Source organism: Manis javanica, chromosome 6, assembly GCF_040802235.1.
Source record: "Manis javanica isolate MJ-LG chromosome 6, MJ_LKY, whole genome shotgun sequence".
Classification (NCBI taxonomy): domain Eukaryota; kingdom Metazoa; phylum Chordata; class Mammalia; order Pholidota; family Manidae; genus Manis; species Manis javanica.
In genome coordinates, this window is record NC_133161.1 from 61,565,877 (window position 1) to 61,675,406 (window position 109,530).

The 109,530-nt window shown below is 37.5% G+C and overlaps 1 protein-coding gene across 1 annotated transcript; it reads right to left on the reverse strand.

The window, feature by feature from the left end:
• Positions 1 to 2,575: 2,575 nt before the first annotated feature.
• On the reverse strand, positions 2,576 to 82,491 carry SCIN (scinderin). Its single transcript, XM_073238768.1, has 16 exons — positions 82,196 to 82,491; positions 77,075 to 77,229; positions 72,912 to 73,073; positions 52,654 to 52,803; positions 26,355 to 26,447; positions 24,084 to 24,216; positions 23,587 to 23,675; positions 22,563 to 22,778; positions 21,119 to 21,240; positions 15,984 to 16,074; positions 13,672 to 13,842; positions 9,172 to 9,349; positions 8,789 to 8,910; positions 6,089 to 6,166; positions 4,146 to 4,206; positions 2,576 to 3,469 (listed from the first exon to the last, which is right to left on the reverse strand). The coding sequence occupies exons 1-16, from the start codon at positions 82,392 to 82,394 to the stop codon at positions 3,342 to 3,344; spliced, it is 2,148 nt and encodes a 715-aa protein (XP_073094869.1). The 5' UTR covers positions 82,395 to 82,491; the 3' UTR covers positions 2,576 to 3,341.
• Between the last annotated feature and the right edge of the window lie 27,039 nt (positions 82,492 to 109,530).

Here is a 109,530-nt window from a genome sequence, read left to right on the forward strand (position 1 = left end):
TATTTTGAGGCCAATTCTCTAATGGTCTTGCTAAACAAAACAAACAGCTAAAATGACAAACAATAGTTCACTTTTCATAAGTTCCTTGTTTCCAGTCTTTTGCTCAAAGTTAATGCCTTAATCTGATTTTCTGATTCAAAATTTGTGAGACATGCTACTCCTGACTATAATACTTATTTCTGATTAGCACTTGGTTTTCCTAGATTCATAAAATGTTATTTTGTTTTCTAGTTCACATATTTCACACGAAAAATGAGCGTGCTGTATGATTTGAAGTAAGGAAAGGTCTGCAAAGTACTAGTAGCTGAGAACTAAGTATATCTGTTCTGGTTTTCCATCCCAAAAATCTTTTGAGGACAATCAAAGAGAACAAAGAAATCTAATGCTACACATTAAAAATTAATAAGCAATAGCTCCATCCAAGAAAAATAGAAAATTATGGAACTTCCGTATTATTAATCAGGCTGTAGGAGGCTGCGTTTCAAATCCAAAAGACTAATTCCTGTGAGTTTATACATAATGAGTTTTAAGACTACACTATATCAAAGAACAATGAGCCTTTCATAACCCACCAAATGTTCACCTTTTTAGAAATAAACTCATTGCCCGCCCCACATACTGACCTCACCTGTGTTGCAGGTGTTTCTCCAAGTCATCTCAGCTTTGGGTGGAAATTAAAACAATTCCCTAGCTCGCCCTTTCCAGCTAATTTTTACAAATCCTCTTTATCCCTTCTCTCTGCCAGCTGCCTTTCACTTTGCTAAATGTAGGTCTACTAAATCTTCGTGATCAGCAGCTGGAGTTACTGGCCATTTCTGTTACCACCTCCACTGTGTAGGCTGGACAATGCTGCTCAGTGCAGCTCACGAGATCCATCTCCCCATATTGTTTGTGCTGATGACGCGCGATCTCCCAGCCGTCACCATCACTGCCCCTTGAGCATTTGGATTTGGGATTTGGAAAAGCAGTCTTTCCACAGCCCAGGCTTAAAATAGCAGCTCTGCTTAACTTGAATTGTTTTCTAGTCCAGCGGTGACAGTAGCAGGCAACCCTAAGGAATCGCCCAGCTTCTTCAGCATTCAGCCCCGTTATTCTAGGCATGCTCCCACTTCGGGGCCTTTGTACTCAGGCTCCCCTCTGCCTGGGTGTGGCCACAAGGTTCACTTCCTCCCCCATCGAGTACCATCTACTGTAACCACCCTATTAAAATTGCACTCTGCCCCACTCTCACCTAATACTTCCTGTCCTCCACCCTGTATTTTCCTCCTCCATAGAACTTAACCTCTAATATATTTTAAATATATAATAGTCCACCCTTACCCAGGGGGTTTAAGTTCCAAGACCCCCACTGGCTGTCTGAAACCACAGATAGCACGGAACCCTATGTTTTGTCCTATACGTACATATGATAGTTTAAAAATTAGTCACAGCAATAGATTAACATCAACTAATAATAAAATCGAACAAGCGTAACAATATACTGTTAATAAAAGTTATGTGGTTTATCCCCTCTCAAAGTATCTTACTGTCCCGTACTCACCCCTCTCGCCGCGGGGTTGTGAGGTACACAGGCCGCCTGCGGGATGAGGCCAAGGGATGATGTTGGCTTGTGAGGAGGAGTTAGGCTAATTGACCTGATGATGATTCGTCAGAATTGTCCGCCTCTGGACCGCGTTTTCCACGGGGCACTGAAAGTGCACAAAAAACCGAGGATAGGTGGGCACTGCTGTCTCCACCTAATGACTGTGTTTTGTTAGCCTCTTCCCAGGAGTAGAAACTCCGTGACAGTTGGAGTTTTGTCTGTTTCCTTCATGTTGGATCCAAAGTGCCTAGAATAGTGCCTGACACTGATAATGTCTAGTAAATAATGGGTGAAGAGTGCCTGCTTCCTTCCCACCCAAACAAGACCGCTCACCCTGGGGCTGAAATGGTGCCGGGCCCACTGGCCCACACCACCGCTCCGTCTGGAACACGTGCACCTCCATTTCCCCAGAGGGAGGAGGAGCGCTCCTCAGAGCTGCTCCGCCCCGATTCCCCTTCCCACGGAGATGTAACTTCCCCTGCTCACGCAGCCACACCCCTAGCCCACCACCAAAGCTGGGTTTTCCTTTATGGAGCTCCAGCTTCTGCCTGTCTTGTTTTCTGGGAGTTGTTTATAATTAAACGAGCAAGCCATTAGCCTGAGGCTCTAATGCTATGGCATTAGATACACCAACCAAACTATAAGCTTGTAAATTCCTCAAGCTTATGAAATTAAAACACTAAGTACAACAAATCACAACCAACCAACTGGCTTTAAGCTATAATCAATAGTTCCCTTACTTTGTTTCTGCCTTTTCACTGTAAAAGCTTCTTCCCGAGTTCCCTTCAGAAGGAGCCTCATAACCACTTCCCGTTTGGGGCTGGCCAGTTCAATTTGATTTTTGCTCAAATAAACTCCTTATATGCCTCAGTTCATCTTTTAACAGGGCCATGCACTATATGGTATTAAAAATCTTTCATAATTCTATAGCCATGGAAGAGTTATTTAATTTTGACCACTTAATGGGGATGAATTGAGAAATATTAAATACAATTTATGCATAAAAGTTTAATATGGTATAATTAGGTCACATATCACAGTTGAATAAACACAACAAAACACCTTTTTAAAAGGAGATATATTTTAATGATGCAAGGCAGCATTAAGAAGTTTTTTGTACATACCTTTTGTGATAATAAACATGTACTGTCATATATAAGTGGATAATACAAATTATTTTGTCATGAAAGAGCTGTTAAAAGCTTTCAAAGTCTTTTTAAAAAGCAAAAAAGTAAAGTTCTCTTAGAAAATGACACTTAGGAGTTAATGGTATCAAAGACATTGGCTAAAGAAGGAAAGCAAGAATAAACTTTTAAAGCCATCTTAACATAAACCTTCCTGTAAATACACTATTCCTTTGAATACTACACACAGAAAGGAGTATAACCCCAAGGCTTTCTTCTCTAGCATATATATTAAAGAACATGTTTGGCTAATGGTTCCTGAATTATAAAAATTCCTGACACTCTCCCTTAGATTGTGCATAACTTTTCACCTTTAAAAAAATCACAAAAAAAGATATAATCAGTTTCCAGCATAGCTAATATTGGTCCATAACAAAGTTTACTTTAGATTATTTAATAATAGTAGCGTAAGAAAATTCCACTTTAAAAAGAATTTCAAACCAGTATCAGGCTTTAAAAAATAGTCATATGGCTGAGATTAATTTTCTAAAACAACAAAACCCCCCCTTTTTTCCCCAAAACAGCAATGGGACATCCACCCCATATAATGTTTGTTTTTCCCTACAGCCATCAGTTTACAACCTGCTAGAATCCCAGCCCAGGAACCACCCTGTGAATGTGGGTGGCTCATGGCCCTGTTTAATGATGACAATTGGTGTCCTCTTGTCTCTTCCAGAAGGATCTGTCTCAAGGTATAGCTTGGCTAAAAACAGTTGCAAAAACACATAAATTCAGTTAGTTTCAAGCAAGCTAAAATAACTATAGAATGAAAAGTCTTGTAATAAAAATAATAAATCAAGTTTTCATTGCCCTGAAGTAGCCATATACGGTTCCATATGAACAGTTCCTTATTGATTTCTCTTGTCTGTCACGGAATATACATGAGAGTCTCATAATTTCCTGAAAAAATACTGAACTCTATGGAATTATCCTTAGGACATAATTATTTTCAATAACTAAAATAAAAAGAGCCAGCATTACTCAAAAGTTATTTTAAAAAAACATGTTTTCATAGTTATGGAGGTTTTACTATTTCCATAATTTAAGAAGTATTTAAGTGAGTTTAAAATTTTCAGAAAAAAATTGATATATTCTAAATTAGGTAATAAAAAATGTTTTTCTTGCTACTATCATTAAATTCTTCAGTTTAAAAATTCCATTACTCTTTAGTTTTGCTGATGAAAAAAAAATGTTTTTCTTGCTACTATCATTAAATTCTTCAGTTTAAAAATTCCATTACTCTTTAGTTTTGTTGATGAAAGCTAAGATTTTCAATTTCAATTTGCAGTTCTGGAAGATGTGGTGAAAAGCAGTCAGCAACTTGGTAATTGCCATTACTACTGCCATTACTGCCCCAAATGTCCATGGATCTGACTTACCAGACTTCAGAGATTCTGTCCTCTCAACTTCATTGGCATCTTTGCCAATCCAAATAAAAATCTGAAAAGTGAAACAATAATAACATGTACCGTTTGGGGAATGTTGATTCAGTGCAAACCGTATGCAAAGTGTTTCTCACATGTTGCTTATTTAATCTTTACAACAACCCCAGAAGTTAGGGATGTAGAGATAGAGGCGTATAGCAATTCAATCACTTTTCCAATTTTTATGCTTATTAGGAGACACCAACACCTAAATTAATATTTAGCCAGTTTGACTCGACATTTCACATTTCTGGTGTTTTCTAGTTTAAAGTGAGCCTTGTCAAAAACACTGCATTGGTTGTTTTGCCCCCACCCCTGGGTATATAAGGCAGTCATTATTCTGAGATGGGGGACCACACTTAGTTTGTATGGGCACCCCAAACTCCCTTAGAAATCCCTGACTTAAGCTTAGTGTTCTTCTCCTATAGTATTGTATCCTGTAATACTTTAATAAAAGTGCTATAATGTTTAGTATTTAAACATTGAGGTTTAAAAAAAAAGCTGATGTAGTTATGTGTTCTTCATGTACTCTTGTCAAATGTCTAGGTTGGGTATTTCCATGCTGAAAAGTTCTCCTGAATTACCGTATATTTAAATCATGTTAAATCACACGTTGGCAGAGATATTTTGGTCAAAGTAGCTTTGACTGTATTCTAATGCATACTGAAGGTGCTGAAATATTTGCTTGGAGGGCAAAGAACAAAACCATAAAAGCATGATAATATAATGAAAAGTATGATTTAAAAAAAAGAAGCAGCTTAAAGAACTATTCTAAAGTACGCGTGACTATAGAAACAATAGGGCGACTTCAAATGGGACTGAGTAAATTCTTCTGAATAAGGAAATATTGTTCTTATTTTATAATTCTTAAATACATGAAAGTGTTTTTTACTGACATAAAGTTTTAAATTTCATATCTAGAAATAACTGATCCATTTACTTGGGGAGAATCTGACTAAATTCCAAATTCTTAGATCAAGATGCTAAGGTGTAATGTAACTGAATGATTTAGCAACTAAGAACAAAATTAAAAGTAACAATCTCTGTGGCTGATTCTAAGACTAGGTCTAATTGAGATAGGTGTTCCATAATTGTTCTATATAATTTGGTTCCTAACATTTTTACTTTTCCCTTTCACTGTTACTAGTTTCCACATAGGTTAAAAAAAAAACTGTCAGATGTGACATGTCATATCATTCATTTTCTCCAAGGAAAAGACATATATAACAGGAACATATTTTAGTGCGTTGATTCAAAATTATTTTGTTTCTTCCCCAGGGTCCCCAGTAACTTCTTATCAAATTTCAAGAGAAAGACTGAATATTTCAGTCTCCCCCATTGTACCCACCACTGTGCTTATTAAATTTAAAAATGTTTAAGTTAAATAACAGATGAATGTATGACTAAATAAGTAGTGATTAAATTTTACAAATAAATGAAAAGTAAAAGTTTTTTTGCCTTAAACTATAAAACCAAAGATGGTAGCCATGAAATTATTTCCACATTAAGATGGATGAAATAGGTGAGGGGGATCAAGAGGTACAAACTTCCAATTATAAAATAAATAAGTTACAGGGATGAAAAGCACAACATAGGGAATATAGTCCATAATATTGTGATAACTTTGTACAGTGACAGATGGTAACTACACTTATTGCGGTATTTCATAATGTATAAAACTCTTGAATCACCATCTTGCAAACCTGAAACTAATATAATATTGTATATCAACTATACTTTAATAAACAAAAAAGTCAATTTGCTACATGTATCTACTTTTTTGCCAAACTGTTGAGTCTCTCAAATACAGCCTAAATCCTTACGTCCATTTCAAGGCAGGTTCTGTCAGCTCTCAGCCATAAGTAGACTCTCTTATCATGAACAAAATACAATTTTACCTGGTCCCAAGCATCTAGTAACATGACATCATCTTCTGCTAAATCATTCTGGGTGAACTCTCCCGGAACCTCTTCAATCTGAAATGTATGAAAAAGCTTTCTGACCCGAAAGTAAAGCAGGACTTTTCTAATATTTACTATATAAATGCCTTGTATTATTTTGGAGCAAAAATAAAGTTTGACATGCATTTTTTTTTTCCTTTTGGGTAATAAAGATTTAAATGATTGCTTATCTGTTTAATAGGGTATCATAAACTGATGGTATCTTATTTGGCAAGAACAGTACTTTATATAGACACCGTATTTGAATGCTTTAGGCAAGCCACCTACAGTCAATTTGTCCACAGTTCTCTGTAAATTGCTTCACAGGTTTATGTTGCCTTCCTAGTCCCTAAAGACATTTGAATATATGGTCTGGGTATTAAGTTGACTTTCATTTTGTAGGTCAGATTATTTTAGTAAAATCAATAGGTGTGATCAATTTATAAATAGACAATTTTCAGTAAAATGTTATTATAACATAACATGCATATGCAAAGTTTCATTATTTTTATCTTAAATGGATTAAATTATGTTCTCTATAGTTAACATTAAAGGGTAATGGGGAGAGTTAGTTTAATGCACCTAATACCAGTGGGCATGAATTCATCTGAGTTCAATATTTGTAAAGAATTTTGGGTAAAACTCCCATGATCCTCAGGAAGTTTTGCTAGATTGGACTGTGGCTCCCAAGTCTTCACCCCTTCCTTGATCATGTGACTTTGCAGTATAGCTAAGTTGGTAGAGTTGACTGTGGCCTGGGCCATGTCATGTTAGCAAATATGACTCAGCAGGGGCTCTCCTGTGCTCCTGGATTCTGTCATTGGAAAAGCAGGTATGAATCCAACCTGCACTTTGGAGAACCACCCAGCTGAGCCAAGCCTAAATAAAGCTAGTCCCAGGCAACTGCAGTACTCTGAGCATGACAATACAGCTTTGTTATGATCTGATGAGATGTTAGGTTGCTACACAAAAAATAAACAAAGAAGCAAAAAAGCTAACTATTTACAGAGGGCAAGGGATTTGTTTATATTATCTTTTTACAGAATATTAAATACAATTTATTGTCAAATTTTATTTTTACGATTAAAAAAAGCAGTAGCCTTAAATATCATTTACTCTGTGCCAGGCACTATTCTAATCCCTTATATCATGCAACAATTAATTTATTATTCACAACAATCTTACAAAGTAGGCTCTAGGATTATCCCCATTTTGCAGATGAGAAAATTACAGTGTAAAGAGGGTAAGTAACCAGCCTAAGGTCACATACCTAGTAAATAATATCACCAATATAGCACAGGCAAATTGGTTCTAAAAGCTGTTTTTTTAACCAATACTTCTGCTGTCTTATATTAATCTACATGTCTAAAGCCTGCTTTCTAATGGTAAGAATAAGATCACTTTCTTAATTGTGAAGGGAGAAGGAGTTCCAAATATCAAAGAAGAAAAATGAGTAAGTGCAGAGAAGTATGTTTCTTTTAAATATGTGCACAACAAAAAAAAAAAAACTAAAATTTTTTTAACCTTGACTGAGAATAAAGTCTAGGTATTACTTTTGTAAAATATATCTTCATTGGAAACAAATGTCATTTATTTCAATATTAGAAAATTATATTAATAAAATATTACAGAAACATGCTAAAAAAGGAGTTGTTTGGATGCAAAATCAAATTAACAGCAAGAGTAAAACAACAGATTTTTCTGATGACAAGTTTTATAAAATACAGGGGTTTCCTGCGAAGTAGATGAGCAACTGTGGTACTCAACAACCAAATATTTATTATAATTTGCTATTTAAATCTTTAATTTTTAGGTCAAATCACTTATAAGCTTCAAGTGTGGTTTGTACATAAGCAATTTCTTCAGAGCATTTAGTTTTTAGGCAGCAATATACCTGGGAAAATACGTAGGAAATTCTCATGTGTGTGTTGGAAAACAAAGTTTGTACTGACCAAATCTTTAGATAAACCCTTTTACATAGGAAAGGAATTTGTTCTTTAAACAAAATATTTACACAAAAGCTTAGGATATCAAACAGAGAAATAAATTTTTATGGTTAAACTGGGATGAGGGCTGCAGCCCAACATATTTCACAGCCCAGTATAGTCACTCTTGTGCACAGTTACTTTAACTTGGAATTGCCTGGAATTCAAAGACTGTGAATGACTATGAAATAAAGCATTCCTGCTGATTTCAGTTAATTTGCAGGTGTATATATAGCTTTCTGTGATTTTGTCCAATGATCATAATGTTTCCATATTATTTTTTATCCCATCAACATGGTGAAATTTTTATTCCCTTAGGAAACTGAAGTATAAAATTTATAGTTTTATTAGGAACCACTATTGATGCTAACAGAAAACATCAAATTATTAAACTAGCGAATCCAATCACACACATATTCATACAGTACTTACTACATGCTGACACTGGAACAAAGCAGCTGATATTTTTAAGAGCAGCTTGATTTATATGGGATATTACAGTATTCCTATGCTTTCATATCCATAAATCATAGAGTAGAGCAAAGATTATCATGGGTGGTTTTCAGGTAAGCTAAAACTGAGAATCAGAGGAATGACATGGCTAGAAAATGTCACAGCCAACACGATAGCCCAATGCTGTTTGGTGGTACCCAGTGTTTCATAAGACACTTACAATGAATCTTCCAGTTTTGTTGGAGCAGCCGAAAAGCCGAGGTGGGTGGTTTTCTGCCTGTGTTTCCAGCAATGGAGAGCTCTGGTAGTCTTTCTTTCCTCCAAGGGAATTCCAGAACTCCTCTGCGAAAAACACATTGACTTATCCCACACATGTCCAGGAGCACAGAGTCGCAATTGCTTTACATTAACCAATAATATTACCTCACCCTGACTTTAATGTTAAGAAATTACTTAAATATAGCAGGTGCCTTCAACCATTTCAACTAATGGAAAGATTCTTAACACCTTGAAATCATTATATATGAAAAAAAAGAAGTTGCACTATTAGCAATTATACCAAATATAAGTTCTGGCCAGTGTCCTCGGTCCCACAGCACACACCTGGTTCTTTGCCTTCCTGAATCCTTGTGGTGTTGCATTTGAGGACACTTGCCACATACTCAGCTCCTTTCTCCTCCTCCTGGCTCGCACCTTTTCCTATCCAGATATAGCCATTGTTTTGTCGCAATTTCAGGACAAAAACGTCATTGGAATTCAATGAATTTGCATCAACATCTACCTAGGGTATGAAGGAAAATGACACAACGATTCAAATTCACTGTGGCTGCCCCAGCAAACACGTCCAAGAAGCTGTGGCCATGATAACCATGCACTGCCTTCTGCTCTGGTCTCAGGATGTAATTCAGGGTGGCAAAGGGAAGTCACGATGTTAGAAACATCAGAGAGAGCACTTTGCTCCCTGTCACCTTGACACTCAACTGCTCACAAACAGTAGCACAAGGCTCTAGGAATAAAATTAGTCAAGCTAAGGTAATAATAACAAAGGTAATATTCAAAGAGACCATAAGAATAAGGGCGGGCTACAACTGATGTTCAGAGAGAGGATATAATATTTACAAATGCCACACCTAAGGCAAAGGCATTCAGTTTTCTTTCCCCCACTAAATAGAAGGTTTATCAAACAATCAAAGAGACACCTAAAAATTATAATGCAGGGACTGGAGTCCAATGTAGGCAAGGAGATAACACTATAAATTCACTGAAAGGTTCTCCAGGCACAGATAAATTACAGTTTGAATTACAAGAGTAATTATAGGGATTACTAATACAGCCTTTCAACCACCCATCTGCGGACACTGCCTGGGACTGGCCAAGTGAGCACAGTCCACTCCTTGTGGCCACAGAGGAGGGAGAGGGACCTACCTGGGCCCAGACTCTGACCTGAGGGTGAGGCTGAAAGGTGCAACCTCTTGGCAGGGACAGATATGCAGAGTCTCAGGCTTGGTAGTGAGCCTGAGGGTCCTGGGATGGGTTTGTGTCTTTGACCGTGGCTATGACTTTGTGCTTTTTGTGACTCTGTATCAGTCTTTGTGAGACCTCTGTCAGGCATAATGACTGTGTGACTGTGACAGTGTGTCTATGACTTTCTGTGGGACTTGGTTTGATGCGTGATAACAGGGTGATGAAGAAAAATCAGTAAGCAAGACTGAGACAGAGCAGCTGCAAGGAAGGAGGAAAACAAGCGGGTGGTATACTCAAGACAAGTGAAGGCTGTTTTAAGAAGGGACTGGTGATCAGGTGTGCCAAATGGTGCTGTTTGACCAACTGTGTGTCAAGCTGCCAGATGGGCATCAACTGTGTGTAGAGCTGGGCTCCACCAGGTTCATCAGGACCTGTCCCAGACAGGGAGCACTAGAGGAGGAAGGAATGGCTGTTGGAAGTTTTAAAGATGTGTCCTAGGGGTTGGGAACATTCAGGTAAGTAGTTATCACCCTCTTTGAGTAGAAATGAGGCCTCACAATTGATAAAAGAGTGTACACAAATTATTAATATCAGAAATGAAAGAGGGGACATTCCTTTAGGTGTCCCATGGACTTAAGGGCAATAAAGAAATAATCTGAACAACACTGTGCCCACCAAGTTGAAAACATAGGTGATGCAGACCCATTTCCTTGAGGGAAACAAGCTTCTAGGAAAGACAACAACAAAAAAAAAAAAAAAAAAGAAAGAAAGAAAGAAAGAAGAAGAAATGAGGTCTGAAGGAGATTTATAGGAATCATGACTTGAAAGAAGAAGAAATGAGGTCTGAAGGAGATTTATAGGAATCATGACTTGAAATTTCTCATCCAAATGTCTCTTTACTGGTACAGAGGAAAGAGATTGGATGATGGGGAGAGAAGTAATCTGAGACCCATGTCCTGCCTGGTACAGAATCAGGGAGTAGTTCCAAAATAGAAAATGAACCTCCCAGGAGAAGAAAACAGAAAGCCTATCAACAGCAGTCTTGACTAGTGCATTTTAGACAGGCTAGGAATGTGAAGGACAGTTTGAGAAGCTGCAAGGAAATAAAGGACCTGAATCACAAGTGGCTTGGGATGGCTCAGAGAGGTGCCGACTGGGAGGAGACCAGGAATGTGACGAATCTCACTGACTCTACCATCTGAAATCAATGGAGCGTACCTGCAGACGAGAGCTTCACTGTCAATTTGATAGATTAAAAAAAAAATGCTAGTCATAACCAAACACCTGAAAATATGTGCACAGAACATTTTGGATGAGATCAATACATATAATGGAACTTAAACTGGATGACTGAATGAGATCACTCTGAAGGGGCCCAGGACAGAGTCTCGGAGAGCACGAGTGCTCAGGGAAAAGCAGAGAACCCAGCAACCCAGGACTGGATGGAAGGTGGAGTGGAAACACTCCAGAAGGGTGGTCCTGAAGTTTGGAAGAAATCCTGATAAATGTGGTGTTTCAGAAGCCTAGTGAACAAAACAAAACAGTGTTTGAAGAAGACAGGAGGGGTGACTGCAGAAAATGCTGGTGGGAGGAGGGTAGGAGAAGTGGGATCAGAGAAGAGACTTTTTGCTGTGGCAGATGATCAGGAGATCATTCAGTGAAGCGATGCCTGTGGACATGGATGCCTGCACGGAGTGGCTCTAAGGGAGAACAGGCTTTCAGAAGGGGGGACAGTGAGTGAAGCCAAGTGCGTTAAGGGTCTGTACTCTTAAGGAGGACAGAGAAAGGATGTGACAGCTGCAAGGGTGAGGGTCAAGTGACAGGTTTTAATAAAGGTTGAGAGTGTTTTAAATGCTTTTTTGTATTCCAAAGTGAATGATCCAGGATAGATGAATAAACTGATTATATGGGAGAATAAGGAGATTACTGCATATGTTAATGATGAGGTGGGTGGGAGATAAGAACACAGGACAGAGAGAAATCCAGTAAAGGCAAGAGAGTCGGGGAAACAGAAGTCAGTGAACACGTGGAAGCGGTAGGAATTTGGCTTTAGGACAGCAGTCAGATTTTATATATGCAGTAATAAATATGTATTAATTTATTTACCAAAATGCTAATTTATCCAAGCATTATTAATTATTATTAATTTATGGATAAGAACACATTGATATCAATTTATAAAATAATTTAGTATTTATATGTAACAAACCATTAATTGTTAAATATAAGTAAGTTAAATTTCTTTAAAACAGGCAGGAAAGGGGATACATATGTACAGATGCAGACAAGCTGGTGAAGCTAGAGGGAAGTAGATAACAAGATTCTTTGATTACATGTATGCTCTCCATGCACTCGGAACCAGTTATCAATGGAGAGCAGGAATGTTGGATATTTGGAAAGGACTGGAAGGCAGTGACAGAGGGAGTGGAGTCACAGATTTAGGCAGGCACCTGAAGAATTGCAGAATGTGCTTCCTGGAGTAAAGGGGCTAAAGGACAGGGGATGGTTGGCAGAGATGAAATGTTTGAAACAGATTTCTGAAGTGCTGAAGTTAGCACCAATGGCAAGGTTCAGGACAGGACCACGTGAGTGTCAGATGGAAGGGCTCAAAGAGACAACTGCTGGCTGAGAGAGGAGCCAGAGAAAGGGAGACAGTGGGACTATGGCTGAAGGTATCACAGAATAAGAGGGGGATGATGGTTAACTCAGGCAGTGGGGGAGAGACTGATAGAAAGGAGAGCAGTCAGGGGCAAGGGCGAGCTCATCCCTGCTCATTCCTCTCCATGGTAAGAGGCCACTGGGGGAAAACTGCTTCCACTTGAGAGGGCTGTATGGGAATGTGCATCCTTGGAGGACAGACTCAGGGTGAGTAGGCAAAGGGAGAGAAGAGAATACAGGGGGAGGGATGCCATGACCCACCTGGGTCAAGGCTCGGCCCAGTGGCTGTGCAGAGGGCAAGGGTTGGCAGTTGGGCCTGGGTGTGGGGACATTCAGAGTAGGCATGGCAGCTTAGTGGTGGCTTGGGAGACTTAGATTTCCATGGTAACTGATGTGACTGGGGTATGAATGCCTGGGTTGTCCCGGAGGTCAAAGCACTCAGCCTCCCCAAAACCTGGGCCTGCTGGCCTTGCCTGTCCCTGGAGGCCTTCTTGTCTCACAACACTGTGGTAGGGGTTTGGTTCCTTTCACAGCTGCTCTCACAGGCAGTTTATTTGCCCAGCTGAGTTAGAGCTCTAGCCCACTGTGGTGATGCTTGCTTTCCACATTCGTTACACATGTACAAACAAGGGCCTTGCCTCTCAGATGTCCTCAGTGTGGTCACCTGACCATGACCTGCCATCCATCTTCCCGAGGCCTTTCAAGATACAGCTTAAGCTGGCTCATGCCTTTGGCAGCTTGATTTGTTACATTATTCTTAAAATTCATTTGTTTTCATACAGTAAACATGAGAGACCTGGTAATCTGAAGTAAACATTTTACTCGATTCTTCTGCTTTTAGTTCTTTTTATAGTACACACTGGATTAACTAGAGAAATGAAGGGAATTCACTTGCCATTTTTTAAAAACTACTATTTGTTGATGGCTCAGGTCCCTGTCAAGCCTGTAGCAAGGTTTGGTTTATTGAACACATGACATTACCTCCACAATTCTGGTGATAGATGCCAGGTTTCTACGGACTTGGAAGAGGCGTGTAGGGGGAGCAGGTGCCTGACCTCCTTTCTTTGATGTTCCATTCTTGTAAATAATGAGAGGTTTGTCTTTGAACAAACTCAGCAGGTGAACAGGTTCTTTGCCTTGGGAGACTCGGATCTGGGGGTGGGGGAGTAAAAGAAATGTAATAAAAGGTGCAATGAAAGAAGGTTGTATTTCCAAATGTATTCTTATTTTTCTTTTTGTAAATAGAACATAAAATACACAAAAAGTCAAAAGCAAGAGGCACGATGAACAGAAAATATAGGTTAATGACAATCAAGCACAGGTTCCTTGCTGACTTAAGAATCATTTGTTGCTCCAGACACAGCACCTCTGGCTTCTCAAGGAAACATCACTATACTGTCCCCTTTTCTGCTTCCATAAAGCATAAAGATGTAGATCTGTTCATTTATATCTCCAAAAGAGAAAAAACAGCCAAGTGCTAATATATACTGCCTTTAATGAAAATGACTCTTTTTTCAAGAGCACCAAAACTTTACAGATATTAAGGAGACATTTTTGTTTCACACATAGTTTAGATCTTGTTCAGAAAGAGATGTACATTCAAATGTTTCCCAAAGTAAGCACGCTCATTATTTCCGCATCCCTGTAACTGTGAGATAAAAAACAATCATAATTTGGGGATGAGTAAAGATTCAATCTAGACATAAAAAACTGGCAAAAAATAAACAGAATGTACTTTCTACTTTATAACTTACCTGTAGAAATGGTGTAGGTTTGATTAATATAAGCACTTTTTAAAATACAATGGTAGTACTTCTCAGGATAAGGATTTAAGGAAATAAGCGGCAAATTACTTAATGTTTCCTATTAACTTAACACCAGATACTGGATTAGAAATGAATTTCCTATTTCTTATGTTAATTTATTAATGCATTTTCTAAATAAAGAATTCAAATTTTGTGTCAGTCCCTATTTTTTTCCAATTATTTTTCCCTTTGCTAAAATTGAAGTGCCTTGCCTACCCTGGTCTGTCTCTTTCTAGAAGCCAAAAAACTAGAAATGCTGATGCACATACCATTGTAGGCAGGCCTAGGGAGCATTGAAAATAATTAACTTCACAGATACCTTTCGATTTGACAGACATTCAAATTAGTGAGTAGCAAATTATGAAAATGTCTTTTAAGTCACAACCCCAAAGCTTGGGGTGAGGTTAGCTAGGAGTACCTACAGGTGCTGGCTAAGCATTCCTATAACATTAAGAAAACCTCTAAGGGCAACATAAGAGAAGGAGGGCCACTAATTAAGACTCATTCTTCTGTGAAATGAAAATAAGAGAGAAACAGATAAATTGAAAAAAAATGCAAGATTGTTAATATACAAAGTAATGTTTAAAACAGCACTGTAGGATTTTAGGTGCTTTTTAAAAAATGTATTATTGTAAACTAATGCCATCTCATGGTTAAATTAAACATAACCATTTCATTGTCAATATCACTGACCAAAATAGAAATCCATTCATTGGGTATATCAAATATTTTACTAGGAAATACAGAATTTATAAGGCATTAGTACAATCCAAAGCCTTCCAAGTTTTTGTATAATCTGGTGAGAAATCCTTTAAAGATCAATTAAAGGACCTAGATGATGTCAGTCTTGGCTAGAAGTAATTCATTCAAGAAATGAATCTAATATTTCATGGAAAAATAAGAGCAGTGCCTTTAAAGAATCAATCATATTATTAATTGGTTAATGAACAATTAAACTTAATTTATAAAAAAGAGTTAATATGCACCTCTAAATCTAGATCTGACTTGTTTTATACATCTATTAACAAGTATCAAGATGGAAAGGAAATTAGCTGACAAACCAAATTCAGTCTATCTTTTATACTAAACGATCTGACTCAACTCTATTCAATCATTACCTCTGAACAAGCAATTTATACACATTTATAAAGATTTTCAAACTGGAAAATGATCTACTAGATGGGATTACTCACAACAGTATCAATGTCAAGTGTCTGTCATGGACATTTGATGTGATTCTAAAGGAAAGATACTTTGGGGCTTTTAAGTATGGTAGTTTTCCTTTAATTTTTTTTTCCAACTTTGCTCCCTCTTTCTCAGAATCTGAGAGAATGAGTATGGCATGAGAGTAAAACTATTTAAATTCCAAAATGAAAAAAGGCTAGTATTTAGAAAATGTCAAATTCCCATCCCAAGTTGGGAGGAGGGCTTTAATAGACACTGGCTTGCAATGACTTGTATGAGTTTCAAGGGTCAATATATCCCAACCTGTACAGCCTGTCCCCCAAGGGACCTATCCAACTGAACCGTCAGGAAAGCAGATGTCGTAAGCTCATCTCTTGTGGCATTTGATCCTTGCCTGGAGGAAGCAAAATAAAGTAAATCAGCTTCTGTTTAAGTTTTAAGATCATCTCATGTAGGCATTTCAAGCAGAGACTTAAGTTATTATGAAAGCAAGAAGAAACCAACTGTTTTGACACAATATGGCCATAAAAGTTATCATTTTTTAAAAGTGCTGAATTGAGTCATGAATTACCCTGCATATTGTCTGGAACTACATGTCATAGACATTTTTTGTCTCCATATTATAGGTTAAGAAACTGAGTCTTAGGGCCTTACATAACTTATCTAAGTCATCAGGTCTGTATAATTTCAAGTTAGAGCTGTCTATTTTGGGAAACCATCTCCATGTGAAAATATAAGTGGAATATAAGGCAAATCTATTAGGGTGGATATTAGAGACATTTTATCTTTCTAGGAATATTTGGTGAACATAATAACAAAGAGCTAGACCCAGGAAAAAATCAAGAAAATAATTATCACAAGTAAGCAAGGGAGAGGCCTCATTTTGTCATTCTTGCAATTCTTTGAAGGAATTATTAATAAAATCTTGAGAGAGGCTAGACTACCACAAACCAAGATAAAGGTCAATAAATCAATTCCCCTAGTTCATTTGCAACTTCTCTTTCTTGGGTAGCTTGTGGCTGCAATTCCAATTACTTGCTTAACCTATAAAGCAACCTTTATGAAAATCTGCTTGTTGGACAGTGTCGTGGGCCGAGGAGCCAGCTGAACAATGACTATTTCATGTCAGCTCTCCCACCTCTATCTGACTAGGAGTTATCAGGAAAAATACCAGTCCTGGAATTCTATTTCCAAAGTTAGTCATCTTCTGAAACCTTGAGAATGACCTATCTGTCCATACCCAGGACAAATTAACATTAACCTTCCAACCTGGGCAACACACACACACACACACACACACACACACACACACACACACACACACACCACTGGCTCACATTATTTGTATCAGAATGTTTCCTTGCACCAACAGTCAAATGACTGATATGAAAATATAATTATGCTCTACAGAGGGGTGCAAAAATAAAAATAAAAAGGGAAGGGCACTCTTATGTCAGACACACATTTAGAAAAAAATTAAAAAGCCTTTCTCTAACAAATGCACCCATAAAAATATAGTCTTTTATTGCTAATAGCCTAAATTTTCCACGAACCTATGATGCTCACCAACACTTCTGGGAGCACAGAGCAGGAAGTAAAAGAGAGCTGAGGATAACAGCAGGAGCTGTTAGCACCTGTCATTTCTTCCTCACATCTACAGTTTTCTGGCTATTTCTCCATGTCCTGCTTTTACACAACAAAAAAATACAACCAATAAATGATAACACCAAAGTTTTGTCTCCATCTTGTGTCTTTGCCTTTCCTGGACTATTTCAATCAGCTAGTCTGAAAAACCTCACCAAACTTTTGCCTGAAACTCTTAATAAATATTTCACTGCTTATCTCAAACCCCTCTTCCTATCAAAGTGACCCACCTATGCTCCCAACCGCACAGATTCCAGCTAATTTGCTTTGTGGATCTATGACCCAAGAGGTCAAGTACTACACTACAATAAAGATATAGTAAAGTTGCTCTTTGTCTCTAATTAATGAAATCTTATCTTGATATGATTTCTTCATAAACCTGTGGTTCTTGCTACTCATTAAAAATAAATGCTGCATGAAAATGGAATTTACTGCTTCAAAGATTCATCATTGCCACTGTTCAATGTTTGTTCAGTTTCAATTACCTGACATTTCAGAGAGAGATCACTGCTGAAATCATTTTTCTGCTATCATCTTAGAATATAAGTGGTTCCAGAAATAAAAAGACATATTTGTGTATTCAGTAATTGATTTAGTTCTGGTCTACCGCCTTTACCTCCACCACATGGTCTTAACCTACATCCTCACATCAAAAGTATCACATAAACTAGAAAGTTGTTTCATTCAAAAGCTAGTCTTCAAGAGATCTGCTTGTTTTCTAAATGGCTCTTCAGGATCTTTATGGAAGCTTTCAAAGTTCTACAAACCATACATTAACAAACTTACATTTCACATCCATGATATTAAATGGCAAAGGTTCACAAAAGATCTCAAGTATGTAAGTTAGACTCTTGATGGCTCAAAAAGTCATGCATTCTCATCATAGAAACTTTGAACACATGAAAATGGAAAGAAGAAAACTAAATGATACCCTTTCCCATCCCCAGTCACATCCCCAAAACAGTACTATTAACAGTGTGACATATTTTCATCTCTTATTCCCTTTGAGTTTTTTACAGGGAGGGCCAAACTTGTCCTTCTCCTGGGCTCCTCAACTTAGTGAACAGAACACTAGCCACTTGTGCACAGACCAGAAATCTGGAGGGTCACCCCTGACTTGGTCACCTTCTCTGCTCCTCAGCACCAGTACCACCACTCCTGCAGATACCAACTCCTTAATGCTTCATCAGCGAGTCTCATCCTTTCCCTCCCCACTGCCCTGGCCCTGAATTCTGGCCACATGATCATTCAGCTGGATTACTGCCTCCCTGACACCAGTCCATTCTTTAGATGTCAGCCAGAATAATTTCTCTCAGATGAAAACCAACCATGTCACTCCCCTGTGAAAGCTCTTTGACTGGTTCCCAGTGCCCTGAAAATAAAGTTCATTCTCCCCAGAGGGTTACAGGGCCATTCACAATTTGGCTCCTTCTAATTTCTTTGGTTTTATCTTTTGCTCCCTAACTTTGCTCTGGCCATACATCACTACTGGGGGAGTAGAGCACACTTTTCCGGGCATCACTTGGAACAGCTTTCCCATCTGCTCGCCTGCCTAGCTCCCACTTCTGCTCACTCTTAGACGTCACTCCCCCAGGGGCCTTTCCCCAATAGCCTAGGACTATGCCTTTGTGTGCAACTATAATTCCCCAGAGATCACTCAGCTTGGTCTTATCCTAAAACCCTGTTTCATTGGAATACCTATTAATCACCTGCTTCTCTTAGCAGTGTAAGTACTTGGGGACAAGATTGTATTTTTTTTACCACTGTGTCTTTAGTATCTACCATAGTGCTTGGCACACAGAAAGTTCTCAATGAACACTTCCAATTGATTTAAGGAATAGCAACTCCTCTTCAAACTGATAACCAACCTGATTATATCTTCATAGTTACTTATGTGGACTGCAAATTATTGATGCTTTAAAATATTCACTAGAACTGTTTGTTCAGTCTTTCTTGTTTTATCTAATTGCCACAATCAAGTATACTCTTTATAGGATAAAAGAGAAGTAAGAGGGAGACTGGAAAACAGACTGTAAATGAAAAGCTGATTGGGAACAATTAATACATCCCTTTAAATGTCATGCTTTCTGCAAACACGTTTGTGAGTTAAAATTGAAAAGGAAATTGCAAAATAAGGACATCCCTTATCTTACATTATAGCTGCAGTCAGGCCTTGGAGTTATGGAGACCTGCAGATTTGGTGTGAAATATTGCTTCACCAGTAACAGCAGGTGTGACTTTGGGTTAAGTTACTCAGTATGACTCCCCCCTCCCTTTTTTGCTTTTTAAAATAACCTGGTTGTGAGGAAGAGAGGTAATATAAGGAATCTAGCACTTTGTTGACATAAACATGATGCTCAAGACAAAACGGTTGTTGCAAAGACAGCATCTTAAACACAGAGCTCAGTAGCTGCATATGTTAAATGTTTAATAGAAGATGGTGTGACTGTGAGGTCAGAAATGTCCCTAGGCACACGGGTTCTCATTAATGCTATCATAGTGTACATTAGATACTCAGGAGTCCCACCACCTGAGAGTCTGATTTATTTGGTATGGACGGGGGCCAGGCATTTGGATTTGTGAAAAAATTGCCCAGGTTATTTATTATGTGCACCTAGTGTTTAGAACCATTGCCTGAGGTAGTGCATCTGAGTCATCTGGGGAATCTTGTTAAAACACAGGTTCTGCTTTAGTGGGTCAAAGGTGGGACCTGAGATTCTACACTTCTAACCACTTCCCAGGGGGTGCTGACACTTCTGGTTCCCAGACCATCTTTTGGGTGTCAGGAGCCTAGGGGATGAATAATCATCCCATTTCTTGAACTTGATTGGGCTCAGGGCACTGGTCAGTGTAAGCAGTAAATGGTCCCACTGTAGGGGATGGAGGTGGCTCCGTCACCTGGTGGAATGCTCACCACAGAGAAATGTCACCATGTGGGCAGAGACCTGAGTTGTGCAGAGTCGTTATGCTTACAGAAGGTCACCATCACCACGTGGGCAAGGTGCTTCACCTCGCACCCTCCACCTATACCTCTCAGCTTTAAGATCTTTTCTGAGGATTCTTTTCTTTTTTTCTGGTCTTCTCAGAAATATTTTACTTGATTTCATTTAATAAAAAGTTTGAGAATCCCACATTATATCATTTTTGCAGAATCCCTATCCCTTTGGAATAGTTAAGTTGGTTAGACATTCCCTGTTGAGCAGGGACTTCGCACTGACTCTAAGTAAACTTAACCTTCAATTAACTCAAATCATTATGTAAAGTCTTACAAGATGTGGATACACTGACCATTTTTTTCTTCCATTATTGTCATGAATTTCACAGGGACAAAGAATAAGGAAGCATCAATTTGAGGTCTCTAGAGTATGAACTAGATTCATAAATTACATATTTCTCTTACAGTTTGCTTCAGCTCCAATCAGGATGGGTCTCTGCAAACTTTAACAATAAGATATGGTACCCAATGCTGGCCAGTTGGAGTATTAGTCTGCACAAGAGATGAGATATTCAACTACACATCCACTCAGAGCATGATATCCTCTGGATATCAAAACCTGTTTCCTGGATTAGAGAGGATGATTTTTTTATCTAGTCCCTCCTGCTTGTGGACAGCAGCTCTAAAATACAGTTAAAATCATATTGAAAGAAAATACCACATGCACACTATACAAATCTCACTGGAGTTAGCTATAGAATAATTCTACCCCATATTGCATGGAATTTAAAAGAATTTAACTTTAGAGCAAAACCTGGTTTCTATGAAACTTGAGACCTTATGAAAGAGGGAAACTTACCATGTGTAGATAATCTGTCCTCTGGGGTAAGTATAGAGAATAATGTAACAGTCACCACCATAGAATTCACCATATGAGCTCCGGTCAATTTCGATCCTGCCATTGTTTTCTACACGCCAAATCTGAAAGGAACATAGCAGAGGAGAACTGGTAGCATGGCCTGACTAAACCTAAGTGCCTAGAGAGCGCCCTGGATTGCAGCAGCCCTGAGGGGTCACAAGAGAACATCTCAGAGATGCCGTGGCCTGACATGGAGATTGCAGCCAGGACATAGATGATGCGGGGCCCTCTGGCTGTGCTGAGCTTCAGAAAAGGATGTCTGAGCAGGAGACAGACCAAGAAGTTGATACCCCTTCACAATGGCGAGGGGCATTTCTCCCTTTGTGGTTCCCACACCCTTTGCACAGCTTAGATTCCCACTTCATGTCTTTGAAAAGAGGAAAACTACTTCTTAAATCTCTTGACTACATACTTTGGTCCAACCATCGTGGTAAGCTCTGGGAATATTGACATAAAATATTCAATTCCTGACATCAAAGAAATGATCAGGGGTCGAGGAGGGGACATTTATAAGTAAATGAACAATTCTGTTATAGTTAAATGATAGGTTCTATGAAAAATATTACGTATGGTTTGAGTCCAAAGAAGGGCCATTTTTGTACAAAGGGAAGGCTTCTTGGGAGAGATGCAGCCAGTGACTTAACTGAGTCGCAAGGGAGGAGTGGGACTGTTAGCCAGACAGCAGAGGGGCAGGGCCTGACAGGCAGTGGAAGGATGAAGGAAGAGGGGAGAGCAAGAGTCGTGCAGGCCCAGCTGAAGATGGGTGTTCTCAGGAAGACCGGAGAGCTAGTAAAATATTTTAGAATAAGAAGTGACATCATCAGCCAGTTCTCATTAGGTCAGATGACCCATGAGTGGGTTGAGTGTAAAGAGATTAGAGTTAGGGAGGATTATTAAGGAGTTTTTATCAATTTTTGTCCAAAAAAAGGAATAATAAACAATTCAAGTGCTTCACAAATACCTGATTTTAGCACATAACACATGGCCAGTTTGCTTTTGCGGCTGGTCTAAGGTGCAAGGGAAGGAAGGACAAACTGGTGGAGTTGGTGCATTCAGAGCAACACACCCTCGCTGGGCCAAAGCAGGAGCAGTTCCGGACCAGGAAACAAGCTGGCCCGGTTCCACATCAAATGTCTAGAAGATAATTAGGTGATCTTGCATAATCACCTAACTTCTTGGAATCTCAACATACACATTTTGAAACAGGACTGAAGGTCAGACAACTCCTTCAGCTTTTAATTCCCTGATTCCATATACAGTTTTAGGCCTTCTTCACTAATAAGTAAAATTCATATTTTGCATAGTTTGCAGTTTCCTGAAGTTATATTTCCATGTATACTGGCGTAAATGGGTGTAATAAAAACCCACATAAACAGGCAAATACCTCCACTTTGCCTGAACCATCATCCACCATATTGTGCTGGGCTGCCATTTGTGGAGAATTGTGTAATTTTGAGGCATCAAATGGAATTTGTTTTATTTGAGCCACTTTCTCTGTGACATATACTTTCCCGAAGCCATCACTCTGATCTTTCTCTCTCCAGTCCTTAAAGAACTGTTTGAACATTGGTGTTTCACCTCCTTCTGGAAGAACTTGAATCTGAAATTTAAAAAATAATGATTATTATAAACAGGAAAGTAAGTGACCAAGGGAAAACATTAATCTGGTAGTGGAGAAAAAACTATGGAAATACAAAGACTGTCCCCTTCATCATTTCTGTGATGACAGACGTAAACTCAGAAGCTGGGATCCTCAGTGAATACAAAAGGTAGGTCATAAAACAACCCAGGAAACAATACTTTCCTCACAGTAAAAATAACTGCCCTTGAATTTGGATGTTTGAGGCAAGAATCAAATTCTTTAATGTTACCATTGCAGGCAAAAAAGGTTGGACTGTTTCTCTACATTAGATTCACAAACAGTCTGGACCCAGAACAAATGACCTCATTGTGTTACTTGTGCCAGCACATAAAAAATAAAGAGAACAAAACTATGCTGAAAGATTCAGAAAAGAAGAGTAACTAGTCAGTGTCTAAGCTGATCTCAGTGAAGCCCAATGCTATCTGGGTATCAGCCCATGTCTGCACAACTTGCTCTAAGGAATTACTGGTAATACTCTTGGTGCCTTCAACAGTGGCTGATTATCTTGACTTAAAGGCTGTGGAGGAAGCAGATGGGTCTTATTCTCATCATGCAGATCAAGACTCTGATCTACAGTTTCTGCAAAATTGCATCCTTCACACAGATACAGTTCTAGGGATATATGACACATTGCATGCATGTGAGGAATGACTTCACGTGCATACATTACTTTGAACGAAACTCTTTCGTGAGTTTTGTGGAGATGTCATGAGTTTCATGTTATAACTAACCATGTTTTTTCTAACCAGTTCGTTTCCAAACATACTTGGGTATTGGCGGGATAATTCATTTGCTCTAGAAATTCTTCAGCTGTCTTCATTGCAGCCTTTCTCTCCCGGGGATTAGCATCTTTACCTAAAATCCAAGAAAAATTAAAGAGAGAATTTTAGAGAGGGAAAACATTGTATGATAAAGAAATACTTGTGTACAAAAATAAAAATAATTACAATTTAGCTGGAATATAACACTGAGAGAATGGCAAAAATTTCCTAGTGCATTGAATATATTTAATAACATGGTAATGAAGAGTGTATATAAAAAAGTCTTTTTATATTGCCCAAATACTTCCCCATCATCTCTGGCAGATGATGCTAGTAGGAAGAAAGTATAGTTTTGATGTCTGTATTTTATATGAACTATTTACAGATAAGTCTCAGAATGGTGGGTTTTTTTCTTTTTTAATCAGAAGAGATGTTTTCTTTGCCTGCTGGAGATATACCCATAAGTCAGAAGTGCAGCAAAAATGTCAACAGCATCATTTACCTTTCCATATGAAAATCTGTTTTGCAGCACCGTGGTCCAAAATAAAGCATTCTTCAGAAAGCAGCATTGCCCTGGAGAAGGGGTTTTCTTCTGCCACCGTGGTCACTCTCATGGATCCACTGGCATCTGAAACCTAATATAAAAACTATGAGCTCATTTGGGGATGATAAAAATGTTCTAAAAGTAGATTATGGTGATGGTTGCACAACTCTGTAAGTGTAAGAGAACCAATGAATTGTACACATTAAACTGGTGAACGTTATGCCATATAAATCATATTTCAACAAAGCTGTTACAAAGAAAACAAAAATAAGTCCATGGGCCAAATGATACCCTAAAAAGTCTTTTTAAAAGTACTTTGGGGTAAAATAATTAATAACACAAGTTTCCACATGGTGCCCAAAACATCAGGAAATGATAGTGATAAACATAATGGCTAAGGTTTGTTGATATTCTCACAAATACACTGGGTACCATGCAATAAACTTTATCTGGTTCCTTCCTAATTTTTACACCAATTTTTTCAAATAGATAATAATCTTACTATATATACAAAACAGCTTATATTCTAATGTTCATTCAGCTAACATTTACCAAATGTCTGCCATTTTTCAGGCATTTTGATAGGTTACAGCTTGTACTTGTTGATTTTTAAAAAAATACAGGTCCTATGATTTAAGTATATGTACGTTGTGTAAATAAAGTAAGTTTCCTCTGTGACAAATAAATTGTTATTTATCTAGACTTTTAAAGTTTGGAAATGACTACAGAATTTTTTTTTAAAAGCTGGAGGTGGCCTTACAAAATTGAAAATGACATTAATGCCAAGAATTCACTGTTACTTCAAGGCCAGCTTGTAGGCTGCATGGTAATCATCTGGCCACTTACTAAATATGCCGATTCCAGAACCCTCTTCAGATTAGTGGTAGATTTAAGCAGCACTATTCAGGGGTTTGAATTCTGTATTTTTCTAAATCGTCTGCTTGCAGCTTTATTCTACAATCTCAAATTAGTATTTTCAAAAGACTTAGGACTTTATATGTGTGCAATACACTACAGATCCACTAGAGGGAGTAATGATACAGGATTAACATGTTCATATTTTAAAACACCGATTTAGTCCATAAACTATTGAGGGAGAATAGTTTTATTTGATGATGTGACATAAAAGATATTTGCTAAGATGTTGAAAATGGGTTTTGGAAATGGTAATGAAAAAAAAAAGCAGCCACAAAGTCTTTAGATAACAATTTCTATAAGCTTTTATCTTAAAATTATCAGTTTTTAGAAGTGGTAATCACATTTTCCTTTACCATCCAGGAAGAAAAGAATTCCACTTCCCCTTTACAAAAAGGAAGTTACGATACACAAGTCAGTAATTTTATCTCCATTTAAAATTAGAGTTTCTGAGCTAGAAGGTCCCTTAAAAGAGTAGCAAATCTAACTCCTTCCTGTAACAGATGAGAAAACAACTCCGTTTAGTTCTGCAGAAGGATTATGGTCAGCTCCAAATGACATCCTTAGCAAGTTACAAGGGAGGACCTGCCTGAAGGATCCCATTTGAGCAGTCTCCTTAACTGGTATATCTTGTAGGTTTTGTTACTCTCACCAGCAATAAAATCACGAAATTACAGAGATGGAAGGAAACTAAGTTATCCTCTAATATAATCTCTCTCTTTCTCTTTTTATTTTCAGCTAAGAACCTAAGACCCAGGATGGTAATGTCTTGCTTTGGGTCACCCAGCCAGTTGTTACTAGAGCTGATTGGACCCACGCCTGCCAATACCCAGGTCAGGGCTGTTTTTACCATTTCCTTCCAGCTGTTTGACTTGATAATTTAGCCCTCTTGTGACAAAGAAAACATTCATTAAGGCTAAACAAGATATTTAAAATAAGGAGAAGAATTTTATAGCTTATCAAGATTTTATAAGGAAAAGCTTACAAAGTATTTTTTACTACACGGAAGAAATATTTTCCTATATGCAATATATCAAAATATGTTGTTGCAAACTAGTACAGCAACAATACATAACTTTATTTAAGTCACAGCAATAAGTTCACCTATTTATTGTTTTTAGTAAAAATAACAAAAGGTAATCAAAAGAGGAATTCAAATAAACATACTAGAGTAAAGAATGGGTTCTACCTACACATTTCTTTCTGAAGGCAATGAAGAGAATTACCAACTGCAGCAATGAGTACCCCCCAGCCAAGGCCTCTGCAGCTGCATGCAGCCCAATAAAAACAATAAAATCATAACAGTGCGCTCACCATGTAGAGTTTAGCCATCTTCCTGTTACTTATGTCTGCTATGGAATCGTCATCATCGTCTCCAACTCTAAGCTCCGGCTTTGCTCCTAAAACCTGGAAGAAGTGATCAACAGGTAATAATAGATAAAGACCTCTCATTAAAGGATGAGGAGCAAAAAAAATTTTTTTAAATAAACCAACTTACATTTCTAAAGATATGGCTTATAAAATATCTGCCATTAAAATGATCAGGCTCAAACATTTCTCACCAATCATACTACATTGGCTTTTTCCCATGGGTCAAATCGATCAGTAGCATTATGTAAACCAACACAGGTTACCTACCGATGAAGTGAACACCCAAGTAAGTAAAATCCCAAACGTGAAAGCCTGGATGGCCATTATCTTGAAAACTAACAAGAATTAATTAAAATATAATTTCTAAGTTTAGTTCTGCAATGGAATTTCTTTTGTGACCTCTATTTCTATGAGCAGTCTATAGGTTTAATTAATTTGTCATTACAAAGATTTGATCAAAATTACTATTTGAGAGTAGGGTACTATCATTGTTGACATATTACAGTCTAGGTAAAGTTCAAGATCTTGGTGACCATATATGTCATGCTTTATTTCCTGCTGTATATTTGGCAATTAGACCAGTACCTGGGTTGTATATTCAATAAGTAGCTGTGAAATGAATAGATGAATATATTTATTTTTTCTTTGCATATATGCTAATATCCAAAAGTTCAAGTATAGCATTTGGTAGAAAGCACACTTGAACCTGCTTTGAATTTCTTACACTAAAAATCACAAAAAGTGTATCTATAAAGCAGCTAACTTAATTAATTGACACAAATATCATAGAATGCTAAGAACAGGAATATAAACTTCCTCTAAACAATGTGACTTTTACAACAACATAAGTATAAATTCAAACATGCAAAAAATATGCAAGACTATGCAAGGAAGATGTTCATTTAGATTCAATAAATATTTAATATACAATGAAAGTACTTGCATAATGTATTTTATATTCAATATTTCTTACAATGTGTTTTGTGAAAACATACTGATGAATGTTAGAACTTATTTCCTCAGGGAGTGCCCATCTTTCTATTTACACAGTGATCAAACACTTTAATTACTGTCCATAGTAAATGATTATAAAATAATAGTTTTTCTTTTTTTGCCAAAAGTAGGAGCAAGGCAAAAATTAAAACAACTGCAACCAAAAGTTTTTTTTTTTAAACAGTTTTACTTTGGTAAAAGCATGTATTTCTTGTAAGAGTAGAGAAAGGTCTTCTTGTACACTCTTTTGCAATTCTACTCCAACCAAAACAGTAGTTTGGAATCAACAATTTAGGTTATGGACATAATTAAAGGGGGCTAAGTGAGTCTGAAATTTGGGGCACAGTCTAACTCTCAATTTGCAGACAATTCCCACCTCAGCCAGGGATCTTAATTAGCCTCTCAAAGCACTGTAGCATACTTGGGAATTGGAACTGGGGGGTTATCAGAAACAGACTTAAGCTCCAGGGGTAGGGAGATACTAGTTATTGTTCTATATCCCTAAGAATCATTTTAAAATTTAGTTCAACAGCAAAGCATTTATCAGATGCCTCATTGGAGTATACAAATGAGTTCCCAAACCTTCCCTTCCTGCTTACAAAGAGGAAACAATTAAATATGTTCACTTTATCCTCTAGGCCAAACATTTTGAGCTTTGAAATAAACTGTAAATAAATCTCTTTTTCTCTGCAGGTAAGGTAACGACTAAATTTAAAATTCGCAGTTTAGTTTTCTCAAGTGATCAGCATTTAGCTCATGTAATCTTTTGTGTGTGAAATAACATATACTTTAACAATTCAAAGAGGAAGGGAGACAGAGAAGCCTCATCTGAGGATGTTCCATAAAAATTTCACCTATAGTTCTAACCAAACCTGTCACTCAAGGTTGTAACTCTCCTTTACTTCAATAATTTTCTCTAAACTTCCACTTAAAAGTACCACCATCCCCTACTATGCTCCAAACTGAACTTACCTTTCCACAAAACTTGCATTTCTCAATTCTCCATTTGTGTCAGTGAATCTCTGTTCTCCTATTCACCTGGACTTGAAATCATGTGGTCCCTTCTGAATACTTCCTGTCCTCCACTTTGAATCTCCTACCCACTTAGTCATTAAATTCTATTTCTTTATTTTGATGTTTAGAGTCAACTAACTCCTGTCTATTCCTTAATTTCCACCCTAGTGAAGGGCCTCTTCTTTAGTCATGGTGTGTACTTCTGTCGAATCCCACCCCCCACCCCGCTTTGAACTACCTCATCTTTTCATCCAGAAAGCTACCCTGTACACTGGCTAGAAGGCTCTCACTACTCCTAAGCTTCAAGAATATAACTCCACATACAGATTTCTATCATATCTGCAACAGTGATTCTTAAAGTTCAATGTGCTTAAGTAACACCTGGAGAATTTGATAAAGTACAAATCCCCACCTGCCAGCTATTAAGTCAGTCTTCCGGGGTGAGGCCCAGACATCTGCACTCCAGGGGACTCTGAATTGGATGCTTACTGACAGAGCCAGCACTCCTCTGTCTGGATCTCAAAGCCCGTCCAGAGGCTGGGTATTTCCCTACCCTGCATTATTCTCAGCGTTCTCTACCAAGTCTCTTCTCCAATCAGGCTGATGTTTTCAGTGTTCCTTTGGGAGCCACGCACTTTCCTGCTCCAGAGCTTTGCCTCATGCCCTATGTAACTTCTACCTAGGGGGACTGGGTGTGGTAGAAGCAAAACTGAGTAATTATTCTTTGGTTGGTTCAGCTAATTATAAAAAGCACAGTAACAGTTACTGCTTATTAAATGTCTACCATGAGTCATATACTGTACCAGGAGCTTTAGCAACATACATTTCATCTTTATAAGAGTTCTCATGAACTAGATACTGAATTTTACAGAATATTCATTTTACTAGATACTCATTTCACAGAAAAGGTCACTGATGCTCAAAGAGAAGTGATTTTTCACAGAGCTTCTAAGTGTTGAGGCTGAAATTCTGCACAGACCCCCTTAATGCCGTTTCAGTAACTTTTACAATAATTGGTTGCAGACTTCCCTAAATCAAAGGAAACTAGGTAAGTCTTTGAAATGGATGAAAGGATTCTTTCCATGGACGATGTCCAGGGGACTCTACTGATGATCTGATGCTATAGAGATCTGCACTTTTTCTTTTCTTTATTTTTTAATTAGTAGAAAACTGAGAGCAGCAAATGAGTTTGCTCACAGAGATGCACAGGAATTTTGCCTGGTGGAGATGAAACTAACTTCTGCCCTGTGGAAGATATCAGCTTTGCATTTCCCAACAAATTCATTTCAACACCAATTGCCCATACATCTGTCTGTTCTTTGAACCTTCCCTCAAATTAGTTATAATGTCTTATTACTTCTTGTATTAATGAATGACTTCAGTAAAATCTTTGACATGGGTTTATTTTATACTTGTATGAGATGCATGATTTTACTTCTTTGAAAACATTTAGTACCCCTCTTGTCTAAACTAAATGTATTGGAACCGGTTTATACATACATCGCCATTTATGTATTACTGTTTTCAGCCAATGCTTTTCAAGTGTGCCACGATGTGTCATGCTGGGCACTTTAATATTTTTATTTAACAGTTAGTTACATGGCACTATGCTCCAGACACCATTCTAAGCACTTACATTTATTAAGTCATTTCATCTTCCTATCAATCTTATGAGTTGGCACTGTTATTATCCCATTTTACACCTGAAGAAACTGACTCAGTAAGGTGTCCAAGGTCATGCAGTTAGTAAGTGAAAAAGTCAGGATTTGAACTCGGGGTCTACAGTGTGTGTTCTCAGTTGGCATGCTGTGCTCACTCCTGTAGGTACTTCAAAAGGTCTTCACTTAAGTGTTTAGGAGATACAGCAGAACTTAAGTGTCTGGAGGTACAGCAGAAGTTAGTTCACAGCACAGAGTGTATAGGGACCACCTGCAGTTCTCCCATTCTGATTAGAACAATATTAGCAAATCTCCTGTACAGTCCATATCCTATTCACTCTGGTTATAGTGTTCTGCCTTCCTCTCCACATAGCTCTTTTCATGTCTCCAAATCCTCTCTTTCTACTCCCTTTTCCTCTTAGTCCTGCCTATGCTGTAGGCATTAAAGGTTGAGTGAGGGAAGTTCTTTCATCGTATCAGAGGGTTATGTGAGCAAATAGCCCTTAAAAGAAGATGTAACAGTGCTTAACAAACATGAAAGTGCTACCAAATAATGTAAAACAAAACAATAATACTTTTCTGCTCATAAAATTGTCAAAAGCTAAGAGAAAATTGACAGCTTTCAGTGCTGGGAAGGATTCAGTATTCACCAGACACTCTCTGATGAAAAGAAAGATTCTTGAAAGTAACTAGCAGTAGGTAACAGAAGCCTTAAAAGGATGCCAATTATTTAATCCAGTAATTCTAAGGAAATCATCAAATATACATTCAGAGAATTAATGTAAGGAATGTCCATCACAGTATCGTATAATATTAAAAAAGGCAAACCACCTAATTGCCCAATATGGAAGGGGTTGATTAAGTAACAGGCTACATCTGTATCATGGAAAACAATACAGACATTAAAATATTATAAAAATGATTTGATGATCAGAAAAATGTACACAATATTTCAAGTAACAATTTAGATTGCAAAACATTATCTACAGTATGAACTTATTTTTGTAAAAGCATAGTGATAGGTCTATGAAAACAAAGATTAGAATTTGGTTACGTTTTCCTCAAAGGTGGGATTTGGGGTGATATATTTTCTCTATTATAATTGTCTATATTTTGCAAAATTTCAGCAATAAACATATATTTTCCTTTAATATATAAACTGTAAAAGCTTTTATTAAAAATAATTATCTCCTGTTTGTGTATTTTTCTCTCCCAGTTGGATAAGCCATTGGCATTTTATGACTTCAAACAGAGTAGTTAGCACTTCATTTTAACTTTCAGTTTACTGCAGGCTTCCACCTCAGGCTTCCTCACTCAAATCCTAATTGCTCTAGGTATTTTGATCAAAGAAGCATATGATAATGTAAAGACCTAGAATGGGCCACCAGTGGCCCAAGGACCTGAAGCTTTCAGCTAGAATTCAGTGATTCCAAAGATAGGTGCTGTTTTTTAAAGATGTGATATGAATAGGAAAAAAATGGGGAATATCTGTACCTCTTCCTGTTTTGTCAGTAATGTAATGGAAATGTTTAACAATGGAAGACACTCAAAGTATATTAATGAGTTTGGAAATTTGTGGAAATAACAATCTTGTTCTCTTTCTAAACAGACCTTCTCTGCTATTCACTCTTTGCCTTCAACAGGCATTCAATTCAAAGTAGGTCATAAGATATTTATATTAAATCCTTAGAGCAAATGCACAATCTAGCCTTACAGTCACAATCCCTCAGCTTCAGAATCCCTGGGTTCTCATGACCCCTGTCAAGACCATCCTCAGTGTCTTGTGTCTTTTTCTTTTAAAACCTGAGTAGGCCTACATATAAATTTGTTTTTTTAGAAATAAGAACCACACAGTTTAGAAAAGTTTTGCTGTATCTTTATAATCCTTACTTAATTTTCACATTTGCATATGTCTAGTTATTTATTTTGAGACTTCTGGCCAGCCCCACCTATTTTGGATATGAAACCCCAACATTTATAATCTTGCTCCTTCAAGATGCGTTTTCCCTCCTTTAACTTTCTACAGAAAAGTCAAGATATTTGGACACTTAAAGTATTTAGAGTGAATAATAGGAAATAAGGGGATAATGTGTGGCCTGGGGGAAGAATGATGCATAGCCAAAAACATCTCAGTCACTTTGGAGGAAAGGGTTCCATGGTGGTGTCAAGTGCTAAAAGCATTTAGCATAGACAGTCTTATGTGCTTCTCAACTCTGATTTTAGCTTGACAGATTGGAAAATGAGGCTGAAAGGTTAGGAGTTTTGCCTTAGGTTCAAGTCTTATAAATACTAAGGATGTAAAACCAAGGCCTTACAACTCCTACTGCTGGAGTCCATACAGAAAATGAGACATCATGTTCCTACTGTCGTCATGTTAGTATGAGTGGCTGTGTTTCTACTTTCACTAAAAACAGCAATCTCTAAGGTTCTGCCAACAGACACTTTAAATGCTCAGTAATTCCTGTGTCTTATTTCCTTTCCCTAAATGAGAAAAAAAATCAATAGATTACAGGCATATGGTAAACAGAAATAAATTACAGAAGTGAAATATAGCCTTGTTACAGTGTACTTATTTGCTTTAAGGCATTTTAGGCCTTAGGTAAAACAAATATTTAATAACAGGGAAGATACACAAGGATATAAAATGACAGGCAATTCTGAGAAAAGCTGCCACTTCACTTAGCCAGCCCCACCTATGCTGAAAAGGCACCCAGCATTTCGCTCTCCTGCTCTCTCTCAGTGATGTGCTTCCATGCCTCTAAAATACCTTTCTTTTATTGAGATAGCACACAAAGGGCAATTTATTATACCAACAGTGGGAAAGGTATTATAGACTGAGGGGAAGCATGTGAAATACATGCTTGAATAAAAGGACAAAGTCAACTGAATGTCTATAGAGAGGTTTGGCTGTTTAATCCTCTGGGCCAGGACTCTATAACTGAAATACTCCAGGACTGTGCCATCCAATATGGTAGTGACCAGCTACCTGTAGCTACTGATCACCTGAAACATGGCTAGCAAGACCAAGTAACTGAATTTTAAATTTTGCTTAGTTTTAATTAACTTAAGTCAGAATGTAAATGGCCATATGCATCTTACAGATGCTGTAATTCACAATATTGCTCTACTGTGGACTCAAGGAATGCTGTAGCCTTGGGGAACTCACTATTATGTAGATATGAGCCTCAGTATTACAATAACACCAACCTATTAGAAATTAGATTTAGAGGGTCCAACTCCCAAGAAAGTTAGCTTGTAACTCATTATAACATGGAGAGCAAATTCATGAACTACTATAACACGGAAAGCTATCTAACAGGTTATGAAAATATGTGGAAGCCAGATGCCAACTTATTAAAATAGAGCAGTTATTTTCTCTGGCTGTTTATCAGGACCATCTGGAAAGTTGTGAGAAAGAATATCAAAGTCTGAATTTGAGCCTTAGATGCTGACTGAAGCCCTGGCACTGTGCACTGTAAAAACCCTTTGGGTCTGATTCAGCGATATATTCAAGTGTTCAGTGGCATCAGTTTTGCTAACCTGGTTCATCCATCTCGGCCACCAGGACAGGTCTGCCAAGCATTTCTGATTATCATGGTCTGGTGGTCAGGAAGCCACCCCTCCAAATCCCCGGGACTAATGTCAGGTAAAGATTTTAGGCCATTTGCCCTTTATGAGGATCCTTAAGCCTTCTTCCATAAGACCTCAAACCCGATTAGTGCTTGAACAGATACTTCCATCATTTGCTGTTAAGGTTGCTAATTTCTATGCTTCCCAATGAGCAGACCCCTTACTTTTTTTGGCAAGCCCTTCATTTGGTAGGCACTGGCAGTCTGAGCAGGACGGGCCTACTACCAAGTGGTGCTGTGACCTTGGTCCACATTAAAAATTACATAATAATTAATACCATTCACAATTACTATGATGATTAACTGGAACAATGTATGGGAAGAGATCATCCCTATACCTGACACACATAAGAACTCAACAAAAGTTAGGCCTTGCACCCTTTCTTTGCCTTATATATATAGTGAAACGCCCTGGTCAAAGGGTCATCTTCCAGCTTGGCGTGAGCTGGGATATGATCACCACTGATTCTCTGCATGATGATTTTATCATTGAACTTCTTGCCACATAGCTCCTTGTGGACTTACTTATTACTTGTTCATGTTTTGATATAACCATGTCATTAAGTAGTCTACATATCTTGAGAGTGTACCCGTCAGTCCCATATTTTAGATTTAAAACTACAAACTGAAGACAGATCTATTTATCCCTCTTTAAGCAAAGCCTTAAGAGTCACCAGTGTAATCAGCAAGGGATTATCTGATAATGCTAAGAAGGAAAATAAGACATAGTAATCTCTTCTCTTCTTTGCAGGTTATCCACAATTATCATATAAATGATGCTATTAGTTCTTGGTTATAAAATGAATTATCTGACCTTCCCAGGTGTTTCCATTGTATCTCCCCATTTAGACTTGTACACAGGACCTCATTTTGGGGAGTCAGAATATATCAGTTATGTAAGATTTATTTATGGAGTGTCTATGATATACCAACAACATGGGAAAGGTCTGGAACTGTAATGACTAATAGGTTAGCTGTGGTCTCTGCCCTCAGTGAGCTGACTTTTAGTACAGGGATGCTAAATAGATTTCATCTGTCCTTGCTAATTCCCAGTACAGGCAGTGGTGCTGGAGTAGTCTTCAAAGAAAGATTCTCAAGTAGCTTCCAAATTTAGTGAGAAAGTTTTAACATCATCTACCAGTTATGACACTCATGGGTAGGTAGACATGGCAAGGCCTACATCAATTATTTTCAACTTCAGTAGATGAAAATAGCTTGCAAGGATACTAAAATTTAGAGATGTTTACAGAGATCTGGTCCACAAATGACCACTGCCCTCCTCTCAAGGCTGGCTCTCCACACCATAATGCCTCTGGGCTTCTGCCCTCAGTAACTTATTGGTTATTTTCACCAGTTTTGGAGATCACCAAAGACAAAACTACTTTAGGTTGAATGACGGGAATAATAGAACACTGCTTTTCTTCTCCATTCTCTTCCCTTGCAGCAGACAAGAAGACCAAGAGTGACATAGAGCATCCTGGGGGTGAGAGCATGAGCTAAACGTAGGTGAGTTCCTGCACTGCCCTCCTCACCATATATGAACATGTACACACACTTACACAACCCTATTTTATTTTATCTCCTTCCAACCCTGAAGTGAGGCAAATGAACCTGACTTACACACAATATTTCCTCAGATTAGGCCAAGTTTGATGGCCAAAGAGTTGTAAAAACTTCTTTATATAATTTAGAAAATTTCCAAGCACCAAAAGTTGAGCAAACTCAATATGGCTTTCATCAACTCTGAAGGGCTTGAGAAGTATTTGCATACCTTTTACACTCAACGTTAAAAGAATGTATCTTCTTCCTAAGAAAATGTCTACCCCAATTACCCTGTACTTATTGCCTCCACAGTCTGGATGAAAGGTTGAATGATTTGACAGTAAGAGGTATAAAACAAAGGATCATTCCACTGAGCACAAACATTGTGTAACTAAAGCTATGACCTGTGATATGAAATACATAAAGTAGATATGATTGTCAAAAGGGTGTGGCATAACTTTGGAAGTTATAAAATAAGTTCACAGCAGATGGAGTGCCCGCCTCTCTCTGTACGTTTACAATTGAGTGCTCTGGAATGAAGACTGGCTGGGTGTTAATCACAGATCTCCCATCCCCATTCCCACTTGCGAAAGTTAACCAGCCTCTCAATGACTCACTTTCTTCATCAGTGAAGTGAGGGTATAGAGCTATTGGTACTCTGCTCATCTCCCCTTGGGCAACCCCAGAGGTCATCTGCAGATAATTTCTTTAAGCTCAAAGCTTTCTGCTCTCTGTCTGACACTATCATCTGACCACCACACAATACTGCATCTACACACAAGGCAGGTCAGAATTTCTGGGTAGTTAACACTTCAGGAGTGACCCCCAAACCATACAGGATGGGGGTTACTGGCTAAATCCTACAGCCACCTGTGTCTTCAGTGGGCTGATTCTGAAGTGTGTTCTATACAGTTTTCCAGAGGCTTCCCCTGGGACTAAGCCACACTTGCCTGCAGCAATAAACCACTCACTCAACTATGGCCTCACTTTACTTCTACTTGGTGCTTCCAGAATCATCTTCCACGTAACAGCCTGCCTCCAAGTCCTTGGCTCAGAGTTCGGTTTTGGAGGAATACAAACCAAGATGGGCTAAGAGATGTATGTATGTCATGGAGGCACTGTACACCTTGAATTAGCTCATCCTTGTAAAGCCATAGAAGAAGGCCAGTCTCACGGTGGCACTGGCTCTTTGCCCTGGTGTGGGGGTGCTTACCTCCTCTGTGGCAGATAAAATTCACAACAGTTTTCTTTGTTCAGATCGTAGAAGTTCTGTGTTAATGATAGGAAGTATTGTATGATGTAAAATAAATGCAACTAGAAAGATTAAGGAATGAAGAGAAAATCTAGCCTACTACGGAGCCATCTACCCTTGCCCTCCCAGAATACAACAAGATGAAATAAATTATGCCATCACCTAGTAATACAGCTCCATGAATAAATACCACAGCAACTGATACTCAATTAAAGTGCATTTGCTCCTTACTTTGAAAGTTTCAAATCAGCATATTTGTCTTGTCCACATGCACTCTATCAGACTTCATTAACCTTTTCTTTTTATTCAACAATAGTTGACACATTAAAATTTATTTACAGTTTTGGATTTTTAGTCACCAGTATTTACTGAGACAGAGCACTGATATTTCATTTCTCAGTTGTGCATAGCATAGGACTTCATTTCCCAGGATACGTATATGGCTTTTGCTTGTCTGCATACAGCCAGTAATGCATTTTAACACTTTTTAAAAGTATGTTAGTACCTTTTTCCTGATTTGTAGTAGAACATTATGGAGTATCCAGAGCTGAGGGTTTTCTGTTGGTTTCTACTGAACAAACCATGCTTTTCTGACAAAGCCACTTTAAAATCCATGCATATATATATGTACACTGATTATGTACATACACAGAGCCAAACAATGGGGCTGCAAAATTATGATGCATGATACATTTTCAAACATAACAGAAATTCTAATAGTAGTAATATGTTTTCTTTCATTTGCATGAGTATTGTGAGTATAATCCAAGTCCAGCACAGTATGATCCTCGGCTCTGGGAAAATAGGACTTAGAAGCACAATTCAGATGCCTCCATTTTAGGGAGTTCCTTCCAATATATGAACACATTTCCTTACGATATTCAACAAAAATTAATTAAAAAATAAATATTAGGGAATTGTTAATTGCTGAGTCATGAAGACTCAATCTTTTAATATCTGGGCTTGGTTAATTCTTAGCAAAAGATGTAAGAGGAAACTGACATAAACTGTTAATTATGATGATATGTTTTAAAAAACTACTTAATTTACAAAAGGAATGCCAAGGAATCACTGAATCCTAGAGATAAGGTCATTTGATATCTGAACTTGGCTAATTCTTAACACGAGGGATAAGAGAACTTGACCTAAAATTGGTGAAAGAAAATACAGTGCTACTATTAGGCTTCTTTTAAATTTACATTATTGCTAATGATTTAACAAATATGAGGAGCAATATAAGTAATCAGGACAATGGAAAACCTACCAATCTAGTTTAATATTTATGTTGGTTTATCGATTCACATATAGATTTTGTTAGGGCAAAGATCCAGCCTCTTATGGTCTATCTTACAATTGCTTTATCCTATTTACAGATCCTATATCACTATTCCCTCGCTTCAGCTTCAAACTAAGAAGGAAAAATTACCTCATTCAGCAATGATTGCCATTTGGACTGATTATATAAAATGACACCTTATCAGCCTTCATGTTGAACTTTGGTGTGACAAAGTAGATTTTTTTGAAATATTATTATTTATTGCAGCATATGGTTGGCTACACTGTTTACTATATTTCTTATCTTTGTTCATAATACTTCAACTTTCTCCAGTGGATGAGTTGGTGAGGAACAAAATGGGTATCTGAATTAAATACTAGAAATCCAAATGAAAGATTCATTAAAATAAATGACAACAAATGAATGGTGCCTCAAACAGTGGCTAGCACTTAGTAAGCTATCAAAAATAAACGGGAGATATAAATAGCCATGGCAACCATAGTGCCCTTGAGGGCATCACAGCCTTGCGACATGCACCACTTGTCACTATAATTCTTTGGGTTTTGGGGTGGTGCTATCACATTGCCAGAAGCAAAATGGAGGAAACAATTCAACACAAGGCAACAGAGTCTTAATTGCTGGTACTTCTGATACTTTCTCACTGCACTGCATAACCTCAGCATTAATCTAAAGAGAGTGGCAAATATTCTGAATCCCTTTAACTTAAAATACATGAATGGACCTCCTCCTTTCATAAGGCTCTTAAAATAACATTATTTCAGACAGAAAATACTGATGAAATCTCCTATGTGCACTTGTTACAAGAATGGGAAATTCCAAAATATTTAAGGCATCATTCAGTTTCCCAAGAACTTAGAAAAAGACCCTGGAAAATAAAGAACAGATAAACGGGAACCTAAAGCTACTTGTACAGAACACAAAGAGCAGGGTGCTTTCTGACGAAACCCTTCTTTTTGTTTCTTAGTGTTTACTTTGTCTATTGACCAAATTAATATCTCAGGAAACTCAAATTTCCATTCTTACAAAGTACAGCATTGTGACTAACAGTGAAACGAATAAGAGGCTAAGAGAAAACAGTTTAATGAGTGATGTTTGAGTGTATATAGATATTACAAACCCATAAAATATTTACTTAACGAAAATATCATTGATATTTGATGATATTTAATATCATTATAGATATCACAAACCCACAAAATACACAATATTTTAGTTAAAAGATTAAAATATGATCCCATGTAAACCCAGTGAACTCAAGATTATGATATGAAACAAGCATTTCCCCAGAGAAACTTCAAAGAATGTTAACAGAATTCCAAATTCCCAAATTCCAATTTGTTTTCGTTCTTAATATTTTACTTTACACACTGAAATGTATGAATATTCTAGTGTCTAGATTATAAAATGTTTGGTTGTAAATTCATTTAAATAAAATGTAAATTAAAATTATATAAGAACTTGGAAAACATTAGCAATGTGCACCGGTATGTGATGTTAAGGTTTGGGGAAAAGTAAGACAAATATACTGGATGATTTCAAAAACAAATCTACCTGTGTAGTTCCTTAGAGTTCATGGAACATACTCACCTTCCACCCAGTGAAGAGAGGAGGCGGTATCATGACTGTGGGTAAGAGCCAAGAAAATTGGTCAAGGCCAGTCAAGAGCAGTGTTGTGTGCTAGAGAGCACGGGAAGTGGGTTTTGTGGCTGTAGGACACTAAGTGAGCAGTGACCTGACCTAAGAAGGAAGATTCTATAGATGGGGGTATCCAGTCACTGGGAACACGTACTTTGTTCCCAACAAACAGAATGAAAAGTCTTAGACACCAGCTATTTATTTCTTACTATGCCAGGTACCTTCACCTGGAGGTATACACAACTACCTAATACATGGGAAGGTACTGCAGTAAATATAAATAAGCTCAAAATTCAGTTATTACTTTCTAAGGGGTTAGTTGTATCTACCCATCTGTAAAAAGAAGACTCGCCGATTTTCTCAGTTATCTTTATAACACTAACTGCTCCTATATAAATGCAGTTGGTTTTAAAACTTAATAGCACAGCTTTGTTCATATCTTCACGAATACTATTACCCAACACGCAGGGATGGTTTTAAACAATACCATCCTCTAGAAAACAGGAAAATAAATGTAATGTGTTCCTGGTACCACATAGATCACAGTTAACTGTATTAATTACCCAAATATTAATGGGCAAAGAGTTAGAGCTGTGAGGGTATAAAGGTGGTATCTGCCCTTAGGAACTTAGAGTACCAATGATAAGATATAAGTTTTATTTTGCAAATACTTTGGGAAAGCATGATGAAAAGTTTTACTCTTTAGCTAACTAAACCCCTCTAAGGGATAATTTAAGAAATATCTGCACTGTTCAACTCCAGATTTTTTTACACGATACCCAGATGAACAAATTGTAAATATCCAACCAACTTACTAAGTGAATGGCTGAATAGATTATTTTATTTTCAGTTTGTCATTTATGACTTCTAATAACAAGATGAACTCAATTCCTATACTGGGAGATCCTTTGGAGGTTAATCTATTCTAAATGCTATTTTCATATGATCTAAAATACATGCCTTTTATGATGAGAAGGCTTCCAAAAATGGCGGTATCATTCTGACGGAGCTTTCTGGTGTTTGCAGGCCTCATACTCTGTTCCCCCTCTGTCTCTGTTTTACATTTAGTGCATATTTACCTTCTCAATCAGACAATAAAATAAGCATAATCTTTGAACTTTATTGGGAACCAACCCAGGGCTCAATAAACACTTATTAATTGAGACATAATATGACATTCTAATTTTCTTTCCAATTTTTTTTCCAGAATCTGAAACACTGATTGTGCTTGACTTTCCAGTGAACCTTGTGTTTTTATAAAAGAAACCTAACCGTTCAGCAATAATAGTGTTTGCTTACGATCTCCCTGCAGTATTTTTGCTGCCAGTATTCTGCCACTAACAGTTACAATAGTTATAGACCTAACAAGTTCATTACATTATATTGAAAAAGTCTTTCTCGATTAGAAAAATTAGTTGATTTTTGTTGTCATTTCAAACATCTTGCCCCTCCTTTATTCTCTTTTTGATACCTACCAGATGCTGTTTTTAAAAAATGAAAGTCTATAAAACAGAAATTAATTGGCCATAGCAATTTCTTCTCAGGGGATTTTTTAGCTTCCCTGCTAACATTAGAGAATAAACAGGGCCAAGAAAGTCTGGGACCTTAGTTAGGGCTAGTGACATATTTAATTCTTCACATTCATTATTTCTTTCAAATATGAAAAGAAGGAAGAACAAGAAAAAAAGCTTTGCATAATTTATAATGCAGTTTTTCCTGGCAAACATGCTTCAATGGAGAGAAAAGCACAGAGTAAAATGTGACTTTAATTACAGGCTTTAGTTGGTTCCACATCCAGGGTTATTTTTATATTTAGGAATATGAGCTTTTAAAAATGTTAAAGATACAGATAAGAGGCTGACTATACATCCTGTCTTAATAAGACGGTCTTCTTAGTACACATTGTCTCTGAGTCCTGTCTGGATAGTGCCCCCTATTGCTCTCCAAAGTGTTCTGGTTTGAAGGCTAAATCTGTGATCATCCTAAAGAGAAGCCATATTAAAATTGTGTGAAAATAACAGTGTGAACAAATAGCTGAAATACCTAGAAATAAAGATTAATTTTTCAAAAAACTCTCAGAAATATTGTTTTTCAATTCTTTTAGTGTTAAGCACTTTAATGTGCAAGACAGATATGTTCCAAATATTCAGTATCAAAATGGAATAATGATAACATGATCATTTAACTGGTTGAAAAGTCCTCTTGAGTTTCAGCCATTATTAACCTTTGTATACAGACTTTGAAGTTTTTGATGATGAATCACTAAAAAGATCAATTTTAAAAGATTCTTTGAAAGATTTTTAGAATTTTAGAATTTTTCTCTAGCAAAATCAACACTTACACTAGAATCTCAGAAAAAGAAATGACATTTATATTGTGCTAAACAAGGAAAACACTTTTGTGTGTTTGCCATGGGCAACTTTATTTCACTTCTGAAATCTATGGGCCCCTTCTATGAAAATAACCTTTTAAATGCACAAAATAAAACACTAATTATTACAATGGAATCCTATTGTATTGGAATACAACTATCAAAATATTAAAATTTACTTTTCAGTGTAATAAAGTAATACATGAGCTTCTTTTGTATTGAACATTTTCTAGGATATTTTAAAAATCAAAACATGAAAAGCCCCTAAAACACAGTCATGATGTTTTACAATAAGCATGTCTCTTCTCCCTATCACTAATATTTTAAAATCAAAATCTTATTTTTACCAAATTTTCCTTAGGTTAGGTTTGTCTCCTCTTATTTTAATGTAACAGTGTAATGTTAATTGACTGCTTAAATTTTTCTTTCTCAGCACTCTGAATGAAATCCAGTACTAAAGACACAGAATGTAGAAACACAGTTAAGGCCCTCTGCCTCAGTGGCTTCACAACTGATTTGGTATTAAACACAGATGTCCCTAAAGGACAAGGTAGAATCACAGGCCACTGGAACCTAAAGGTACCCTGGAAACTACTTTGTTCAATGCCTCATTTTACAAATGAGGAACCAGACGAGAAGTTATAAAGACTTGCTCTGGACCAAAGAGCACCATGGAAAAGCTACTCTAAGAGTTAAATGTAACGTTCCCTCCATGGTCTACCATGGCAAATCATCTTCCTGGGGGCGCTTCTAAAGAAGAATAGCTGCTGAAACAAAAGATTATGATCAATTCAAAATACATCTTATTTACAGATTTTTCTTTCCAAATATAAGAATTAGAAGACTTACACAGGGATTACATCTCTAGAACAGAGGCCTTGAAAGAATGTTAAAAGTTCAAGAAATTGTTTTGAAAAGTCTTCAAAGTCTAATTTATAAGCAGTGTTGTTTTTACTACTGAAAACCCAGTTAAACTATCCCTAATTTTATTTAGGCAGCCTTTTTTTCTGATTATATAAAAAGAATACATGTCCATTATAATAAATTTTTTAAATAAAAGGACAAATGAAGAAGAAATAACAAACTGCGATATCACAACCATCAAAGATAGTATTGGTAATATTTTAGCAAATTTCTTTCCATATATCTCTCTCTCTCTCTCTCCACACACACACACACACACACACACACACATATATAAAACACACACACAGACATGAATATATAGCTATATATATAAACTTATATATTAAGATAATATTGTAAACATCATCCACTACAGCAACAAAAAGGACAAAAATCTCATGATCATCTCCATAGATGCTGAAAAAAATATTTGACAAAATTCAATATCCATTCATGATAAAAACTCTCAACAAAATAGGTATAGAGGACAAGTACCTCAACATAATAAAAGGCCATATATAACAGACCCAAAGCTGAAAGTTTTTCCTCTAAGATAGGGAACAAAACAAGGATGCTCACTCACCTCACTTTTATTCAACATAGTACTGGAGGTCCTAGCAATGGCAATTAGACAACACAAAGAAATAAGACATACAGATGGGTAAGGAACAAGTTAAACTGCCACTGTTTGCAGATGACATGATATTATACATAGAAAACCCTAAAGAATCCACTCCAAAACTACTAGAACTAATAATTGAATTCAGCAAAGTTGCAGGATACAAAATTAATACACAGAAATCTGTTGCATTTCTATATACTAACAAGGAACTAGGAGAAAGAGAAATTAGGAAAACAATTACACTTACAATTCTATCTAAAAGAATAAAATACTTAGGAATGAACCTTACCAAGGTGAAAGACCTATACCTTTTAAACTACAAGACACTCTTGAGAGAAATCAAAGAGGACACCAATAAATGGAAATATATCCCATGCTCATGGATAGGAAGAATTAATATTGTCAAAATGGCCATCCTGCCTAAAGTAATCTACAGATTCAATGCAATCCCTATCAAAATACCAACAGCATTCTTCAATGAACTAGAGCAAATAGTTCTAAAATTCATACAGAACCACAAAAGACCCTGAATAGCCAAAGCAATCCTGAGAAGGAAGAATAAAGTAGGGGGGATTATGCTCCCCAACTTCAAGCTCTACTACAAAGCCACAGTAATCAAGACAATTTGGTACTGGCACAGAACAGATCCATAGATCAATGGAATAGAATAGAGTCCAGATATAAACCCACACGTGGATGGCCAATTAATATACAATAAAGGATCCATGGATATACACTGGGGAAATGACAGCCTCTTCAACAACTGATGTTGGCAAAATTGGACAGCTACATGTAAGAGAATGAAACTGGATTACTCTTTAACTCCATATACAAAAGTAAACCCAAAATGGATAAAAGACCCGAATGTACGTCATGAAACCATAAAATTCTTAGAAGAAAACATAGGGAAAAATCTCTAGAATATAAACATGAGCAACTTTTTTTCTGAACACATCCCCTTGGGCAAGGGAAACAAAAGCAAAAATGAACAAATGGTACTACATCAAACTAAGAAGCTTCAACACAGCAAAGAATACCATCAGCAGAACAAAAAGGCATCCTACAGTATGGGAGAATATATTTGTAAATGACATATCCCATAAGGGGTTAACATCTAAAATACAATAAAGAACTCTCATGCCTCAATACACCAAAAGCTAATAACTCGATTAAAAAATGGACAGAGGTTATGAACAGACACTTCTCCAAAAAAGAAATTCAGATGGCCAACAGGCACATGAAAAGATGCTCTATATCACTAATTATCAGGGAAATGCAAATTAAAACCACAGTGAGATACCACCTCATACCAGTTAGGATGGCCAACATCCAAAAGACAAGGAACAATAAATGCTGGGGAGGATGAGAAGAAAGGGGAACCCTCCTACACTGCTGGTGGGAATGTAAATTAATTCAACCTTTGTGGAGAGCAGTATGGAGGTTCCTCAAAAAACTAAAAATAGAAATACCATTTGACCCGGGTATTCCACTCCTAGGAATTTACCCAAAGAAAACAAGATCCCAGATACAAAAAGACATATGCACACCTATGTTTATTGCAGCACTATTTACAAGACATGGAAGCAATCTATGTGTCCATCAGTAGATGAATGGATAAAGAAGATGCAATACATATACACAATGGAATATTATTCAGCCATAACAAGAAAACAAATCCTACCATTTGCAACAACATGGATTTGGGTAGAGGGTATTATGCTCAGTGAAATAAGAGAGGCAGAAAGACAAGTACCAAGTGATTTCACTCATTAGTGGAGTATTACAACAAAGCAAAAACTGCAAAAACAAAACAGAAGCAGACTCACAGACTCCAAGAAGGGAGTAATGGTTACCAAAGGGTAAGAGTGTGGGGAGGGCAGCTGGGAAGGGAGGGAGAAGGGGATTAAGGGGTATTATGATTAGTATACTTAATGTAGGGGGAAGCAAGGCAGTATAGCACAGAGAAGACAAGTAGTGACTCTATAGCACCCTACTATGCTGATGGGCAATGCCTATAATGGGGTATGTGGTGGGGACTTGATAATAGGTGTGAATGTAGTAACCACAATGTTGTTCATGTGAAACCTTCATAAGATTGTATATCAATGATAAATTAATTTAAAAAAGATGATATTGTATATGAAGTTATATAACCAGCCTTTTTCTCTTAGCATTGAACCATGAGTATTTTCCCACTGAATCAAATTCATTTCTAAAAACATCATTAATATGTAAGTTTGTGTCTGGTGGTCATTCAAGTAACACAGTTTAAAGACATTACAATCCGTAAAATTATCTCATCATGTAATTTTTGATCACTGGATTATGTAACACTAGATCAGGTAATTTTAACACATTAAATCGTTATAAATTAAAATTATTAAAAACATGTTTACATGAGGTCTTTAGAAAAATTTAAGTGCAAATGGTTAAAATCATTGGGGGGAAATGCATAATGTTCCAGAAAATTAGAGAAAATTCAGAGATACCACCTGCTACTATTAAATGCAGGAAGATTCAAAAAGAAGTTACAACAGTAAATCCTAATAGGGCTCTGAAAAGTGTGTAAGGAAGCAGGAATTAGTGTAGTTAGTACTTGATACACAGTAGGAGTTCAATAAATACTTATTGAATGACTAAATGGAATAAAGACACCTGAATATGATTATACTCTGACTGATAACCTTACTTAAAGGAATGTATACAATATGTATATTCAGGTACTCATTGAAGTTTCTTAAAGGGAAAAAACTGGTCACAACTAAAAGTCCAAGACTGCTATAATGGTAAAGTAAATGATGTAGGTATAAAGAAACCTAGAGACAATTTTCAAACTAATTTAACAGCTATTAAAATCTTAAGTTTCTTGCCTATAATTCTTAGTTTAAAATGACTGGAATATTTAACATATTGGTGCATTTAATGTCTTGGTATTAGATTTTCTTTCACTCTTTTAATTAAATAATTAACTTTAAAATGGAAAAAACCACTTCATTTAAAAAAACTTTTTGAGAAGCCCAGATAAGTGAACCATTATTTTCCCTCCAAAATGTGTTCTCACAGCCAATCTAAAAATATCACCCATCTGTTGTCCTCATATACCACAGACAGAATCAGGACACCTCTGATAATCATGCCAATGGTGAAAGAAACAGTTGTGACTTTGTATTTCCCTTGCATCATAACTTAAATATAATCCTGATGTTTCCTATTACCTAGGCCCAGTATCAGAGAATTTGTTAATAACTCTTAAAAAAATAAAATGAAACAATACAGGGGGCAGAGCCAAGATGGTGGTGTGAGTAGGACAGTGGGAATCTCCTCCCAAAAACATATTTTTAAAAATACAACAAATACAACTAATCCTAAAAGAGAGACCAGAAGACACAGGACAACAGCCAGACTACATCCACACCTATGAGAACCCAGCACCTGGTGAAAGGGGTAAGATACAAGCCACAGCCCGGCAGGACCCAAGTGCCCCTTACCCCAGCTCCCGGCAGGAGGAGAGGAGTCGGAGCGGGGAGGGAGAGGGAGCCCAGGACTGCTAATGACCCAGCCCTAGCCATCCACACCCAGAGTGCACACACAGTGCGTGCGTGGGGTGCTGGAAACTAGGGAAGTAGGACAGTAAGACCTGTGAGCAGGTCCCGAAGCCAGCACCCCTGTGACAAAGAAAAGCAAGTGCTTTTTGAAAGTCTTAAAGGGACAAGGACGCCACACCTGGATAGAAGCATTCCGGGTCACAGTCCAGCAGCTGGAAATTCCAGGGAACTCCGGGTGCACTAACCCCCTGGGCAACAGCTCTGAGACCCCTCACAGAGGAAAACAGCCAAACAGCCCCCCGTCCATTACCCCTCCAGGGCCCCCCCGCCATAGCAGAGCAGCAGCCTGAGGCTGTCCATACCCACAGCAAGGGAGTTTCCTCCATACCAGCTGGGCAAGATACAGAGACCCAGTCTACACGCAATTGCCCAACACAAGCCACTAGGGGTCGCAGTTATCCCAGTAAAGGGGACAGGGGCAAGTGGAAAGCCTTAGCTCTCCCAGCTGACAGACGAGTCAATAGCTCACCATTGCACCTATCAACATGAAAAGGCAAAAAAATTTGATCCAGACAAGACTAACCCAGAAAGCTTTGACATCTGCTACATCTTCTCCTGAAAAGGAACCAGGGGAGATAGATTTAACCAGTCTTCCTGAAAAAGAATTCAAAACAAAAGTCATGACCATGCTGATGGACTTGCAGAGAAATATGCAAGAACTAAGGAGGGAGAATACAGAAATAAAACAATCTCTGGAAGGACTTCAAAACAGAATGGACGAGATGCAAGACACCATAATGGACTAGAAAACAGAGAACAGGAATGCAGAGAAGCTGATGCAGAGAGAGATAAAAGGATCTCCAGGAATGAAAGAATTTTAAGAGAATTGACTGACCAATCGAAACGGAACAATATCCATATTATAGAGGTACCAGAAAAAGAAGAAGAGAGAGAAAAAGGGCTAGAAAGTGTCTTTGAAGAAATAATTGCTGAAAACTTCCCCAAACTATGGGAGGAAATGACCTCTCAAACCACAAAGGTATACAGAACTCCCGTGACAAGGGATCCAAGGAGGGCAACACCAAGTCACATAATAATTAAAATGGCAAAGATCACAGACAAGGACAAAGTATTAAAGCCAGCCAGAGAGAAAAAAAAGGTCACCTACAAAGTAAAACCCATCAGGCTATCATCAGACTTCTCAACAGAAACCCTACAGGCCAGAAGAGAATGGCATAATATACTTAATGCAATGAAACAGAAGGGCCTCGAACCAAGGATACTGTATCCAGCACGATTATCATTTAAATATGAAGGAGGGATTAAACAATTCCCAGACAAGCAAAAGTTGAGTGAATTTGCCTCCCACAAACCACCTACAGGGCATCTTACAGGGACTGCTCTAGATGGAAGCACTCCTAAAAAGAGCACAGAACAAAACACCCAACATATGAAGAAGGGAGGAGGAGGAATAAGAAGGGAGAGGAATAAAGAATCATCAGACCATGTTTATAATAGCTCAATAAGCGAGTTAAGGTAGACAGTAAGAGTAAAGAAGCTAACCTTGAACCTTTGGTAATCACAAACTTAAAGCCTGCAATGGCAATAAGTACATACCTTTCAATAATCACCCTAAATGTAAATGGACTGAATGCACCAATCAAAAGACACAGAGCAATAGAATGGATAAAAAAGCAAGACCCATCCATATGCTGCTTACAAGAGACTCACCTCAAACCCAAAGACATACACAGACTTAAAGTCAAGGGATGGAAAAAGATATTTCATGCAAACAACAGAGAGAAAAAAGCAGGTGGTGCAATACTAGTATCAGACAAAATAGACTTCAAAATAAAGAAAGTAACAAAAGATAAAGAAGGACATTTCATAATGATAAACAGCTCAGTCCAACAAGAGGATATAACCATTATAAATATATATGCACCCAATACAGGAGCACCAGCATATGTGAAACAAATACTAACAGAATTAAAGGAGGAAATAGAATGCAATGCATTCATTTTGGGAGACTTCAACACACCACACACTCCAAAGGACAGATCCACCAGACAGAAAATAAGTAAGGACACAGAGGCACTGAACAACACACTAGAACAGATGGACCTAATAGACATCTACAGAACTCTACATCCAAAAGCAACAGGATACACATTCTTCTCAAGTGCACATGGAACATTCTCCAGAAGAGACCACATACTAGGCCACAAAAAGAGCCTCAGTAAATTCCAAAAGATTGAAATCCTACCAACCAACTTTTCAGACCACAAAGGCATAAAACTAGAAATAAACTGTACAAAGAAAGCAAAAAGGCTCACAAACACATGGAGGCTTAACAACACGCTCCTAAATAATCAATGGATCAATGACCAAATCAAAATGGAGATCCACCAATATATGGAAACAAACGACAACAACAACACAAAGCCCCAACTACTGTGGGATACAGCAAAAGCAGTCTTAAAAGGAAAGAATATAGCAATCCAGGCATGTTTAAAGAAGGAAGAACAATCCCAAATGAATGGTCTAATGTCACAATTATCGAAATTGGAAAAAGAAGAACAAATGAGGTAAGCAGAAGGAGGGACATAATAAAGATCAGAGAAGAAATAAATAAAATTGAGAAGAACAAAACAATAGCAAAAATCAATGAGACCAAGAGCTGGTTCTTCGAGAAAATAAACAAAATAGATAAGCCTCTAGCCAGACTTATAAAGAGGAAAAGAGAGTCACCACAAATCAACAGAATAAGAAATGAGAATGGAAAAATCACAACAGACTCCACAGAAATACAAAGAATTATTAAAGACTACTATGAAAACCTATATGCTAACAAGCTGGGAAACCTAGGAGAAATGGACAACTTCCTAGAAAAATACAACCTTCCAAGACTGACCCAGAAAGAAACAGAAAATCTAAACACACCAACTACCAGCAATGAAATTGAAGCAGTAATCAAAAAACTACCAAAGAACAAAACCCCTGGGCCAGATGGATTTACCTCAGAATTTTATCAGACATACAGAGAAGACATAATACCCATTCTCCTTAAAGTTTTCCAAAAAATTGAAGAGGAGGGAATACTCCCAAACTCATTCTATGAAGCCAACATCACCCTAAGACCAAAACCAGACAAAGACTCCACCAAAAAAGGAAATAACAGACCAATATCCCTGATGAATGTAGATGCAAAAATACTCAACAAAATACTAGCAAACCGAATTCAAAAATACATCAAAAGGATCATACACCATGACCAAGTGGGATTCATCCCAGGGATGCAAGGATTCAACAACATTTGAAAGTCCATCAACATCATCCACCACATCAACAAAAAGAAAGACAAAAACCACATGATCATCTCCATAGATGCTGAAAAAGCATTCAACAAAATTCAACATCCATTCATGATAAAAAGTCTCAACAAAATGGGTATAGAGGGCAAGTACCTCAATGTAACAAAGGCCATATATGATAAACCCACAGCCAACATTATACTGAACAGCGAGAAGCTGAAAGCTTTTCCTCTGCGATTGGGAACAAGACAGGATGCCCACTATCCCCACTGTTATTCAACATAGTACTGGATGTCCTAGCCACGGCAATTAGACAAAACAAAGAAATACAAGGAATCCAGATTGGTAAAGAAGAAGTTAAACTGTCACTATTTGCAGATGACATGATATTGTACATAAAAAACCCTAAAGACTCCACCCCAAAACTACTAGAGCTAATATCGGAATTCAGCAAAGTTGCAGGATACAAAATTAACACACAGAAATCTGTGGCTTTCCCATACACTAAGAATAAACTAATAGAAAGAGAAATCAGGAAGACAATTCCATTCACAATAGCATCAAAAAGAATAAAATACCTAGGAGTAAACCTAACCAAAGATGTGAAAGACCTATACCCTGAAAACTATAAGAAACTCTTAAGAGAAATTAAAGAGGTAACTAACAAATGGAAACTCATCCCGTGCTCTTGGCTAGGAAGAATTAATATCATCAAAATGGCCATCCTGCCCAAAGCAATCTAAGATTCGATGCAACCCTATCAAATTACCAACAGCTTTCTTCAATGAACTGGAACAAATAGTTCAAAAATTCATATGGAAACACCAAAGACCCCGAATAGCTAAAGCAATCCTGAGAAGGAAGAATAAAGTGGGGGGGATCTCACTCCCCAACTTCAAGCTCTACTACAAAGCCACAGTAATCAAGACAATTTGGTACTGGCACAAGAATAGAGCCACAGACCAAGGGAACAGAATAGAGACTCCAAACATTAACCCAAACATATATGGTCAACTAATATTCGATAAAGGGGCCATGGATATACAATGGGGAAATGACAGTCTCTTCAACAGATGGTGCTGACAAAACTGGACAGCTACATGTAAGAGAATGAAACTGAATCACTGTCTAACCCCATACACAAAAGTAAATTCGAAATGGATCAAAGACTTGAATGTAAGTCATGAAAACATAAAACTCTTAGAAGAAAACATAGGCAAAAATCTCTTAGACATAAACATGAGTGACCTCTTCTTGAACATATCTCCCCGGGTAAGGGAAACAAATGCAAAAATGAACAAATGGGACTACATTAAGCTGAAAAGCTTCTGTACAGCAAAGGACACCATCAATAGAACAAAAAGGTATCCTACAGTATGGTAGAATATATTCGAAAATGACAGATCCGATAAAGGGTTGACATCCAAAATATATAAAGAGCTCACACACCTCAACAAACAAAAAGCAAATAATCCAATTAAAAAATGGGCAGAGGAGCTGAATAGACAGTTCTCTAAAGAAGAAATTCAGATGGCCAACAGATACATGAAAAGATGCTCCACATCGCTTGTCATCAGAGAAATGTAAATTAAAACCACAATGAGATATTATCTCACACTAGTAAGGATGGCTACCATCCAAAAGACAAACAACAACAAATGTTGGCGAGGTTGTGGAGAAAGGGGAACCCTCCTACACTGCTGGTGGGAATGTAAATTAGTTCAACCATTATGGAAAGCAGTATGGAGGTTCCTCAAAATGTTCAAAATAGAAATACCATTTGACCCAGGAATTCCACTTCTAGGAATTTACCCTAAGAATGCAGCACTCCAGTTTGAAAAAGACAGATGCACCCTTATGTTTATCGCTGCACTATTTACAATAGCCAAGATATGGAAGCAACCTAAATGTCCATCCGTAGATGAATGGATAAAGAAGATGTTTTTTATATTACTCAGCCATAAGAAAAAAATAAATCCTACCATTTGCAACAACATGGATGGAGCTAGAGGGTATTATGCTCAGTGAAATAAGCCAGGCGGAGAAAGACAAGTACCAAATGATTTCACTCATATGTGGAGTATAAGAACAAAAGAAAACTGAAGGAACAAAACAGCAGCAGAAGCACAGAACCCAAGAAAGGACTAATAGTTACCAAAGGGAAAGGGACTGGGGAGGATGGGTGGGAAGGGTGGGATAAGGGCGGGAAGAAAAGAAAGGGGGCATTATGATTAGCATGTATAATGTGGGGTGTGGGGCACGGGGAGGGCTGTGCAACACAGAGAAGACAAGTAGTGATTTTACAGCATCTTACTATGTTGATGGACACTGACTATGAACGGGGATGTGGGAGGGACTTGGTGAAGGGGGTAGCCTAGTAAACATAATGTCCTTCATGTAATTGTAGATCAATGATACCAAAATAAAAAATAAATAAATAAATAAACAATACAAGTCACAATACCTCTTTGAGCTCTAACGGTTCACTTCCTTCTTCCACCACAATTAGTTGAGCTCTTCCTTTCCTTTCATTGTCCCGAATGCCAATGGCAACCTGGCTGGCCTTCAGACGCTCATACTTGTTGCATGAGGAACCACACCACTGGTAAATTTCCTAAAAGACACAGATCTTTTCACCCCAGGAATATGTGGAGGACATTCACCCCTCCACATATTCATTGTTGTAATATTCACTGTGAATTAAGAAAAAAAACAAAAGATATAAAAAATAAAATACAATGTACCTATTGTTGAGTTATACATGATTTTATATATTTAATTTATACTTCATTCTTTCATGCTTTCAGTTAGCATTATAAAGCAACCATTACAGAGTAACCATTTACATATAAAGAGTACACAAGACACACACATATCTATATAAAGTAACCATCTATATAGATATAAAACCATTTATATACATATAAAGTAACCATCTTTTAAACATGGAAAATGTAAATACATATCTCACCATCTTTTGTATATATAAGCCACTAACCACAATTTCTTAAAGTAAATTTATATGGATTACTTACATGTAAAATAATAAACTTACCATATTTCGGTAAGATAGTCAAGAATCAGCTATAGTAATAGGGTCTTAATGATCATAAAAATCGATACAACACTTTTGTAAAGCAAGTTAACAAATTTTATTAGGAGCCATAAAGAGTTAACACCTTTGACCCCATAATATCATGGTCTGGAATTTATTTTCATAAATTATTCATATAGAGGAGGAAAAAAACATGAAAAGAAGGGTTTTCATTATCATATAATTATGTTAGTGAGGCACTGAAAAGACATTAAACATTAAATAAGAGGATACTAGTTATATATAATAATGATACATATAAAAATAGATGCTTAATATCAAAGTTATACTTCAATATAGAAATGTAGAAAAACAAAAACAGAACAACAGTCTGATATATTATAAAGTAAACAGACTACATTAGCTGTCATTTAGATTAAAATATTGTATATTTTAGACTTGGATAGAGTTTAGAAGATATACAGATACAAATGTAAGGTAACAATAAAATATCATTCTCTTCATTAAGAGTGGTTTAACAAAACAAAGAAACAGAAGTTTAATGGTACCCAGGCTTGGTGGGGGTATAGGAATAGACATTATCATACTCTGTTTGGGTGCTATAAACTGACACTGGCTTTTTTTGAGGGCAGTCTGGCATCATATTGAATAGCTTTTAGTATTAGGAAATTCCATTTTTAGGAATTTAAACTACAGAAATTTTCAAACATGGCCTATAAAAGAAAAGAAACAATCAAACAAAAACAAAAACAAGTATCTAACACAGGCATAGCCATGTATATGTCATTCTATGGATACTGCAGACTATTCTATAAACTGAGGAAAATGTTTAACTACTGATGCAGAAAAATTTTCCAATGTATACCATCACGAATAAAATAAACCCACAGAATAATATAGTTCCATTTAAATAGAAACAAAAATATCAACTCTGTTCTGAACTCAGAGGAAAAGTTTTTAAAGATACAGTTTTTAAAGATCAGGAGAGATATTAGTTGCCTATTATGACCTAAGCTGGGAATAGATAGTATGAGAGAAAACTAAAAAGGAGAGATTGAAACATAGGCAAGGAATGCTAATAACATGTTTACGCTACACCTTGTTTTCAATACGTTTCCACATACACTTCATCCCGTCAGTCTTGGAAAGGTGGTTAGTATAACAGTTAAGTGTGAAGAAGACAGACCCAGGTGGCCACTTCCTGGCGATGTGACCTTGTGTTTGCAATTTTTAAAAGAGCAAATAAATTAAGGGCCCAAACATTGAGACTGGCTCCTTTCTCTTATTGCAACACATTTCCAGTCCAGAGTCATTGCTTCATTCAAAAATTACCAGCTCCTTAAAGTGGGGCAGACTCTCTTCCAGGCCCTGAGGGCACAATTCTGCACCCCATAGCCCCACGACAGTCTCTCGGACTCCTCACTCCACCACGTCCCTGACTGACCTATTCCATATCCCTTTTTAAGAATAAGATGTACATTTTAGGAATTGAAGCCTTTACAAGACACAAAATAAGGACTATTCCTTGCAATCCCTTTCACTCTAGAATCTAATCTAGTTATTCAACATGGTCAAGGGGCATTTCTATGAAAAACATGCTGTGCGGTTGTTTCCTCTCTAACCTTTTGTTTACCGCCAAGCATGTGAACGTGAGGCTCCCATTTGGAGGCAATCTGAGTGCCATGCCTAGGTTAGCAGTTACAAAAGAGTGAAAACAAGTGGTTCAGGCATCAGTCAAGGCCTAGCACTAAGCATAAAAACAGGTGGTGGAGCAGGAAGGTAATTTTTAAAAACAGATACCTGAGCCCTACCCTAGGGCCGTGGGCCGTCAGGTGTGTTCTGGGCAGCCATGTTTTTGCTCCCCAGGTGATTGCAGCATTCAAGCGGGGCTGAGAACCCCTGCCGGACACTCCAAGCACAGGGGATCTGTAACAGCTAGTTACCCAACACACAGCCAGGCAAGCTACTCTGCTGAGCACACCTAGGTGCTTGGCTCACATTCTTTTCCTGCTTTTTTCCATATTTTGCAAATGATAATCTTCTCGGTAAGTCTAAGAAAGCAGACTTTTAATATTTATGTTACAGTGAAATATAAGAAGTAGATCAGCAGATTAGCTCTCCAGCTTTCTCAGACTTATTGGCAACTTTCATTACTGACTTGTTCAGTGTTTATATCATCAGCCACCAGATGTTTATATTCTCCCTCCTTTAGTTGTATAAATGACCTCTCATCTACTTAGAGATTATACGAAATCACACTAAATGTTATTAGTATCTGTAAAGCATCATGGAAGATTGGTCAAATGTTTTTAAAACATGGATTGTACATAATGATAATTTTACTAACATAATTATTATTTAATGTAGCATTTTACAATATTCCACAGATCCCAAAATATGGTCTATAATGTCACTTTGGGTTGGGAATTTTCATGTGCAGTATCAATTCACAGATAAATTTAGTTGGAAAAAATATTCCTGACCATTACTCAGAGACCACAGCTTCTACTTTTAAAATAGCAACAGCATCTAGGAAATACTCAAAGAAACAAAACTGTTAAAAGTTTTCTTTTTATCTCAAAGATGACTCAATCACTAATGAAAGTGTTACAGAAGATTTCTTACTGAGCATGAAAATGAATGCTTTGCGTTATGCTTAATCTTTTCTTATTTCCCTGCGATATTTCTATAAAACTGACATCTTATTTACTAGACGTAATCTTCAGTGGCTAACTCGGACAAAAAAATTCAATAACATATGGACATTAACTGTAAATTGCTAAATTGTTAAAAACCAGAATTGTTTAAAGAGATACATTAATTGAAAAACCCTTTCTTCAATGCTAATTATTTTTTATACAAATATAGTTTGTTCAGTTATGGCAGTAGCACATTAAGACATGCTTCACATTTTTTAACAGAATGTTAGCGATTCATTACATGTGAGCAATTTATATTCTGTATGGGTGCATGATGTGTTTAGAACATCTCAGTTTAACAGAACTCTACTGTGCTGAAATAAATGTGTGTAGTACTATTAATAAACTGCCCAACACTTGCTCTATTCAGAGGCAATTGGGTAAGGCTACTTCATCACTCTGCACAAGGAAACGTTGTACTTAGTTGACCCTGTGCTTGAAAGACTCTCCTATAATTCAACTTATGCTGGTTTTTAGATGGAGTGAGCTGAAAAAAAGAAATTCTACCTAGAGCTAAAAAGTGTCTAAATTGATGTAAAACGTTGTTATATATTATTAAAACAAGAAGTTATCATTATAAATTGTTTTATTTCTAATACTTTTATGGGACGTAGATGACTAACCTTTCATAAATCTGATTTAAGTATACTTGACACTGAAAACTGTAAGCAAACATGGTTTCAGAGGCAACTATTTTACCCTCTAAGATACTAAGGAATTTAACAATTCAACACTAACTGCTATACTACTTTGGGAAAGGTACACAAAAACTCCCTATAAATATGGAAGTCTTCATTCAATTCAGAATGGTTTTTAGATGGAGTGAGCTGAAAAAGAAATTCTACCTAGAGCTAAAAAGTGTCTAAAAGGTTGTTCTATATTATTACAAGAAGTTATTCAGATTCAGAATGAAGTCCACTGAATATTTGGCCAAAATCTGTTGAATATATTGCCCATGAGCACCTTCTAGTAGAAGTCTGTGAAACTATAATTAATGCGCAATATACAACTCTTAAAGGATATGAGATTACTCTGGATAACTAGAAAAGGCAGAATTAAGAGAATAAAGACCATGTGTTACTGGCAATTAGTTTGGACCACCAGTAACAAGAAATCACAGCAAGTGAGTGGTATGTATAGGAACAACCACACTGGGGGCAAACTAGAGGTTTTTCAAATTTCCTTTAAACTGGCCAGTGTTAACAAGTACAACACCACATGCAGCCAAACCTAATTTGGGGACAGAAAATAAGAGAAAAAAATAAAACAATGCTCAATGATGCCCTTGAAAGGCACTATTTCAGAAGCTGACTTAAAGGGGCACCCAAACAGCTATGTGATGTTGACTCTTTATGCGTGCAAAGAATTCAGCATAGGCTTTCTACTCTTTTGTCCTTTTCTAGGTTATTTATTGTAAATATATCTAAGGCTTTATAATAGGAGAAGGGAAATCCAGACATTCTCCTCTCCCTTGCTTCTATGGGCTTTATTTTTACTATGTTCAGTTTCCCTTTAGATCTAGCAAACCCAGTGTAAAAGTTCATTCAGATATCCCCCTAGGCTGGGGTTCTCTAAGCATAGCATAAATATGATACTGTCTCTTAAGATAACTCCAGGAATAAAGATACCTTTATTCTAAAACTTTAAAACATGACTTTTTTAGTTTTTGGATAAACAAATGTTAATTTCCTAATTTGTTGTAGTTCAAAGCCAAGCCAACTCAGTATCTTCCAACAACATACACATCTGTTTTAAAAACACCTCTGAAAAAAAAAGGATAGAAAATGAATGGAATGACGAGACCTCACAGGAGCAGGGATTTCTGTGCTGAGTCCTACTCGTGCTGCTCTGCGTGTTGTTTCCTTGTCAGCCCGTGGGGTCAGTTATGAGCTTTGCTGTGCTCACTTGGCTGTTTTTAGTCTATCCCCCCTCACTGTTCAGTCATGCTGCTCTGACAGAGCGGTCTACACTTCCTCATTCACCCTGTCACCCAGGTGACAGCTTTTGGAGCATTCTTTTTTTGTAGTGACAGTAAGAGTAGGTAAAATTATGTTCTCTGAACTAGTCAAAGTATTTAGCAAATCAAAGAAATTGTATAGTGACATTTTAGCAAACACTATTTCTGCCAACCACATAAACTGCTGACTCAACTATTTTTGCCTAATTTATTGTTCTGCAGACATATAACCATGCATTTTCCAACACTGCAGACATTCCCCATATTGAAATTGGTGTCAATGTTCACTATATAATATAGTAACTTGGGGGAGGGGCTTAAAATACTTATACCAAAATCCCATCCCAAAATTTTAAAATCAGAATCTTTAGGGGTTAAATCACAGGCATCAGTATTTTTAAAACTTCTTTCAATATTTCCAATGTAAAATCATGAGTGAGAATTAAAGGATAAATCCTAATACCTTGCATGTTACCTTTCCCAGTGCCCTCATCCTTTCTCCAATCACAATGTGTTCGTGCCTCTGTTCCAGCACTTCTCACATCCTACCTCATCACACACCTTGACTTGTGCAAGTGTCTTTGTTGCTCACCATTAGGCAGCACCTAGAGGTTAAAGGCTTTCTGGTTTTCATCCCTCTACTCCACAAACCCAGCACACAATAAGCATACAGTAAGTGCCATTCATCCCTGCTTTCATTGTAGCACAAATTGCAGGGATTTAAGATTAGATTTATTTTTTCCAATACATTTTCTTACTACCTCAAGGCTCTCCCCCTTATAAATCCAGTAGAATGCATTACTTTGGGGTAAGGACAAATTAATCAAGAAGAAAGAAGATTTTGCTAAGTGTTTAGATTTAAATAAGCATTTTAAAGTCATCACAGAGACAAAAGTCTGAAAGCCAATATGGTTTTCATTTAAAATAACCTTTGATTTTGCTGGAGGAAAGATTTTTGGTGAAAGGAGTCAGTATTCGGTCTAGAAAATTGTTTTTGCATAGCAAGAACCAGAGTCTTGGCCTTAGGGGCTGGAGTATATTGTAGGAATCAGGAAGCAGGCAGCAGTGTGAAAAGTGATTACAAGAGAACTAGGAAACTTGATCAGATGCAATGAATCTTTGAGAAGAATTTGGGACACTTCCCCTCCACATATTTGTCTTATATTCATCTATGACCCTGAGCATCAGAGCAGAAATGACTATGAGCAGTTTCCGGGCAGCTGGACCAATAGGTACTGGTACAATGTGGACACTGTCCTCACAACCACAGTGGGCATGGGAAATAAAACAAAACTTCCTGAATGGGGGCAGCAGTAGGGGCAGAACCAGAAAGGGCCTGCAGTGGTTATGGGGGCATTTCAGAAGACCAAAGTGAGGTCATGGACACTGTCCTCTTTGATAGAGGCCAAAGCCAAAACTCCAGGAGTGAAATGACCATGCCCCAGTGAAAGTGAGAGAGGAGTGAGGGCTGAGGACGGCAAACCAGACGCAGGCTCCATTCTCAGCCCTCTCCCTCATCTGAGGGAAGGAAAAGGAGATGGTGGGTAGGTTGGAAAAGGAGATGGTGGGTAGGTTTGCTTTAATGATAAGCAAAATGCACTTAATAGGGCAAGATGATTTTATATTTTACCCTCCTGTGGAAACAGAAGCTTGACAATAGTCAGGTTGAATTATAGATAGATAGATAGATAGATAGATAGACAGATAGATAGATAGATAAACAAATAGGTAAATAAAAGAACAACTCTATACACACACTGCATGAGACTGTATGCTTTCTGTGGTCAGATAGATATTTGGTGAGTAACCAAATGGACAAGTGAATGGATAGGGAGTGTAGAAAGTGCTGAGAGGCAAGCCTCTGTGTGGTGATTGGAAATTAAGTTAAAAGATCACTTAACTCTACAATGTGAGTTAAGGTGTGCAATGTGGGACAAGGAAAGAAGAGGGGAAAGAGTTCAGGAAACACATCGCGAAGAGGCAGTATCCAGCTCAGATATTTTAGGATGAGATGATACTGGATGCTTGTCTGAAAAAGGAGTTGCAGAAGAGGAGAGAGTTCTAGGCCAAGGAAACATGCACATGTGACTTGAGGGGAAGTGTCACTCACAGGGTAGGGAGACAGTATCCTGGTGATGAGGACAGGAAAGATTCACTTAGGAGGTAGAAGAGACTAAGCACAGTGACTGACTGAAGGTTCAGCACCTGGAGCAGTTGTCAGGGTGACTCCTGGATTTGGGGCTTAAGGGCCTTGAGAGAGTGGTGGCTCCACACATAAGGACAAGAGAAGTCATCTTGGAATGAGAGGGTGAGGTTGATGAGTTCCATCTTTACACTTGTCGAGTTTGAGGTTCTCATGATCCACACCAGCTGAAATACCTGGGAGGCAGTCTGAAATTCTGACTTTGAGCTCAGACAACAGTCTGAGCTAGCCTGTCAAACTGAGGTTTATCGGAGGGGAAATAGTTGAAGCTTTGGGTGAGTGAGTATGAGTGTGCACAGGAAGAATGTAAAAAAGGGACCATCATCCAAAAGAGAATCCTTAGAAGAAAACAAACCTGAGTGGGTAGGAAGACCATGCGAAGGAGAAAGAGAAAGAGTGGCTTGAAAGAGAGGAGACTCAGGGAGCCCTGGGAGGAGAGGGCTGAAGTAGAGGAGCAATTGCCAGTGTCAACTGCAGCTCGTGGTTCAGTGTTCCCTGGACTGAGCAGAAGGCACTGATGCCTGAAGGAAGAACAGTTTCAGAGAAACAGCGGGAATGAATGCCAGGAAATGTGGGCTGAGGACGGCAGGGTGAATGAGGAAGTGTAGACCGCTCTGTCAGAGCAGCATGACTGAACAGTGAGGGGGGATAGACTAAAAACAGCCAAGTGAGCACAGCAAAGCTCATAACTGACCCCACGGGCTGACAAGGAAACAGAACACGCAGAGCAGCACGAGTAGGACTCAGCACAGAAATCCCTGCTTCTGTGAGGTCTCATTCTCCACAGGCAGCTGCTCCCTGTAGATTTCTAAAAGAGGTAGTTTCACATGCCAAATGTTTTTCATTATCATTCACATTCTGTATTTACTAATGCTTTGTTGCAGTATATTTAGATGTGATGCTATTCATTTCCACAACTACCTCATATCTTTAAAAATTGTGGAAAAATAACAATTAATAAATTCATTAACCTTCAAATGTATAGTCCAAAAGAAATTTCTAAAGACTCAGTGAATTACAAATTGCGAAGATCTAGACACATTCCAAATTACTTTCTGAAAATACACTTTATGTAAGAGAACCTATCAAAATCATCTCCTAAAATGTGTATGACTTTTGTAACTTCCAAAGCGATTAAGTGGGTAATTTTACAATCTGATGCCTTAGTTAGGGAGGTTACATTCTCATGCTCCCCGGATATTTATTATAGTCTAAAACCCTGTAGTAGCAAATGTTTCTAAGATGTATGGCATATCATATGATATGTGACTGTGATGATAGTGATTATTTATCAAAAAGCTGACTTCCCACAAACATAATCAAAATACAGAGTTAAGTTATATCCATAACCAGTTGGCCAGCTGGCTTTAGCTGGATGGCAGCTTTCAATGTCAAACTCACCTTTTTCATGCCTGACTAACAAAACAAACTGGAAGGAACTGCACTGGCTTCAGTTTGTGCGCTCTAATGCAGAAAGCTGTCATGAAATAATTAACTCAATAACTGCTATTAAAATATTACAGTAGAGAGTTGGTAATAGAAAGAGAAATTATGTGGGTGTTTGTCCCATACATGGGAAGTCCAATGTTTGACTCCTACTTAGGGTATCCCTCTGGGTTGTAGGAAGCTTCCACAACATGAGAGATCATCAAACCCAAGTAACCCTGCAACAAAATCATGCCAAATGTCTCTCATTAGGCATGAGAGCAGGAGACAACTTAAAAGCTATTACAGATAATTAACTATATAAAACAAAGATAATTTACTATTAAATGAATGAATGTCCTTGAACCTTACAATAAAGTCTCTGTCCCTATTTAGCGAGCCTGGATTTGTGGGTCATATTCACATGGACAGACATTACCTATGGGAAGAGAGCGTATGTCACCAGAACTACGATCTGTCTACCACAGCACCTAAATTTCTCTCCCATTGTGAAAACTCAATTAATATTTGTTCAACAAAATGATAAATGATTTCATTATTAATACCACTTGCAGTAGATTCTAAGCCAGATAGGATATAATCGGTTCTGAACTCTGTAGATTCTGAAACTGTTATAAAACATACTGTTACAGGGCCATGCCATCTTGAATACCACCAAGCTAGCTTAGTGTAGTGAACTAAGAATAGAAACACCTAGGTCCTCTCCCAGGTTCCACTCAACCTATATTAATGCAAGTGATGTCCTCACAATTTCTAAGGCTTTTTTTCCCTCTTGTGAAACCGGGATGATTACTGCCATTTTCAGATGTGACTCTGTCAGATGAGACTGAATCACAGCCAGCTAAGGTTAGAAATAAGATCATAAGTCAGAGTCAAAATGAAAAAAATAAACGAGGAAGTTTAGGCTTGGATTAGTTAGAACTTGCTCAAGATCACAGAGTAGTAGATAGTTGGAAAGCTGAATTGAAAGCTACTAGTGATATAGATATTTCATTTTGTGGGGCAATTACATTACCATAAAAAACATTTTTTTAAGAAAAGAAGTCTTTTCAAGTAATGGCAGTGATAAATTGCAGTTATCAATGGGAGTGTCTTCTCTCTTGCTTAGGGGTCCTAGAGATCTAGCTAAATACCTGACTTTTATAAATGAGAACCTGAAATTGAAGTAAACTTGGATGAAAACTGAGGTCCTCTTTTTCTAAGAAAGAAATACTATCTTACATGTAAAAATACTTCATAAATTACAAAGGGATAAAGCTATAAAATGTAAGTTATTGAGATAGAGTTCTAAGATAGACAATTAATTATTGTGCATAGACTTTGAGAGACATGGAATGTTATAGCTGTTTTGGAACTGTGTGGTTTGATGATATATGAGGGCATCTATTTATATAAATAGTGATTCTGGTTGAAGAAACAGAGAGAGAATAGTATGTTTTCTGCCTAGACCTGAAGGTCAGGACTAAAGCTTGTTCAGGGGAATGGTTTAGCTTTTAAAATTGAAAGGATTTTTCCAAAAAATTGATTGTGCAATTCAAGGCAGGAGTACTGCCATTTTGGGGGCCGACAACTAAGTGTAACAGTGAGAATTCTACTTTGGGCATTAACATTATGATCTCAGTTGTGCAGACAAGCTTATAACCTGAGCACATTTAATCTCTGTGCTGTTGCCAAATTAATATTGCTTAAATAGAACTTTGACTATGTAGCTCCATTTTCAAAATCCTCACTGTCCCTTCTTGATACATATGGAACAAAATCTTTTGGCATCTATCTGATGCTTTCACTCAAAGTACTGCTTAAGGAGAGGCAGTAAAACAAAATGCTTAGGTGGGAATCAGAAACACCTAGCATCTAATCCTGGCTTCATTATTTGCAGGCTACCTAAATTTGAGCAAGTCCCACAGCTACTCCAAGCCTTGGGCTAACTGAAGCAGTACAGGTCAGATCAAGTCTCTGTGCAATGTCCAGCCCACAAATATTAGGAAAATGATTTGAATGCTGATATATGGATTGTCATGCAAATAATAAGCAGACGGAAGAGGAGGACATCATGAATGTGCTTCTGTACCTTTGTTATGGGTTTTCAGTGGTAAGGAATGCCCTTTTTTCTATTTTTAAAACTTCACAAAGTTTTAAAGACAAAACTTAAATCCTATCTACTAGAGTCTAGCACAAAATCTTGCAATAATGCTTCTTTGTCTTGATAATAATGATTAGTAAGTACACCTGGTATTAGAAGGGCCTCTTTTCCTAGAAGAAAACATAAGTCAAATATTGCCCATCCCATGAAGATGATAATTGATACTTATACTTGGGCCTTTTCTTCTAATAACTCTAAGACAATTAAGAAGTGTGAAAAAGTATGGTGTTCGTATATGTGTGTGTATATATGCTAAAATATTCTCCCCAAACTTGTAAGACAGGCTATTGAGACTGATCCTATGTTCATTTTAGAATCTAGAGCCTTTGCTTTCTGGGGGAATCAATTTCCCCCTCAAGCAATGTTTTCCCACACACAGGGACAAAAATAAATAGAGGAAGCTCTGTTCAGGGAGAAGGGGAAATGTATTACAAACTATACAATTTCTGTTTGTGGGAAAGTTGGGGTTCCTATGGCCAGGATCCTCACTGAACTTAAACCACCTGATGATGTAACTGGCCTGTTGCTAGGCTACCGCTTCCACACCTTTAGGCAATAAGCTATTATTGCGCTATATAGAGAGCTCGGCCCAGTGCTCTCTGTGCAGAAGCAGAGACGCTAGTGCTCGACCTACTGCAACAGAACAAGCCGGGTAATAAATCCTTTCACCCCAAATAATGTTCTGCTGTCAATTTCTTTTTTTTTTTCCTCAACATAGTTGTTTATTTTTAAAGAAAGAAACAGCACATTTAGAAGGAACCAGTAAATACACAATATTGGCAACAGACATTTAGCTCTCTGTGGTAATAGGGAAGCCACCCCTCAACCTCATTTCCTTCCTGGCAATGTCTTCTACCTGCCACCCTCCAACTGATCTTCCTGAAGCCCTGTGTTCTTGCATCAGAACTATTACTTGGAACTATCACTAAGTCCCCATTGCCGAACAGATTCTTGGCCTTGAACCATCTTTCTAATCTCGTGTCCTGCATGAGCCTGTTGTTATAAGTTGCCTGGTCTCCTCACATTCTGTTCCCCACCCTGCCGCCCCCCATGCAGACCTTTTCGCTTACACCATTCTGCCAGCTTGGAATACCATCCTCCTTGCCTTCATGTTTCCCATCCTTCAAAGATGAATAAGTACAAATCCCACCATCTTCTCTGAGTGCCCAAGTCATCTTGAGGGTCCTCCCTCCCTATCTTCCTTTATTTATTTTTATTAAGGTACGATTGATATACAATCTTATGAAGGTTTCACATGAAAAAACAATGTGGTTACTACATTTACCCATATTATCAAGTCCCCCACCCATACCCCAATGCAGTCACTGACCATCAGTGTAGTAAGATGCACAGATACACTATGTGCCTTCTCTGTGCTACACTGTTCACCCCATGATCCCCCACACCATGTGTACTAAACATACTACCCCTCAATCCCCTTCTCCCTCCCTCCCCACCCACCCTTCTAAGCCCCTCCCCTTTGGTAACCACTAATTCATTCCTGGAGGTCTCTAAGTCTGCTGCTATTTTGTTCCTTCAGTTTTGCTTCATTGTTATACTCCACAAATGAGGGAAATCATTTGGCATTTGTCTTTCTCTGCCTGGCTTATTTCACTGAGCATAATGTCCTCCAGGTCCATCCATGTTGTTGCAAATGGTAGAATTTGCTTCTTTCTTATGGCCAAATAAAATTCCATTGTATATATGTACCACCTCTTCTTTATCCATTCATCTACTGACGGACACTTACGTTGCTTCCATATCTTGTCTATTGTAAATAGTACTGCAATAAATATAGGGGTGCATATGTCTTTTTGAATCTGAGAAGTTGTATTCTTTGGGTAAATTCCAAGGAGTGGGATTCCGGGGTCAAATGGTATTTCTATTTTTAGTTTTTTGAGGAACCTCCACATTGCTTTCCACAATGGTTGAACTACTTACCTTACCACCAGCAGTGTAGGAGGGTTCCCCTTTCTCTGCATCCTCCCAGCATTTGTTGTTCTTAATCTTTTTGATGCTGTCCATCCTCACTGGTGTGAGGTGGCATCTCATTGTGGTTTTAATTTGCATTTCCCTGATGATTAGTGATGAGGAGCATCTTTTCATGTGTCTGTTGGCCATCTGAATTTCTTCTTTGGAGAACTGTCTCTTCATATCCTCTGCCCAATTTTTAATTGGGTTATTTGCTTTTTGGGTGTCGAAGCATGTAAGTATTTTATATATTTTGGATGTTTACCCCTTGTTGGATATATCATTTACAAATATATTCTCCCATACTGTAGGAAGCCTTTTTGTTCTGTTGATGGTGTCCTTGGCTGTACAGAAACTTTTTAGTTTGATGTGGTCCCATGAGTTCATTTTTGCTTTTGTTTACCTTGCTCGAGGAGATGTGTTCAGGAAGAAGTTGCTCATGCTTATATTCAGATGTTTGCCTACGTTGTCTTCTATGAGTTTTATGGTTTCATGACTTACATTCAAGTCTTTGATCTATTTTCAGTTTACTTTTGTATATGGGGTTAAACAGTTATCCAGTTTCATTCTCTTGCATGTAGCTGTCCAGTTTTGCCAACACCAGCTGTTGAAGAGGCTGTCATTTCCCCATTGTATATCCATGGCTCCTTTATCATATATTAATTGACCATATATGGTTGGATTTATCTCAGGGCTCTCTAGTCTGTTCCATTGCTCTATGGGCCTGTTCTTGTGCCAGTACCAAATTGTCTTGATTACTGTGGCTTTGTAGTAGAGCTTGAAGTTGGGGAGTGTAATGCCCCCAGCTTTATTCTTCCTTCTCAGAATTGCTTTGGCTATTCGAGGTCTTTTGTGATTCCATATGAATTTTAGAATGATTTTCTCTAGTTCATTGAAGAATGCTATTGGTATTTTGATAGGAATTGCATTGAATCTATAGATTGCTTTAGGCAGGATGGCCATTTTGACAATATTAATTCTTCCTATCCATGAGCATGGGATGTGTTTCTATTTATTGGTATCTTCTTTAATTTCTCTTAACAGTGTCTCGTAGTTTTCAGGATATAGATCTTTCACTTCCTTCGTTAGGTTTATACCTAGATATATTATTCTTTTTGATGCAATTGTGAATGGAATTTTTTTCTTGATTTCTCTCTCTGTTAGTGCATTGTTAGTGTATAGGAATGCCACAGATTTCTGTGTATTAATTTTGTATCCTGCAACTTTGCCGAATTCAATTATTAGATCTAGTAGTTTTGGAGTGGATTCTTTAGGGATTTCTATGTACAATATCATGTCATCTGCAAACAGGTCAGTTTAAATTCTTTCTTGCCAATCTGGATGCCTTTTATTTCTTTGTGTTCTCTGATTGCCGTGGCTATGACCTCCAGAACTATGTTGAATAGAAGTGGGGAAAGTGGGCATCCTTGTCTTGTTCCTGATCTTAAAGGAAAAGCTTTCAGCTTTTTGCTGTTAAGTATGATGTTGGCTGTGGGTTTGTCATATATGGCCTTTATTATGTTGAGGTACTTGCCCTCTATACCCATTTTGTTGAGACTTTTTATCATGAATGGGTGTTGAATTTTGTCAAATGCTTTTTCAGCATGTATGGAGATGTTCATATGATTTTTGTCCTCCTTTCTGTTGATGTGGTGGATGATGTTGATAGATTTTCGAATGTTGCACCATCCTTGCATGCCTGGAATAAGTCCTATTTGATCATGATGGATGATCTTTTTGATGTATTTTTTAATTCTGTTTGCTAATATTTAGTTGAGTATTTTTGCATCTATGTTCATCAGGGATATTGGTCTGTAATTTCCTTTTTTTGTGGTGTCTTTACCTGGTTTTGGTATTAGAGTGATGCTGGCCTCTTAGAATGAGTTTGGAAGTATTCCCTTTTCTGCTACTCTTTGGAAAACTTTAAGGAATGGGTATTAGGTCTTCACTAAATGTTTGATAAAATTCAGCAGCGAAGCCATCTGGTTCAGGTTTTTGTTCTTAGGTAGTTTTTTGATTACCAGTTCAATTTTGTTGCTGATAATTGGTCTGTTCATATTTTCTGTTTTTTCCTTTGTCAGTCTTGGAAGGCTGTATTTTTCTAGAAAGCTGTCCACTTCTCCTAGGTTATCCAGTTCACTAGCATATAATTTTTCATAGTATTCTCTAACAATTCTTTGTATTTCTGTGGTGTCCTTAGTGATTTTTCCTTTCTCATTTCTGATTCTGTTTATGTCTGTAGTCTCTCTTTTTTTCTTGATAAGTCTGGCTAGGGGGTTATCTATTTTATTTATTTTCTTGAAGAACCAGCTCTTGCTTTCATTGATTCTTTCTATTGTTTTATTCTTCTCAATTTTATTTATTTCTGCTCTAATCTTTATTATGTCCCTCCTTCTACTGACTTTGGCCCTCAATTGTTCTTCTTTTTCTAGTTTCATTAATTGTGAGTTCGGACTGCTTTTATGGGATTGTTCTTCTCTACTGAGGTAGGCCTGTATTGTGATATACATTCCTCTTAGCACGGCCTTGGCTGAGTCCCACAGATGTTGTGGTGTTGAATTATTGTTGTTTGTCTCTATATATTGCTTGATCTTTGTTTTTATTTGGTCATTGATCCACTGGTTATTTAGGAGCATGTTGTGAAGCCTCCAGGTGTTTGTGGGATTTTTCATTTTCTTAGTGTAATTTGTTCCTAGTTTCATACCTTTGTGGTCTGAGAAACTGGTTGGTATAATTTCAATCTTTTTGAGTTTACTGAGGTTCTTTTTGTGGCCTAGTATATGATCTATTCTTGAAAAAGTTCCATGTGCACTTGAGAAGAATGTGTATTCTGCTGGGTTTGGTTGCAGTGTTCTGTAGATGTCTGTTAGGTCCATCTGTTCTAATGTGTTGTTCAGTACCTCTGTGTCTTTACTTATTTTCTGTCTGGTTAATCTGTCCTTCAGAGTGACTGGAGTGTTGAAGTGTCCTAGAATGAATGCATTGCATTCTATTTCCCCTTTTAATTCTGTTAGTATTTGTTTCACATATGTAGGTGATCCTCTGTTGTGAGCATAGATATTTATAATGGTTATATATTCTTGTTGGATTGATCCCTTTATCATTTTGTAATGTCCTTCTTTGTCTCTTGTGACTTTCTTTGTTTTGAAGTCTACTTTGTCTGAGACAAGTACTGCAACTCCTGCTTTTTTCTCTCTGTTAGTTGCATGAAATATCTTTTTCCATCCCTTGACTTTTAGTCTGTGTATGTCTTTGGGTTTGAAGTGAGTCTCTTACAGGCAGCATATAGATGGGTCTTGTTTTTTTATCCATTCAGTGACTCTTTGTCTTTTGATATATGTAAATGTCAGTCCATTTACATTTAGGGTGATTGTCAATAGGTATGTACTTACTGCATCGCAGGCTTTAGATTCGTAGTTACCAAAAGTTCAAGGTTAACTTCCTTACTATCTAAGAGTCTAACTTAACTCACTTAATATGCTATTACAAACACAATCTAAAGGTTCTTTTCTTTTTCTCCTCCTTTTTCTTTCTCCTCCATTCTTTATATATTAGGTATCATATTCTGTACTGTTTGTCTATCCCTTGATTGACTTTGGGGATAGTTAATTTTGTATGTGCTTAGTAATTAGGTGTTCTACTTTCTTTACTGTGGTTTTATTTCCTCTGGTGACAGCTATTAAACCTTAGGAACACTTCCATCTATAGCAGTCCCTCCAAAATAGACTGTAGAGATGGTTTGTGGGAGGTAAATTCTCTAAGCTTTTGCTTATCTGGAAATTGTTCAATCCCTCCTTCAAATTTAAATGATAATCTTGTGGATAAAGTAATCTTGGTTCCAGGCCCTTCTGCTTCATGGCATTAAATATATCATGCCACTCCCTTCTGGCCTGTAAGGTTTCTGCTGAGAAGTCTGATGTTAGCCTGATGGACTTTCCTTTGTATGTGATCTTATTTCTCTCTCTAACTGCTTTTAATAGTCTGTCTTTATCCTTGATCTTTGCCATTTTAATTACTATATGTCTTGGTGTTGTCTTCCTTGGGTCCCTTGTGTTGGGAGATGTGTGGAGCTCTATGACCTGAGAGACTATCTCCTTCCCCAGATTGGGGAAGTTTTCAGCAATTACCTCCTCCAAGACACCTTCTATCCCTTTCTCTCTCTTCTTCTTCTTCTTCTGGTATCCCTATAATGCGAATATTGTTCCGTTTGGTTGGTCACACAGTTCTCTCAATATTCTTTCATTCTTGGAGATCGTTTTTTCTCTGTGTGCCCCAGCTTCTTTGTATTCCTCTTCTCTGATTTCTATTTCATTTATCATATCCTCCACTGCATCCAACCTGCTTTTAATACCCTCCATTGTGTTCTTCAACAATTGAATCTCCAACTGGAATTAATTCCTGAGTTTTTGGATATCTTTCTGTACCTCCATTAGCATGTTAATGATTTTTATTTTGAACCCACTTTAAGGAAGAGTCACAAGGTCCATGGCATTTAAATCTTTCTCAGGAGTTGTATTAATAATTTTACTCTGGACAAGGTTCCTTTGGTGTTTGTATATGGCACCCTCTAGTGTCCAGAAGCTCTATTCTGGAGCTGCTCAGCCCCTGAAGCAATATTGGGGTGGCAGGGGAGCAGTATTGATGCCTGAGGAGGGGAGGAAAGAGCTGTTCCCTGCTTCCAGGCTGCTATGCCTGTCTCCACTGCCTGAACCAGTGGGCCCAGCACACAGGTATAAGCTTTTGTCCCAGAGCAGCTGGATATGGATCCCTGCTTTCCACAAGCAGCTGGAATCCCAGTCTCCCCAGGAACTCTGCCTTTCCAACCCCATAATCATGAGGGTATTATGAAATCACCATGAAATGGAGGTTTATACTCCCAGCGCAGATCTCTTGAGTTAGGTATTCAGCAGTTCCAGGCCTCAACTCCCTCCCTGCTCCATTTCTCTTCCTCCAGCCAGTGAGTTGGGGTGGGGGAGGGGCTTGGGTCCCGCTGGGTAACAGCTTTGGTATGTTAACCTGTTTCATGAAGTCTGCTCTTTTCTCCAGGTGTATGCATTCTGGCACAGTCCTCTCTCCTATTGCTCTCAGAGTTAGTTGTATTAATTATATTTTTGTATTATATGCAGTTTTAGGAGGAAGCCTTTGTCTCACCTCTCATGCTGCCATCTTTAATTGAGGTTTCCTTTCTCTGTGCTGTCAATTTCTTTGGTCACATTAAATACACAGCAAACTTGCCCGGGGCAGAAACCCATTGGCAAGACAATTGGCAAAAGTCAGGAGGGCTCATTGTTGACCAAGGAAAAAGACAAGCAGCCTTTATGGGAGGAGTGCTTCAATGGGCTGCCCCTGTGAATGGGGAAACAGTGGATCATCTCCCAATGGGTATGTGGTCTGAGGTGGCTTGCCTCCTAGAGGACTGGGCCCTCCACCCCAGGACTGGAGGCAAGTGAAAGTGACACCTGAGGCAGTAGGGGTGGCCCTTGGTATAGTAATCAGATCCTTTGAGAAGGAGAGTGCCTGTGAGGCAGTGGGGACTGTGGGTTGGCTGCTTCTTACAGTCTTGAAAAAGTCTACAGAGGAGACCCAAGAAATGGCGGCATGAGAATATGAGCTGCTAGCTTCTGTGGATTCCCTGAGGTGGGAAATGGCATTGATGCAAGAGGCAGCACGAGAACATGAACTGCAAACTTCTGTGGATTCCCTGAGGAGAGAAATGACATTGATGCGAGAGGAGGTGGCATAAGAACGAGAGCTGCAAACTTCTGTGGATTCCCTGAAGGAAGAGATAGCATTGATACGAGAGGAGGCAGCATGAGAGTGCCGGCAGCAAGGTGCCATTGGAGACAAGTGGGCAGAGCTGCCAGGTGTTCTGGAGGAGGAAGAGGCCATCAAGGATAAAGACTAACTCCTGAGGGAAGCACAGGTGGAGGTGGCACAAAAACGTCAGCTGCGAAGCATTGAGCTGAAGGTAAGAGGCCTTCTGAAGACAGGTAGCATTGCTGCGAGGCACAGTAGAAAAGGTAAAGGTTGTAGCAGAGGAGGAACTAGGGAAAGGGAGAGAAAGGTGCCATCAGTCCCAGAAATGGAGGAGCTGGAGAAGGATGAAGGGGTGGTGCCAGAGGCACTGGCACCTCCTGTACTGAAAGCACGCCCAGTGGTTGTAAAGAAAATAAAGACCCAGCAGCTGAAAGTTCCCCAAGGAGAGGAGCAGCCCCCTACCCAGGTCGTGGAGCACTCTATGGTCCACCCCTATACTCAGGCTGAGCTGGTGGATTTGGGCTCCTGGTTTAGGCAGAAGCCTTGGAGTCAATATTAGCTTGGCTCCTGCATCTGTGGGACTGAGGGGTGGAAGGTATTGTTCTGTCGGAATCAGAGATGGGAAAGCTGTCTTCCCTGACAGTGCAGCCTGCCTTGAGGCAGAGATTACAAAATGCACATCAGATCCTAGGGAGTCACTCCCTTATCGCCCCTAAAGTCTTTGTGGATTCGGAACTTCCTCTGACTTGAGGATTATTATAATTTTTGTTATTAGTAATCTCCTCTGGCTTGAGGATTATTATAATTTTTGTTATTATCTCTAAGTTGTTGTTATCCTCTGTTGCTATTATGGAATCCATTTACAGTGCTCTTGCTTTCTCACACAGGGACGATTGTGGAAGATTGAAAGCACGTAGATTGTAAGGCGAGAATCCTGGAGGGGTGGAGTGTGGGGAAGTTGGGGTTCCTATGGCCAGGATCCTCACTGAACTTAAACCACCTGATGATGTAACTGGCCTGTTGCTAGGCTACCACTTCCACACCTTTAGGCAATAAGCCATTATTGTGCTATATAGAGAGCTTAGCCTGGTGCTCCGCCTGGAGGCAGAGATGCTAGTGCTCGACCTACCACCAGTATAACAAGCCAGGTAATAAACCCTTTCACCCCAAAGAACGTCCTGCTGTCAATTTCTTTGGTCACATTGAATACATAACAAACTTACCCGGGGCTAAAACCCATTGGCAAGACACTATTGTCTGACAGGAAGAAGTAAATCACCACTCTATTCTAAACCTGTCAAAGAAAACAAAAAATTCTGAAGTCCCACTTAATGTGTCATTTAAATGTTTGCCAATTACTCATATGATATGATTACCTCCCTCATAAATATGACCTCTTTCTAGTGTGTAGAAAAGTGATTATCTTCCATGACATGTCCGTCTGATTTGATGGATTTACTTTCCTTTAAACTACATGTATATGATACTTACAGTGCCAAGGTCAATGATGAAGCAGTCACCCTTGTTGAAACTGTCCCAGCTCAGGGGCACTTCTGTGGCCCTGACCACTCTCCGACCCTTCACATGCAGGAGCCTCTTGGCAGTCAGGTCATTTGTGAGAACATGATTTAGTCCAGATGCCACACCTCCAGACTGAACAGTGGGAAGGGGACAGAAAAGAAAACAAAACACGAGGCTTCTAAGTAGACATGGCAAGTGCAAAAAACCACAGGTGTTTATGCCCAACCCACCTGTTAGGACAAGATAAAATAGCTCCTGAGTGCATGTGAAAAATTAAATGTGCAGAAGAGAATTCCTTGGCAAATCAACAGGTTTTCATATTCTACATTTTCAGGTTCTTTGTCCTTGCTGTTTGAGCACTCAGCGTAATATTGCCAATATTTACTGAGAGCCTTCAGACAATAAACCTGCTGCTTACAAGCAAGAAGCCATAGCTTGGTCCTTTGGGAGCTCATGACTCTCAGTCTTTGAGTGAGAAGGCAGACGATGATTTCAGGGAAGAAGGTGATGGGGAGATTGGAGAAGAGACATAACAAATCCAGATGAGGAGTGCCCAGAGAACTAGGCGCCCTCACACTCCACTAACATGGTGTGAGGACAGAGAGCTGAGTGCTACTGGTTATGGGCTGCTCCTATTTATGGTCCATGTGGCTACATTTTAAAAATCAACTGTCTTTATTTATTTGGCAAAAAGAGTTTGCTAAACATGGCAGTATTTATACTCTAAATTTGGTCGCATATCCCCAAACAAAACCAAACAAAATACAGAACTGCATTCAATTAAATGATGAAGAAAAAATATCAACTATATCAAGTACATCTTCTTGAATTATTTGAAATCAGCTTTTACCATTTCAGTTTTTTTCATAATTAAATGTTAGAAACAATAATCTTTATTTATTGCCACAATTATGAGGTATGTGCATAATAAAGATGCAGTGCAAACAAATCTGTAATTTATTGTTCCAAGGTCTCCCATGATAAATGATAAAAAAATTGTAGTCTAAGAAACCTCTAAACTTACCTAACTTTCAAGTTTATTATATAAACAGACAATAAATAAAAGAAAGAAGTTAAATTGCAAATATAATCATTAGCACATTCTTTAAACTTCCATTGACTTTAAAATCTCACCATTTTCTAGGAAAAGGCCCTCATGAACAAAAAGGCTTTGTTCAGGACACTTATAACCACAAATTTTAAGGAATATATAACGATTCCCTAGTCCATAATTTTACAAAGATTGCCATATTTCTTGACTGAACAAATAAGTATTACCTAATAAAAAATATAAGCTTTCATCTATACATTAATGCTCTTATCCATTTCACTTTAAAAAAAATAAGTACTTTGTGATCTGATAAAAAATAGTATAAGAACTCTGTGATCTGAAAAGAAAGTGACAAAATATAGAATAGATTTTGATTGAGGATTCATATTTTACATTTAGGCTAATTTCTTAGAAGGAACCATCAAAGTAATACACAGTCTGTGAATATTAACAGTATTTTAAAAATTAAATTTGTCTTTAATATTTGATGCCCAAAAGGCACAAAGGAAAAACTGTTGTCTGTATTAGACAGTAAGTAGTTCTGTGAATATTGTTTGAATCAACCTTAGAAATTCCCAGCCTCTCTCTACTTTCATACAGTAAAATGAAGACTAACTGGATGATGTCTCAATCAATGGCTCTGGAAGTACAGTTTTGCTGACTGACAGATATCTCATGGGCAATATTTACAACCATGACCTATGGCTGCATCTTCATTTTGGGAAAGGTGTGATTAACCAGACATTCAATATAAGGAAGCAGTGTTAAGTATAGTCCTCTATAACCCCTCTCTAATCCCCTAAAAAGACCTCAGAGATTAAAAACCTCAAGTCAGTTAAATGACATGAGAAGATGATCTTAAAGTTTCCTAGTTGAACCTTTACACTACATATGGCAACTAAATACAGTTGTTGCTGATTTGGTAAGGGTAGCTTGGCCAAGATTTGCCTGTTCTAAATAGACACAATATCCCGTTTCCTATAGTAATATTAAATAAAAATTTCATCCTGATTTGAGCTATTTATTTATGTTGAGAGAATCATAATATAATGATTACCAGCTTAGGCACTGGGGCTGGATGGCCACCCAGTCACATATGTGGCAGAAATAGGTACATAACCAGGATAATGACTTTTAGACTTTGGTTTATTAGACTTTGGTAAATTATATAGTCTCTTTAAGCTTTTGTTTACTTATCTCAATAGGGTAATAATGATGGGAACTGCACCACAGGGCTGTAGTCTGGATTAAATGAGATAATATATGTGAAGTGCTTAGCACATTCCTATAAGCATGAAATAAAGTATAGTATAATAGTCTTGGCTATTTCAGGTGGTAAATTACCTTTGCTTCCATATTTCCTTTCAAGCATTGTTGCAACTGCACACTTTGTCATCTGCTCAATGTTACTAATGGTAAGACATTGAATTGATTTTTTTGCTGAAAAATTTGACCTCTATTTACAAACATTCTTTCTAAAAAATGCTGGTTTTAATTTAAAGAATTAGAAGGTAATTATCCAATAACAGTTAAATTACTTTTATCATGTCCACTTTTAATTATGTATCCAGAAGTCTGATTTCAGAAGTCCTAAGAGCCAGAAGGATTAATAAGTCCTACCAAATACATATGTACTACATAGGTATTTTCTTACTCAATGTAGTCCTCAATCCTTAAACACCTATATGAAGAAGCTGTTATACCCACTGTATATTTGGGGAAACTGAGCACAGAAAGCTTATGCACTTACCCTGAGGCAAACAAATCATGTGGCAGAAATAGGTTCATAAACAGGATGATGGCTTCTAATACATGCTTTTTTTTGTACATGTTTCTAATAACTACGAGACCCAGCTTATTCATAATGTCGGGTTCAGTGATATAAAGGAAATTTCAGATCATTTGACATAAATTGTAGTAACTCTTGTTAATTAAATAAAATGAGAGATAATGGCTTCATATTTAGCACTGTTCATAGCCTAGAGTGAAAGAAGGACTTCAAACGAGAGAGGAAATCTTTAAATGTTTCATACTGATTTCAATGGCATTACAAAATATTCAACTAAGGTGATGATCAGCTAAAGCTAGAAATAAACCCTGGTACCGCAGTAGACAAATTTAGTACATATCAAGAATTCTAATCTAGCTTTGAGGTTTTAGGTCTGCATTAGGCTAATAAGCCTGAGCGTTAGGTGAAGCGCACCTGTTACAGAATGTTTGTTTTTGAAGAAAAGGGTTGTTTCTGGAATGTTTGTCTGGGGAGGGTATTCCTCACACTTTAACCAAATACTCTTGGGGTAATGAGGGTGGTGAAGGTGGCTGGTCTGCAAGGGTCAGGAGAGAATTCCAGAAAAAAGCTATACCCTTCACTGAAGGTTACCTTAAAGGGACAGAACTATTTAACTATTTGTTTTTGTTTTTATTTTCAGAAATAAAGCCATTTGATAATTAGTGTTTTAGGCGAAACACAGAAACTGTGCATATATGTGTGTGTGCACCAGTTGCATTTGAGTTCATGAGGTCAAACAACATACATGTTCGACTCAAAGGTTTCATTAGTATAATTTCTAAGATCAAACCACACTATTTGGGAAATGTGTATATAGTTCTTTGTATTAACTGAAGCTATAATTGTTATAAATACTATTTCAAGATATTCCAGAAGAATTTATTTTCCTAAACTGTGGATTATTTGTAGCAAATTTAGACTTAGAACAGCAAAAATGGAAACTGTTAATATCCAAGTTACAAATATTTAATTATTGAAGTAACTTCACACAATTTTAAAGGGCTTTCTCATGATGACTTAATTGAAAGCTCTTAACATTGTTAAAAATTAACCTATGAAATGATACCACCAGAATATTTCACATATTACACCACACATTCCACAAACATTTATTGAGCATCTACTATGTAGTTAGCAGGTATGGAGATACATTTCATGAACAAAACAGATGAAAAACAAAACAAAACACAAAACCCTGCCCTCAGTGAACTTTCATTCTATGAAGACATGAGGTGTGGATGGATAGGAAGAGAAAGGGGGTCATAACAGAATTCATTTGAGGGCGCTACATACCTTGTATTTAAGACCTCCTTTGAAATAGCCCACAAAATCAGTAGATTCATAGCCTTGAAGTTCTCTATTCTGCACTGGTTTGCCACCCAAATAGTCATCCATCTGAACAGTAAAGATGGCAGCTGCTGTACTTTCATCCTGAGTACACTCCTTCCCTGAAATATCAAATGACAGCACCTTGTTTATCAACATGTGATATAAAATATTATTTTGCTGATAACTAAAAGAATTATTTTCTTATTTTCCAATACCTTACATTTTTTTTAAAGAAACAATACTGTCTGAATATACTGAGGAAGATAAAACAATATGTTCCAGTAGGATTCAGACTCATTTGATAAAGTCAATAAAATCAAGCTATGAAAACATTTTGCAATTATTTTAACCTTCTTTAGCATCAAAACTTAAGTGTCTAATATGTTTATATGTTTATATTTGTAAAGCATACGAACATCACAGGCCAAATCTAAATAACTTCAGGAAAGCAAGTGGTTTTTAGAATGGGAAAATGAATGTAATTTAACCTTATCCCTGTTTTTGAATCCCAGTGTCCCCACTTCATTATCTTACCAGTGTATGATAATATTATTTAAAGGAAAAGGGAGAGTAAAATAACTAGCATTCTAATGTCTATTGAATGTTAGTAAATGTAGTATTAGCCCAGGGTTTGAACACACATACATTTTCACATTTCTAACACTGATCCTCTCCAGGCAACCTTACTGAGGTTGAAATACCAATTCTTAGGAACCAGTATCTCCAGTGTACACAAAGATCAGAGAGAGGACAGTCCTAAGGGGAACTCACATTTTATGAAAAACACTTCAAAGCCCTTATTACATCTCAGCTGTGTGAAAATCATAAATTATTCTTGAAATAAAAATAACTAACATTTATGCATTTATATAGTACCCTTGCTATGGGCCACTCTGCTAGTGTTTCACATGGATAACCTCATTTCATATTCAAGCAACTGCAGGAACATCTTTCTACCATGTTATAACAGAGAAAATGCAGGCTTAGGGAGGCCCAGTAACTTCCCTGAGATCAAAATGTTGACCTTTGGTAGAACATGACCCAGAGGCAGGTTTCTGTAATTCTGAAGCACAGGCTTTTAAAAACTACAATACTAGTAGATACATTTTTTTTATACTAAGACTCCATTAACAGTAAAATTTTGGGGTAATCAGGGTATGTTATTTTATTCCATAGGTAATTGATGCATAGTTTAGAAACTGTAACAATACCACATATATATATATATATATATATACAGACACACATACATAATATGTATTTTTTTACATAAATATATATAACAATACCACATATATATATATATATATATATTTATCTTGAAACCCTAGTTGAGAGCATTCACCAAAATTAAAGAAAGAAAATCAGCTAAATTAAAGAAAGAATTGGATTTCTTTACAATTCCTTCTTTACTCTCAAAGGGGACCTGTATAGCAAACTATGTTCTCAGGGGAAAAAAAAATTCAGTAGCTAGAAGAGTATTTAACATGATAGTAACCTTGACCTTTTTGTGGTCAAAGGAAATTTAATACACCTAAAAAAATCACACATGCAATTTTGCAGACCTAGAGCATTCTGGTATCATTCTTCTGCCCACTTTCCAATCTGTAAATGAGAATATTAATAAAGTCATACATGTAGATTTGTAGAGATGCTTTAACAGGAAACACCAAGGCTAGGTGTTAAGGAAAATGTATTTGATATAAACATTCTTACTTGTTGTACAAGTAAAAATCCATGTCTCTGTAGGTAGATGTAAATGGACAGGCATGTAATTAATGAATTGAACCAGAAGTGAATTAAATTATGCTGGCATTTGCTGATGTACTGTGCTAGACCAGAGAATATCAGTATGTATAAACCAGCATCCTTGCCCTAAAGAGGATGAAAGGTCTGAATGAAGCCAATACCAGCGCTTGAATGGAGAAATTATCACTTGTACTATGATGAAATTCTACCAACTGTTCAGAAACATATGAACTTTCTATATGAATATTGTTTATGATTTCATTTATTTTTCCCTCGCCTGAATTTACTCATATCTTTCACATTATGTTATGTTGTTTTGTGTTATTTTATATTTGTTTAAATGCTGTAAACTTCCTAAATTGGTTTGGGGTGTGTGATGGTTTTATAAAACATAGATTAAGAGAGAGGTTTAATAACTAGGTTCATTGAGCATCCATTCATGATAAAAACTCTTACCACATTACAAATGCAAGGGAACACCTTCAATTTGATAAATAGCATCTACAAAAAACAGAGTAGTTATTACATAAAGGTCTGTTATGTTCATATATACTTAGGTAAAGTTTAAAACTGGCAATGAGAAATGGTGAGGGTTGGTGTCTGTGGCATAGGTCCAGGCCGTGACAGGGTAGCTTTATTGTGTAGCCTGGCCCATAGACATGATGCACTAAGTAATTACAAGCAGAAGGTAGATGTATTTAAACTAAGTACTGCTGAAATGTTTTTTAGGTAGGTCTAATGCAACAACTTTTATGTTATATGCAACAAATTCTTACTTTGTAAATAAAAGGAAAAATTTTTTAATGAAATTGAAAAAGATGAGATATGTAAAGGTATTCTGAAAGGACACTGAGGGAGAGATCAGGCAAAGCTGACTCTTCCTCTATTCCCCTATTTTATGTCCTGCTTCTTGTTTCCCCTTTTCTCCTCTTACTTGGCCTGTTTCATAAAACTTTTCCATTCCAGTCTAATCTTAACCTCACTCTCTTTCATCTTCCTTCCAACTGGTTTCCTGTAGTCAAACTTTCTTTTCCCATTAACTTTCAGCTCTCCTTGGAAGTTTCTATCGGTCTGTCTCTTTGATTAGTCTTCATGAATTCATCCGAATTTAGGTCTGAAAGTAGAGTATTTTGGATGAAATCCAGGTTGCTCCAGGGAACCAAAGTAGGAAGAGCTGCTGAACAATTTCATTTAAAGGTCCTGATGACTATTTCATGCCCAACTTTTCCACGTTCCTCATGATTTACTCTTGGCACAAGACTCCCCCCTCTCCTCCCCCGCCCCCTGCCCAGTTACCCTCATTTTCCTTTTTTCTATCAAGGATTCTCTGCTTCCCCATAACCACATACACATGTGTCTCTTCCACAGTGCTTATCACATTGTACCTGAGGTATCTCACTTATTGTCTTATTGCACCTTTTGAGATTACAAACTTTCAGGGAAGATTCATAAATCTGCAAAGCCTTACACAATGCTGGGCACATTGAATAATTACTGAATGAATTAACTTATTAATTAACACACTATTAACTTTAGTTTTAGCCGATCTCTATGGTCATCAGTGTTTCTACCCAAAGCATTTTCTATTACATTTTTTGAAATTGGTGAGAACTAAATGAATAATTAACAGTTAACCTGAATCTGTAAGCCCTACAAATTACAGTGCTTAAAGAGATGATTTGGATAAGACCTGCAGAATTAAAAAATTGTGTTCAAAGCTCTTACAGTCTTCAAAGTCAGACTTACCTGTTGTCCACAGTAAGATATGAAGTTCTTTCACATTTTAATTCCCCAAAATGATAAATGTGGCATTTCAGCCACTTTTAATTCAAGTTCTGGAAACAAAGACCTAAGTGAGGACATTACTATTTTATCTGGCAACATTCATTCACAAACTTGGTTATATATTAAAGTTTCAGAGTTTTCTGGCATAAAATATAAATAGACCTCAATCCATTTATTATAATAGGAATAGTGACATAACACAGGGAAGACAATGTGTTCGAAACTCAACTTCAGCCTCCTCTAGCAAGCACAAAATGTTAATGTCAAATGTTATAACAAAAACAGTCCTTTCTCCCTCTATGTATTTCTCATTTGGAGTGCCTACTCCAGGTGAGTGTTCCCTAACAACCAGAACATAACTTCTCAATGTTTTCTACCATTTTGCTTCCTAAAATCTTCAAATGTCAGAAATAACAACGATGGCTTTCAGGGACTTTAAAGTGTGTTTTCCCCATAAACTAATGAACAAAACTAAAAGAAACACAAGTCCAGGTTAGGCAAGCCACTTTTAAAAGAAGGCAGTTAGGCTCAAATAAGTGGCACGTTGTTAGATGGGCGCTGGACGGAGAGGGGGAGCTCCTCTCACAGAGAGAGGTTGGACATTCAGGATGTTTACCCGTAAAAGTAGAAGGTGGAAAAAGTAGAACACACAAGGCCCAGTGTCCTGACAGCCTGGCTCGAGTGCAGCCCAAAATAATTACCACTGCCGAAGGAGAGGTTTTGTTCCACACTGTGTCCTTGTTCAAAAAGATAAATAATACATTTAAAAATAATAACTATAAATAAAGCAACTCATCTAAATAAATAAATATGCTATACAGGGCTATTTATACTGACAATATCTGTATTACTTTTTTCCTGCTTCCATCTAACGTTGCCAACATCCTAATAAACAGGAATTTTTGTTAGTCAAACCCGCAAGCAACCAGGTGCAGGCGGAATCCTGATTTAAAGCGACCCCAAACATTAATCGCCGCAAGAAGTAAATACAAGCTGGTGCCCAAGGGCAAAAAACAGAATTAGAATGGGCAAAACACTCATTAGAAAAAAAAAAAGGTACTTCTTGCCAGCTGCGGCGAATGCCCACAAACTTGTTTGACTTAATCACCACGAGAGGGAAACCAGGACTGAACTTGTCGGAAGGTGAGCGGGACTTGGCCAGGCGCGGTGCGCGGAGCGCGGAGCAGCCGCCCAGGGAGCGAGTGGGACTTGGGGGCGGGAGTTGAAAAGGGGAGACGCTAGACGAGCCAGCCCCAAAGCACTGGAGATGGACGTGACAAAGGTCAAGGCCACTGGATTAAGCCCGCTCCCGACTTGGGGGCGCCTTTGCTTGCAACCGCGTTTGCAGAAGCGAACTCGCCGAGAGAAGATGGCCAACCCAAAACGAGCTGCCCCGGTGGGGTCGCAGCGGCGCGGCGGCGCTGCAGGCCCGCCCAGTTTGCACCCCCGCCTCTCTCCCGACCCTCTCGCTGCCCGCAACTCTCAACCTCTCTCGGCCTCGCCGCTCCCCGACCTGGGCGCGTCTGGGTCTAGCGGCCTGCCGCCCCTTACCGAGCCAGAAGTGCAGTCGGTAAATGAAGCCCCGGCTCGCCTTGGCGGTGTGCAGCACCAGGTAGGCATCCCCGACGTAGAAGTCGCCGTGAGCCCTCTCGGGCACCGGCACCAGCTCCAGCTTCTCGATCCTCCAGACCTGCAGTCCCGCCTGCTGGCCCGCCCGGGCGAACTCCGGGTGGTACAGCTCCTGGGCCATGGCTCCGGCGCGCGATGCTCGGCGAAGGGGGCGGGACCTCGCGGGCCACGGAGCCGGGCCAGCCCGAGGCCGACTGCAGGGACCCGGGTCGCCGCCGACTTTATAGGGTTTGGCCCGCGGGGAGGCGGGGCCCTGAGGCGGGAGGGGCTGAGCGCCCTGGCGTGTCTCTCGGGAGTGGGCGACCGCTGCCCTGGCGACGCGCTGCGCCCGGGACCGGCCTCCTAACGCCCTCGTCTGTGGCTGGAGGGGAATCGGAATCTCAGAAATCTTGAGGTCTGGAGAGAACTTACAGAAACTCCAGGAAACGCTTTCTCCAAGGAAGGACATTTTCCCTGGCAACAGATAGAGGGCCTAAAAAAAGTAGATGGCGCTTGGTGGGGCTTTTTTTTTTTTTAATTGGCTGTCAAGGTAACAAACATCCTAATCAGCAACTGCATCATTTTCGGTGGCCCAGTCTCTTCATTCCTGACGACCAGAGTTTGTGTCTTGATCTTCCCACTTTGAAAGAGGCATGAAAAATAGCATGTGGGGTTTCCTGGAAAGGATGAAAACCTGGAGGGCTGACGGTCCTACCCCGGGGACAGAGCTGTGTGAACTCCAGGGGTTCAGGAGCTGTTGTTAAGCTCTTTGCCACCTGCCTCCTTTGAACCAAGAAAGTTTCTGAAAAAACCCGGAGCCGTCCTCCTGGGGAGTCCTCAGGCTGGGCTGATTGTGGCTATGAAATGCTTAGCCTGCCTGTGAGTAACCTGTTACCTGGATTCAAAGTGCTAATTTCCTCATTGTTTTCCCTACAGTTTTGGGTTTTGCAGCACTGTTAAGTACATATAGAAGTTTGCTTTTGGTCTTGCAGTCATTTAACTAAATCTGGTATGGGAAAGGGTTTTATTGTTATTGAAAAGGCAGATCGCTGGGGGATCTAAAGAGTAAGCAAGCTGATATATATTCATGTACATTTTCTTTCACTGTTTCCTACATTACAAGAGTCCCCAGCAGGTCGTAAATTATGCACAATTCGATTGTTTCCTTAATTTATATTTTTAAATAGGTACTATATGACGACAGTAAAAGCTTCAAAAGTACAAAGGTGTGTAATAAAAAAATATCTTCACTTCACTTGCCACCCAGAGGCAATTAAGTTACTAGTTTCTTGTGTATTTTTCTGGATAGATTTGATATTTTTATCTACAATAATATAGGTGACATGGTTATTTTTTATTTTTTAACAGAAATGATAGCCTAATCTAAAACATATCAATATGTATCAATACACAGTACTCAGAAAGCTGCCTTTTACTTACTCTATGGTATTCTATTTTATGAAGGTACTATAACTTATTTACTGTTTAAGTTCATAGGCATTTAAATTTTGTCAATCTTTTGCTAATACAATGTTGTAAACATTTTTTAACATACTTTATTATGTACATGTATTATTACAACTGTGAATTAAGTTCTAAGAAATATGATTGCAAGAGGGGTTGGAATTAAATGGTTTTGATAATGGTGATGATAATTATGAAACTAAACTAACATTTATTTTTCTTCTGCAATGATGGGCTATAGCACATCAATTCTTGCCTCCATCTCTTAGTTCTGAGGCTTTGGGCAATTTAACTACTGCCTTAAGCCCCACATCTACAAAATGGGAAAATAATAGTTTGCAACGTAAAGGTTGTTTCTTGGATTAAATGAGATGACACAAATAAAGCATTTGTGTCTATTACATAGAAAATGCTCAATAATTATGGGCTATTATGGCGTGATGGTAAGCTTCCTTGTGCTCCTCCAGATCTCTTCTCTACCCTTCTGTATCCTGCAGCCTTCCTTAAGGCCTATCTGCAACTAAAGAACTGGTCTCTGATGCCCACTAGCTTAGGGTGTGGTTGGAAATCAGAGGGAGAAAGGAGGGTAGGACCTGAGTACTTATTTCCTTGGCTCCCTCCACCAAATGTCACTGTACCTTTAAAGACAAATTACGCAATGTAACTTTTTCTCTCCTTTTTGGGATCCAGCAGCTGTCCCCTCAAACACAATATCCTTTTTAGTTTCTCTGTCCTACTACTTCTCCCTCTCTCTCTCTCTCTATGTATATACATATATATATGTATAGCCTATTTTTTAAAAAAATCCCCTGGAATTTTCCTAGTTTATCAGTGTTATCTGTTACAGGTTGATATCCTGATTGATAAATAATAATAACCACATTTTCTTTTTTTACCTCCTAACCAAAATAATGAAAGCAAGATATGCTAAGGCTTGTTTTATAATGAGAAAACTGAAGCTTTGAAACTTAAGATCACCCAGCTAGTGAGTGGCCAAAGAGGAATTGAACCCCACTGTGTCTAACTAAAAAACACATGCTCTTTACAAAAACTTACTCTTTCAATCCAAATTATTTTGCCAAAATTTGTTTACTTAAGTGTACTTTACATTTTCATTTCTTCCAGTTTGTCCCTAGAGAAGTTTCTCATATAGTGTGTCCTGTGTAATGCCAGGAAGTTTAGCTTTTACTTTGTCACTGAGCCATTGTATGTCTTAGTTTCCTTATCTGTAAAATGGAAATCATGTATTTTTTTCCTTCCCCTGGGGAATACTTATAATAACTGGTGATATGGACTTAAGATCACTTAAAAATAAGAGTTTTCATTGAAGTTCAATTTCAGTTTGAGGTATAATTCCTTCCTTTTTAGGAAAGGAATTGTTTTTAGTGAAGAAATGAAAATAAAAAGAAATAATTTCCTTTTAGTGAAGAAATAAAAAAAGAACTGTAGTGTGGTAAAGATAAGTGAAATTTCTTATTGCTTAGGCCAGGACTTGGGTCAGGCACATGAGTCCCCTGCTTGGGCTGCAGAATTTACAGGAGCACTAGAAAAAGCTCAGTAATTAAGATCAACACTCTTTTAAGGCACTATTTTAACAAATCAAAATTAAATGCAAAAAATCATGATAAAAATAGCAAAATGTCAAATAAAGCCAGAATTGTCAGTAGTGCTATACCAGGCCATATTGGAGGCTGAGGCAAAGGAAGAATACTGATCTGATCTTCCTTTACTTAATTATGTTTGGTTCATCATTTTCTCAATGCTGACATTTTAAAATGTATTGCATTGAAATATTATTGATCTTGATTACTGGTTTTTGTTTGCCATCTCCCTTAAATTTTGTGCCAGAGATTAGGGGCCTCACTCCCATCACATTAGTTCTGTCCTGGCTATGCCACCTCCAGACTCAAACTTGCAACTTCCTGATGGGCATTGCCAGCTAACTGGTCCTGCCTTCTTGAAATTCAGTGTGATCAAAAGGATCTCATCTTCTCTCTAAACATGCTTCTCCTATTCTTCCTAATTTCCTTAACAACATGATTTAACTTTGACTCAATACGCTCATTTAATCTTCATATTCAATTAACTAAGGAGTCCCGAATGTTTCTCAAATCCTTGCCAGTTGCCTGCTTTCTGGCTACTGCTTTTGTTCCCATCCTTGGGAAAGGCATGCAGAGAACTGGAGTGGCCTATTTGCAGTATGGCCTTGGCCTGAATCTTGGCTCCTACACTTTTCAACTGATTGAGTTTGGACAAATTACTTGACATTATTGTGGCTCATTTTTCTCTTCTGTGGAATGGTAATATGGATAGAAATCACCGTGTAAAATTGTCACAAGTATAAAATATGTAAATAAATAAAAAGCTGAAACAGCCCCTGGCATATAGTGACAGTAAACTCAACTGAGATTGATGAGTGGCTAATTCGCTTCTCCAAATCCAGTCCTACAAGAACAATGTCTCCAAGTCTACATTTCAGCATCCTCTATGCTCCCCGTGCTCCTCATATGCTCTCACATTGTAGCAGTTAACCACATTCGGAAGTGTGTTTTCTCTCACATGACTGTAGACTCATTCTGAGACTTTGTCTCATTGTTTTCTTCCCTGGATTTATGGTAATACATGCTGGATAGGTGTGTTTGAATAGCTGATTTTAAGTTAAGTTCTTTTTTTTTTTTAATCAGTTTACTAATCCACTCTCTTTCTAGGTAGAAACTGCCAAGGTGAATAAGTGTCTTACCAAGAGTCAAGAGGCTTGAGGTGTGGAGCCTGTGGTTGAATTCAAGGTAGGTGTTCGTCTAGAATGTTAGTGCCCAAGCTTAATCCTTGAAATAAATAAGAAATATATTAAATAATATAGATACATTGTACAATTCATTAGAATGTGTTGGTAGAAACAAAAAGACAGTTGGCTTCAAATAATCTTCATTTCTCAAGTTATAGAATCTTAGAGTTGAAAGGCATTTTCTTTCTATCAATGTATTTGTGACTGTTGAAATTAAATATATGTAAAAGACAGGAAGTGTACTTTTTTTTCAGAAGAAGGAAATGCTTCAAAGATGCTATCTATTTATTTTCCTTTGATTATAAATAATGGAAAAATGTAATTAAAAATTAAAATTTTCATTTACTGGCAGTCCTGCTAAATTGTAATAACTTAGGTTTGATTTACCAGATGATCTGAGCTATAAGCATGGAACCTGGAGTCAGAAGACTTGGGTGTTGTGAGGATTAAAGGAGATAATGTGTGTCAGAGCCCTGAGAACAGTCATTAAACTCGGTTAATAATCAGCAGGGGCCCTTAACCCCAGTACATATCAAAGCTTATGTGATTATTGAAAGTGAAAGTTATCTCTAGGGAAGTGTATTCATCTTTCTTATCCTTAGATTAACTAGGACTTTCTAAAATTTTTGCTTATCTTTTTTAAAGCTTCAACCAGGATCTAGGACTTTCCCTTTCACTAGGTAGCTTAAAATTACACATAATATTAGAAATATAAAGGCATAATCATGGCTCAATACTAAGGTTTTATTGGTCTTAAATGTCTGCTGTTGTGAAAATTGTTCATTTCTTGTAAACCTACTTACCACATCATGTTGAAACAGCACTTTCTTCTTAATATTTTTATTACAGATTAAAAAATCATCAATTTTTATTACTACTACTATATAGGAAGTAGCAAACCCCTGCAAGATTACTGAGAGAAGACATCACCATTTATTTTTGGAGTTTATGTACCAGAGAATGCTTATGACCAAAGCAGGGCCAGCAGGTTGTCAAAATACAGAAAGATAATATATCAAAGCCTGGCTAAGATGGGGGGACATGAGAAACCTCATGTAATATTGAGAGGGGCAGCTCTAACATGATTTCACCTTTTGGAGATCAATCTGGCAGCTTTTAGTGAAAGTTGTAGGCATGTACTTTGTGCCCCCTGCGAATTCCCCTCTTGGGTGTGTCCAGAGATGCTCTTCACAGATGCAGAAGGAAACATGTACAGCAATGTCCACCAAAGCATATTGTGGTAGAACAAATTTGAAGGCAGCCCAAGGGTTCAAAAATAGACAAACGTACAGTAAAACATGGTACGTGGATATTTGTGAGTGGAGCAGTGGCAGTGTCAGAGCCAATGGAAAGGCATAGCCGTGTAGGCAGATTTCAAAACTACAAAGATGAATAAAATGGTGAGAAACAGAAGGCGATGCCTTTTGTACCATTAAATAGTACCTATATCAATAGTATCTATATACCTATATGAATAATAAATTTCATGGATGCACATATTTTCATATGGCAGAGAAGCATGTGGACTGTGGATTGGAAGAGCCCACATTAACTGCATGTGAGCCAGGGCCAGGTGGGGATGGGAAGGGGATTGATGATGGAGGAATGAACAGGTAAGTCATAAAATAAAACATAAAGGAGAGAAGGTGCATTGGCTGAGAATAAAACTTTGCCATGAACCAGGGAGTACAATCAATTCACTTATGGGTATCTGAGAGCCAAAGTCCCAAAGCAAAACAAAACAGAAATAAAATAGCAACAAAAATTTAACAGTTTATCTGATAAACTTTTTAAAAAGTGTTAGCATATCAATATATAAAACTTTCATAAAACTTATTACAATTAAAATTATGTAGGAATTTAAAGAAATTCATGGAGCCCAAAGAATAGCACAGAGAGAATTACTGGGGATGAAGATAATGGTTCTTATTCCATTTTTTCCTGTATATTTTTTATCCACGTGACAAAAAGAAAAATCTTTAATTCAGGAAGTGTTTTATATGAATTGTGAAACCTGGGTTACTAATTTACCATTTTATTACCGACTCATTTAAGAATGTGTTGAAAATACTTGTGTCTATGACTTGAAATATTGTAGCCCTAGAAACTATCATTACAAAAACATTCAAATGATTGTTAAGGATACTATGCTTTATATTGTGTAAGGGTTATAATGACCCAGAAAACATATTAACTTATTGAATCAAGGAAACAAGCAAAGAGAAAACAACTTGATGAGCCCTTCATAGAGGGGGGAAAAACAGCAAAATATTCCTTGCCTTTCAGCTATAACTTTTCCAATGATGTTGATTATGATCCTCTTGCATTTATAGCCTTTATTATGTGATTGCAACACTTAATTATTTAAGCAATGAAAAACAATGCAATGTATATTTTCCTTAAAGATAAGAGGTAAAAAAAGGAAAGCATCTCATTCTCATTTAGATATATAGTAAAATATTTATGAATAAAATGATACAATGTCTGAGGTTTACTTTGAAGTACTCCAGGAATAAAGTTGGAGAGATATAGATGAAACTGGTAAAGTGTTAATAACCACTAATGTTAAGTAATGGACAAGGAGAGGTTCATGATTTTCTTAGTATACAACTTCTGCAGAAGATTAAAATTCTACACTATAAAAAATCTTAATTAAAAAATTAACTTGGGCTTTGTGTATTTTTTTAATTGAAGTATCACTGATATACAATCTTATATTGGTTTCAAATATACAAAACAGTGGTTCAACAGTTACCCATATTATTAAATCCTCACCTCCATTAGTGTGGTTACTATCTGTCAACACAGAAAGATGTTATAGAGTCATTGACTATATTCTTCATAATACACTACCATCTTTGTGACCAGTTTATACTATGATTGAGAATTTTTGTGCCCCTTTAGCCCCCTCACTGTCCCCACCCATCCATCCCAACACCTTCTCCATGGTAACCAGCAATTACTTCTCAGTGTCTATGGGTCTACTGCTGTTTTGTTCATTCTGTTTTGCCTTGTTTTTATATTCCACAAATAAGTGAAATCATGTGGTATTTGTCTTTCTCCACCTGGCTTATTTTACTGAGCATAATATTCTCTGTCCATCCATATTGTTGCAAATGGCAGGATTTTTTTAATGGCTGACTAATATTCCAATGGCTGGATACTTTTGGAAGTGTTTATGTACCACATCTTCTTTTACCCATTCATCTATTGATGGACACTTAGGTTGGTTCCATATTTTGGCTATTGTAAATAATGCGCAATAAACATAGGGGTACATAGATCTTTCAAATCAGGGATTTTGTTTCCTTCAGGTAAATTCCTGGAAGTGGAATTATTGGGTAGAATGATAATTCTATTTCCAGTTTTTTGAGGAACCTCCATACTGCTTTCCACAGCAGTTGCACCAATTTACATTCTCACAAACAGTGTAGGAGGGTTCCTATATCTCCACATCCTCGCCAACACTTGTTATCTCTTGTCTTTTGGATACTGAGTGGTATGAGATGATATCTCATTGTGGTTTTGATTTGCATTTCCTTGATGATTAGTGATGTGGAGCATCTTTTCATGTGCCTTTGGCCATCTGTATTTCTTCTTTGGAGAAGTGCTGTTCAGGTCCTCTGCCCATTTTTTAACTGGGTTATTTGTTTTCTGGGTGTTGAGGCATATGAGTTCCTTATGTATTTTGGATGTTAACTCCTTATCAGATGAGTCATTTACAGATTTATTCTCGCATACTGTAGGTACATACAGGATGGTGTCCTGTGATGTACAGAAGCTTTTTAGTTTGATATAGTCCCACTTGTTCATTTTTTATTTTGTTTCCCTTGTCTGAGGAGATGTGTTCAGGGCTTTGTGTGGTTTTAAAAGTCATTTTGCCATAATTGCCTTCTGAAATATTTGTGAAACCAATAAAGCTATTAGAGCCTCATGGCTGGATACATTTGGAAGTGTTTGTGATGTCCTGAAGCCATCTACATTCAGGATGAGGAATGGACTGACTCATGTCTTCCATTTACAAATCAATTGGCACATGTGGGTTGCTTTTCCATACGTGTGTTAATCACTGGCAAGTTTTCTTCCTCTCTGAGTTTGAGGTCCCATCTACAGACATTGTTTTCCCTCTCTTCATGAAATTTCCAAATTAAACTGTTAAATAATGAATAGTTATTATAATCAAGTAACTTTATAAGGAAGATAAAGACCTTTCTTTGGAATTTCCATAAGACAGTACAAAGAACAATTGTCCAAAAGAAGATTAGTAAGTAAACTTGATTAATGTTATTGACATAGTTTAAACTGAGTGATTTGTTTTAGGGAGAATTTTCTATGTTAAAACACTATCTTTTTAGTAACATTTATTTCAAAAGTGCAGGATAAATGAGTAGTAAAATGTGAAGGAGGATGTTGCAAGGCTGATGAGAATTACTCTGAGGCCTCTGCCCAGCAGGCTTTCTAATATTACAGTGTAACTAGCTGGCTTCTCTCCCTTGTCATATCAAGAAAATTAGTACATTTTCAAGAGAAGGGTGACGTCTTCCAGAAGGTTGTTGGGAGGTTAACTTCTTTTGTCATTTGCATGACCAGGGCAGATTTCTAATTCACACAGCCTTCAACTTTCTCTCTTGGGATTATGAGACTAAAAGTGAATCTTTTCTACAGAAAGTGCTCAACCCATCTTTCAAAGGAATTCTCAAAGTTTTATGATGAAGTTGAAATGGGAAAAAGTTTAAAGTTCTATCTCATATAAAAGGAAAAGAGTTTGAAATTTGAATATTTTAAATTAGTGTTTCAACCTGTGAAGAAATCGAATGTTCCTCTAGAGTCATCAAAAAATACGGCAGTTACTTTTGCTTTAAACTTTTTTCTTGTATCCTAGAAAACATAGAAAAGGCATTCTTCAACTCAAAAAGAAGAATAAAAACCCTTCTTTTTGTGCATCAAATTTTGTGACAAAAGATTATGTCAAATACTTAGTAATTGAGGAATATAGTTTAGCAGAGTTGTTTTTCCAGTGATAAAATTAGAGATGAAAATACACTTGAAACCTGTGTCTTGCCCTGTGCCTGCTTATAACTCTTAGAGGGACTGAGTATAGTAATTAGGATCTAGACTTTGACCTGGGTTTGTTTTCCAGACACTCCATTTATAAGTAGTGTGGCCTTTGGCTTATTTAGTGGCCTCTTTGTAAAAGGGGATGTTGAATATGTACTGAACACATATATATGAAAACACATGCACATTTTTTGTAAAGGTTAAATTAGATTGTGCATAAAAGTACATAACAAGTTATTAGAACCTTTATAGAATGTGCTCACCAACCTTTATTTATTATTTGCTCTGGGATAGCATTTACATTTAATTTAAAATACATAGCAAATGAATATGTATGACTAGCAAAATAATTGTTTTTAAAAGCCTTAGAGATTGATTACAGAATGAGGTAAAAAACTGTGCAACATGTATCTGCACAGTGGAATGATTCTGAAAGTTGTCCTGAAGTTCCCTGAGATGGAGCTTTCTCACTGGAAAACTACTTTCTGTGAGTTTCAGACTGCATCTGGTTTGAATTAGCCTTGGAAATCATTGTTTTTTTCCTAAACTAAAGGCTTGATAATCTTCACACAATCCTGACGATGACATAATTTTATTTTTATTTTTTTGGATAGTCACTTGATTGCCCAAAACTTTCACAGAGAAATATAAGCAGCAGGTTGTACCTGGGCCTTTCCCAATTGTTAATGCAATTGTTTGACCATAATAATGTGAAGAGGCCTCTCCTTGGCTCACCGTTGTTGTACAACTCTAAGCAAATGTAGAAAATTTCTCCTCACTGCATTTAGTTCTTAATTATTAATATTCTCATTAACCTCAGAATCAGATCAATATTATTGTGGCTCCAATAAAAAGCTTCTCATCATAGAAATGTAGTGTTGTCTCCAAAAGCTACTTCTTAGATATCAGGACCTTAATATTTTAAATTCACTGACCCTCCATTTTATTCCATAGAAGTATTAATTGAGAGATCAAAAATAGAATTCAGCCACCTATTGTTGGAGAAGAAAAGGACCCCAAGCCTTTACAAAATGCACAAGAACTCTCAAAATGCTCATGAATGATTGAGCGGCAAGAGTCTAGCATCCTTGGGATCCTGATAACTTGCCGGCACTACCCAGAACATGTGGTCTGCCATGCTGTTTCAGACTGGACCTGTTCAGAGAATTTTAATGAAAGGTTTAAAAGATGCATGTTCTGGAGACCAACTGTTGGCATTAACTCCAGCTCCATCACTCACTATGTGACTCGGGCAAATTGTGGTCTCTTTAAAAAGGGAATACTAATCTCTAGCTCAGAGGGTAGTTTTGCAGACTGGTTGATCAATCCATGTGAAGGTAAGGGCTGAGTATATTATGTCATCATCATCATCATTATAATTGCACAGACTAATATGTAGACATAAACATATAAATGCAAATATGCACACATGCATACACATTCATATAAATATGCTTTTTGATTTTATCTTGCAATTTTTACTTAACATGGACTACTTTTCAGATAAGTACATATAGATTGATCTCATTTTAAAAATTGCCTTCTGCTAGTGTATTACACTGATGTACTATTTCCATATAGATGTACCTATAGTTTTTCTTTCAGGCTCTTTGCTTTACAAATAATACTTAAGGTTTCTGTGTATAACATTGCATGTGAATATCACTCTTTCCATAGAATAGATTACTAGAAATGTAACTGATGGGTCAAATTATATTCCTGTTTTAAAAATTTGATAAACACTTCTAAAGTATTCCCCAAGTATATCATAATCATTTTATAGTTCGAATAACCATGTTAGACTATCCATTTCCACAGACCCTAGCTGGCACTTAATGTTCTGTTTCATTATTGCAAATCTAATTGGTATTAAATTATATCACATTTGGCTTTAATTTGCGTCTCTCTGCTAATGGTGGAGTCGAGCATATTTCCTTAGGTTTTAGGGATATCTATAGGTATTCTATGATTTTATGTTCATATTATTTACATATTTATCTATTGTGTGTTTTCTTTTCTTTCTTTAATTATGTGTATTTGGAATATTAACTCCTTGTCTCATGTATGTGTTACAAATATTTTGTCCCAGTCTGTTGATGGTTGTGTCTAACTTTAGTCCTGATTAAATAAATGTGAAATCAGAGATAAAAGTTGAGAGGTGGATGGGACTTTAAAGATTAGATACTGTATAGTCCCATCTTGCTATTCAAACACCTATCAAAAAAAAAACAACAAATACCTCAGCTTTTAACATAATTTTATCTGAATGTGAAGGCTTGATGATCAGTCTGAAATTGCTTCATTCAGCCAGGTTGTCTCTGACTATGAAATTTCATGTCACCTGGGTCTGTATTAAGCATTTTAGCTGGTACTATTTTCCTGTTTGGCTTCCTCTTCTAGATATTTTTACCCTTTCCCGAAATCATAGGTCTTTACACCATTATTATAGATAGATAGGAGTGATCTTTAAGACTTTTTTTTTTGAGAGGGCATCTCTCATATTTATTGATCAAATGGTTGTTAACAACAATAAAATTCTGTATAGGGGGGTAAATGCTCAATGCACAATCATTAATCCATCTCAAGCCTAGTTCTCATCAGTCTCCAATCTTCTGAAGCATAACGAACAAGTTCTTACATGGTGAACGAATTCTTACATAGTGAATAAGTTCTTACATGGTGAACAGTACAAGGGCATTCATCACAGAAACTTTCGGTTCTGATCACGCATTATGGACTATAAACAATCAGGTCAAATATGAATATTCGCTTGATTTTTATACTTGATTTATATGTGGATCCCACATTTCTCCCTTTATTATTATTATTATTATTATTTTTATTTTTAATAAAATGCTGAAGTGGTAGGTAGATGCAAGATAAAGGTAGAAAACATAGTTTAGTGCTGTAAGAAGGCAAATGTAGATGATCAGATGATCAGGTGTGTGCCTATGGACTAAGTATTAATCCAGGCTAGACAAGGGCAGCAAGACATCCACGGATGCAGAAGATTTCTCTCAAAGCAGGGGGGGTGAGGTTCTGAGCCTCACCTCTGTTGATCCCCAAATTCTCACCTGATGGCCCCCCTGCGACTGTGCCTGTCTTAGGTTGTTCCTCCCTTGAGGAATCTTACCCGTCTCTGGCAAACCAGCCATCTTCCGGGGCCATACAGGGAAATATAAAGTTGGTAAGTGAGAGAGAAGCCATATTGTTTGAAAAGGTTAGCTTTTTACTTCTTTGCAGATTTATGCCCTGTGGCTTCTATGCCCAGCACTTGTCTCGAGGTATCTTTACCACCTGGAGGAATTATGATACTCGGTAAATTCGATATGAGGCACGAATTCTATTTAAGGGTTGTAATTAGGAAGGAAGAAGAAAAGCTATAGAGGTAGCATATGGAAGAAAACATGGAAGGATTGATTATTTCTTTGACATATCTTCTTGTAGAGTACCTTAAGTATGTATAGGTTTTAAACTACTAACTTGTGCACACATATTAACATAATAGGAATACAGTAACATAAACAAAGCAAATCTATAATTACTATCCATCTCCAGTGAAGCCAAGAAAACCATTTAGGCACCCTAGGCATTTGTGAAAATTAGTCTATGATATGATGGATATTGTCCAACTGTACTTGAACAGTCTGAGAGAAATCAAACAAATTAAAGCAACCCATTTCTGGGATCTGTTCACATCCCATATGTTCTTTTAACCGTAGATAGTCTATAGTCGTAAGGTTTTGGAGCGCTACAACTTGTACCCCTCCCAACTCCTGATTGAGTTCCAACAGTACAGATCCGGTCAAATTCGTTGTCTCACTATATGCACAAGCCAGCCTAGACATCTCCCTCTTCATTCCAATGGCAAGTCCAGGAAATGGTGGGGTGGATGCAGCCACAACCGCAGCATTGCCCAGATCCCTGTGGAGGCTTTTTGATGATCATCCCTGGCACGAGTCCTCCAGAGAGTGCTGATGCCAGAAGCTCCTCCTCATATCATATCTTAGTTCATTTTCTGGGTAGCCAAGCTAGGCCTTGATCTTCTGCATAGAACAAACAGACCCTTTGCCCACACTTTGACATGCCCTCTATACCACTGTGTAGAACTCATTGGATGTCAGCACACAGGAACTGCTTTTTATTTTATTTTTTTTATTTTTATTAAGAGAAAGGAATATTATCAGAAAAGAGTACCTCCATAGCTAATCATCAGACACCCTTTAAGTGATCAACATTAAGGATATTTAAAGCATGCGTTAATCTTTGATTTACCAATTGTTTTATCCTATCAAGGAGTAATCCCCCTTTTCTTTCTTTTTTTTTCTTAATCCTATATCTACACTTACATGAAGAATACTATGTTTACTATGCTCTCCCCTATATCAGGTCCCCGCTAAAAACCACCTTACGGTCACTGTCCATCAGCATAGCAAAATGTAGAATCACTACCTGTCCTCTCTGTGTTGTAGAGCCCTCTCTCTCCTTTCTCCCTCCCCCTCTATGCTTGCTAATCTTAACACCCCCCTTCTTCTTCCCCCCACTTAAACCCCCCTGCCCACCCATCCTCCCCAGTTCCTTTCCCTTTGGTACCTGTTAGTCCATTTTTGGGTTCTGTAATTCCGCTGCTGTTTTGTTCCTTCAGTTTTTCCTTTGTTCTTATACTCCTCAGATGAGTGAAATCATTTGGTATTTCTCTTTCTCCGCTTGGCTTATTTCACTGAGCATAATACTCTCCAGCTCCATCCATGTTGCTGCAAATGGTAGGATTTTTCCTCTTCTTATGGCTGAGTAGTATTCCATTGTGTATATGTACCAAATCTTCTTTATCCATTCATCTACCGATGGACATTTAGGTTGCCTCCAATTCTTGGCTATTGTAAATAGTGCTGCGATAAACATAGGGGTGCATCTGTCTTTCTCAAACTTGATTGCTGCGTTCTTAGGGTAAATTCCTAGGAGTGGAATTCCTGGGTCAAATGGTAGGTCTGTTTTGAGCATTTTGATGCACCTCCATACTGCTTTCCACAATGGTTGAACTAATTTACATTCCCACCAGCAGTGTAGGAGGGTTCCCCTTTCTCCACAGCCTCGCCAACATTTGTTGTTTGTCTTTTGGATGGCAGCTATCCTTACTGGTGTGAGGTGATACCTCATTGTAGTTTTAATTTGCATTTCTCTGATAATTAGCGATGTGGAGCAACTTTTCATGTGTCTGTTGGCCATCTGTATTTCTTTTTTAGAGAACTGTCTGTTCAGTTCCTCTGCCCATTTTTTAATTGGGTTATTTGTTTTTTGTTTGTTGAGGCGTGTGAGCTCTTTATATATTCTCGACGTCAAGCCTTTATCGGATCTGTCATTTTCAAATATATTCTCCCATACTGTAGGGTTCCTTTTTGTTCTATTGATGGTATCTTTTGCTGTACAGAAGCTTTTCAGCTTAATGTAGTCCCACTTGCTCATTTTTGCTGTTGTTTTCCTTGCCCGGGGAGATATGTTCAAGAAGAGGTCACTCATGTTTATGTCTAAGAGGTTTTTGCCTATGTTTTTTTCCAAGAGTTTGATGGTTTCATGACTTACATTCAGGTCTTTGATCCATTTTGAGTTTACCTTTGTATATGGGGTTAGACAAAGGTCCAGTTTCATTCTCCTACATGTAGGTTTCCAGTTTTGCCAGCACCATCTGTTGAAGAGACTGTCATTTTGCCATTGTATGTCCATGGCTCCTTTATCAAATATTAATTGACCATATATGTTTGGGTTAATTTCTGGAGACTCTAGTCTGTTTCACTGGTCTGTGGCTCTGTTCTTGTGCCAGCACCAAATTGTCTTGATTACTATGGCTTTGTAGTAGAGCTTGAAGTTGGGGAGTGAGATCCTCCCTACTTTATTCTTCTTTCTCAGGATTGCTTTGGCTATTTGGGGTCTTTGGTGTTTCCATATGAATTTTTGAATTATTTGTTCCAATTCATTGAAGAATGTTGCTGGTAATTTGATAGGGATTGCATCAAATCTGTATATTGCTTTAGGCAGGATGGTCATTTTGACGATATTAATTCTTCCTAGCCATGACCATGGGATGAGTTTCCATTTGTTAGTGTCCCCTTTAATTTCTCTTAAGAGTGACTTGTATTTTTCAGAGTATAAGTCTTTCACTTCTTTGGTTAGGTTTATTCCTAGGTATTTTATTCTTTTTGATGCAATTGTGAATGGAATTGTTTTCCTGATTTCTCTTTCGATTGGTTCATTGTTAGTATATAGGAAAGCTACAGATTTCTGTGTGTTAATTTTGTATCCTGCAACTTTGCTGTATTCCGATATCAGTTCTAGAAGTTTTGGAGTGGAGTCTTTAGGGTTTTTATGTACAGTATCGTATCATCTGCAAGTAGTGACAGTTTAACTTCTTCTTTAGCAATCTGGATTCCTTGTATTTCTATTTCTTTGTTTTGTCTGATTGCCGTGGATAGGACCTCCAGTACTATGTTAAATAACCGTGGGGAGAGTGGGCATCCCTGTCTGGTTCCTGATCTCAGAGGAAATGCTTTCAGCTTCTCGCTGTTCAGTATAATGCTGGCTGTGGGTTTATCATATATGGCCTTTATTATGTTGAGATACTTGCCCTCTATTCCCATTTTGCTGAGAGTTTTTATCATGAATGGATGTTGAATTTTGTCAAATACTTTTTCAGCATCTATGGAGATGATCGTGTGGTTTTTGTCTTTCTTTTTGTTGATGTGATGGATGATGTTGATGGATTTTCGAATGTTGTACCATCCTTGCATCCCTGGGATGAACCCCACTTGGTCATGGTGTATGATCCTTTTGAAATACTGTTGAATTCTGTTTGCTAATATTTTATTGAGTAATTTTACATCTACATTCATCAGGGATATTGGTCTGTAATTTTCTTTTTTGGTGGGGCCTTTGCCTGGTTTTGGTATTAGGGTGATGTTGGCTTAATAGAATGAGTTTGGGAGTATTCCCTCCTCTTCTATTTTTTGGAACACTTTAAGGAGAATAGGTATTATGTCTTCTCTGTGTGTCTGATAAAATTCCGAGGTAAATCTGTCCAGCCCCGGGGTTTTGTTCTTGGGTAGTTTTTTGGTTACCATTTCAATTTCTTTGCTTGTAATTGGTTTGTTTAACTTTTTTGTTTCTTCCTTGGTCAGTCTTGGGAGGTTGTATTTTTCTAGGAAGTTGTCCATTTCTTCTAGGTTTTCCAGCTTGTTGGCATATAGGTTTTCATAGTAGTCTTTAATAATTCTTTGTATTTCTATGGGGTCTGTCGTGATTTTTTCATTCTCATTTCTGATTATGTTGATTTGTGTTGACTCTCTTTTTCTCTTAATAAGTTGGGCTAGAGGCTTATCTATTTTGTTTATTTTCTCAAAGAACCAGCTCTTGGTTTCGTTGATTTTTGCTATTGTTTTATTCTTCTCAATTTTGTTTATTTCTTCTCTGATCTTTATTATGTCCGTCCTTCTGCTGACTTTAGGCGTCATTTGTTCTTCTTTTTCCAGTTTCGATAGATGTGATGTTAGACTATTCATTTGGGATTGTTCTTCCTTCTTCAGGTGTGCCTGCATCGCTATATACTTTCCTCTTAAGACTGCTTTCGCTGCATCCCACAGAAGTTGGGGCTTTGTGTTGTTGTCATTTGTTTCTATATGTTCCTTGATCTCTATTTTGATTTGTTCCTTGATCCATTGATTATTTAGTAGCATGTTGTTAAGCCTCCATGTGTTTGTGAGCCTTTTTGTTTTCTTTGTAGAATTTATTTCTAGTTTCATACCTTTGTGGTCTGAAAAATTGGTTGGTAGAATTTCAATATTTTGGAATTTACTGCAGCTCTTTTTGTGAGCTAGTATGTGGTCTATTCTGGAGAATGTTCCATGTGCACTTGAGAAGAATGTATATACTGTTGCTTTTGGATGTAGAATTCTATAGATGTCTGTTAGGTCCATCTGTTCTAGTGTGTTGTTCAATGCCTGTGTGTCCTTACTTATTTTCTGCCCGGTGGATCTATCCTTTGGGGTGAGTGCTGTGTTGAAGTCTCCTAAGATGAATGCATTGCAGTGTATTTCCCTCTTTAGTTCTGTTAGTATTTGTTTCACAAATGCTGGTGCTCCTGTTTTGGGTGCATATATATTTAGAATGGTTATATCCTCTTGTTGGACTGAGCCCTTTATCATTATGTAGTATCCTTCTTTATCTCTTGTTACTTTCTTTGTTTTGAAGTCTATTTTGTCTGATATTAGTACTGCAACCCCTGCTTTCTTCTCACTGTTGTTTGCCTGAAATATGTTTTTCCATCCTTTGACTTTTAGTCTGTGCTTGTCTTTGGGTTTGAGGTGAGTTTCTTGTAAGCAGCATATAGAAGGGTCTTGCTTTTTTATCCATTCTATTACTCTGTGTCTTTTGATTGGTGCATTCAGTCCATTTACATTTAGGGTGACTATTGAGAGACATGTACTCATTGCCATTGCAGGCTTTAGATTCATGGTTACCAAAGGTTCAAGGTTAGCTTCTTTAGTATCTTACTGCCCAACTTAGCTCGCTTATTGAGCTGTTGTATACACTGTCTGGAGATTCTTTTCTTCTCTCCCTTCTTATTCCTCCTCCTCCATTGTTCATATGTTGTATGTTTTGTTCTGTGCCCTTTTTAGTAGTGCTCCCATCTAGAGCAGTCCCTGTAAGATGCCCTGTAGAGGTGGTTTGTGGGATGCAAATTCCCTCAGCTTTTGCATGTCTGGTAATTGTTTAATCCCGCCATCATATTTAAATGATAGTCGTGCTGGATACAGTATCCTTGGTTCAAGGCCCTTCTGTTTCATTGCATTAAGTATATCATGCCATTCTCTTCTGGCCTGTAGGGTTTCTGTCGAGAAGTCTGATGTTAGCCTGATGGGTTTTCCTTTATAGGTGACCTTTTTCTCTCTAGCTGCCTTTAAAACTCTTTCCTTGTCCTTGATCCTTGCCATTTTAATTATTATGTGTCTTGGTGTTGTCCTCCTTGGATCCTTTCTGTTGGGGGTTCTGTGTATTTCCGTGGTCTGTTCGATTATTTCCTCCCCCAGTTTGGGGAACTTTTCAGCAATTATTTCTTCAAAGAGACTTTCTATCCCTTTTCCTCTTTCTTCTTCTTCTCGTACCCCTATAATATGAATATTATTCCTTTTGTATTGGTCACATATTTCTCTTAGTGTTGTTTCATTCCTGGAGATCCTTTTATCTCTCTCTATGTCAGCTTCTATACGTTCCTGTTCTCTGGTTTCTATTCCTTCAATGGCCTCTTGCATCTTATTCAGTCTGCTTATAAATACTTCCAGGGATTGTTTCACTTCTGTGATCTCCTTCCTGACGTCTGTGATCTCCCTCCAGACTTCATCCCATTGCTCTTGCATTTTTCTCTGCATCTCTGTCAGCATGTTCATGATTTTTATTTTGAATTCTTTTTCAGGAGGACTGGTTTGGTCTGTCTCCTTCTCAGGTGTTGTCTCTGTGATCTTTGTCTGCCTGTAGTTTTGCCTTTTCATGGTGATAGAGATAGTTTGCAGAGCTGGTACAAGTGGCAGCTGGAAGAGCTTTCCTTCTTGTTGGTTTGTGGTCTTCCTCTCCTGGGAGAATGGTGACTTCTAGTGGCTTATGCTTGGCAGCTGTGCGCAGACAGGTTTCTGCTACCTGCCCGGTTGCTATGGAGTTTATATCTGCTGTTGCTGTGGGCATGGCCTGGCTGGGGCTGCTCCTTCAAAATGGTGGAGCCCCATTGGAGGGAGAGTGGCCGGGAGGCTATTTATCTCCATAATGAGCCTCTGTGCTCCCTGTTGTCCAGGGGGTTAGAGTGCCCAGAGATCCCCAGATTCCCTGCCTCTGGACTAAGTGTCCTGTCCTGCCCCTTTAATACTTCCAAAAAGCACTCTCCAAACCGAAACAACAACAACAACAACGAATGAGGAAAAAAAAAAAAAAAGGAAAAAATGCGTGATTTTCTTTGTCCTCAGGCGCTCATCTCAGGCACCCGCTCACCGGTCTTGCTGCCCTGTTTCCCTGGTATTGGGGTCCCTTTCCCTTTAAGGCTTCCAAGAATCACTCGCCAAAAAAAAGGGGGGGGGAGAAACGTGCGATATTGTTTGTCCTCAGGCGCCGGTCTCAGGCACCCGCTCACTGGTCTTGCTGCCTTGTTTCCCTAGTATTGGGGTCCCTGTCCCTTTAAGGCTTCCAAAAAGCACTCGCCAAAAAAAATTAAAGGGAAAAACGTGCGATTTTCTTTGTCCTCAGGCACCTGTCTCAGGCACCCACTCACTGGTCTTGCTGCCCTGTTTCCCTGGTTTGGGGGTCCCTGTCCCTTTAAGGCTTCCAAAAAGCACTCTCCAAAAAAAAAAAATGGGAGAAACGTGCGATATTGTTTGTCTTCAGGTGCCGGTCTCAGGCACCTACTCACTGGTCTTGCTGCCCTGTTTCCCTAGTATTGGGGTCCCTGTCCTTTTAAGGCTTCCAAAAAGCACGATTTTCTTTGTCCTCAGGCGCCAGTCTCAGGTGCCTGCTCACCAATCTTACTGACCTGTTTCCCTGGTATTGGGGTCCCTGTCCCTTTAAGGCTTCCAAAAAGCACTCGCCAAAAAAGAAAAAAAAACCACTCCGGTTTCTTTCCACCCGCCGGGATCCGGGGAGAGGGCCGCTCGGGTCCTGCCGGGCCGGGGCGTGTATCTTACCCCCTTCGCGAGGCGCTGGGTTCTCGCAGGTGTGGATGTGGTCTGGATGTTGTCCTGTGTCCTCTGGTCTCTATTTTAGGAAGAGTTGTCTTTGTTATATTTTCATAATTCTATGTGGTTTTGGGAGGAGAGTTCCGCTGCTCTACTCACGCCGCCATCCTGGCTCCGCCCCCCTTTAAGACTTTTTTTTAAAATAAATTTTTTTCCAATCCTTGAGAGTGTTTCTTCTACTTCTGGTTTATCTCACTCCTTCTTTTGTAACTTATGAACTTTAATCTTCCCTCTATAAACAAATTTATACCAAACATGAAAATACTCAAGTTTTATAGACCAGGCTCTGGTAGGAATACATGCAGTTTGATTCCAAAAATATATATATATATTGGCACACTTGACAAAAATTTTCAAGGGAATATCTGGATTTTTGACAAGGATGATTTTCACCTGGTTTTAATTGTTACTACCATTGCTTTTTGGCATTGTTTCTTTTCTACTTGCAAAAGCAATGCATACAAATTGAAGAAAACTTAGAAAATGTATTAATATATGAAAAATTTTATTCTGAAATGATCATTTTAAATGTTTTCATATATATTTTCTTATATTTATATGTATACATAAATGTTTTTTGAGCAAAATTAATGTCATACTGAACATGATTTTTATTTCTGAAATTTACTTTTGTTGTTAAAACAAAAGTTGAAAATGATGAGATTTAATGTTAAAATCTGGGAAAACTAGTGGCAGCTCATTTATAATGTGTGATTGCCCTTCAGGAGAATCTATCCTTTTCACATAATTTTAATTTTTAAAACTTCTCAATTCTTAACCTTTATATTTTGTTACTTACTCTTTGAGAAACCTAGCAAGTACAATAGCCATATTGTCAAAAAAGTTCACAACTCTGGAAAGGAAACACAGTATTTTGCCTCAACAGGAATCTGGGATGAAATGGAAAATATATGTTTGAAATTAAAGTTAGTGAGCAAATTTTCCTTGTGAGGGGACAAGTATTTGAAAAAAAGTAAGAATACCAGACCAATGCAGCAAGTGGAGCTAAGAAAACATAATGAACCATTACAGAATGTGCACTTCTCATTCTAGGAGATAATTCAAAACTAATACAGCCATGAATAGAGGTTAATGTATGGTTTGGAGAATATTATTTAGAAAGGAAAAAGAATATTAATGATCTAAACCTCAAATAAAGAAGATAGAAAAAGATTAGCAGAATAAACAAACACCAACAAAATGTGAAACAAAGGAATAAAAAAGGTAATGAAATGGCATTAAATGAAATGGAAGGCAGATGTGATCTACAAAACTGAAAGCTGTCTTTTTAAAAAAGAATCAGTAAGTCAGACATACATTTGAAAAAATTGACTGACAGTAAGAGTGAGAATGCAAATGAAATACAGAATAAAGTAGGTGAAATAGCTAAAGAGATAAAAGACGCATTGAAGCATCAAATTATGTTATAAATAATAATTTAACAGTAGATTAGAATACAAATTAAATGGACAAACAACATAAAAATGTAAAGTAAAATTATTGAAAGATGAAAGAACAATTTGGATACACTAATAACCACTAAATACATATCACATTACTAGTTGAAAGTTTTCTCTCTTAGGAAGCTCCAAACAAGGAAAAATTTATAGGTAATTCCTACCACGTATTCAAGAACAATATTAATCCTTATTTAATAGAAGCTGAACCAAAAAATAGGAAAAGAGGAAAAATTCCAAACTATTGTCATAAGGCCACATTTTATTTCCCTTGGCTGCATTTTCTCAAGCAGATTTTTGCCTTTCGAAAATCATTAAGCCAGGAGCTTTTTCCTAGCTACTTTTCTCTTTCAATTTTTTATTTCCATTTCAATTTAAAAGATCTTCCAAATTGTATTTTATGATAGTGAGAATTGGAATTGAACTCTGGTGCTTTCTTCCTATCAAATAAGAGCAGTTTACAAACCAAACCTATAAAGTAGGAATGAGAGAGAGCAAAAGTCTTGAATTTAATTTCACTAAACTTAATATGAATAGCTTTTCTCCTTTATTAATTTTTTATCCAGTGATATTCCTTTAGTAATTCACAAAAAACATTTTTTTTTTTTGGTATAGGTTTTTCCTACTCATTTTGGAAAAAAAAATAATAATTCTCACAATGTAAATAGAGAGTGATAAATCCTTAATCTTAATTTACATTGCAAATAATTAACAATTTAATCCATCTGAGTTGGAAGAGTTAATTTGGAAGTCATTTCTGCATCTAATATGTTCATTAAAAACCCAGGCTTTGCAGTTAAGAAGCCTGGATTTTATCTCTAGCTTGTCCTTACAAGCTGTGAATTCTTTGGCAAGTTATATAAACTCTCTTACCTCCCCATCTCTAAAATGGTCATAATATCTTAAGGAATTTTTGTAAGAATTAGATAGCAAAAATCAAGAGATTTAGAGTAGCTGACTTATAGGAATCCTCTATACATCTTAGTTATTATCTGTGCGGTGATAGATTTTGTCAGAATAGTCCAATTATAATTTAAAGGATCTTTCACCAGAAGTTTAAGCAACATAAATATATATGATGGGCAAAAATGTCTTTAAAATAACTTTTTGAAAAACAAATTTATTATACTAAATGAGGTAATGCTGTGAAAAAACTCGATTTCCTATGCTTTATTATCCTGGGATCCAATAAAAAAGACTTACATTCCTAGTAAGAAGTGTTAAGTGAAATGATCCAAAGCTTGGAAAGAAGGCCAAAAAGTACAGCATCATCTTTTGTCACCCTAGGCATTATTTAAAAAGCCCACCCAATGATTTAATCATCTAAAACTATACCTTCCTATGGAAGCCACTCCCCCATGTGTGGTTACTGAGCACACAAATGTGACTAGTCCAAATTCATGTGCACTCTAAGTATAAAATAGACACTAGGTTTTGAAGACTTACTATGGAAAAAATATAAAATACCTCATTAATAACTTGCTGTATTACATGTTAAGTTGAGAATATTGTTGATATATTGGGTTAAATAAGGTTCGTTATTAAATTACTTTTATTTTTTTTAATGTTCCTACTGGAAAATTTTGAAATACATGTGTGACTGGTATATTCTTTCTACTGAATGATGTTGCTGTAGAGACTATAGCCTTGTGTGACTCAATGTTTAGTATTAACTAAGACCCAGAGTTAGTGAAATGACATATTAACTGGTAGATATAGTTTTGGTAGGGATGCAAATAACTTTCCTCTGGTAGAAAAGATAACCCCACAGTTTATGACTTTATAGTCCTGAAGGCAGAAAGCAGTGTTATAAATAACCTACAAATCTTACGTTTTTAAAACATTTATAAATACCCAGATATGAAATTGGTCTTTAACCTGCTTTGCCATCTTCTTGACTCCTTCATTAATGAATTAGTAAATCTTTGTCATGTGTTTACTCCAGTGTTTTAATAGAAATGGTTTAGAAGAGATAATTTCTTCTATATAGGAAGGAAAGTCGGTTTTAACTTTCTGAAAATTATACTCTGATGTGAAAAAGTTCTTACGATGTTGTAAAATCTTTGTATTAGCTTTTACTTCTATAAACTGATTGCATGATAGGTTTCTTAAAACACAGCTATGACATAATTTTGTTTTAAAAGTTGCTGTACAATTCACACTTCACAAACAACTCACAAAGAGAAAAATACAGCCAGAAGTTTAAAGCATAACTCTATCCATTGTCTGCCATGATGTGAACACAGATATAGAGGTATATGTTAATCAGACCATTTCTCTCATGCAACTTTCAGCAGTTAATCATTAATGTACTCAGCAGCTTGTAGCATTAGGCCTGTGTTTTCCTGGCACTGATGAAAAGACTTGGCAATCATTTAAGTGCAAGCATTTTCTCGAAAACTTTAGTTTCTTACTTTATGGGATGGTATTTCCATTCAAGTGTAATGAGCAAGAAACTTAAAATTTTAACATTCCTGACAGATGCAAAGCAGCGTAAGGGCATACTACTTCACAAAGTTGTTGATTAGAAGTACAAGTTAATTTTCATCTATTGTTAAGCTAGAAAAGAAGAGGTAAGTAGAATACAAACATAACCCAGTACTCTTCAACTGCTAGTGGATAACTTTAGCTTCATTGGCTCCTAACAGTGAGAATCAATAGCTAGGTCAACTATGACTTACACAACTCTCAGATTATTCCAGTGAAGTCAACAAATGTTTAGTGAGCATCTACAATGCATAAGCTATTCTATCTGGCACTGGGGCACAACAGTGATCACACTGACAAAATCCCCACCTGTATGAGGCCTCCTGTTAGTGTGGGGTCCCTAGTGGCTGGAGCAAAGGGCCATGCAGGATATTGAAAGAAATTTGGCATAAGATGTAAAGACCTTGGAAGTTTTTGAGCAGAAAAACATACTAGGAATTGCATTTTACAAGAGTCAAACAACACTGCTGTTGTGTTGAAAATAAACTGAAGTGAGGGTAGGCCTCCAGGGCACTCAAGATAAGAGGCTATTGCAACAATTCAGGCAGGAGATGATGGGGATTTGGACCAGTGTAGTTACTAGAGGTGCAAAATAGTTGGGTCATGAATAATGTAAAGTAGGAAGGACAAGATCTGCTGATACAGATTGTGAAATAAAGAATAGAGACATGGATGACTCGATTTTATTTTTTGTTTGAGCAAATGAAAGAATAGAGTCGTTCTTTGATGAGATAGTTAAGACAGAATTGGGGAAGTATATCCGACCAAGTTTTGGACATGTCAAGTTTGAGAGGACTATTAGACACCATGGGAATGTTGCATAGATTATCATACATCAGAGTCTAAGAATCTGGAGTTCAGGAGAGATGTCAAGGCTAGGGATGTATATTAGAAACTAATAGGCATGTGGATTATATTTAAATCTACAAGAATGGATTAGATCATCAAGGGCATGTATATGGATAGGAAAGACATGATGGCCAAGTACTGAGTCCTGGAGCATTCTAATCTTTCTACTCACTTGTCTTGAGTAAATTCACCTGTGATGTATTTATCCAGTACTCGCTACACTTATTTTTCTAAAGAAAACATTTCTTTTAAATGGATCACCTATTAAAATAACAGGGACTTGGATTATTCAAAACAACCTTAGGGAAATGATATAACTCATTATCTCATCTTTCCACTTAATGCTGCTTATGTAAACAGAGCTATTAAATCCTTATTTGACTTTATTCCAACTAGTTTTCATAGAAAGGTTGGAAAGGAGATAGGAAAACCATTTGATAAAAATGTCAGTCACATGAGATTCTACCTTTTTTTCTATTTAAAATAATTATCAAATCTTAGAAACAAACAAGAAATTTCTATTCATTTGTTTTCTTTTCCACAAAATTTTTAGACAAAGTTTTAGAAAATTATTTCAATATGTTAAAAGTAAAACTTTATTCTCTGGAAATATAAATTCTCCAGACTCAATGATCTTTAAAACAGACATTATTTGTCTCTGTTAATTGGAGATCTCTCTCTTAATATATTTGAGTGTCTCAAATAAACTTCAAGAATATGTATTGAAAAAAACTGAAAAATAAAGATTCAGATTTTGATTCAGTATGCCATAAACATACAGAGAAATGTTGGATTGTTTCAATCCATGCCACTTTGTAAATATGAACACAAAGTTTGTACATGTAACTCTTGAGGTTGTTTTTTTTTTGAGAAATAGATAGCTATCACAGATCATCTGTCATCCGAAGATTCCTGTAATAAAATCTACTTCTGGGAATGACCTGAACTTTAGAAAAACATCATTGTGCCACAAATTAAACTTTCCTATTTTTTTTTCTTTGGATAATATCCCACTAGAAACATGCCCTATTTGTATGTGAACTACTTCAACTCTGGTTGCTACATTGTTTCCTATTTTTTTAAGGTCAGAACTTTTGACCTTTAACCAACTACATCCCCCCAAAAGGTATAATATTCATCCATAAAGAGAATATATGCTACATACAAGGAATTCTTCTCATTACTACAAAACAAAATTTGCAATGCCTGCCTTGGAGAAGATTGGTGGTCAAAAATAAGTATGCATTATTCTTATTTTTCTGCCTTCTCTTAGCTTAACCTGAGACTAGAACATATCTTTAACTTTGGGCATTAACAGAAAGCACAAATTTCATCAGCCTTTCCACTCATCTTTGCAAGAACTAACTTTCACAAAGTAAATCACAAATCTGACGATGGTGTCCTCATCTATATTGCATTCCCAAATACAAGGGAATTTCAAATTAGGCAACTTTAGTTTGAAAACTTTGTAGTTTTAGAACTTTCCCATGCCTCTGGCAGAGTGCCTGTTTCTGTAGAATCCAGTATGATGCCCAAATTCATTGATGTTGTCATAAGGAAAGGCACAGAAGATGAACAAGCTGGAGAGATTTCAGGAAGCCCTGTGCTCATTTGGTCCATCAGCTATCTAAATGAACAAAAGAGAAATATGAAACCATAATTTCTGGGATGAACTTCCCTGAAGAGTGAAGCTGACCTTATATGTCAATCTCAGGACCAGATGCCAGATGTTATCTGTTCAGTCCTCTTGTCTCATTATAGAGATGTTCAAACTCATAATTGCATGATAACAAAAAGGAATTGTTGAGCATGCCTACAACCATGATACTGGACAAATATATTTTTAGCAATTTATCAGCAAATATGCACAAGTCACAGGGATCTGCAGCTCATTGTGTTTTGTAGTATCATCTTGAATAAGTGCTGTGAATATTAAATTTCTAATGAGGACTTAAGTTCCTAGTTTGTAAAATTGTAACAAGTGTGATAATGACAATGATGATGATGATACCTAACTAATCTGCATGATCTAAAGAGAATTGAATGAAATTGTGCCAATGAAAATGATTTCATGTTGCTGACTTTGATTTGCTTAAAACAACTAAAGGATGCAAACATCAAGGACTCCTACATACATGCTGATGTGCACAGTTAAACATCTTCTCTATCAGCAACAGTGGAGTGGCAGAGTGCTAAAGTTTGTTGGAATGGACTATTTTATGTCCAATTCTGAGTAATCTATGTCAGTGCATTACAGAAAATCTCAACCAGTTTCTTGTGTTCATTCCTTAAACAAAGTTTTTTTATTTCCCATGTTCCAGGCACTCACCTACAAAATAAGATCAGGCAAGACCATGGTTCTGAAGTTATTACCTAGCTGGGGAAAGGGGTGGTACATCACCTGCAATCATGTGA

What these genes read in the sequence shown, in the direction of transcription:
- SCIN (XM_073238768.1), bottom strand. Translation starts at nt 82,394, where the DNA reads ATGGCCCAGGAGCTGTACCACCCGGAGTTCGCCCGGGCGGGCCAGCAG. An exon ending in CCGACTGCACTTCTGGCTCG is followed by an intron (nt 77,230 to 82,195) that starts GTAAGGGGCGGC and finishes TTGATATTTCAG; the next exon opens with GGAAGGAGTGTACTCAGGAT. An exon ending in TCATCATTGACCTTGGCACT is followed by an intron (nt 52,804 to 72,911) that starts GTAAGTATCATA and finishes TGTGTCTTTTAG; the next exon opens with GAAATTTACCAGTGGTGTGG.